At 43.2% G+C, this 144,179-nt stretch overlaps 2 protein-coding genes and 1 pseudogene across 7 annotated transcripts; all 3 read right to left on the reverse strand.

Annotated features, from left to right (window-relative positions):
* Positions 1-14,702: 14,702 nt before the first annotated feature.
* Bnip3l (BCL2 interacting protein 3 like) lies at positions 14,703-36,923 on the reverse strand. Of its 5 annotated transcripts, none has more exons than XR_012907907.1 (7): positions 36,727-36,923; positions 27,750-27,933; positions 23,857-23,929; positions 18,861-18,964; positions 18,598-18,747; positions 18,343-18,400; positions 14,703-17,279 (listed from the first exon to the last, which is right to left on the reverse strand). XR_012907907.1 is itself a non-coding variant. In XM_075949045.1 (7 exons), exons 1-6 carry the CDS (start codon positions 36,821-36,823, stop codon positions 18,394-18,396), a joined length of 615 nt encoding a protein of 204 aa, XP_075805160.1. In that variant the 5' UTR covers positions 36,824-36,923; the 3' UTR covers positions 14,703-17,279; positions 18,357-18,393. The 5 variants fall into 5 exon arrangements, 4 of the variants coding, with proteins under 4 accessions (XP_075805160.1, XP_075805159.1, XP_075805158.1 ...); XM_075949045.1 differs by having other exon boundaries at positions 18,357-18,400; XM_075949044.1 differs by having other exon boundaries at positions 18,347-18,400.
* Positions 36,924-45,555: 8,632 nt separating this feature from the next.
* On the reverse strand, positions 45,556-104,522 carry Ppp2r2a (protein phosphatase 2 regulatory subunit Balpha). Of its 2 annotated transcripts, XM_075950273.1 has the most exons (10): positions 104,184-104,522; positions 102,380-102,454; positions 72,718-72,815; positions 60,868-61,033; positions 55,152-55,264; positions 54,288-54,465; positions 53,513-53,677; positions 52,414-52,583; positions 49,821-49,912; positions 45,556-47,517 (listed from the first exon to the last, which is right to left on the reverse strand). In XM_075950273.1, exons 1-10 carry the CDS (start codon positions 104,188-104,190, stop codon positions 47,238-47,240), a joined length of 1,344 nt encoding a protein of 447 aa, XP_075806388.1. In that variant the 5' UTR covers positions 104,191-104,522; the 3' UTR covers positions 45,556-47,237. The 2 variants fall into 2 exon arrangements, with proteins under 2 accessions (XP_075806388.1, XP_075806389.1); XM_075950274.1 differs by lacking the exon at positions 72,718-72,815 and having other exon boundaries at positions 104,184-104,510.
* A 21,446-nt stretch (positions 104,523-125,968) lies between these two features.
* Positions 125,969-126,598, reverse strand: LOC142835558 (peptidyl-prolyl cis-trans isomerase A pseudogene; annotated as a pseudogene).
* Positions 126,599-144,179: the final 17,581 nt, after the last annotated feature.

The following is a 144,179-nucleotide window of genomic DNA, read 5'->3' on the forward strand; positions in this document are numbered from 1 at the left end:
CCACCGGGCCCAGGAATGGATAGCGCAACCAGCACAAAAAGAGAAACTGGAGAAGCTGCCCAGGGCATCACGGAACAGCTTCTCACTGCACGGAGTAGTTGGCTCGGGGATGGGAGACTCAAGATACAAAGTCTTGACGCCAGCACCTCAGCAGCTACGTCCTGACCCCTCGTCCATCTGCTAGTGCCTGGAAAGACTGCAATGTCAAGAGCTTTCCCATTGGATTTGTTACTAACTTTTGTGCTACCTCCCAACAACTGTGCAGGAAACCTTATAGATAAAAACAACTCATAACAACAAAAATAAACAAATGATAAATTCTAGTAAGGGTAGGATAGATAGAAGGAACCCACATACAATGCTGATGGAAGGTAAGCTATTCTGGCTGTCATGGAAGTCTTTAACAAATTAGAAACATATGACCTAGCTATACCACTCCTGGGTATATACCCAAAAAACTCCAAGATTTTTCCTACAGTGACCATACACTTATTTTGATCTCTGGTGCATCCTAACAGCCAAAGCGAATGGACTCAGCTAATCAGCCTATCAGCCTAGTGATCTCTCTCTCTCTCTCTCTCTCTCTCTCTCTCTCTCTCTCTCTGTATTACATACACAAAAGGGAATATTGTTCTTCCATAAAGAATGAAATTATGGCATCTGCAGGAAAAAAATGAATGGATGGACCTGGAAATCATCATGCTAGACAAGATTAGCCAGATTCAGAAAGACAGGTGTAGCCAGGCGTAGTGAGTGGTACACACCTTTATTCCCAGTACGCAGAAGGCAGAGGCTGGTGGATCATCTCTGTGAATCTGAGGCCAGCCTGGTTTACACAGTGAGCTCCAGGCCAGTCAGGATTGTATAGGCAGGACCTGTGTCAAGATAAAAGAGAAAATAGAGTGTCATGCTTCCTTTCACCTGTGGGATCTGGGAGGGAAGGCACAAAAGTAGAAGGGACATGAGGAGAAAGATGAGAAGGAAGGGGGCAGACAAGAACAAGGGGACGATAACAGCAAGGCCTGCTATGTGCGAGCAGTTATGATATGTCAGAAGGGAACTCACTGTTTTGTACATTTAATGTACACTAATTACAACGAAAGCTGGCAGTGAGACATCCCTGGCATTCAGTCTACTGCTTTAAGTGTGTTTAAGTGTACAATTCTGAGGCATTAAGAACTGTGGGGGAGGAAACAGCTTCTGTTCTACTTTTCACAGTTCTTAGATGGGCAGGGCTTTGTAACAACAGACAAACTAAAGCAAAGCAAACAGAAACTTTAATAAGGTGTATACCTCACAGACACAGGAAGGGGCCCAGTGAAGGATTTAGCCACGAAGAAGTAGCTTAGAAAAATCAGCCTCGTGGAACTGAGATACAGTGCCTGCAACTTCAGCTCTAGGGGATGCAACGCCCTCTCCTGGCCTCCACTGGCACTGTATTCAATGCACACGCACACGCATATATCCGTGCGTACACACACACACACACACACACACACACACACACACACACACAAATAATCTTAAAAAAAGAAAACCCGGCTTGTAAGGAAGTCAGGAAAGCGCAGAGAATGTTCAACAGAATGGGGCTCCTTGGTTTGGGTCATGCAGACGCCCCACTCTGCTCTAGCAACCTGCAAGCAACCCCACCCACCCTGAGCTGCATGCACAGCCATGCGGAACAGCAGAGGTGTCTCCTCTCCTCACATCCATCAAACTCAGCTTCTGCCACATCATACTCTGCTTCTGTCTGGCAGGAAGGCAGGGATGGGCTGCCATACCGGGCTGCGTCAGGGATTTTATTAATTGCCTCTGAGTGACTACATCTCATCGCATACAGCAGCACCTCACACATTAGGCATTTAATTTTTAAAAAGGGGCATGTGAAATTAGTGGTCTGAACTGTGTGAATGAAGGCGTGAGCCCACCCCACCCCGGGCACAAACTCAACAGCTCTACATCCGTCCTCTGGAAGCCGGGCTCCTAGCCAGGCTGGTGAGTCCGGGATGAGCTGATCTGTCTGGACCTGAGGAAACCAGACACTCCCCTACTTGGGTTTGCCACCCTTGCCTCAGCCTGCTATATCATGGGAGGCCGGGCCCTGCCATTCCTGGGTGAGTAACCAAACAGTAACCCTGGGAGGTGTAGCTGAGGAAGTCCTTCCTCAGGGACACGTGAGGCCCACTCATTGCGTGCCAGACTGTCCTGCAGCAAGGCCACCATCAGCTGCCAGTCAGCTGACTCTGCCAGGTGACCCCTGAGGGGCATCGGATGTGTTTGCTTGTGAACGTCTGCTTTTAGGGGGGCCTTGATGTGGGATGTCCAGTATGTGTGCTGCCTTTATTGGTTGATGAGTAAAGCAGTTTGGGCTTAGCAGAGTAAAGCCAGGTGGGAAATCAGAACAGAGATAGAGATAGTAGGCAGAGTCAAAGAGACACCACGTAGCTGCCAAAGGAAACGGTTGATGGGACCTTACCCAGTAAGCCACAGCCTCGTGCCAATACACAGAACAATAGAAATGGGTTATTTAAGATATAAGAACTAGCCAAGAGGCCCAAGCTATTGACCAAGCAGTGCTGTAATTAATATAGTTTCTGTGATTATTGAGGTCTGAGCTGTCGGGAAACAGAAGTGGTCTCCGTCAACAGGGTCTCACTGTGCAGCCCAGACTGACCCAAATTCTGGACTCTCCTTCAGCCTCCTCGGGGCTGTGATGACAGTGGGTGACCTTGCCTATCTAGGATAAGCCTTTCACATCACACAATCCCAACAGAAGAACCACGCTACCAGAACCGGAACGTTTTCTTCAGTTGCCGCTCCATCCTTATTTATTTAACTTGGGGTGGTGACAGACAGCTGTTTCCTTTTTTGTTTGTTTGCTTGTTTTAAGACAGGGTTTCTCCGTGTAGTCCTGACCAGCCTGGAACTCACTCTGTAGACCAGGCTGCCCTAGAACCAGTGATTTGGCTGTTTTGAGTGCTGGGACTAAAGGTGTACACCACCACTACCAGGCCGGATGGCAGCTTTCTTAATTGAGAGCCATCATGGATATGCTGGAGGAATCATGTGAGCCCCCCCCCCAACATTCAAAAAGCTGAGGCAGGAGGATCATAGGTTCTAGACCAGCCTGAGCTACACAGTGAGACTCTGTCCCAAAACAAGAATAAAAACAAAGAGGAGGAGGAAAAGGAGAGGGAAGAAGGGTGGTATACACTCAGAAGGCCGAGGGAAGGGGACCATGGAGTTCCAGGCCTGCCAGGGCAACACGAGACCTTTCTTAAAAAAAAAAAAAAAAAAAGACATAAAGAATGAGAGACTGACATTGCCTCTGATCTGGCAGTGGGGACACTGAGGAAGCGCTATATTACTTGTGCGGTTCTCATAGCCACTGCCTTCCAGGGAAGCCATGATGGGATGTCCGTCTTCTCTGTCCTGACCTCAGTGTCTCCATCCAAGCCACTGGCCAAGTCCTAGAGAAGCAGGAATCCAGAGGGCTCTGGAGTGGATGCCAAAGCCCCTCCTCACCTCAAGAGGGTAAAAAGTATGTTTACACACACACACACACACACACACACACACACACACACACACACACAGAAGGCACGGCTCCCTGTAAAGTGTCAGGCCCCAGGCCGAGTACGGGGCAGTGTGAAGATCCCCAGCATCAGGACACAAGCAGAGAAGGACCGAGGGTGCAGCAGTGACAGGGCCCAGAGATGGGCATCACAGTGACAGCTGCTTCCCGAGAACCCTGAGCAGCCACTCTGTGATACTGTGATTGACGGTGACGCACCCACCACGCCATTCCCAGCACAGCGCTCATCCATGCTTGGAATTCTCTAAATTGTCCGTAATAAGCCCTTTCCACCCCAGGGTATGCTAATGAGCTGGCTCCTGGGAACCAAAGTGTGACCAGAAGGCTGGAAGGTCCAGCCCCACCCACGATTGGGGAGGTGGAGGCAGGCCCTTTAAGTCAACTTCCAGGGGCCGAGAAGCTCATGACTCATGCCCAGGGCCTAAGTCTCCCTAAAGGAGAGGTTCGGCTTCCACAGAGATGAACAGATGGAGTGCTGGCAGGATGGAACCCCAGAGGAGAGGTGGTGCTGTGCCCCTCAACTGCTAAGCCATCATCTTATGGCCGAAATGCTAATTCCCAGACCTTTCTGAAAAACAATTTTCCATTGTGTACATACATATTCGCGGCAGTCAGAAGACAACTCGTGAGAGCTGGTTCTCTCCTTCAACCGTACGGGTCTCAGGACCAAACTCAGGCTGGTTAGCAGGCACCTTCCCTGACCAGCCGTCTCACTAGTGGCCCCTCCATGAGATAGGGTATGAGAAAGAGGTAGAGAGAGGGAGGCAGCGAGAGACACATACAGAGAGGGGGCAGAGTAAGAAAGAGGCAGAGAGAGAGAGGCAGCGAGAGACACATAGAGAGAGGGGGCAGAGTAAGAAAGAGGTAGAGAGAGAGAGGCAGCGAGAGACACATACAGAGAGGGGGCAGAGTAAGAAAGAGGCAGAGAGAGAGAGGCAGCGAGAGAAGCACAGAGAGGGGGAGGCAGAGAAAGGGTGGGCTTCTCTGAGTTCTGTGGGCATTCTGGGAACCTCTGATTTGTAGCCAGTCAGCCAGGAGGTAAAACCAAGCTGTGAAGTTAGGGGCAGACTACTGGGATCCCTGTCAACTGTCCGCAGTACAGAGCTGATTTCCATCACAAGTTGCCCTGCTGGCACTGGAGAATGGGTCACAGTGGGGAAGACTGCCCCACACAGCAGATGACACAGGGCAGAGAGACACAGGCTGTTTCCTCTGCAACTTTAAGCGCGGCTCTTCTGCAAAGGCTCTGCAAACAGGACAAAAACCCCAGCAGCCCACTGCAGTACCCTCGCCACCACCCTCGCCGCCACCACCATCCCAGTGCTGAGGATGGAGTCCATGGCCTCCTCCATGCTAGCCAAGTCCTGCCATTGTGATGCATCGGCAAACCCACAGAGACATTCCTAAGCAGTGTATTTCTTTTGAAGTAGCTCAGGTTCACAATCAACCCTTCCCACCCACACACCTTCTTTCAGAATGACTGGATATCATCAGGATAAAGTCTTGGTTGGTCCTGTGGCTTGCTTAACTTAGTACAGTGGTTCTCAGCCTTGCTGATGCTGTGACCCTCATGTTGTGGTGACCCCCATAAAATTACTTTCATTGCTACTCTGTAACTGTAATTTCGCTACTGTTATGAATTGTAAATATCTGTGTTTTCTGATAGTCTTGGGTGACCCCTGTAAAAGGGTTGTTCAACGCCCCAAAGGGGTTGCGACCCATGGGCTGAGACCACTGACTTAATGGATGCAGGAATCAGAACCTTGTGTAAATCCCTGGCAATAAGAGGCCTCGTGGTGTCTGGCTTTCTGCAGTCATGCTGAGGGAAGCTGATGGCATCTGAGGAGGATTAGGAGGCCCTGTGGATGAGTGCTGGGGCCTTCAGTTGAGGACCGGTATCTACTGTCTTCCCCTGCAGAGTTCCCATCAGACAGAGTAGCATCAAAAGAACCCTGACACCAGCTATGTGACCAAAAGGGGTGGAGTCATCAGATTTGGGGGTGAGGGTTAGCAGATTGAAGATAGTATTTGTTAAAACTGACCCTTCTGTCTAGCCAGCTCTAATGAGCTATCAGGATCCTCTACCTAGGGTCTCAAGCCTTTTCTACCCCATAAAACAACTTGTGATCCTTACAGGGCAGAGGCCAGGACACGAGGAAGGGGTGAAGACCCCCAGGCAGACTTGGAGAGGTAGTGGAAGAGAATGAACCTCACCCACTGTCATTATAGTTCTAAGTTCTGGGTGAGATCCAGACCTACCTAACATCACTTGGGGTACTTCAGGAGTAGGAAGAGGGCACTTGGTACCCCTGCCACCAGGAAACAAGAGTCTCCAGATAAGATTCGTAAATCTGGAACAATGATGGCCCACTCAAGACCGTGTGTAAGTCACGGGGTGACTGGAAGATCTGTAGCTTATGCAGACATGCTTGGGGTGTTAGGGAAGGAGCAGGACCCTGACGATGGAAAGGACTTATTAGGGTGGGGGTCCCTTAGTGTGGTCATGGAGAGGACAAAGTGTGGGACTGGGGTGGGAAGACTCCACCGTCACTTATCTCACCCAACGCTGCCTGATTCCTGGGGACAGGTCAATGACCTCGGAGCCCGCTTGGCACTGCATTGGGTAAAGCTCTAGAGAAAACACAGGACCTCTAGGGAAATGTGTCTGTCACCAGAGTAGGGCCCATGAGAAGCAGGGATCAGGTGGGGCCTGGTCTAGAAGGGCTTTGCTGACACTTGGCTTAGGAGACCGGTGGCTCCGTTCCATCAAGCAGGTGACTTACTGGCTTCCAGGCATAGCTCCATGCTCAGCCCCATATGAGGCATCACTTGGCCAATGTTCTCACCAGGTCACGCTGCTCTTAGGAAAGATCCATGTCAGGAAAGCTCTCTGGGAAGCTACATTTCCCCAGCCCTTTTCCTCCACTCCCTTTGAGGGTGCCTGGTCCCCTGACAGTTTCCTGGTCCTTCCTGTCATTTCCACAGTGCCTAGGGGTAGGGTGGAGATGCGCGCTCCTTACACGACACAGAAATGAAGAACACCCCCACCTATCAACTCTTCAACTGGGGAGCGGTTATTTTAGGCTGCACCTGCCCCTAAGGAACAACAAACAGCCAATGTCCTTATTTACATGTGGAGGGGCTAAGTCAAGGCGCTGACTTACCAAGGCATCCTCGACGCTCCAGTGACTCAGAGCAGTCAACATGCCACCAAAGCCAACAGACAACTTCGTGCCTTCGGGCCCTGCTGTGTGCATGGATACGGGGCCTAGCCAGAGCCAACGTTTCCGGCTGTGGTCCTACCTGAATGCGGCCCAGCATTATGAGGCCAATAACGCTGGAATCCTAGTTAAGTGTGGTAGTTCGGGGCTGTAATTATAGCATTCAAGTTTAGGCAAGAGGATCTGGAGTTCAGGCAAGCCAGGGCTACACATCAAGTTATAGGCCAGCCTTTTCCTAAAACAAACAAACAGAGACAGCAAGGGATATGATGTTGCCTGGGATATTGTTTAGAGTCCCTGCAAAGGATGCGAGACCCAGTGGACAGACAGACAGACAGACTGATGATAGATAGATAGATAGATAGATAGATAGATAGATAGATAGATAGATAGATAGATAGATAGAGATAGATAGATGACAGGCAGGTACTTCCTATAGGCAACAGACTTGCTAATACAAGTTTGTGGATTCTATGGTTTTATTTCCCTGAGAGACACAACACCAAGTGAGTCTGTCCATTTTGTTACAACTGTTAAGTACAACCTCTTTTATGGTGAAGCATCCCTAACAGGACTGTAGAGTCACAAGTGGGTGCTTGCCAAGCCTATAGGAGGCCCTAGCTTCAACCCAGAATAACCTTCTTAAAAAAACACACACACATTAATTCTAAGGTATCACCAGGTTGAAACTTCCAGTCTCGCTGCAGATCCAGCCTGAAAAGGACAGGTACCAGGGCCAGGCTCTACTCAGACTTGGACATCTGTCTACTTGGCTTTCTCATCCCATCGCCCAGGACACCACCCCACCCACCCATCCATCCATCCATTTTCACTGCTCAGCTCCAGCAGCTGCAGGAGCTCACGCGGCAGCTGTGAAGAGCGGTTTGGGAGCAAAGGGCCCAGGAGCATGCAGTGCCCTGCTCCCAGTGCGCCCTGGGAGTCTAGCGCGAGTGTACACACGTTCAGTTTTTGTAAGACTTGTAATGAGGGACCAGTGTTTACTCCCACGGCTCGTTTTCTCTATGCTTCCTTCCCATCCCGATAAATATACCTTTTCATCTTGTCTCCCTCTTTCTCTTCCTTCTTAACCTGTGGGATCAGGGATCGAATCTAGCCTCACACATGCTAAGCAGACACTGTCCTGAGCCAGATCTCCAGCCTACTGTACTCGCCTATAACACATCAGGGTCACTCTGGAGAGGGGTAAGAAAGAAGCAGGACGAGGGACAGGAGGAGGAAGTCAGGGAGGGAGATGAGAGAAAGAACACTGTGGAAACTGCAAACATATCTAACAATCACATTACAAAATTACATTTAGCATCACTATGGGGATCCCGCTGCATAGTTATCAGAAACATCTACATTTCTAGTTTCTTTATTAAACACACATCCTGGCTGGTGGGATGGCTTCGCAGGTACAGGTACTGCTGCTGGGCCTGCTGACCCAAGTTCAGTTCCCAGAAGCCACATGGTAGAAGGAGCAAACTGACTCTCTCAGGTTGTGTATACACACACACACACACACACACACAGAGAGAGAGAGAGAGAGAGAGAGAGAGAGAGAGAGAGAGAGAGAGAGAAAGTCCAGTGAGGATAAACAGAAGTTGAACTCCATACACTGCATTGCTACGGAAAAAGTAAAACAGAGGACCCACTATGACAAACAATCAGGAGAAAGTGAGGCAGAATTGCTGTATGACCCAGGAATACCTTAGCTGAGTGGATACTCAGAGGAACTACACGCATAATCTCCAAGCGGGATCTCAGCACAACCACAGTCTCTGCAACAGCCGAGTGGGCACTGAAGTCACTACCAGATAAAGAGCTCACTACCCTTCATCCACAAAACCTAGGACAAAGAATGTCTCAGATGCAGGGTGTTTGGGGTTTGGAAAGACTTTCAGGGATTTCAGTGATGGAACATCTTCAGTCTAGATCAGAAACCCCACACATGGGCCAGTAAGATAGCTGAGCCGGGGAGGCACTTGCCACCAAGCCTGACAACCTGAGTTCTATCTGAGACCCACATGGTGGAAGGAACCTGACTTCCACATGCACACTGTGGAGCACACACACACACACACACACACACACACACACACACACACACACGCACCATAAAGAAAGGTAAAACAGTGGGCTGGAAGCTGCCTCCATAGGACCCAGGAGAAAGTCACAATGATTTAAAACAAAAGGTGGGACTTGGGGAAAATCCCACAGGCAGTGCCAGCACGGCCGAGAGGCACAGAGAGAAAGGTGGGTGAACCAAAGGGACGGAAGCCAGCCAAGCACAACTCCAGACACGGCTCCCTGGCAGGAAAGGAGCAGAAACCTCATTCAAAAGGAAAGCCAGGCAACCCTGATAGAGGCTGGCAGTCCACCCTCGGGACAGCCCAGCCCTACAAACCCAGGTCCTACTATGAGCTTTGGTGAGACAGTAATTCCTCGAGCCAATAGAGCCCATCCTATGGGCAGGAGCCACCTTGAGAGGGCGCCTACTATTTAAAACCGAGCTATCCTGGGGGCCTGGAACAAGGAACCACCACAGGCCAGGGAGATGGACTCTAACCTGTCACAGCTGGTTAGAGTGTTTGGGGCAAGCAGCCCTGGGAGGCAGCTGTGTGGAGAATGCAGGGCTGGACACTGGCAAGTCAACAGTGCAGGTGGCAGGAGACTCAGCTCGGTCCAGAAGGAGGAAAAGGGGGCCTTGATCTTAGTGCCTGGGAACAAACTCCATCAGCTGAGGAGAACTCTGGGGTCTGAGCCCAAGGGCAGCAGGATCAACCTCTGGAGCCTGACAACTTGGAAACCCCAGGGGAACACTTGGCACCCGCAGCTGACCCCTCCAGCAGGAAGGCTGACACTTAGGAGGTTTGGATATAGGAAGTGAGGCCCTCCACTTGTACACATTACAACATTCTGGCTACTTCCTCCCTCTAAAAACCTTGAAAGAACCCTTCAGTTGTGACATCAGAACCCAGATGGTAGGATCTGGAGAGTTTCGGGACAGAATCTGATAGAGAAAGGAGGCTACCAAAGTGAGGATAGCTCCAGCATCTGATGAGATGCCAGGCCAGTGAAGGCTCAGCACCAACACAAAACTCGGGAAAAGACAAGAGCCTATACAACCTCCTTCCCCTCCCTGCGTATCTAACTGGCAGTCTCCAGTTTCCGAGGGTCCAGAAACCTGCTCCAACAATATTAAAAGCTGTAAGAGGAAAACATCAAATCACTGACAAAAGAAAATATAATCTCTGATTTCTAATCAGCAATGCCATAAATCAGGAGAGCATGCAACAATGGTTCAAAAACAAAAGCTTTGAAAGTCAGCAGCTATCAGCCAAGGCTGAATGTCCAGCAAAGCTACTGCTTATAACGTCATGAGACTGGCACTCTGCCTACTGTGCCCAGAGGGCAATTATCTTTTGCCTGACAGAAAAATAAGGACATGTCAAGGCAAGCACAAACGATGGCAGTTCATGGCCACCAGGCCTGCACTTCAGAGGATACACAGAGGAGCCCTTCGTAAGGAATCCATCATGACTACCGCCGCAAACCAGCAAACCCCTAATACTAACAGGGGAGAAAGACAGACAAACTAAGCAAGCCTAACCAACCAGAAAAACAAACAAGAGAATTCAGGCAACTAGTTAACATTGCTCAACAATAACCTTACGTGTAAATAGCTCAACTTGCCAAGAGACTCAGACGCTGACTGGATTGAAAACCAAGGTCCACCTACTGGATAGGTCATCCAAAGTAAAAATCAACAGAGACCTCAGAGTTAAATTGTACCATAGGTTACATGGACTCAACGGAACCACAAGATGTACTATCCAACAGATTTGGGATACATATTCACAAAACAGTCTACAGAACATTCTAAAACAGTCCACAATATAAGTTTCAACAAACACACAACCACCCCTAACTGTAGCTGCTTAATCCTTAGCAAGGTGTCAAAAGCAAACCAGGGGGGTGGGGGAGCCTCTTCAACCGACGGTGCTGGGAAAGCTAGATAGTCACACAAGCAAAAAGGAAACTAAATCCGTATCTCTCACAGAGCACAGATATTACTCCCAAACGGTGAGCAAGGCCTTACTGTGAGATGTGAAAACTGCTTGAGGAAGCATACGTAAAACACACGCACAGGCAAGAACGTGCCACAAAGGACTCTAACAACATAGGAAGGAATCTCAGGAACTGAAAAGTGGGACTGCACAAAAATAAAGAGCTTCTACCCAGCAAAGGAAACGACTGGAAAGGTGAAGGTGGCCTACAAAATGGGAGAAAACATATGCCAACTATACATAGTAAAAGTGGTTGAGTCTAGAATATATTAAGGACACCCAAAAAATTAACCCCACCACCCAACCAACAAATGAGCAGAGGCAGTCAACACCCCAATACCTTCTTGGTGGCACCTTGGACATGGTTCAGGTGATTTACAGAGGTTTGGATAGGCCGGGGTCCAGTGACTCCCCTCTGACTCCATTCGAAACAGGGACCCAGAGGCTCTTGGGTTTTGGAAGACAAGGAAGCCTGGGCAGCTGCTATGGCCAGTCTAAAGGCCCTCGCTAACATCAGACATTTTTGCTTTAGGGCTTTTTAATCTCTCCCCATTGTACACTTCAAAGACTACGGCTAAGACTTCTACCTGTGGAGTGAGGGGTCCTTTCTTTAGACATTTAGGTTTGACCCTCTACCAGGGAAACTTTGGGAGAAGTAGCAGGTCATGAGAAGTTCTTCCATCTGGGGTCTTAGGATCCAGACTGGCATATTTTAAGAGGCCCTTCATAAGGCAATCTAGGAATTGAGTCGGTTGTTCACGTTTGTCCTAGATGATCTCTTGGACTTTTTCATAATTAGCACTTTAAGGGCAGCCTTGTGGAGACTGTCCAGGAGGCAAATTATAAGTTGGGTTCTAGCTAGAATGCCTTCAGCAGTATTGTCATTCCATTCAGGACCTCCTTGTCCCCAACTGGGAGGACAGCATTGGTTTGGTGGACTTCATCTGCACGCGCCCTAGCCGGGTCCCAGACTCGCTGGCACTTCTCAGGGAGATTACTGTTGAGAATCGTGGAAATGTCACGGAAGGTGAGAGTGTAAGATTGGGAGACAGTCTGGAACTCACTAATCAAAGTCATCTGAGAGAGATCATTTAGTAAGAAAGGGATATGTGCCCTGACCAAGTCATCCACCCCAATAATCTCCCACAGAGAAAGAACTTGGGCTGGATTAGGCCACGTAGGAGGAGGTAGGTAGAGAGGAGGTCCTACGGTGGAGCGGGGAGAAGTGGGAGGACTAAGGGCTGCCAGTGGGCTGGAGTTTGGGAGATTTGACTAGGGTGGCCTATCACTGAATACGAAGAACCGGAGACTGGAGGGGCTAGAGGGGAAAGAGCTGTGGGTTAAAGCCAATAGCGGGGAGGCTCACTAGCTGGATTGGAAGTAGTAGTTTGGATGTCCTAACTAGGAAGTTAGGTGGGGGAACAGAAAGAACAGAGAGAGGGGGGCTTGGAGCAGGGATAAGAGAAAGCTGGAATGGAAGCAATGGGGGAATCTTTCCATTTCTCCAATCGTTCACAGTACTTATAAAGGTCCCAAATAATATTAGGATCTAGTATGCCATTAGGTGGCCATTTGGATTGATTACCTAAGGTGTACTGAGGCTAAATTTGATTGGAAAGGTAAATAAATTTAAGACCCTTCAGGTCGGGTGCTAGGTGGGGGGGAGGGGGAAGCTGAAAGTTTTCTAAAGGCATCCCAAGGGGAAATGGGAAGGTGCACACGACACCGTTCCCCTGGATGAGAGGGAAGAAAAATGTCACTGCAGCCTGTAGTCAAAGGTCTCCCCGGGACTCAGGAAGGACCCAACGAGAACCAAGTTGTTTGTGGTCACCACCACACTCAACAGGGGTCAGGGGCTGAGCCTGGCTAAGCCAGAGGAGAGACTCAGCACCTGGTACCAGGGCTTGCTAGAGGGCAGAGGCCACAATAAAAACCGAGCTAGGGGGCAAAGGGCTGGGGAATGGAGTCCCAAAAGCCACAAGAACCTAGAGGAGCTGAGAGATTATGGCAGTTCTGAAGGGAAGGCAGAAGAGGGCAGGAAGGAGGGCAATAAATAGCTCAAGTAGGCCTAAGGAAACTGTAGGATTGCAGCTCCAAGGATGGGGTGGGGTCAGGTGAAGAGGGTCAGCGGTAGCCTTAAAAACCGGCTGGGGTGCTTCCACCTCCAAGAGTACCAGAGGTGGGCCGTACACTCAACGGTCACTTACCTGAACTCAAAGAATCGTTCACACAGAGCAAAGGCAGAAACTTACCTAATTGCCCCTGGTGGATGAAATGCCGAATGACTGGTGGGGGAGCCAGTCTATCGCAGTGATCTGGAGATGAGGGATAGGGTCCCAGAGCAGCTCAGACCCCGACGGGGAGCACAAACACCAGGAGAGTCTATCCAAGTCATATCGGCAGTGTAAGTGCTACAGCTCTAATGGGAAAGGTACCCCACAAAGTCACATCACACAACAAACCGCATTAAGAGATTTATCGGGAGGGAAAAACCCAGGTTTGGCTGGGTCTACTTGGGCAAGAAGTGACAGAACAAAAGACGGGGTTTATACAGGGCTCTGGGGGCGCGAGGGAGTTCTTTCCAGGGTGGTCCGCAATTGGAGGGATTATGTGGCCTGATCTTGGGGAAAGTTCAGGGATTGGTGAGATATTTTTTCTTTTCTGTAGGACAGGGCCTGATCACTCTTCTACTTTGGGGGCAAGGGGAGATAAGAACTACCGTTAGAGAAGTCAGGGGTGCAGGGCTTGGCCACTGGAGCTCTTCAGAGCAGGATTTACAGGAGTCTGAGCAGTAGCAGGGAAAGCTGCCCTGCTTCCCAGGGTTGGTGTTGGTAGCCAACACGGGCACTGCCATGTGATCCCAAAGCCACCAGGGCTCTGATGTGTACTTTATAGACCGTACTGGAGTCACGTTCTGTTGAGTGAGTCTCTTAAATATGAACGATACTTCAGAACTGCCTAGGACAACTGACACTACTTGCTCTTGAGAGGCTGGTACCTGCAAACTGCTTCTGCTTCCAGGCAGCATCTCAACTGATGTGACAGGAGCTCGACAGTCTGAATACAAAGTGGCCCCGCAGGGCTTATGGGGTGAGTGTGTGGTCCCCAGCTGGCAGCACTGCTCTTTGAGTGGAGCAGCTTGAGCTGAAGGAGCGGATCCCTGGAGACTGCCTTTGGAGCATGGTTCCAGTCCCTTCCTGTCTGCCATGAAGTCAGAACCTCCTCTCCGTCCTGTCACTAGTGATGGTGACTTAATTAGCCTGCCCGGCCCTGCTTCCTTCAGCTGTGAAACCACCCACCCTCTAATTAGCAGCTGCTGCCATGCTCAGGAGGGGCGTCCCCAGCAGGCAGTTTCTCTTGGAAAGCAGTGCAGGTAACTTGGAGGGACGCTGACCAACAAAAGTCTGATTCTTTACCCTGCATTGAACACTGAATTTTGTGCAACTCCACCACATTTCAGATTCAAATTCTAACCACAGTCCCATGCTTATGTGGGGGTGAGGGGGTGCTGTGGTTGAATCCAGGACTTAACAGAACAAGCAAACTCCCTTCCAGTGAGCTAGATCTCTGGTTCCATAGTCCCATGTGTAATGTTGGGCCAGCCCTAATCATATTACAAAACCCAAATGATCACCCACTACCCTTTGGCTTGCTACCACTCGAATGCAAACTTCCCAACAGGAAGGCTTCAACAGCACCACTTCTTACCCAGTCAGAGACTCTGGTCCTAGTGAGTTCTCCATGGGAAGGGCTTCATGCAGAAATAGAAGGGCATTTCAGGCAGCAAGAGTGACGTCAAAGTGATATACCAACAGGCAGTTTTTGTGAGAGCTTTAATGGCACAAAATGTTTATAGCTACAAGTTACACGTGTTCTGTAAACTGTAAGGAATGACGCAAGTGCTGACGAGACAGACGAAGGATGTGTATCACTCTGGCTCAGTTAATGCCAGGAGCTCCACCAACTGGTTCACTGCGGTTCGTCTCATGGCCGAGTCCCCACTTCACTCTCTACTGCTGCACTGTTCTCTGTGCCGCTTTCCTCTTGACTTACAAACATCTGAGCCAGTTTTCATCAAACTTAAAACGAAGCCTGCTTCTCATCCCAAATTGTAAACAGGAATAAAGCTTTTTAAACATTATCTTAAATTTCAACTCGTGGTTGAATTCTGCTTTGCAATAGGACAATCTGTTTTCATTCAACAAGAATCTGTGTAGGAGCATAAACATCCCGTATGTCAGGGCTGCAAATCAACACCTTACAAGCTCCCTGACGGACAGTTGTGCTGTGACATGTTCCATGATCTTACTGATACTTTCAAAAATGGCAAAATTAAATTTAGTTTTAATGTTGAAATAAAATCATACATCCCCGGTTCAATGGCACTGCTGACAGGCTGCTCCTGAATTTATAAAGGAGGTGTCTGCCTGGGAGATCACTTAGTGAACGACTCTGCTGCTCGTTCACACAGCAGCACTCAACTGTGCTACAGTTTAGCCTCAGCAGTCTGGCCAATTTGATTCAGGCTTTTCAAAAACAAACAAACAAATAGGCCATCAGATTTACTTTCTTCCTAACGAAATTCAAATACAAACACTTGAAATAAATAAGCGATAAGGTAAATCAAGCGTCACCAGGCTTAAGAGCAAGATAGGAAAAGGGCAAAAGATGCCCATAATCATTTAGACATTAAATGCCAGAAAGAAAATAACTCACAAAAACTACTTTGGATATATTATCTTTCTTAAAGATAAACAGCTATGTTCTTGAAAAATGATAGAAATGTCTTCCTATCTGTGTTACTTTCCATTTCCATGTAACACCAATTTTATAACCCTTTATGTGAGAGAGGAGTTAGTTTCTGCAGACTAGCAAACCCGGTTGCCATATTTATTCAAGTCAACTTGGTACACCATGTAGGTTGCTAGCTTTGAAATTCACAATGGTTCTGCAACTATAGCACAGTCTATATCATAAACAGTAATTATATATAAAACATAGAATCCTTCAGAGTTATGCTATGTTCTGAAATCCAACAAAATCTACTTGAGATAATCTGCAATCCTGATGCTGTCTAACAGTTTGGTCCTAAAGCTTCACATTGTAGAAACAGACAAAGAAAGTCTGCCATTCAAAGGATTTTCTGAGTATTGCGGAACATCAGGAGTTTGACAGAACTGAAAAGACAACTGCATGAGAAAGTCACCAGGGCCTGGGAGATCCTAGGGACACACTGGGAAGACCGTAGCCCAACAAAAGGAAGTAAGGGACCACAGAGAATGAATGGCATCTTTCCAGAACTTTGTCAACTGTTCCCACACCCCAGATCTGCTGTGTAAAGTTACACAAGTGTCTGAAATAACTCTGAAGTTACTCTTCAGAGTGTAAAGGCTCCAGGGTGTAAGCAAAGCTTCCTAAAACAAGAAGCCTCTATTAACACCATGAATCAGACTCGTTCCAAGTCTCTTCTGAGAAAAAAAAAAAAAGAAAGAAAGAAACTAGAAAGACAAGAAAGTCATGAGAAATTCACATGCAGGTAACACATGAAAATACCAAACGCACAAAAATCTCAAAAGCAATTTTGTGTATGTCTAGATCTGAGGCATTCCTTAGAAATAAAGATTTTCTATCATAGAAAAGATAGCATTGCAACATCCTAATGTTAAAATCTGCCAGCATGTTCTATTCTTCTATATCCTATCTGTCACTCATACAGGCTGCCTCCTACGAACTGAAGGCGGAACAGGAGGCTTAGGAAAAGAGCGGCTCCACAGCTGGTTTAAAGTAATTTTTATTGCCCAGGATATTTTTTTCCTTATGTCTTGCTTATTTTTTTTTTTTGGTTTGGTTTTCTTTTGTTTTTAATAACTATAAATTCAAGCTTAGGGAAGCTTGTTTTTGTTCTGGAAAACAACAACTAAACAAAGCTTTTATAGTACTGTTTGCAAACCTGACCTCATTTAGAAAGAGATGTAGTTGCATGGCTAGAATTCGGCTTCTAGCATGAATGATGTAGGTGTGATTCTGGTGGTACTAAGAGGAAATGATGGTATTGTTGACAAGGTTATAATCTGCTGGTGGCATTGCTGAAAAAAGCCCTTGCAAATTTCTAAACGACAGGAAATTCTGTTAGGAATCTCTAAAGTGTCTTACAGGCCAAAAAGGGAAGGTTAGTAAAATGCCTCAACAGAGTTTGAGTAAAATACTGGATTTGAGAGTTACTGGGATTGGGTATGTAAAAATAGGGTTGTAGGTTGGGGATCATGCTTACAATAGGTCTCAAATTCAAACTACAATACACCACTTCACAGGCCACGCGCATTTCCAGGTGCTTTTCGTTTCCCTCAGTAGGTGCTGGCAGAAGGTGTGCTCAGTCGTTTTCCAATATAGATGCTGAAAGGAAGCAGAGTGTATCATGTTCCATCTATCTCCACAATTATACCAGCCTGGTCCACACGGTGATCTCTAGTTGGTAAACATCTGAGAGCCTCAGCGCACTCTTCCCAGACTCCCTGAGCCACCACTCTTTTCTCCCTTTTATCTGTTAAACAAGCATGCTCCCACTGACTACAGCCCACCGACTACCTCAGTCCAGATGATTTCATAGGATTCTGTCTACTCATTAAGTCAGGATTGGAATCACAAGGGCAGTGATGTCAAGACCAGGTAAAGCTAGGAAAAAGAGGCCCTTTCAAAGCCCAAAGCAGTCTTCTCCAGCCCCCACATGTTTCTATTTGGATAAAAGGTTCTATTGCTAGTTCAGATTGAGAGAGAAGGTCATAGACAGTGTTTTTAAGATGGGATCTAACATGACTTTCCAACACCAAGCAAGAAAATGACCCCTTCCACAGCAAAAGCAGAGTGCCAAGGGTAACAAGAAGCACAATCCTCAATTAGTAGTAGCAATTTTTAAGCCCCTTAAAAACATTCACCTGTAGCAAGAGTTAAACTTAAAGCAACAAAAACAGTTTAAAGATACATGAAAGCAAGAAACACTGCGAGGCCCCCAAACCAAGCTTTCTAAGGTAGATGAAGTGAACAGGTGGCAGATAGTAAGAGTCCTCCCAAGCTCCACAGTGCCTTTCACTCCACTGTCCCGTCTTTACCAGCAGATCCTCTACCAAGGAGACAGGGAAAGATGCCCACACGCCCATGCTCCAGAGCAGGCACTTCCCTCTGCTATGCTGAGCCACTCACAGCAAGATCAGGAATGATCCACTTTCCATGCACCAGACACAGAAAACGACTCACTGGGCATGCTCAGTGTGCACGCAGCAGGTAAGCTAATGCTTATAAACTGAAATCTTTCAGAAGTATATTTTCTTAAATACTCAAATCAAGGGAGAAAAGCCATTAATTGAAAAGACATGCCACAAGTTAATGAATTAAGTAAACATGAGGCTGACTTTAGAATATAAATGCCACAAAGTTAAAAAAAAAAAAAAAAGGACAGTACCTACAGTAGCCTACCAGCATATTCAAGAATCATCCTCCACAATAGTGTGTTTTACCATCTGGGGGGGAAACCATTTTGCATTTATTCCTACATTTGTATTTAATAACAAATTACAATTAGCTAAATTTTAAATAACTCAGAAAAGTAATCCTGGGCAGTAGTGCCCAGGGAAGGACGCAGGGCAGACGGCTCTTTTCTCCTCAACACCTTGCCACCCACCACCATTAAGTAATGCACTGTCAACAGGGTACTTACCCCAGCCCCAAAGCCAACACATGAGAAAGGAAGAGAGACGGGATGAAGACCTTCAGGAACTCTGCAGAGAAAATGCCCCCTTTCTTCATGGCTCCACTCTTCCTCATGCTTAGAGAGACAGCACGTTTAGGGTGTCTGAAATGGAACTCTCTGGGGAAGAAGACAGGCTGGTTTCAGGACACAAGTGCTGCACGTGTCCTGGGGACTACACAGTCCCACAGACAGGCACATAAAACCCACCGCCAGGACAAAGCAGGACTTACTTGGGTGGGATGTTTTCGGGTCTACTGGACCAGTCTGATACCCAGTCTGCACTTTTCTTCAAAGCCTCAACTTCTTTCTCTCCTTCTACAACTTCTTCTTCTGACTAAAAAGAATTCAAACAGTGAGAAGGGAGGAACAAGAGAAAAGCAGGAAAGGATAAACAAGTCTTTTAAATACAAAACAAACTAAAGTCATGCGTCTTTATTTAGGAAGCAGCCTATTTTCGGAATGGGCTCAAAATTGCCCTAAGAGCATCCCAGGACGAGAAGTGAGCAGGATGGAGGCCGCACTGAGGACAGGCTGCACCCTGCAAAAGCCCCCTTCAGAGATGTGAGGAAGCCATGGAGTTGCTGCTGCTGAACCTGAGGATGCACAGTGGGGTTTCACTACGTCCCTCTCAACATTATATTTCCCACACTGTACATAGTTTCAATTGCATTTAATTTTTTAGAACTAGAAAAAAAATAAAGAGAACACACCAAAAAAGACGTGGAAATAAGTAGATAAAAAAGTTGGCAGAGATGTGGTAAATCATGATGCTGCCAAACACCTGCAAGAGCAGCATCTACTCAAGCTGCTCACATGCATTGATCTTGACCTTGGTCAATCCCCAAATAGAAACTGCTGCACTCCATTCTACTGAAGAGAGCAGGGTTTATGTGACTTGCTGAGGGCCTCACAACTCAAGGCAGAGGCCACTGGTTTCCAGCCTAGGCAAGCTGCCCCAAAGGTCCCACTCATAGAACCAGGTTTCTCACTTTCTGAAAGGAGATTGCTTTTAAAGAGGAATTAATGAATGTTTCTCAAGATTCTAAAACTAATTTTTTATTGGGGGAATAATCTATTTTGAAGTGAGTCAGAAGTTAACATCTAATAAATAAATGAAAAATATTCTTTTTATTGCTAGTGAAAACCTGAGATGTCAGGCTAGAAAAAATTGTATTTCCACAAACTTTTTCTTGTTTTTGGTTCTTTAAGACAGTGTCTTATTCTGTAGCCTAGGCTGACCTGTAATTCACTATGTAGCCCAGGCTGGCCTTTGACCTCCCAAGTGCTGGGGTTCTACACTCAAGCCCGGCAAACTCTCTTTTAACAGAAACTAAAGGGGTGAGAAATTCCTAAAAATGACACATTAGCTATATTTATTCAGTCTTAAGACTGTAAGGCTGTGACTCCACAGTGGAGTCACACTACTGAACACTCTGATTCTGACCAACAGGTCAAAGACCTGGCCCACTCACGGATACTTTCCACAGTTCCACCTCCTAGTGACTCAGGTGTCTGGGAAGGGAGCTTAAGCCTGGCTCTACACATAACACCCGTTTACTACCAAATCCAGGTCAAAGCTCAGGGGATGTTTGTGTCCCTTTGTCAGCATGGCCCTTATCTAGTTCAGCTGAAGTTGGCAAATTCCACTGAATAGCACAATGCTGCATTTAGGACTGAGCTCTTTCCAGCAGGCACTGAGATTACTCAGAATCATGCATGAGCTGGCTCTCTGGAGTAACCCTGAAGTCATCTCAGGCAGAAACGAATCAGCAGCCACAGGGCAAGCGCTGTTTCTGAGTCTTCAGCCCGCTACAGTCATTCCTTAGATGTTAACTTTGTATCTGTATTTATTATGAGGGGTGGTGCCTGTGTAGAAGCTGTTTTTCTCCTTCCACCATGGGGTGCCAGGGCTCCAATGTGGGGTTGCAACTGAGGTGGTTAGGCCACCTTGATGGCCCTCTGATTCTTTTGGTTTGGTTTCAGCAATGTGGAGACTTAAGCCTAGGGCCTCTGACATGCTAGAAAGACTCTGCCTCAGTAACTGCACGCCAGTCTTATAACAGTATGTTCTGCTTAGTTCCTCCTTGGGCCTCCTAGGATTCTAAGTGCTTCTGGTTTAGTTCAGACTTTTTTGAACAAGTTCATACTTTATCCTTTTCAGAGAACACAATGTGAGATTTGTGCTCTGAATTTTTCAAGATAATGGAATTTTCTCCAGAGGACTAAAGCAAAGTTACCTTTGGGTTCATACAGTTGTTTTAATCCACAAATATATTTCTCAACTTACTTTAATGTTTACTATAGTTCATTTCCTTTATTAATCTTAAACTTGCCAATCCCAGGGTTTTGGGAGAGAGATGGTTAGCAGCCTCACCAAACACTCCATGTTGGCCTCAGGCTTCTTTATAGCCTTGGCTGGCCTTCAGATCTTACAATTCTCAGCCTCCTGAATTCAGAAACTACAATAAAGATCCGAACACATCATGTTTGGCCCATTTTGAGGTTTTGAATCATCTTCCTATAATTAAAAAAATATGGCAAAAGGGCACCTCATCTAACCATGTACAACTCTGTTCTTCCCTCAACCACCTCAAACAGTCCTGGGAGGTGGGGTGGGTTGCAGCGAGCTGCATGGAATCCCACCTGATGGAGATGTATAATCAACTCCTGAGATGGCTAAGGCCTGATCTACGCTATGATCACGCAATGATCATCAGCTGCCTGCATATGCGTGAACCTATGGGCAGTGCCCACCTGGCAATCTGGGATTGGCAGCCCATGCCTACTTAAGGGCTGGGAGAGGGTTTGCCCAAGGAGAGAGGAAAAAGGAGAGGTCAGAGAGAGGGAAAGAGAGAGAGAGAGGAGAGAGAAAGTGAATAAAGTCCTGGAATAAACTGCAGCAAGAAGAGCTCCGGTGGTCGCGTCATTCCTTGCGGGTCGAGGGTGGCCGTGACAGTGGGTGGGTCTTTATTTTATTACCATTTAATTCTTCATTATCTGGCCCACCTCCAGTTCTCTTTAGGTCTCTAAATAGGAGTATTAAACTGCATGCTTGTATCCATGTACAGATAAACTAGCCTCACAAGACAGAAAGGAGGCTATTTCCAAAGACAGCAACTCCATGCTGGGCCCATCCTAAAAAACAATGCCTTCATGGACTGTAAGTCTGCATGAGACTGAGTCTATTTCTTGCTACACAGTGGAGTCGCATGGGTCCCATCACCTTTAAGGAAGAGGGACACTGCACTGATGAGCCTGCTTAGGAATCCCCACACTGGGGCTCTGCAGACCCGTCAGCTCATTCACATGCCTAGTCTCCTGACTAGGGACTGACTCCCCTCAGAGGTCAGTTTCAGTGAAGGACTGGATCACAGGCTCAGGTTTGCTTTCAGTCATGGCTCTAACACTGACTTGCTTTGTCATCTTAGGTGATAACCACATGAGGACAAAGTGTCTGTCTCCCCATCTCCCCAGCAGAGTAACATTACCCTGTCCCTCCGCTGGACTGAGAAACTTATTAGCATCAGAACATATTAGTAAGTTCTGGTGTCTTTCCTAACTTCTCTGGGTAAAGCTGGATCATGACATCTTATTTATTCCTCACAGACACACATAAAGAAAATGGACAGCCTCAGCCAGTTCTTAACTTTCTAACAAAAAACTTTCTCATTCATGAAACTCATTTTCCTAAACCCTAGTGACTAGCTTTTCAATTACTTCTTCAATCTTAAAAATATAAATGCTCTATATGCAATATAAAGCATCTACTAATATATCTCCTTTATTTTAAAATTTTTACTCCACAGACCCAACTTTGTCTTTATAGGCATCCAACTACTTGCAAAAACCCATGCTTGTCCCCACTGGTCAGTCTGATAGCATGGCTTATCCCCTGCTTAAAATCAACCTCAGACTATCAGAATCTCACAAGCTCGCTCTCTCTCGCAGATTTCTTTCCAGTTTTATAATGGCTGCATTCAGTCCTAAGATCGCAGTTAAATTCAGTGACCTCATGGGCCTGATCACACTCATTTTCTTGAGTCAGGGCTGCACACCTAGCTTTCACTGAGCTAGGAGGAGAAATACCCATCGGGGGTGGGGGAAAACGGAGCTCTGAAGGAAAATGAACTCAGGAAAGACTTGGCTTCAGCTGGTGTCTTTCTTTGGACTCCGCACAGCCTGAAACAGCAACTCATGGAGCAAGGATGCAAGGCGTCATTTATTTGACTTCAGAATAAGTTCATAGAGAGCCAGGCAGTGGTGGCACACGCCTTTAATCCCAGCACTCAGGAAGCAGAGACAGGAGGATCTCTGTGAGTTCCAGGCCAGCCTGGTCTACAAAAGCTAGTTCCAGGACAGGCTCCAAAGCTACAGAGAAACCCTGTCTCGAAAAACAAAAACAAACAGAAAAGAATAAGTTCATAGAGCTTACCAACTGAGTAGTACTCTTGAAGACACTCTTTGGAAAATGTCTAAATAAAATCAATCAGACCAAAGACCCCCTACAACAGAGTATCAATTCCCTCCTCTCTTCTGTCCAGGGGATACCTACTTGCCATGAACTTCATGTGCCTTTTTCACACCAGTTACAGCATCCTGCATATGGCCAAACTCACACACACAAGCCAGAATTTAAACATTTCAGCCATTTATCACCAAGCTTCTTTAGACAACAAAGTGCATCACACAGAGTAAACTAGTATTGCAAGTCTCAGCATGTGAGCAGCTAAAGTGAGCTTAAGTGAGCCAGTGTGGACTGCATGGATTTTCCAGCTTCAGAAAATAGCAAAAGGCAGAGTAGTGAGGTGTGGAGAAGCGGTGCAGTCTTCTGGCAGAAGACTAGAAGCATGGCACCAGACACACAGTTCCAGCACAGCAGCCTATGCTTATGCCGTGAGGGAACACCACAAATAAGGCATCATCAGTAACTTTCTAAGAGTTGGCACAATAGAAAATTCAAGAAACAAGGAATTCCCGTCTTCACTTATTGCCTGTATGCTTGCTGTAGCATCAAGAAGCAGCCTTATACAACTGGTACCAGGCCCAACAGTCAAAGGTCCATGAGCTCACAGACAGAGCTGCACTCTGGGCTACAGACACCGATCTTGTTAGAAAAACACTCCATTGTTAAAATGCAATCAGGCTTGGAGCCCAGCACCCTATTTTAGCCAACAAACTTTAGAGACTCTTGTGTGTTTTCCAAACCAAAACAAAACCCACACCCACCTGAGAGCTATGGTCCCTGCTGGTGTGCATCTCAACATCAAACATGATCTGTCCATCTTCTTGTGGTGAAGGGCTAGGAGAGAAAAAACTTAACATTATTTTTTGTTTTTTATACTTTATTCTTTTGGGCATATATGTTTGTGTGTGCAAGTATTTCCTGGTGCACATGTGAAGGTCAGTGGACAACAACTGGCAGTCTATTCTCCCCTCCCCCCACATAGGCTCCTGGGACTAGAACTCTGGTCATCAGGCTTGGCGCAATCACCTTTACCAACTGAGCCATCTAGCCAGCCTAGTTCAGTAGTTTTAATTCTTGTTTTGTCACATCTTAAGAATTTACTGAAAAACAGAAAATGAAAGTTACAGCAAGATAGCTTTGAAACAGGAGCAAATCTTAAAGTCTATCGAATACCAAAGAAGCAAATCCTATGTTGAAAGTAAGTAGCACAATGTAACGGAGTAATCTTACAGAGAGCTCAGACTCTGTCAGTGGTAATGGTGCCTTCATAGTGACAAGCCACAATATCTAACCTGAAGATGTAGAAGCACCACACGTTCTTGTTGTATGCTGTCCAATGACGGTGACATGATCTTCAAAATCCAGACTGAGTTCTTTTGTAACAAGTTCCCAAACCTTAGCACAACTGACGACATGCTGGAGGCACCATTCTGACCTTAAAATCCAGCACACAGGCCCCAACACCCACCAAAACAGGAGCAAAGACCTAAGCCATCAAAAACCTAAAGCATATTAATTCCAGGAGCCAAGAAAGTCCCTAAATGTACTAATCTTGCTTTCTAGCTCCTATAGTTTCAATTCTTATTAACTGAAATGTGCCAACCAGAATGTGGGTTTTGTGCATAAAAGACAAATGGTGAAGGTCAGGGCTGCATGATTTTTGCTAGCTCCCTGTGCGGCCGCTGTCTTTGTGCTGGTAACACGATGTCATCAAGGGCCAGCCTCATATACCGATGACCAGGCCCGACAGTCAAATTGATAGGTCGATAAGCCCACAGAAGTGCTGTTTTCCCTCTGTGCCGTGCTGTTGATACCAATCTTGTTAGAGAAAAGCTCCCTTCTTCACTGGTAAGCAGTTCACACCTGAAGATTAGGAATGCCATCAAGCCCGGAGCCCAGCTCCTCTCAGGTTCAGCTGGGGAGCCTGTTAAACCACAGTGATGTATTTGTCCTGCACTGACAGGCAAAGGAGGAGCTCTAGGAATAGGTCCACACTGCGCTTTTAGAAACTGCTTGGGACGGCAGGATACAACACAAAGTAAGGCATGCTGGGATATCTTCTAACCACCACGGCAGTGTCTGTCCTAGAACTCAAAGACCCAAGTGCCTCTCTGGAGTGCTGGGATTAAAGGTTTGTACCATCACACCTGACACAGGATAACTTTTAAACAAAACATCTTTAAAACAGGCTAGGCCTGGTGGTGTAGTCTGAAATCCTAGCTATTCTAGACCCTGGGGCAGGGAATTTTCAAGTTCATTGCCCAGGCTATAGAGCAAGTTTAAACCCAGCCTGTGCAACTCAGCAGGACAGTTCCAAAACCAGAGTCACAAGAGGGCTGGAGATGCAGTCAGCAGAGCAGCTCTTGCCCAGCACGCTAGAGGCACTGTGTTCAGTACTCAGCACCAAGACCAGAAAGTAGGGGGGAAGAGAAGACAGAAAGGAAAGGGGAGAGAAGAGAACATGTCCATCAGCTGAGGTTATATCTAACAATCCTAAGAACTCCACTGATAAGAAACACTTCCCATAACTTCAAACACAAGTCAAATCACATGAATCTTGAAGCCCCTTTTCTGTTGTACTGGAGTGCTATGCATGTCTGGTGTATACATGTGTGTGCAGGTGTAAGTGCATGTCCTTGTGGAGTTAAAAGTGACTCTCATTACTTTCCTCTATTGTTCTCCATCTTATTTTGTGAGGTAGTGTCTCTAGCTGGACCTGGAACCCACTGTCTCACTGAGACTAGATGGCCAGGAAGTCCCTCTGCTATTCCTCTTGACATTCAGGAACCAGAACTAAGCTGACCCCGGGAAGATGAAGTCATAGTTCATCACACACATCACTGTCATCATAAGCTAAACAGGATGCCCAACAAGCAAATGACTTCTTAGCACCCTGGGAATAACAGACTCATGTACACACGGTACCAATGATCAGGCTCATGCATGCACATGTACAAAAATAGGCTACAGAGGACAGAAACACCAGAAACTCGGAGAAAGCTCTAGAAATCCTTCAGCAAGTCCCTAGATATAAAACTTTATTCTGGCTGGGCATGGTGGCACACACCTTTAATTGCAGCACTCAGGAAGCAGAGGCAGGCAGATCTCTGTGAGTTCGAGGGCAGCCAGGACTATGTACAGACCAACAAGCAAACAAAACTACTGAAAGACAGCCTAGTGCTGCAACCTCCAGAACTGATGGCAACTGTCCAGAAAGAACCATGTGCTCACTTCTGCTTGTGACAGGAGACATGGCAACAAGGCAGAGATAACACGGAGGTGGCAGGGTGCTCACTGTGCCCAAAAGCCATCGGACCTGTCTTCCAGCTGCCTTAGAGACAGAACTGGGTCATAAGGCATGCGGGAAGGTCAGATGTGGTTTAACTTCTTTCTCTATTTTCTCAGCCGCTAACCATGTGCTATAGACAAAATTACTCCTGTAGATATAGCCTACCCTGCTTCTCCCATTTTTAAATGCCCCTCAATCTTCCCATGCACGCGCATCTTCACCATGGTGAATCATCAGCCAGCTACAAATGAGCCAGACCATTGTGGCATCAAGCATCCTATAAGGCTATCACCCTGCAGGGAACTTCTCACTACTTTTGGAGATGGGTTATCATTATGTATTGTTATGTAGCCCAGGTAGACCTTCAACCTATGGCAATCCTCCTGCTCAGCCTCTTGAGTGACGAGACCATAGGCATGTCTTACCTATATTCAGCCTTACAATTGTTAATGTTATTTAATACCTAGTCTCTCAGGAAGTGACAGGGGAAAAAAAGGCTCAGATGAAAGTTAATGAACCACTTGTTATCCTTTCCTTTCTACATCTTTCTGTATATTTACTCCTCAGCTTTCCAGAGGCAAAGAGCCATGCAGTGAGATGTAAGTAACATTTCCTCAGAGGGAATGCATGGACCTCACTCAGCACACTGCTTATTGAGAGCCACACAGACATGGCTGGAACCTCCATCAACTTGAGTGCCCCATGTGTGCCAGCCTGTTACTGTGAAGGGTGCAAAAAGGCCACATGGCTGCCTAAAGAGGGAGAGAGAATGTTACTGTGACTCATAACACGACCTCAAAAACAAAGGAAAATGGGAAACTCAGATTAACTCTGTAAGTTTACATTAATGATGCTAAATTTCATTTTGATTTTGAAATTGCATTTAGTTTGTGTGTGTGGATGTGCATGTGGAGGCCAGGAGACAATTTGAGGAAGTCAGTTCTCTCCTTGCTCCAAGTGAGACCCAGGATGAAATGCAGGTCTACAGAACTTAGCAGCAAGTGCCTTTATCAGCTTAGCCATCTGTTGGCCTGCTACTCAATTTGAAACTGATCAACATCTGAAAACAATTCAGTCTGAGAATAAAAATGACAATGGGGGAGGGGTGACAGTGAGCACTCAGGTGCCTATCCATTAGCTATTGGTCCTGACTGGCCTGTAACTCGAGATGTAGACCATGCTGGTCTTGAACTCACAAGTCTCTGCCTCCCAAGTGCCTGGCCTAGCTATAGTTTAAACATGCATGGTACAATAAATCTGGAGGCCTATTCTCTTAATGACTACTTAAGCAAATGAGCCTTCTCCTCATGAAAATTACCTTCCTACCCACTCAACTCCTGAGTTACACCATCAGCCTTCACATACCTGTCACAGTGAGAGCTGCCTCTTGAGCTGCTCTGTCCCGACTCATGCTGTGCGTCCAGAAGGATCTTCTCCATGTCTCCATTGTGGATTGAGGAAGAGGAAGGGACGTGCTCCAGCCCCCCATTCTTCCCGTTGCCATTATCATTGCCATTGCTGCTGTTCATAGGTAGCTCCACCCAGGAACCTGTTGGACAGGTCAGATAACAAGTCATAACCACAGTGGGGCTGAAATCCCTCCTGTGCACACAGATGTCCATATGCTGAGTTCAGATAAGAATTCTGACTCGACTCAAACTGAAGCCAAAGTATTCTGAAGAAAATAAACACACAGAAAGTCAGAATCCATGTTGTTCTGCTCCCAAAGGAACTCATGCATTAAACCTGCCCAGAAGGTAGAAATCTAAAATTATAGAAGACGGGCTTTCCTGCCAATTTTTTTTTTCTGGTTAAAGCTTAATTTAACACTTTGGTGAAAACTCAGGCTCTTCTTCAAAAACGATATGCCTCTTCCTTTAATAGATAGGCATCACCTTTAACACCTCAGTTACACATACACGACTTGCCATGGGTGCCACAGGATCTGCACCTAATTAAATCACCAGATGACTTAGCAATGTCGTACAGCCCATCTTAACAGGATGACAGCTGTCTCCTAACTAACACAAACTGAAAAGCTCCTAAAGTAAAACCAAAATTTAATCAAAAAGTTCTCAATTTGTTCCCAAACCCAGAGCATGCACTAATACAGCTGGTCCTTGAAGAAACCAAATAAAATTAAAAATTGGGGTGGAGGGAGACCACCAATGTGTCTCCCCTTCCCCCACTACACTTTTAAGTTTTCTCTTCCACGCTGAACATACCTTATCAGGTTGTTCCTTCCCTTTTCTCTCCCAGGACCTCTACTTCCTAGGGTTTTCATTAAGTCCCGAGTGTGTGGAGGAGGGAGAAGCCACTGCAGATGGGCTACAGAAGTTTGGGATAAATAGTTGAAGGGGGTGGGACCATAGGAAAAGGGGACGGGCCTTTCTAAGACGCACGTTCTTGAAGATTCTTATTGGTCCAATAAGCTCAATAAGCATCAGTAACACTGGCCAATTAATCAACTTCTCAGAAAAGACATCCTCTACATCCCTTCTGCACAGCACTTCGCTTTAGGAAGTGTGACCAACAGCCAGGCAGTGCTCAGACCTGCACTTGGGAGTGGAAGCAGGATGACTGATGATCAAGAGCCAGTCTGAGTCTGACTTGGGCTATGAAAAACATACAAAATCCCTCCCAAACCAAAACCTTACAACCTCCAAAATGTAACCAAGCAGGTGAGCATGGCCAAATCTCTAAATCCTTAGCAGATTCGTCAGAATGGCCAAACAACACCTCAAACCCTAATGCACTCTAAACGAGGCAGTGACGCCAGATCCAGCAGGAGGGTGAGCTCACCTGAGGGACAAGTTCACATGCCTAGCTAGGAATGGGACTCCCGGCACTTTAACCCTTCTCGTCCTCCATCTCACCAGTCAACAGAGCTGGTAACAGAGGGGATCTACTCCCCAGAACTGTCAGAACTACCCAGCAACATCAACAACCAGCAAACAGCAGACACTCATTTATATGTTATGGGGTTAGTATCTGTTGCTAAAGAGTTGCCCTGTCCTCTCCATCAAAGGCAGCCCACCCCCCAGCAGTCCTGAAATCACCAATTAATTCCAAACAACAAAGGCACACAACAGCACCTGGCCTCATTCTACACCTACGTGAAGATGGGCATGGCTGAGAACACAGGAAGAAGAGCAAATAAAACCAGAATCACTAGAGAGATCTAGTTTAATTAAATATTCAGAGTGCTCCTGGAGTGGGTACGAATGTGCCAGAGCACATCTAAATTTAGAGCTCTGTAAAATATTCTAGATGGAGAGACAGAGAGAATAAACAATCTTTCCCTATTCCCACTGCTTCTAGGGTTTTCAAATGTCTATTAAAACCAATGGGATTGGTTCTTGTAGACAGACAGCCCAATGCACAAAATAAACAAAACCAAAGCCCAGGGCTGCTCTGGCAGGAGCACTAAGGACCAGGGGTTCCAGACAGGACAATCAACATGTGCTTAGAGAATCTAATCAAAGAATGGTGCCCACAGAACCTGGGTTTGTGCTCCTCACTTCACTGAAGGACTTCCAAGCCCACACCAACTCTATTTTCTGCATTAAACGTAAACAGTTGCTACCCTAACATTAGGAACTTGAGAAGACACACCTAGAAAGGCTTAAAAGTGACTCCTGCTGTGCCTGCAACAGTCGGGAATACAATGCCCCCATTCCCACCATAAAGTAGAATGTATTGGAGTGGCATATACCAGCGCCACAGTTAACAGCGCAGCTGAAGTTACACCCCATACTAATGCTTACAGCTTATACCCAATCAGGTGCCTTAGCCTCTGTGTCTTAGTTGCCTTATCTGCAAACAGGGATAACAGCTATATCAATTTAAAAAAATTACAGCTGGGTGGTGGTGGTGCACGCCTTTAATCCCAGCGCTCTGGAGGCAGAGGCAGGCGGATCTCTGTAAATTCGAGGCCAGCCTGGTCTACAAGAGCTAGTTCCAGGACAGGCTACAAAGCTACAGAGAAACCCTGTCTCGAAAAAAAAAAATTAAAATAAGAAAATAAAAAAAATAATTAAGATGGCACAAATAACGCACACAGAAAACTACAGAGAATTAATTGCCACATACAGATCAGTCACTATGGTAAGTATTCTTCAAAATCACTGGATTACAAAAGTATGTTCCTTGAACACAGAAATGTCAGCACATAAAACTAAGACCCAGGGCAGGAGGGGTGGCTCAGCAGTTCAAAGCACTGGCTGCTCTTGGAGAGGATCTAAGTTCAATTCCCAGCACCCACATGGAGGCTCACAGCCATCTATAACTCCAGTTCCAGAGGATCCCATACCTTCTTTCTGGAACCTTTGGGCACCAGGCACATGCAAACAAAACACTCACACATAACTCTTTTTTTAATCTTAAAAACAAAATCCTAATAATTATTCTCTCCTTCCTATTTCTAGTGCCTTGTTTTGCTGTTTTTCTGGTGCTGTGGACTTGAACACAGGTGCAGCAGGCCTATTAAAGAGGTACTCTAACTCTGTGTATATAAGCAAAGCTTTGATTTTGATTTTCTGGGAATGTCTCATGTAGCCCAGGGATATTTCAGCATCCCACATTGTGTCTGCTGGGAGTATAGGACTGCACACCACTACACCTGGTTCCCATTCCTATGTCCAGAGGAAATCACTTTGAATAGTTGCACATGGAAATTTCTGCAAGTTTATTGTTTTTCTTATGAAATATTTTTTGGGGGCTGGAGAGATGGCTCAGCAGTCAAGAAAATTGGCTGCTCTTCCAGAGGATCTGGGTTTCCAGCACCCACATGACAGCTTATAACATTCTATAATACCAGTTCCCGGTATTATAGACATACATACATACAGACAGACAGACAGACATACAGGCAGAACACCAACGTACATAAAATAAAAATTAAAAAAAACAAAGAAAATTTATTTATTTATAGTTTTCTGAGACAGGATTTCTCTATGTATCCCGGGTTGTCCTACAACTCACTCTGTAGACAAGGCTGGTCTCAAAAGAAAAAATTGTTTTGTTTTGTTTTTCGAAGACAAGGTTTCTCTGTGCAACTGTCCTGGCTGTCCTGGAATTCACTTTGTAGACCAAGCTGGCCTGAAACTCACAGAGATTCACTTGCCTCTGCCTCCCGAGTGCTGGGATAAAATAATTGTGCCATTACTGCCCAGCTGAAAAAAATTCAAATAAACAACTGGAACTGTACTGTATATATGGTCCTCTGTGTCATGGTTCTCAACCTGTGGGTCATGACCCCATTGGGGCCGTATATCAGACAGCCTGCATACCAGATATTTACACTATGATTCATAACAGTAGCAAAATTACAGTAATGAAGTAGCAAGAAAGGACTTTATGGTTGGGGTTCACCACAACACGAGAAACTGTGTTAAAAGGTCACCACATTAGAAAAGTTGAGAACCACTGACCGACCAAATATCGATTTGCACTTAAAATTCTGATGTGCCTTTCAAATGTTAGTATGTGTGCATTCCTTTGAATATCCTGAATCTCAGTTTAAAATTTTCTTTTACAATTTCACGTGTATGGGTGTTTGGTCTGCATGATGTCTGCACCACATGGATGCCTGGTGCCTGTGAAGGTGTCAGGGCCCCTGTGAACTGGAGTTAACAGTCACGAGCCCCATATGGGTGCTAGGAATCAAACCTGAGCCTCTTAAGAGCAGTCAATGCTCTTAACCATTGAGAACTCACTTCAGCTACTTAGAATCTCACTTTCCATAAAGACAGCACATTTTTAACCATTTTCCAATGACAATGCTTAGTAGTTACCCAGAAGACTATATTCCAAATATTTTATTATGCTGAGGGCTTGAGGAAACATTCTGAAAGGTTATCTGGCTATATGTAACAAAAGCCTTTAAAAGTTATTCTTAACTCAGCAGCAGTCTTTTAGAGACAATTTAAGTATGTGTGCATGTGTATCTGTATGATTGCATGTATGTGAGGAGGTCAAAGGTCACCCTCAGGCAGTTCCTCCTTGTTTTCTGGGACTGGATTTCTCACTGACTTAAAAGTTGATAATTAGATGATGCTGGATAGCCAGCAGGCCTTCTTGCTGGGATCTACCCATCTCTGCCTCCCCAAAGCCAAGATCTCAAATGTGGACCATCATGCCTGGTATAGGCTCTGGGGAACTCAAATCCTCATGCTTGCAAGCATTTCAATGATGGAGCCATCTTCCTGACCCCAGAAATACTCTCTATGGAAGCATGCATAGTCACAGGGAAAGTTAGGTACACATTCCTTATAAGGAATCCTGTAATCTTGGCTGCGGGGTCCAAGGCAGAAGGGTTGCTACAAACTCAAGGTCATCCTTGGCTGCACAAGAAGACCAAGTCTTAAAGCAAAACTAAATAATCTGGTGTTGATAACAGAAATAAAAACTTTGTTTGTTTGTTTGTTTTGGTTTTTCGAGACAGGGTTTCTCTAGAGCTTTGGAGCCTGTCCTGGAACTAGCTCTTGTAGACAAGGCTGGCCTCAAACTCACAGAGATCCTCCTGCCTCTTCCTCCTGAGTGCTGGGATTAAAGGAATACACCACCATGCCCTGCTAGAAATAGAAACTTTCAAAACATTAACTTTATCTTCTGAATATGAGACAAAAAAAGGAAACAGATGTAGGGGCTCGTTTCTTTTATTACTGTCTTTCACTACAAGCCTAGGTTGCCCTGGAACCTCACTCTAGGTTACCTTAGGCACGATCTTGCTTCAGCCTTCCCAGTGCTAGGATTATGTCTTAACAGACAAATGACACACCTTCTCTCCACCTAAATTGCTCATTTACAATCAGGTCCTCTTAATGTGCTAACTCGGCCCAAATCCTCACAAGGTCCCCTCTTACTTGGAAAAGAAACACTGTAAAGATTTCATGTCATCCAAGAAACACACAAAGGAAACCACCTCTAGTCAGTACTCTTCCTGGCATGCAAGCTTTAAAGAAAGAGCCAAAGCTATTATTGTCATAGAACTGTTTACATGTTGGAAGTGCACAAAGCCATGCTGACTTATTTTCTAGTTGAAATCTTCTAGAATGGCAGAAGTGGGCACACAAGTTCCTGACCAGTAACTGATCGGCTTGCAGACCCTAAGCGTCCACCAACAATTAAATCCTTACATATCACAGGAAACAGTTATTTTTTTCCAACTTTTCAAGGCTTCTGATGTCACTGGAACACAGTTAGGGGTCCTCCAAGCCTTTCTTCTGCCTGCTTGTTTCAGGTACTTAATGCTAGGACCCCAGATAACCCTGTAACAGTCCCCAGCATTCTTCTGCGCTGTGGGCACAACACACTACAGACTGGAAAGGCAGTACACCACAGCCCAAACTTCTTACCAGGGGAACAGCAAGGGCACTGTCTGTGAAGAGTTGTCAAAAGGAAAGGCAGTAACTCCAATTACACAAGAATTACAATACTCTGATGTTCCTTATGACATTTCTGTAGTGTGTCTCACTCATCTCCTGAGAAACTTGACAGTTTTCTTAATCAGAAAAGTGACTGGAAACATTCTTTTAACTTTGGGAGAAGTTTGGGTTTTGTCTTCCAATTTGTAATAAAACTGAACAGTCCTGCCACAGCAGTAAACAACAGAATCGGAGAAAAGTTTCACTGTTCCATATGCATCAACAATTTGGGCTGGAAAGATGGCTCAGCTGATAGGAGCATACACTGCTCTTACAGAGGACCAGAAGTTTTTTGGTTTTTTGAGACAGGGTTTCTCTGTGTTAACAGCCCTAGCTGTCCTAGAACTAGCTCTATAGACCAGGCTGGCCTCAAACTCACAGAGATCCTCCTGCCTCTGCCTCCAGAGCGCTAGGATTAAAGGCATGCGACACTACCACCCAGCCTAGAGGACTAGAGTTTGAGTCCCAACCCCTCAGTTTGTATTCTAGCTCCCAAGGATCCAACGCCCTCTTCTGGCCTCTATGGGTATCTGTACTTGATACATAGGTAATTTAAAATAATCTTTAAGAAATTTCAATATTTGCTATTAAAACTCTGCTGTGGGGCCAGGTGGTGGTTAGCGCACACCTTTAATCCCAGCACTCGGGAGGCAGAGACAGACGGATCTCTGAATTCGAGGCCAACCTGGTCTACAAGAGCTAGTTCCAGGACAAGCTCCAAAAGCTAGAGAGAAACCCTGCCTAGAAAAACAAAACAAAACAAAAAAAAAAACCCTCTGCTGTGGGGCTGGAGAGATGACTCAACAGTTAATTAAGAGAAGAGTCTGCTCTTCCAGAGGACCTGGGTTTGATTTCCAGCATGACATAGAGCTTACTACAACCATCTGCAACTCCAATACCAGGGAATCTGATGCCCTCTCCTGGCCCTGGTGGGCACCAGGCAAGAACACGGAGCACATGCATACATGCAGGCACATCCATACAAAAATCCCTCTGCCATGACCCTTAAACTAAAGACAAAAATCTCAAGCCAGAAATAATCTGCATTCATTTCAGCTCCTGTTTTCGACAATTGTGGAACTGCAGCCAGCAAAATACTTGGACTTATCAGGAATTCAGATAGTATTAGATGCCTGAATAAGTTGTTTCACTTAGCGCCTTAAAAAAAAAAAATCACTCGGCGAAATCAATAAAGCTTGTTTTGTTCAACTCAGGGCTATGTGATGAGCTTTAGAAGGCAGACAAAAGAAGAGGCAAGGCCAATAGTTAAACCTGGCATCGCCCAGCAGACCTCTGATGACTCTGAGAAGTGCAGCCCTGCCCTGGTATAATATTTTCTATCTAGCAGACTTCTCAAAGAACATCTGGTATCACATGGAGGCTGGGGCTTCACCTACTTCTGTAAGAACCACTAACAAAAAAGCAGAAGGTGACTGGCCCAGGCAGAAGGTACACACAGAAATGAGCATGCCCAACACAAGAGAAGGATCCTGAAAGCTTCATGGGGACTCAAAACAAGAGCCACCGCTTCTACAAGTAACACAGACCAGGGATCTCTTTAGCCTAACCATTTCTAAAAATGCATGCTAAAGATGGGTTAAAAAAAAAATCTAAATCCTGTATTATGTGATATGAGTAACATTTGATTACACATTGACTTAATCTTTTTTAAAGTCAGCATTTAGAGACGAGGGCAGAACACCTTAAAATATCTTATTTCTTTTTATTTACTTTTTTTTTTTGGTTTTGTTGCTTCCTGAGACAGTCTTACTCTGGGGCCCATGACAGTGCTGGAATGACAGATACGTGCCACTACAATGGGCGAAGATAAATGTTCTTCCCATCCTGGAGGCTGAGCAACAGCTCTTACCAAACTGTTCTGGCTACGTCTGAAGCACCCCTCTTATGAAAGACACTGCCTGACCTTTAAGCATCCAAATGGCTTTTAAACTTCGTCTCGCCATATGCCAACCCCCCACTACCTCTTTCATAAGACACGAAGCACATACAGAAAGGTTGGGCAAGAAGGACAGTAGATCTCACAACAGGGGACACTCTGGGGACAAGATGTCTGTTAGAAGGGCACTACACTTGACTGCAACTCCATCCTGACCGGCAGCCTTCAACTGCCCTGGGTATGTTGTGTTGTTTACTGTATTTCCTGAAGTCCACTGCCGACACCTGATGGTGTGATCTGAGGAGATGTGCTGGGCACTCAATCCATTTACACAAAAACACACTCGAAAAGTCCCTGGTATGGTGGCTGTCATGCCAGAACTTGGGAGGTGGAAGGCAGGAGGATCAGGAGTTCAGATCATCACCAGCCACACAGCGAGTTCGAGGCCAGCCTGGGCTACATGAGACTGTCTCAAAACAGAAAAGTAGTAAAATAAACTAAAAATTCATGGTTAACCACAACAATAAAAAATTAACTTAAGAAACTTTAGAAATTTTCAGGGAAAAAAGGGGGGGGGACGGAACAAGCACCCTACACAAAACTTCAGTGACCCCTGGACTGGCGTGGGGAAGCAGGCGAGCCCCGCACACCTGCGCTGCTGCACGTCCACCCGCCACGCCCGGCCGGCCGCGTCCATCTCCTGGCGTCCCCGCCGCACGTCCCCAGACCCGCTCCACCCGCCAGCTCCAGCCCGCCGCCCTCAGCTGCGCGCGCCGCCCGCCCGCTTCCGACGCCTGCCGCGACCCTAAGCCTCAGCGCCCAGAGCGCAGGCCGCGAGCCAGCGCCGAGCGCCTGCTCCTGAGCGGAGCACGCCGCTGTCAGTCACACGCGCAGCCTCGGCCTCGACCAATGGCGCTGCCGTCTGCTCCCGCCCCCTCCCCTCCCGCACGACGGCGGCGGCGACCGAACGGCTCCTCCTCCCCCATCCCTCCGCCGAGCCCGGCGGCCCCGCGCTCACTGTTGAGGCCGGCGGGCGGCGGCAGGGGCTGCTCCCCTTCCTCGCAGTTGTTGTTGTTGTTGTGCAGGGGTGGCGGCGGCTCAACTAAGTGAGACATGGTCGGGAGACTGGGAGCGCCGCGGCCGCAGCACGACAGTATCCGGCTCTCGGGCAGCAACACAACAAGTCGAGTCCCCCCGCCCCCTTTTCTGCGCCTGCGCAGTCCCTCCCCGCGTGACATCAGGACCCTCCCGGACCACGTGATGACAACACAGGCGGCAGGGGGCGGGGTCTGGGCGGGGAGGGGGCGTGTCCGGTTCGGGCTGGGGCGGGGCATTCGAGGGCCGGTCCGGACCTGCGGGTGCCGGAGTAGCGCTGACACCTGCGCCGGGAACGAATTCCTGACAGTCGCACTAAGTAAGCCAGGAGGGCTGAGCTAAGCAGTTGGCGTCTTGTCGAGCAGAGGGAGGGCGTGCACCCCGGAAGCGCGGGGCGTGAATGGAGCCCCTCCCACGCCTGCAGCGTACACGTAAGAACTCAAGCCTGGCTTTAAAGAAGCAGAAAACCCTAGTTCCTCCCCTTGGTGAAACATCTATCCCTGCCTCCCACAGGACACCACGTGAAGTACCTTGGAGCGAATCACCTTGCTGGAATTTCTGAAATTTTAATTGCAAAGATAACATACGATCCTAGTGACGAAGAATCAATAATAGCTGGGCGTGGTGCACACCTGTCCTTCCAACCCTCCAGCAGGCTGAGGCAGGAGGATAGCGTGTTCCCGGCAGACTAGGCTATACACCAAGCCCTTACCTTCAAAGACAAATTAAAAAGCAAAAGCAAACAAAACAAACAAACAAAAAGATTTACCCAAACCCTGACACTTGCCGGTCTGTGGAGGTGCTTGCCTCTAACCCCAGCACCCGGGAGGCAGAGGCAGGTGGATCTCTGTGAGTTCGAGGAGGCCAGCCTGGTTTACAAGAGCTAATTCCAAGACAGGCACAAAAGCTACAGAGAAACCTTGTCTCGAAAAACAAAAACAAAAACAAAAAACCCTGACACCTATCTCTGGAAATGACCTACATCTTATATGCTCCCGACTCTGTTACTTAATGTTCCTAAATACTCCTACCTATCTTTGCCAAGTTTCCTTGATCCTATTTTTTTTTTTTTTTTTTTTTTTATTTTCGAGACAGGGTTTCTCTGTAGCTTTTGGTTCCTGTCCTGGAACTAGCTCTTGTAGACCAGGCTGGCCTCGAACTCACAGAGATCCGCCTGCCTCTGCCTCCCGAGTGCTGGGATTAAAGGCGTGCGCCACCACCGCCCGGCCCTTGATCCTATTTTTGTATAGGAAAAATTTCTCTCAATAATTACTTGTCTTTTGTTTCAGTCTGCAGGAGTTGAAATTTTTCAAGTACTTGTCTTTTTTTTTTTTTTATGGTCTGGGAATATCCACACACCATTTTTTCCCCCCCAAGACAGGGTTACTCTGCTGTGGAGCCTGTCCTGGAACTAGCTCTTATAGACCAGGCTGGCCTCCAACTCACAGAGATCCGCCTGCCTCTGCCTCCCAAGTGCTGGGATTAAAGGCGTGTGCCACCACCGCCCCTCCACACACCAAGCTATTAAAGCTAAGACTAACCAGGGAGATGGCTCAGCTGATAAAGGTGCTTGCTGTACAAACTTGGTACTGAGTTCTTTCCCCCAGAACTCAGGGTAAACGGAAAGCTAACTCCACAAAGTTGTCCTCTGACCTCCACATATGCCCCATAGCATGTGCCCTCCCCCTATGGTCACACACACACACACAATTTAAGATTTTTTTAAAATTATACAAGTGTGTGTGTTGGAGTGGGGGTACTTTTTAGAGGTCAGAGGTATCAGATCGCGCTACCACTAGACTTCCTGGAAGCTATGAGCCACCCCACTGAGGTGCTGAAAATCAAACTCAGGTCCTAAGAGTGGTACATGCTCTAAACTGCTTCACCATCTCCTGCCCCACTAGTAATAATAACTTTTTGTTTATTTGTTTGTTTTTCAAGACAGGGTTTCTCTGTAATTTTGGAGTCTGTCCTGGAAGTCCCTCTGTAGACCAGGCTGGCCTCGAACTCAGAGAGATCCACCTACATCTGCCTCCCGAGTGCTGAGATTAAAGGTGTGCACCACCACTGTCCCACTAATAATAACTTTTTAAAGATTATGAATTTATTGTAAAACCCTAATTCTCTCTTAGGCTTAGTTTTTCATTAGATGCTCCCTCAATTCTCCTGAAATTAAGTTGTAAACTGTCTTTGATTTTTCTCAACTTCATAGCCAACTGACCCAATGATATCTATCTATTGATCTATTTCATTTGCTGGCCTTTGTGAGACAAGGTCTCACTTTTTTTTTTCTTTTTTTGGTTTTTCGAGACAGGGTTTCTCTGTGGCTTTGGAGCCTGTCCTGGAACTAGCTCTGTAGACCAGGCTGGAAGGTCTCACTTTGTAACCCATTCTGGTTTGGAACTCACTATGAAGTCCAGGCTGATCTCCAGCCTTGACAGCTCTCCCTCGGCCCCCTACTCACCAGTATTACAAGTGTGAGCCACCATGCCTCTGTGTACCCTGGCTGTCCCAGAATTTGCTCTGTAGAGCAGGCTGCCTCAAATTCAAAGATCCACCTGCCTGTCTCCTAAATGCTGGTATTAAAGGTGTGTCACAACTGGAGCTGAGACAAAGCCTCTTGAACGAATGCACACGACTTCCCCTCATATTTCTCAGCATTTGTTAATTTTTTAAAGTGCTCTATCGCTTTAGTTATATCGCCAGCCATATTTCTTTTAGATACTTCTCATTAATGATTTATTTTTAGCCAGGCATGGTGGGGCATGCCTATATTCCCACCAGAAGCTAGCCAGATCTACGGAGCCAGTCCCAGGACAACCAGGACTACACAGAGAAACCATCTCAAAACAACAAAAACGAACAACAACAACAAAAAAGACTTATCTTTTTAAATTATGTTTGCCTGTGTGGGGATGTACACTGGTGCAGGTACTGTGGAAGCCAGAGACATCAATGGGATCCACCTTGAACTGGAGTTAAAAGTGGCTTGTGATCATACCCCGTTATGTGTGCTGGGACCACAACGCATGTCCTCCGCAAGGAGGGCTGCCGCAAGAGCAGTATGCACTCTGCCATTGAGCCATCTTTCCAGCCCCCTTTTAGATGCTTCCTTTAAAAAGTTTAAAGTATTTTTAAATGTTTTGGTTTTTTACTACCCACTTAACTACCAAACCACGATGTTCAGGTGTTAAAAAAATTACTTTATTTTGGTCAGAGGACATATTCACAGATCAATTCTATTCTATTGGAGCTTGTCCTACCATTTTAGTAAGTGTTCTGTGTGAGGACTTGACTTTTTGTAGAAAGAAAGGTGGGAATGGAACGAGAGTGAGCTTTCTCTTTCTTAGATACACAAGACTGAATACGACACTCCAGCTTACTAACCACTCAGTTCTTCACTATTTGAGATAATTCCATTACCAAGTAAAGTAGTGTACAACAATTCAATTTAGATAAGAAAGCAAAGTATCACCAGGTATGGTGGCACACGCCTTTAATTCCAGAACCTAAGAAGCACAGGCAGGTAAATCTCCGTGAGTTCGAGGCCATCCTGGTCAATATAGTGAGTTCCAGGAAAGCTAGAGTTACATAGTGAGACCCTGTCTCAAAACAAATAAAAAAATATTTGCATGAAGACAATCGTAGGTTTGTTCCTCAGCGTTGTGGGGGGAAAAAAAACCTAAAAATAATGCTAATATAAATTTTTTAAAGCTGTGTATAGAAATATGTAAAGAAACTTACACAGTTGGATACTTTTCTGAGTGCTTCTCTCTTTGGTGCCTATGCCTAAATCTACTGAAACCTCTGTTTTAAAAAATGACTATATATGCATATCTGAATATGGGTTTGCGCATGTAAAAGCAGTACCTGTGGGAAGCAGAAGGCATCAGATGCCTTGGGTCTGGAATTACAGGCAGCTTCAAGCCATCCCACCTGGGTGTTGAGAACTGAACATGGGCCCCTACAAAAGCAACCAGCGTGCTCAACTTCTAAACCCTTTCTCTAGCCTCCATGAAAAAAAATTACGAACCACCTCCAACTCGGCAAAGAAAAAAAAAGCCTAAAATAGCAAAACAATTTTTTTAAAAAATTATTCATATATATTTTATTTCCAGATTTATTTACTACAGTAATCAAGACAATATAGTGTTGGGGAAAACATAGACCTATCTATATATTAATGGAATATTTCAGGTGTTCTCACAGGTGAATAGTTAATTGAATTTCAAAACATTGTGAAGAAAAATGATCCTCCACCACTTTTCTCAACTTTCATGTTTTATACAACATGTCAAAAAAAAAAAATCTCAAATGAGTCATAGACCTAAATGTAAAATCTAGTCTTTCAAATCTTGAATTGGGCAAAAATTTTAAAAGACATCAAAAAAAAAAAAGTCCATTTGAAAAAAAAAAACAACAAAAAAACGAATGAACCATGAGATTTAAGAACTCCTTTTCAGGACCTGGCGGGACGGTTCAGGAGTTAAGCAGGTTAGATGATCTTGTAGAGGACTCAGATAAACATCCACACAATGGCTCACAGGGGATTCAATGCTGTCTTCTGGCCTTGGGGATGAGACACCCACACGGTACACAGACATACATGCAGACAAACACTTACGTGCATTTAAAGACAAAAATCTTCCTCTGGCGAGATGCCTGCACTTACTACCTGAGTCTAAGCCCCAGGGCCAACATGGTAAAAGGAGAGAACCCACTCCCACAGCATGTCCTCAGACCTACAGGCGCGCGCACACACACACACAAAATGTAATAAACATCAACTTCTAGGCCTTCTTTCTAGATCGTGTTATATTTATAAAGGAATACAAGCATAAGAACATTTCTCTAGTTTTTCTCATTGTGGGCTAATCTCACTGTTTAAATTATTTATGCATTTGAGACTTACTTAGTATGTATTTCAGGACACCCGCATCTTGTATTCTTTACTCCACAGGCATGCCTCTTTCCTCAAATAAATAAATATAAAATTAGCATAAAGGCCCATTTTTTCTTTTTTCCCTTCTTTATTTTTATTTATTTTGTTTTTTTGAGACAGGGTTTCTCTGTGTAGCTTTGGAGCCTATCCTGGCACTGGCGTGGCCTCAAACTCACGGAGATATGCCTGCCTCTCCCTCCCAAGTGCTGAGATTAAAGGTGTGTACCACCACCACCCGGCTAACGGTTTTTAAAATTTATTTATCTATTTATTTATTATGTATATACTATCCTGTCTGCTTGTATGCCTGCAGACCAGAAGAAGGCACCAGGCTTCATTATAGATGGTTGTGAGCCACCATGTGGTTGCTGGGAATTGAACTCGGGACCTCTGGAAGAGCAGGCAATGGTCTTAACCTCTGAGGCATCTCTCCAGCCCACTAAGGTCCATTTTTTCAAAATACTCCAGTAGGGATGAAAAGAAACAAACCTCATACTGAGAGAATGTACTTTATGAAGCACATCCTATAAAGGTCTATCCAACACACAAGAGTTACATTGTTTTCTTTCTGCCTTCTTATGATTTTTTTGTGAATGAGTGTTTTGCTTATATGTATGTATGTGTACCATGTGCATGCTCTGTCTCAAGAGGACACTGGCTCCTCTAGAACTGGGATCACAGATGGCTACGATCCACCACGTAGGTGGCAGAAGCTGCACCAGGTCCTCTGCAAAAGCAACAAATACTCTACAGCTGAGCCATCATTCCAGCCTTCGCCCAACCTTTTTGATAGTGGCTCATGTAGTCCAGGCTGGTCTGAAACCTACATACCCGAGGATGACTTTGAACTCCTGATTCTTCCTCTTTCCAAGGCTACTGTGATTATAGATGTGCACCACTATACTGAGTTAGTCACTATTTTTTCAGATTGATAAAAATAAAAACACAGGTGTGTGCAGTTAATGGGTATGAAAACATGGGTGATATAATTATGGTCCAAATTTTGGTATCTTGAAAAGTATTTTTAACAACATGTTCCAGATCTTAAATGGCTGTTTCCTGTAAGGTACTAATTCCGTCTCTAGCACCGTACACTAATTTAACATTTAATTTCAACACTGAGACTGGCATACATATTATTCTAGTATTTTCTACCTGCAAAATAAAAACAAAATTCAATTAACAGGAACTGGCCATGGAGCATGCACACAAGTGAGGTTATGTCGACAAGAAGTCTGTTTACAGAAAGTACTTGAAAGTCAGGCATGATGGCAACACCTGTAATTCCAGCATTTGGAAGACAAAGAAACAAGATCATGAGTTCAAAACAAAATTCTCAGCATGGGAATCTGCTCAAGAGGTCAGGTGGAGAAATAAGAAGATAATATGACTATATTGGATGATTCCAGTTCCTATAGAAGGACAAGTCTAAGAACATGTGAGTGAATGGCCTCTCTGCTAAGGGATTTTAACTCTCCAAGGAAATCATATTTACACATATTGCTTCTAACACAGTGCAAGGGACAAATACTAAGTTCTTTCCCCATGAGGCTGGTACATCCCAGCAATCAGATGGCTTTAGGGTCTCCACTCACTACAGGGTAGCAGTGAAGAGGGCATTCATCTGGGCACAAGCACCCTTTAGATTTGCCCTTCATTTCCTCTTGTGATTTGTTTTAATGGGTCTTTCCTAGATCAGAAACCTAACTCTCCTCTCTATAGTTTCAAAACCATACCACAAAGACAGGTCAAAATTTAACTATTGCCCCCTAGTGGGAAATTACCCAAATAACCTGTTGCTGGTCTTATTTCTTAAGTCTTTTTATGCTTGGAGAATTCTTTGTAGAATTCGAAGTTTTGTGGTTTAATATTTGAGAAGTGAGGTGTTAGGGACATTTTATGTTAACTTCAAGTCTGTAAAGTGTCTAATTCAAACACAGGGCTAGTGGGTCACACAGCCTCATACCACCATAAGAAACAGTGAAACCCAAATTACTCAGTATCTTGAATACCGCCAGGCTCTATGGATTCACTAGACACCGCACCTAACTGCTCAGTGCAATGTTTCTATTCACATGCACAGATACAAGATGAAGTAGGGCAGTTGCCAAGAGTTGACTCAGAGTGCTATATAAGAAACTCGGTTACATGGTTTCACCTCTCCATGCTGACAGATCATTAAGGCACCTGAGACAGATTCTCAAATAGTGAGGAAAATTTTAAGATTCATTACTTAGAACACACTTCATTTAAAAGACAAAAGAGAGGGTCTCCATATGTAGCTCTGGAACCTGCTATGTAGACTAAGCTGACCTTGAATCGAGAGATTACCTAGTGTCTTTCTTGTATGGAACTGAAGGTATGCACCACATCAGACCCAATATATATGTAAATGTGTATGAAGGAGTGTACACGCAGGTGTGGAGGTCATAGGACAAGCGAGTCACTTGTCTGTTCCTAGCTGGAATGAATGAAAATCATCATGTTTGATTCTGAATGTCTTTACCCACTGAGAGAGCAGGCAATTTTCTTTATGGGGGCTAGGGTGACAGTGGATATTGTTTTCATTTGAAATCATGTTGCGTAGAAAAGATGGATATTTCTAAATAACCGGATGGTTTAAATTGCTTTTGTCAGTAGTACTTAGCTCTACAGGCACACAATTTTCTAAAAAGAAAGTCATAAAAGTTACAAATGATCGTTTGCATTTCTCTAGGTTTGGTGGGATGGTCTGTGAAAGCCTGATGACCTGCAGTTTGGTCCCAAAATGCACAGTGGAAGGAGAGTCAATTCCGGCAAGCTGTCCTATGACCTCCACACGTATTCTGTGCGAAATGTGCACCCACTTTATACATAAAATTAAAACAAAAAACTCTAGCCATGATTAAGTCTCATGTGTAAGAAAGATTTGGGGATTAAAAACCCTCAAGAGAAATTTAATTTTAAGAAGGGCTATACCAATTAATACCTACAAGTTAGTTGTCTAAGTATATTGTAGGTTAATAAACTACCTCTTCTTACTGCCCAGCCACCACGTGAATTGTCGTAACAGAATGAGCTCTCCCATTCTAGCATCAAAAACACTAAAAGGAGCCGGGCGGTGGTGGTGCACGCCTTTAATCCCAGCACTTGGGAGGCAGAGGCAGGCGGATCTCTGTGAGTTCGAGGCCAGCCTGGTCTACAAGAGCTAGTTCCAGGACAGGCTCCAAAACCACAGAGAAACCCTGTCTCGAAAAACCAACAACAACAACAACAAAACACTGAAAGGATAAAATATGTGTCTTGGTTTTAAAAGAGCAGGAAAATACAAACAAGTTGACAAGACTAGATTTATTCTGTAATTTTTATTAATAAAAGTTGACGATATAAAATGAGTGGCTGGGCTTATAGTTTGCTACACCAAAGAAATTAAAAAGCCACTTAAGATGTTACAATAGTTTATGATAGCAATCCTGATAGAGGCATCTTAAGTTTGGCAAGTAGGTTTCCTTTGACTATATAAAACTAACCCTTATAGTTATAAATGAGAATCACAAAACTACCATTTGAGTAATAATAAAAAAAAAAGTTCCTAAGAACTGCTTGGTGGTTTCAAGGCCAAACTGTAGGGAAACCGCCATCCTGAAAGATCCGGAAAGTTGCCCAACCAAAAATGAGTAAAGCTGATCCTTCTGGGTGGACAACTATCTACTTGAAAGCCAAAGGAATAAGTAACAAGACTAGGAGTGTACCCAAGATCCCAAAATAAATTAGTAAAAGTGCCATTAAGAATCATCAGACATATCATCATTGTTTAAATACAAATTCAAATTTAAATCCAAAAGATACAGTAACTTTATTACATAAAATTTCTCCTGTGTGCTAAAAATGTTAACGTACAAGACATATTTGTGTAAGTGTAGAGGGAACTGTGGTGAAGTTGTTTAATCATTTTTCATTACTGAAGAACAATAGGCAGTGGAAATATATAAGCACGCAGAGTCCTTCAACATTGTTATATTACTGTTCAACCAAAATATACTACCATTCTCATATAAACGCCTGCTCATTCATCTTTTAAAAATAAAGTCCATTCTCTCTCCATAAAGCTTCCTGCAGGACTGACCAAGGGCAGTTCCACACTAACTGGGGCACTCTCCATCTTTGGCTAGGGCCTCAGCACTGGGACAATGTGGGTAGACACCCATCTGGTACTATGCAGCTGACGCAGTCCGTGCAGCACTGTACCTTTAAAAGCTTGTCCCGAGTATACCTTTGGAAAACCAAAAGAAAAGGTGTATCTATGGCAAAGTACAAACAATTCCTTCTGATTCCATAGCAAGCAGTACAAAACAGCTCTTCAGTGCAGCATGGGGCTTCATCTACCAAGTTACTTCCAGATGGAATTCCACTCTGCTGTGCCACAACAGCGAGAAAAGTCAGCTTGTCTACTTGGTATTTCCTAAGGCAAAATGAAATTAAGCGCTGGAAGAAGACTTCAAAGTGAAGCTCTACAACCGTGGTTCTCATTTACAGCAACTTCATGAACAGAAGAATTAAGCAGACACAAAACACAGAACCCTCCAGCATCTCTAGACTGTGAACCCTTAACAATAATGTATGTTCAACATATGGGTGAACAGAACCACACCTCTCTCCGAGGCTCCACGGAAAAGAACACTTGTTAAAAATAGTTCATAAAAATACCAAGGAAACAATAGAAACCCATTTCATTTCACTGCACCCAAGGATATGACACAAAATATTGGTGGTTTAAAGAGGTAGAAGAAAAAGAAAATGAAAACCAGATTCTCCATTCTTTGTCACTTTTATTCAGTAGTAGGTTTTTTTCCTTATTTTCAGTGCCAGACATGGCAAGGAGTGATTACAGCCAACTGTTATTAAAACATTTGTTCGCAACATATACCCCCATTACCACTGACCCCAGACTGACTCATTTTGTGTGCTTTCTTTAGTTCTTCCTTTTTTTGATATGCCACCACCGAGACCAGGTGGAAAGGGCAAGGATAAGAGATGGAGGGGGAAGAGTCCAGGAGGCCAGAGAGGAGGAATGCTACAAGCCACAGTAAGAATGAGCTGTATTTAATTTAAAAAAGAGGGGTGTACCCCACAAATGATACAGTAATGAGGATACACAAATCCCATAGCATGACTGAAGGCGTTCACTGTGTTCGACGTCATCACAATGGAAGGCATAAAAAGTGGAGTACAACAATGCTGACACAGTCCAGTCCAGTCCACCAGGCAAGATGGTGCAAGAAGTCATTAAATTAAAAGTGCCCTTCCCTTCCCTAAATGGCTAGCAGACATGGAGAACAGCCCGGGACGCATCCACACAGCTTTCTCCATGAGGCTATCAAATGTGTTGTCGAATGGCACACTGTCAAACACTGGAAAGGGGTGCCACAATGGACCGCTCTCTTATAGGTATGAATGCTAGATTCAACTATCTCACTAAGCAGGAAGTGGCTCCCTCTGCTAGGAATGCCAGCCTAATTCACTTTGTCTTGAAATATGTACAGATTGTTTGTAGTCGCTACGGCAATGATGTTCTCCTTGGGGTGCCAAGCTGTATGAAGGATTTTCTTGTTGAAATCTAGGCTGTCAACACTTATTTCATCTTTCTTTCGTTTGCCACTTGCACAGACTTTGCGTGGCTTCAAAACTGTGCGAGGCTTATTGTTTTCTCGTGATGCTTCTAGAGTTATATCCCGCTTTGTGTTCCGGTCGAACATTCTGAAGAAATTATTGTAGGATCCAGTCATGACAACGCTGTAAAGGTAGAATACCCAATCAAACTGTTAACAAGAGATTGTTTACTTTAACAAAATCAGTGGGTAGAGTGGACTAGCACTCTGCAGGAAGCAACTTCTTTAAACTTATCTGAATTAAGACAATCAAATTCAGGATGGTGCATGTCACTGACAACCCTAAAACTGTCTTTTTTTTTAAATTCTTTTTTTAAATATGTATTATATATACAAGGGGCTGGAGAGATGGCTTAGTGGTTAAGAGCACTGACTGCTCTTCCAGAGGTCCTGAGTTCAATTCCCAGCAACTACATGGTGGCTCACAGCCATCTATAATGAGACCTGGCGCCCCCTTCTGGCTTGTGGGCACACACAGAAGGAATGCTGTACACATCATAAATAAATAAATATTAAAAAAATAAAAATATTATATATACAATATTCTGTCTGCATGTATGCCTGTAGTCCAGAAGAGAGCACCAGATCTCATTACAGATGGCTGTGAGCCACGATGTGGTTGCTGGGAATTGAACTTAGGACCTTTGGAAGAGCAGGCAATGCTCTTAACCACTGAGCCATCTCTCCAGCACTAAGATGGTGGTGGTCCCTCGGTCCAGGTTTGTAAAGTTTGTATATAATCATTATTTAATGAGCAAATGCAATGCTCACACTGAGAAACAACCTATAAAATAACTGTTATTTTATAACACAAAATGCCCAGATTATGAAAATCAAGAAACTGAAGAACTCTTTTAGAATAAAGAGAACAAGTTATGACGCCGTGTTACTTTAAGACAAGAGCAGGTTTTACTCTGCCACAAAAGGACTGAGACCACTTGGTGAGTCTCTGAGCTCTGGACAGCACTGACCAAAGCTGTTTTTGAAGCCATGATTGTGGCAGATGGGGGTCTCTGTCCTTTAGGAAGTGGTGAGGGAGTTGGGAAGGGTTTAGTAGTTAAGGACACTTTCTGCTTTTATAGATGCCCAGGTATCTGTTCCCAGCAACCCTTGGTTGCTCACGACCATCTATTACTCCAGTTCCAGTAAAGTTCCTGCCCTGTTTTGGCCTCCATGGGCACCAAGCACAAATATGCTACACAGACATGCAGGCAAACATTCTATACAGAAAATTAAGATAAACATCAGAAGAAATAATTTGAAAAATAATTTTTCAATACGTAATTTGATAGGAATTAATCCAAAAGCCTTTCGTGTGAGTGTGTGTGACACATGGAGTCAGAAGACAAGCTGTACAAGCTGGTTCTTCCTTCTATTATGAGCACCAGGAATCCAACTCAGGTCGTTGTTTGGAAGCCTTTCTGCTACATCCATCACCCTGTCTGCCCTCAGAAAGTATTCTTAATGTTGAGAATCACCATACAGCTACCAGACATGGGGAAAACTGGTTGTATAAAATGCCATACCTACACATCACTACATTTTCTTGACATCTGTCCTTACTGGCCTCACATTTAGCAATGACATCACAGGTGCTTACCCTGAAGCAGGCATCTGAGTAGTGTAGCGGGACCAGCCTATTATTGGGCTTCATGTAAAACTTGGGTACTTATAACTTAAAAACCAGATAAAAGACAAGCATCCCAAGTTCCAGGGCTCTCTGTAACATCTAACACCAAGAAATCTGAATCATATCAAGTGTTTTAAATTCAACTAATGCCAAATAAAGCACCTGTAATTGCTTTAGATATGGCCTACAGTAATTTCAAAACTATGCTTTGCTTTAGTTGGAATAGAGTAAGGAGTAAGTGCTTACAAGAACACTTGCAATAACTTCCGTGAAGTGGGCGGAGGGGTAAGAGACACTGAAGTACAACACTGCATGAAGTACCTGCTGCCCAAACAGTTCTCCAAACACTAGAGTAGCAATCAAAAACAAAATCCACCACTTTAATTAACTGCTGGCATATCAGGGTTGTGATTTTTGATTTAAATGTTTCTTGAAACATGGTCTGAGTTACTCAGGCTGGCCTTGGATTCCAGAGTGCAAACATTCCTCCTGCCTCAGCTAGGACTATACAGGCACGCACTGTCCTAGCTAGCAATGTCATTTATCTGGCTCATAAAAATTGGGGAAAGATTTTAAAATGATAATCCCGGTATAGATTTCTTATGATTTGCATTTACTTTGAAAATCAATACTTTGTTTTTGTCATTATAGCTCTATCCATGATTACTAGGTTTATTTTACAAGTACCTGGGTGAAAATGACTTATAAGTTCTGTTTTGTTTTTTTTTAAAAAAAAAGTCATATTTTTACCTAGTGTGACAAGAGGGATGAACACATAACAAAGTTTCTTTCCTTACCTGTCAGACCCATTCCAACAACATTCAAATTTGTCAAATATGCAGTCATTTTCATACAGTGAGCAAAGTTTACTTCTGAGGTATTCATGTACCTGGGGAGAAAACATACTTAGTTTATTTCAATCTCTTTTCAAATCAGAAAAATAACTAAAGCTCCATTTAGAGAGTGTGTATACAGAATCACACACCCTCTATTCTTACTTCTAGTCCTTACATACTCTTAGGCAGGCATATTTTCCATGGCACAACTAAGGAAAACCACCTTTCCAGGCATTGTAATATACCCTGACAATCTAAACTCAAGCATCTGTGATTATTCAAATAAGAACGTACACCCCACCACAGGTTCATATATCTGATGTTTGGTCCAGAATTGGTGCCTATTTGGGAAGAATTAGGTGGTATTGCCTTTATTTGTTTGTTTATTGTGGCTACTGTTCCAACACCATGCTTGACTGCTTGCTGCCCATATTCCCCACCATGAAACTGTAAGCAAGACCCCAATTAAATGCCCTCCTCCATTTTTCCCCCAGAGACAGGGTTTGCTCTGTGTAGCTCTGGCTGTCCTGGGACTCCCTCTGTAAACCAGGTTGCCCTCAAACTCAAGACATTTACCTGCACTGCCTCCCAAGTACTGGGATTAAAGGTGTGTGCAACCACGACCCATTTTAAATGCTCTCTTTTGTAAATTGCCTTGGTCATGGTGCCTCTTCACATGAATCAAACAGTAACTGAGACATCTAAGTCAGAAGGTATTTGAAAATGGCAGATAAGACACTAACAAAAGAATGTCGCAGAGAAATTTAATTTTCACTTCTTGACCCTCATTACATTCCTGCTGACCTGCTTCCTCCCCTTTAACTACTATTTTACTTTAAATTGAATAGACAGCACAGCAAAGGTTTGGCTTGACACACTGATTTCTCTTGGCTGTCTGTCCCCATCTCCTCACTCTCACTTACCAATATCATTTAAAAATTCAATAATGGGCTATGAGATATGCTTGTCATCAAGCCTGAGTTTGAATCCCAGGATATGCACATTAAAGAGAACTGAATCCTCAAAGTCATTCTCTGATGCCCACATGTGCGCCCTGCATGCACACACCACTCACTCAGACACAGACACACACACACACACACGATAAAACATGAGAGTCACTTCCTATTTTTATTCAATAAAAATGTATCTCTTTTTTGAGTTATAGTATTTCACAAAAGGGCAATTTTGGAAACTATGATGGCTAAACTACAAAGTAAATCTGCTAGTTAAAAGGTAATCAGAAAGCATAGCACATCTCCACAAGATGGTACCAACAACAAAGACATTTCCCAGTGTTTGCTGAGATCAGAGGAAAAACGAGTGTTCATCAGCCATTCCCTTTTTGCAGAATGAGAACCTTAAGAAGTGTCACCAGGTTGGTATCAAACTTGGGGACTCTATAACAAACCTCTGCATCATGTTTCAGAGTTCTGGGATTTTATGTGTATATTAGCACACTCGGATCTAAGTTCATTGCAAATGTCCACTTTATTTCAAGTATTGATAGATTTGAGTCATGTCTATGACATTAAGTATTTTAACTCTCAGGAATCGAAACTGATGAAGGGCCAGGACAGGATTAGTAGACAGAAAGCAAACAGAAATAGCCTCCAGTCTCAGAGGCCAGCAAGATGACCATACAAATTCAAATGATCTGTTATTATGTGACTTCATCCTCAATGGTTAATCCAATTCTATAGGCAGAACAGCAAGTCAAGTAACATGTAAGGTAGGAACCAAATCGAGCATTCACAATGGTGCAGGGTCTCTCCCCCAAACAAAGGGAGACTGTGAAACTAGCATCTCAGTGTCAGGCATGGGGAAGACAACCAGTAGCTCTCCTGGATATCGCCAACACTTTGAAAATAAAACACTATTTCACTCACATTTATTTTGAGAGTTGAAAAATCAGACTCTTGAGATGTGTGTTTGTCCCACTTTTGTAAGCATCACACATTTCCTAAAGCTGCTCCAGATCACTGCTTTCTACACCCTGGTCCACAGGCTCTGTTGGCCTATGCTGAACTGTGTGTACCTCAGTCCCGCCTATCTCTGACAGTGGAGACATGGGTCAAGGATAGTAGCTCTCTGACAAGGAGAGAATACTGAACTTACATTCTGCACTGAAGAAACAAATCCAAAAGCCATCGGTCAAGAATTCAGGCCTTTTTAAACTTGAAAATGAGGCAGGAGGTAGATGAGTCATGTTTGGTGGGTCAAATTTAAGCTCTGGCTCACTGTCATTCTACACTACACACTACCTGGAGTACATTCTCTGCTGAGTGTTTGCTAGCTCTGCTCCAGCCCACACTTCTGTATACAAAGCAGCATACCAAGTGGCCAGTATTAAAATTAAGTTCCCCTGCAATCCTAAACGGACAACATACATTTTACACAGGCAGGAAGAATAACACATCCATACACTTAACACAGGCAACAGTAACATCTTCATGGCTCTCTGAGAGAAATGTACCACTCCAAACAACCTGCAAGAAGGACCTCTATACACTGCCCACAGACACACACCCTTCAAAAGAAACAAACTGAATACCTGGTATGTCTCCACAGGCCTGTCTTCCATATTCAAGTCCCAAATTTTGACTGACAAATAGTCTCTAGTCATCATATAGCGACCACTATGGCTGAATTTTACATCAGAAATAGAGGAGATGATTTCAGAAAAAAATGACCTGTTGCTGGGATCTTCAGGTTCTTCAAACACTGAAAACAAAGGGGAAAAGGTTTAATATTTGGGATTGGATAAAATCATTTTCTAAAATAATCATTCAAGAGAGGGGAAAATAAAAATCACAGGCTAATTAAAAAAAAATTCTGCCAGCTTTGGGGACACATTTCCTTTCAAAATTTCTTAAGAAAATGAATGATTACTACAAAGTGCAGAACTCTGATGCTGTAGGGTCTGATTTTGCACAAGAAGACTAATGTGGGACATTTTACCTCAGTGCACAATCTGCCTCACTGTCTCTATTATTGTCACTCTTGAAAACCACCTCCCACCTCACCCATCCAAACTTCCAGTTGCCTTATAAAAGGATTTTATTGACTGGTATATATATCTGATATATATATATATCTGATATATATATAAATAAAATATATTTATTTTTTTAATGTAACCAAAGACAAGAAAATAGTTCTATAACTCCATCCCTTTTTATTTTATGTGTATGGTGTTTTTATATATGTGCCTATATCTAAGTATATCATGTGTGTGGAGTGTCAAAGAAAGCCAGAAAAGGATGTTGGATTCCCTAGAACTGGGGCAAACATTTAGACAGTTGTGAGCTGCCATGCTCTTAACTGCTGAGCCATCTCTCCAGCTTCACCCATTTTAATGCCACTGTTTTCCCAACATTTTATAAAGAGAACCTTTCATGAGGAGAAGGGGGCTTCCTAATTAAGTTCCAAAGGTTGAGGAAAGAGGGATGAAAAAGGAGGGAAAAAAGAAAGAAAGCTCTGCTTTCTCCAATACACAGTTGGAGAACTTAGCCACACCTCCACCTCCAGACACTCCAACCCCATGTGCTTCCTGTAGAATAAGTCTCATGGGTCGGGAAGCTACCCACAGACACACAAGCCTGGCAGAGTCTGAGTAGACCATTTTAAAGAAAGGGCAGACACAGACTTACATTTAGAATGCCTGTCACAGAGTGCAGATGCCCTCATGTCACATAACCGAATAGTTCCTTTACTGCTGCTGTACACGAATGTATTACAGCTGTTGGGATGGAATTCTGCTGCTGTAATCACCTCTGTGAGCTCTTCCATATTGGCAGGCTTGATATCCACAATATCTACACAGCATTTCATTAAGGAATCTCCACTCAGAAAAGAGCAAATAACTAAGACCAAGTATTTCTTCTTAATGACACTCTACTCCTATACAAGCAAACCCAGAAATGTTAAAAAGTGTTTTGTATTTTTTTTTCTTTTTATTGAGAGGTCTCATCAATTATATAGCCTATGTTGGCCTGGAACTCCTGGTCTGCCAGCCTCAGTCTGCTTAATGTTGAGACTGTAAAACAGTACTATCGCACACAAGCAGTAACAAATCTTTAGATCAGTTTCAGGTTTCAATGTTAATATTTTTGTAATTAATGCCTTAAATATCTTACAAGTATAGCAAAACACTCAGATTCAATATTCAGGGCACAAAAGAAATTCCCTAGAATTCTATAAATCTATTTTGGGATCAGCTCATATGATACTTATTTCTATTTTCTCATGAAGGTAACTTTTTCTCAGTTTTAATTACTTAAATTAAGAGGGACTGGGGAGATGCCACAAAGATAGAGAGATATTACAAAGCAAAGAACTCAAATACATTAAGGAGAGAGAAGATAAATCTAACATGACACAGTGATTTCTTTACCAAACACCAAACTAAACAAGTCAAATGGATACTAAAACTCCTGTCTGTAATTTCCAGATGCCAGAGATTAATCCGCAAATCATCCGCTGATAAGTAGGTTTCATAATCACTATTGATAGAAATTGAGTTGATGTGGTAGGTATGGGCATTGGCAAATATTCTCCGTGGACTGGCCTCCACCATTAGATCCATGGGTCTAAACACTGGCACCTGTCAACAAAATATGAAAAACCAGATTCACAAGAAAACAAAGATTCACAAGAAAACAAAACATAGGGGAATAGATTAAGAATGAGGTTTTTTTTTAAAGCCACTGTTGTTGGTTCTGTGTAAGCACCAATCTGAACTCCCCTATATCCAAAACCAAACAAACAGTACTAGGTTATAAGCAGTATTTCAGGTATATACCAGTACATTTATGGTTTGAATTAACAAGGCTAAGAAGGAAATGAAAACCCAGTTTCTTATTCTTAGGATCTTTAGCATAAAACTGTAAGATTCTGTCCATTTCTACTCTCTGAGCTCCAAAGAAAATTACTTTGCAATGACTAAGATTCCAATTCTGAAAGCCAAAACCAGTGATAGATTAGTGTTAGGATGTGTGTCCTAGCTCTGCCTCTAGTAGTGGTAAGACCTCGGCAGAACTGTTTCAATGAGAAAGATGCAATGTCCCATAAGGAACCAGTGGGGCCAGGAACAGAGGCCTTAATGGTATCTGTTTGGAAGCCAGGTTATACAAATACTGACAAAAATCCCATCAAAGGCATTTTCCTTTCTTCAAATTCAGGGTTTCTTTATAGGCCTGGCTGTCTTCAAACACACACCAAACTCACAGAGATCTACCTTCCTCTGCCTTGCTGTGCTAGGATTGAGAGTCGTTTTTATTAAGTACTTACCCGTAGTGTAGTGACTGTAGTAGGATCTCTATACCTTCCATCTTCCTCTTTCAAGTTATAGCCTTCTGGTCTTTTGTCTCTTTCACTGATTTTCCATAATTTTATTGTTTTATCTGGCGAAAGAATTAAGAAAGTCTTCAAAAATCCAGAAATTACTTTAATTCGGATAGAAAAGCTATTTTAAGTATGCTATTTAATAATTCACATAAAGGAATTTTTAACTTTCCTACCTACCCCCTTTCTTTGGTGAGACAAGGTTTCAGTAGGTACCCCTGACCATCCCAGAACTTGCTATACAGATCAAGCTGGCTTCAAACTCAAAATGTTTTTCCTATCTCTGTCTCCCAGCTGCTGGAATTAAAGGCATGGGTCATCGTGGCAGGCTCTTTTGTTTGTAAACAGGGTTTCACTCTGTAAACCAGATTTCTAAGAACTCTTATGAGGTTCGGGTGCTCAGATTAAAAGAGCACCCCCCCCCAACACACGCCAACTACTCTTAACAACACCAAAAGAATCCATGTGCCTTTTCATCTTTATCAAGCTGAAGTCAGGTCCCTCAAAAATAGAACTGTTTCATGTGTAAAATAAAGCTTGTGTGCATACTTGCCCAGTATTCAATGTTAAATCTAGAAAATACACAATGGACTCAGCACTGTCTATTCCTGAGCTCCCTGGATCTCAACCCAATATATCTTATGGAAGACCAGAATCCCTGATGGCATGGATTGATTTCTTTAAATTTGCCTTTTCTCCTCTCAAATCAGTGATTACCAAAATACAAACGGAGGCCTGGAAAACTGTTTAAATGCAAATCCTCACCAGGTAATAGTGCAATAATCCCAGCTCTCGGGAGGCAGAAACAAGCATATCTCTGTGTGTTTGAGGCCAGCCTGGTCTACAAAACTAATTCCAGGACAGCCAGAGCTTCACAGAAAAACCCTGCCTTGGTATATGTGTGCATGCAAATCCTTTACCCCTTCAAGACAAAAATTCCTATAATTCAAGGATGTATACAATAGCCCATTTAAAAAATTTTTTCATCTTGGAATTAAGTTTAGACATATAGAAAGTTTCAAAGATAGGTGTCTTCTCATATACACCTTACCCAGTCTCTCTAATGTCAACGTCTTAAGCAACAATGACATACTTAGATTTAACTAAGTTTCCTACTAACTCCCTTTTTCTGTTCTAGGATTCAAACACCATACAGCATTTAGCCATCAAGCCTCCTCAGTATTTAAATATGCCCCTTAATTTTGATCATTTGTCTTTAGATAGCTGTGAGCAGTGGTCCCTCAATGTTCCTCTTTGGATGTTTGGAAGAACACAATGGTAAGCTCTTATACAAAGGTCTTATAGACTCTGTCAGCATAACTTATGGTTGGTAGCTCATGTTGCCAAGCTTCTTCTCCATGGCACAGTGGCACACCTGCTCACTATATTCTTTGGAAATAAAATCTACCCATGTATTATTTGTAATTATTTATTATGATATGATTATACTTTGTTATAATTCTAAAATCATATTTTTATTCAAAAGCAAGACATCTCTAATGTTCTTACATAAGCAAAATTGAACATCCTAGCTTTAAAATAGCTCAGAAGCCATTTAAAAGCCGGGCGGTGGTGGCGCACGCCTTTAATCCCAGCACTCGGGAGGCAGAGGCAGGCGGATCTCTGTGAGTTCGAGGCCAGCCTGGTCTACAAGAGCTAGTTCCAGGACAGGAACCAAAAGCTACAGAGAAACCCTGTCTCGAAAAATAAAAAATAAAAAAGCAGTGCAAGTCAATTGCTAAAGGGAGATATCAGTGACAGTGTGGCCATTTCTACTGCCTGCTTATAAACTCGATATGAAATGAAATGTAAATAGAAACTGCTAGCTTCAGTAACCTACAATCCTACACTCTAGTGTAGATCTTGTTTGCAATTCTCTTGTATCTGTTATGTGTTTCCAATGCACTATTATTTAGTTCATAAACTAACAGTTAAGAAATAGATGCTCAGATACAAGTCATATATATACATACTTTCTTTTCTTCAGAAGATGTAGACATCTGCTTAGAAATCTCCTTCTGAAGATGAGGATGACAAATCTGCCCCACCCCCTCAGCTGTCTTCCGCCTATTGAAATCCATCAACTGTATAAAAGGTCCAGAAAGGAAACTTGCCAAACTTTCAGATGAGATGAATTCGTTAGTGTTCTTTTTTTTACATTTACAAGGGAAAACAAAGCAATATGAAAAAGCCCTCTAAAGCAAACAAACCACCCTGAAAAAGTTGGATATTCTTTTTAGGCATATTTTTTCTTAACTGTGAAGCTTGTGACTCAGAATGTAACTATTTTTATTGTCTCAGTAAAAAGACACACAAAACTGAAGTCCTATGGTATGGGACAATTGGGCAGGAAGTATAGGTGGGACAACCAAACAGGAAGTAGAGGTGGGTCAATGAGAACAGGAGAATTCTGGGAAGAGGGAAGCTTCCTCTGCAGTCCTGTCCAGACACAGAGGCAAGATATGACTTCACCGCTGAAAAAGGTACTGAGCCATGTGGCTAACACAGATAGGAATAATGGGCTAATGTAAGTTATAAGAGTTAATAAGAAGCCTGAGCTAATGGGCCAATCAGCTTATGATTAATGTAGACCTCTGTGTGATTTCTTCGGGAATCGGGCAGGACAGAAACCTCAGACAACAGTCCTAGGATAACTACATGGTCTCAGTGTAGTGCTCTGGGGAGCAAGCAGACAGGAAATAAATCACCACAGAAAATCCACTTTTACCTAGCATTTCTGCCCCATAGCACGTGCTGCATGAGAAGGACCAAATCCACAGAAGTACACAATGGAGCATGATGTTATAGCTCTTAGCAAATGACCATTCATCTCTCAAGCTTTTTTCTTTCTAAAATGTCTCCTCTTGCTAATTTCCTAAACTGCCAACAAATAACTCAAGGTCTCTATAACTTTCCTGCTACAAGCAGAGGGTCAGAATAAGGAAAACCATGTGGCAAAGTTCCTTTTGTGGAAATGTAGCTTTACCTGCAGTTTAAAACTTCATTCTTGCCAAAGGCTGTGAGAACAACCTATTTACTAGGGGCTCTTGTTCATCATGGTAATCAGGTATCCTGGGTGTAGAAGAATTAGCAGGACTCAGTAGAGGCAAACGAAGTTTGCTTTTAAATTTATGCTTCATTTTATGTGTATGAGCTTTGTCTGCACTGTGTATACACCGGATGCCCATAGAATTCAGAAGAGGGTGTTGGATCCCCTGGGACTGGAGTTAGAGATGGTGAGACACCATGTGGGTGCTAGGAATCAAACAGTGGTGCTCTTTAATCACCGAGCCATCTTTCAGAGTCAAGGATTTTTTTTTTTAAAGAACACTCAAAGAATATAAACAAAATGCAGTTATCCCAAGTAATGTCTTTTTATTGGTATAGAGACCCATGTTGGGTGAGGGTTAATGTTGTATGCCACATTAAACAAGGACCATACAATGTATAGATGCTGAGATCTTCAAAGCATTGGATGTAACTCTTTCTATACCTCCCCTATCCCTTCATACTCAAACACAAATGTTTAAAAATGCTAACCTTTTTAATACTGTCATAGTGAACCCTATTTTTAAATATAAACACTTAACTCCCTGAGGTTATCTTAGTTCTCTTAGAAATCAGCAGTAATGCCTCCCAAAAAACAAACACAGATAAACTGTTCTATCAGGCCTATAGTAGTCTGAACTGAATAATCATGGCCCCCATAGGCTCGTATATTTGAATGCTTAATCACTAGGAAATGGCAGTGTTGAAAGGATTAGAAAGTGTGGCCTTCTTGGGGGAAGTGTTTCGCTGGAGGTAAGCTCTGAAGTTTCAAAATCCCATGCTCAGTCTGTTTCTCTTCCATTCACCCACACACCCTAGCTTGCTGATCAGGGTGTAGCTCTCAAATACTTCTCCAGCACCATACCTGCTGCCACGCTTCCCTCCATGGTAACAGACTAAACCTCTGAAACTATAAACAAATTAAATGCTTTCTTTTTAAGAATTACCTTGGTCTTGGCATCTCTTCACACAATAGAGCAGTGACTAAAAGGCCCTTAAATAATATGTAAAAGTAGTATTTTCAAATGTAGGCATCCAGTATTTAGAGATATTCTCCACTGTCTACAGATACAGAATACAGACCCCTGGCCAAGCCACGGGAGTTCCTATTAGCCTCAACCTCAAATGGTCCCCTAAATTAAGGGTCATCACAGTTGAGCACCTATAACCCTCATCTCAAAGCCAAACAAAGAAAATGCTTATTCGGTGACACTTTTGCTAGAAGAGCAAAAAAGGCAGTCTATGGAAGCTGCGTGTGGACATAGTGAATGATAACTAATGATCTGCTATGAGGTAGGGAGGGAGTCCTGAGCACTCACTACGCCCCATTACACTACCCTCTGCTTGAACTCTTAAAGGCCTGTACTTGATCCCTAACTTTAGAAAAAGTAAAAAATCCAAACTGCCATGAGGTAGGCCTTGTGGCCCAAGCTTGCAACCCCAGCCTGGGAAAGCTAAGCCCAGCCAAGTCTAAAATGCAAAACTGTCTCATTATCTCCCTTGCCTTGTACGTGCAAAGAACCATTCATATGAAAAGACAGGAAAACCAGTGTGTGTGTGTGTGTGTGTGTGTGTGTGTGTGTATGTATGTATTGAATTGGGAGAAAAATAGGTACCCAAGGACACAAATGGAATCATGAGTGGTAGTATTTTATGTGCTGCATTCCCCAAAATTAATATAGTAGACTACAGGGTATAATGTGGATAATCTAAATCATCACTAATGATCTAAATATTTCCCACTGTTATCCTAAGAAGTCATGAGTCTACACTCCACAAATAGAAAGGTATAAGTGCTAAGGTTTGCTTCTATTAATAGTTAGATGAGAAAACATGAGATTTCTGCTAATGTGTGTCAGTCTCAAAAAAAAGTTTTAATCTAAATTTTTATAGGCCATGCTACCCAGATCTCCAACCACCACCCTCATCTCTTTAATCGGAAGGTCCTAGTATAAACCAAGTCACATTTTAAGTGGTGGAGAGGGGGAGAGAGAGAATCACTCAACTTTGTCATACAGGGCTTCAAATTTTTGCCTTCATTTCACCTAACTCTAAACCTCATTAACAACTTTCCTTGCAGTTAATACGAGAAGATACTTCTTCCAGGCATGTGGTTTTGTGAGAAGAAAGTGATATGCTAATGTAAGCCAAGGAAAGAAACTCTCCCAGAGATCATCCTGGCACAGAAACCATCCTTTGCCCAGTTTAGCAAGGAAGAGTAAGGAAATGAACATTTTCTGAACCCTGGTTCGTATGCCAAGGTACCACATTACTATGTATTCATAACAGTACTGCAACAGACCCTGCTGTCTCTACTCTACAGGTAAGGAATAGTCAATTCAGTATTCTGGATCAGCCCATGGCCACAAGGCTGAAAGGAGGCAGAAAACAAAACAACAAAAAAACTAACAGGCTAAATAAAAATTGGTACTCTAGAATCTAAAACTTGCTAGTAAACAATAAAAGAAGTTAACATAGACTTTACGTTCTGTACAGGGAAGGGTTCTGCTAGCATTTCTTCACAAAGATCTCAAGCAGAAGTCTTCTTGGAAGGGCCTGTATCCTCTACAGGACATGGCCACTGAGTGCCTAAAAACAAAAGATGTACACTTACCATTGGTAGACAATAAAAACTGGGCAGCATTTTTCTGGGGTAACCACCTAATTTTGTTGATCTTCTCTTCTATTTCTAAGCTTTTCAAGTAGTCAAATTCTGGCTCATGGCTCTGGAAGGTGCTGTAAACATTGTATTCTCCTCTGCTATGAGACTGGATTTTGTTCTACAACAGAAAGAAAAATATTTGGACTATATTGAGAAATATATTTAACCATAATCAACTCCAACAGACTCTGAAATTGTCGATTAGTTTACTAGGCGGCTCTATCTTATACGTTATTACACCACTTTCTGCATTTAAAATCCTTTAAGAAATAAAAAGGCTTTACAAAGAATAGAAAAGAAACACTTTATAAGTTCATTCAATAGGCAAAGAGTGGACCAAATAAATACAGACTGGTTTGATTAACTTGCCTACTAAATAGCATAGTTACACTATTAAGCAATATGAACACCCACAATAATGGATCCCACGTAAAATGTAAAAATTAGGAAGACAATGCTCAAAACCAGTTGGCTGTTACCTAATGTGATAATTGCTCTTGTCTTTTTCTTGTTGTTGTTTTTGTTTTATTTTTCAAGACAGGGTTTCTCTGTGGTTTTGGAGCCTGTCCTGGAACTAGCTCTTGTAGACCAGGCTGGTCTCGAACTCACAGAGATCCGCCTGCCTCTGCCTCCCGAGTGCTGGGATTAAAGGAGTGTGCCACCACCTCCCGGCTGGTCTTGTCTTTTCTGAAGCCTCCTTTCTGTATTTCAGTGCTGAAAAGCCCTTTAAAAAAGATGCTCTCATAAATCCACAATGTGACCCTTACATAATGCCTAACCTAAGAACACTGTTAGGGACAAATCTGCTACCAATCCTGTCTGTCTGTATCAGTACCTTGGCAATGCCTGCCCGAACCTCTGCTACACAGCCTACTCTCCTGATCTCATCACAGGAACCCTACACCCTGACACTTAGAGTTCACTTAGTGTCAGTCTGCTGGCATATCAACTGAAGAGATTAATATGAACACTACTTGAGAAGGGCTTCAGTTAACACCAGCAGTCCAGCAAAAGTGAAAATTATAACCACACAATTAGAAACACTTTCATGAAAACCTTTGTTTTTTTAATCTTATTCAAAAAAGAACTATTGGAAACGTATAATTTTACAAACAGACAATCATTTTAATGAAAACCAGAACTACTTAGTCAGTTATTCTTGCACACATCAATTATTAGTGAGTGGGCTGACCAATGTTAAGAATGCAGAGCATACCACTAACATACCCAGCTCTGGAAGTATGTTGATGTAAAAGTCAATTTTAGTGTGTGCCCCACTGTCATACTCATATGCCAAATTTCATAAGGTGAATCATTTATTTTGTATACTCAAATATCACGTTAGAAAGAATGCTGTCAAACTTCCACCTAAATTTATCCAACCAGCATCATATGAAATAATAAATGAGACTATAATTACAGTAGTGAATATTGTTTTAGTTTTTATATCATATTTAAAAAAGAAACAGTGGTATATAGTACTACGACTATCTAAAGCTTAAAGGGGATAGTTAGCAGAATCCGGAGTGTTGGAAGTATACACTTCAAGTACAAAATGTACAGAATAAGGAGAAATTACAAACTGCATTAAAAAATGCAAACCTATGAAATCAAAATTATCAGAAACAGAACCAAAATACTATTCTACAGATTGTTCAAGAATCACACAAGGTCCACAGAGAAGACCCTGTCCTAACAAGACTCAGAGTGGAGTAAGGAAGGAGGCGGCCCACTGAACCAGGACAAGAACATATGCCAGGAGGCAGGCTTGGACTCTGACCATAGCAGACTTGCTGTGTAGCACCAGGTCTACTGGCAACTCAGTCCCTATCACGAGTCATAAGACATATTGCAGAGACAAAAATAAGCAAGTATACCATAATTCAAGAACAACTCTGTTTTCTACCTGCCACACGTTAACCACTGGCCTCACACTGAGCATCTACAATACAGATACTAAAATCAAAGGGAAATTCATTCACTCACTTCTTCATTCACTCCAGTTTTGCTAATACAAACCAGGAGAGCCTCAAACCTGTAATTCTCCCACACCAGCCTTCCATGTGGTGGATTACAGGTTCGCACTTCAACTCTTGGATGGGATTAATGTCTTGCTAGTTCATTCATTCATTCATTTTCTAGCTTTTTAAAATGGATTTATTGTTTATTTGCATGAATAACTATACCACTGAAAAATCCAAGCCCATCCACTTCTACATCTTACATACTCGAGCATTTCTAAGACCACATCCCCATTGGAGCAGGAGAACATAGTGCTGAGAATCTCAGGAAGAGGCCTTGGGATATTAGCGGCCTCATTACCACAGCCCTAGCTATCATATGTTATTTTCACTTTATTTCATAGCCATGACGACAGGGAATTTATCTATTCTTTAATAAACTTAACTGAAAATGGCCACATAACCAGTGGCTATATACTGAATACAGCCATACTTAAAGAGAAGAATCTTGTTCTAAAGGCACAGAAAATATTCTCAAAAGATGAGAAAAAAATTTCAGTTTGGAAGAGATGATACAGGAAACATTCACAACAGACAGACAACCAGAAAAGAAAATCCCTCATCAAACCATAATTCAAATAGCAAATAAAGAAAATAAAGAATCTCAGTAGCAAGAACAAAAACATAAAGTCACTTATGGAGGCAGGCCCATCAGAGTAACAGCAGAACAGCAACTGACACTTGCAAAGCCAGGTCTCAGTTCTGAAAGTAACAAATGCCAACCCAGACTACTACATCCAGCAAAACAATCTGTCATAACAGAAGGAAAAATAAATTTTTTTCCCACAATTAAAATAAACTAAGCTGAGCTGGAGAGATCGAGTTATGAGCACTTCTAGAGGTCCTGAGTTCTAGTTCCAGTAACTACATGGTGGCTCGCAACCATCTGTTGAGATCTGGGACCCTCTTCTGGTGTGCAGGCATACACACAGACAGAAGGAAAAAAGGGAAGGAGGAAAGGAAGGAGGGAGAAATAGGGAGAGAGGGAGGAAGGCAAGCTAAAGCAATGTATGACCACAAGGTCAGCTTTACAGAAGATATCTAAAGGGAGAGAAAAAGCAAACCCATCTACAAGGCCATAGGAAGAATAAGCAACACTAGAGTAACAGTTAAAACAAGATGAAAAAAGCACCACACACCAAAATACATGCATTTTCATAACGATTCTGAATATTAATGATCTCAATTCTCCCATCAAAAGCCACAGATTATGACTGAATCAAAAAAAAAAAAATCAGGTGTCATCTATTTGTTGACCCCAAGAAATGACTCACCACAAAAAAAAAAATCACCTTAAGGTGAAACAATGGTAAAAGGTATTCCAAGCAAGTACAAGCAGGTGTTACTAAAGCTGATAAAAACTGGCTTCAAGCTAGGTGGTGGTGGCATATGACTTTAATCCCAGCACTTGGGAGGCAGAGGAAGGCAGATATCTGAGTTCGAGGCCAGCCTGCTCTACAAGAGCTAGTTCCAGGAGAGGCTCCAAAGTTACAGAGAAACCATGTCTCGAAAAACAAACAAAAAAGCCAGGCTTCAAACCACAGCTACTGAGAAAAGATAAAAGGCCACTTCACACTGACTGGGAGACAATCCATCAAGTGGACAGTGTGATTCTAAAATCATATGCCCAAACACAATTGCACACCCAACTTCCTACAACTACTGACGTGAAGTCACAGAATAACCCCAGCACAACAGTCATTACTTCAATGCCCCACTTTCCCCAACTGAAAACAGAAAAACAGCACAGATCAAATGAACTCAATAGACACCTATAGAACATTCAGTCCATACAAACACTGTAGGATATAGTTTCTTAGGAGCTGATCACCTCTCTGTTTCAGACAGGAAGCAAGTCTTAACAAACACAGGAAAACAAAAACAACTCATTGCTTTCTATTTGATCACAATGGAGTAAGGTACAAAGTTAACAGCAAAAGAAACTCATGAGGGGCTGGCGAAATGGCTCAGCAGTTAAGAGCACTGACTGCTCTTCCAGAGGACCAGGGTTCGATTCCCAGCACCCAAATGGCAGCTCACAACTGTCTGAAAATCCAGTTCCAGGGGATCTGACACCTTCACACCAATGCACATGAAGATAAATAAATCATAAAAAAAAATTAAAAAAAAAAAGAAACTCATGAGCATAGACAACCTCATGAAAATTAAGTAGCACACAAAAATCAAGAAGAAAAGCATTTCTGGGGTCAAATAAAAATTGTGGCATAATGTCCTGCAAGCCTTGCGCCAGAGAGATAGCAAACAACCTCCACTAGCCATGAAACCCCACTAGGCCATATCTGGAGTTAGCCTTATATAAGCCTTAATTCATCATTTGTGTTATAGATACCTTTTGTTGCCCTCTGTGAATCTTGTCTGGATACAAAGCCAATGCAAAACTTAGTTTAGAGGGAACCAGGAAAACCGTGTTACCTCATGAACCAGGTATTTGCACTTGGCATTGTATTTTTGTAAGCTTCATTCAGTATGTTTTGAGATATGGAAATCTACTAGTTAAAGTGTAAACACAAGGAAAAATAAAAATTCCAAAGGGCTAGGGAAAGTGCTTCTGTTCACCGAGACTAAGCCCCCTATAGCTGCAGAAGCTAAGTTAATTCTCAAGAGCCTGAATCTTCATTTCATGGACCCGCAGGAACCCACACCCCCATGGCAAAAAAATGAAAACATTAACACATCCAAACTTATGTGATATGACGAAGACGGTCTCAGGAGGTTAAGTTTAGAGATCTAGGCACCTGCATTAACAAGTGGAGAAATGGCTCAATAATGCTGGAAAAAGAACAAGTCAGCAGGTGGAAAGAAATGGTGATGATCAGGGCATAAATCAGCAAAATGAAAACAACCAATCAACTAAAGAGCTAGTTCTTTAAAAGATAGACAGACATACCCCTAGCCAAACTAACCAAAAGAAGACCCAAATTAATAAAGTTAGAAATGAAAAAGGAATCCATTACAGTGATACCAATGAAATTCAGAAACCTTTTAAGTCTTACCTTATAGTAAAACATATAGTCAATAACTTAGAAAAGTCTCAAAGAAATGGAAGAATTATTAGATGACTGACTGTTCTACCAAACAGATGAGATAAACAAGTTTAAACACACCTACGAGGAGCAGTGAGACTGAAGCAGTAATTGAAAATCCCAACGAGGGACTAGGAGAGAACTCCCAAGTTGTCCCTTGATCTCCACAAGTGCATACGGCGTATGTACACACACACCCAGAAACATATATAAATGAACGAAAAATATCTGTCAAGATTGTTGGCACATACCTTTCAGTAGGCAGAGATAGCCAGATTACACAGTGATACCCATTTTGTGTCAAGGTGCTAAAAAAAAAGTCTCCCAACCAAAATATGCCCAGGGCCAGATGGATTCATTGGAGAATTTTGCTTCTCTATCTATTCCATAAAATAGAAAAGGAAGGCACAGGACCTAAATCTTTTTATTATATTAGTATCGCCTTGACACCAAAACTGTAACTCAGACCAACTACCCTGATGATATAAGTCAGTAAATGTTATTAACTGGATTAAAGGACAGAAATCCTAAGGAGATACAGAGGGGCTGGAGAAATGGCTCAGTGGTTAAGAGCATTGCCTGCTCTTCCAAAAGGTCCTGAGTTCAATACCCAGCAACCACATGGTGGCTCACAACCATCTGTAAAGAGGTCTGGCGCCCTCTTCTGGCCTTCAGGCATATACACAGACAGAATATTGTATACATAATAAATAAATATAAAAAAAACAAAAACAAAAAAAAAGAGATACAGAAAGGGCATTTGACAACACCCCTTCATTCTAAAAATCCTGAAGATAACTGGAACAGAAAGAATCTATCTCAACATAATACAGGCTATATAATACACACCTATAACCAACATTAAATGGGGGAAAACCTCAAAGTATTTACAATAAAATCAGGAATAAGACACTCCTATTCAATACAGAGATGGAATTCTTAGCTAGGGCAATATGACAGGAGAACCTGGGGCTCAGTGGTTAAAAGCACTGGCTGCTCTTCTAAAGGATCCACATCCAATGCCCAGCTCTGTAACTCTAGATCCTGAAGATCTAATGCCCTCTTCTAAGCTCCACAGGCATCACATATATATATGATGCATAAACAAACCACTCATAAACAGGGCTGGTGAGATGGCTCAGTGGTTAAGAGCACTGGCTGTTCTTCCAGAAGTCCTGAGTTCAATTCCCAGCAACCACATGGTGGCTCACAACCACCTGTAATGGGATCTGGTGCAGTGCAGGTATACCTGCAGACAGAGCACTCATAAATAAATAAATGAATGAAACTCCAAAGAAAAGTAGAAAAAAGGTGTTAAAACAAAAAAGAAAAAAGACAAGAGGACCAAATAAAAGGAATATAAAAGGACAGAAAAGGTCAAAGTATCTCCATTTGCCGAAGATTCTATATCTAAGAGACTCAAAAATCTCCCCTAGAATTCTCAGATCTGATAAACACTTTGCACAAAGTGGCAGGATACTAAATTAACACATATAAAGCAAGGACAAGCGTACTGAGAAAGAAAGCAACAACCCCCCTCAATTGCTAACACCAAAGATGTCTGAAAAAGTTGCAGGACTACCTTGCAAGCTAATTTAAAAATGTAATTTTAATCAAGAATGAGTTTGAAGGATAGTGCCATGCATAAATGGACAATGTTGCTTCCAGAAAATATAAGTTATGAAATGAAAATCTCAATTCAAAAACTGGGTTATCTCCCTACACGTCATTAGTTGGGGAGTTCCCAGAAGCACCCAAAACAGCACAGGCAATGGTTACTGCTCTTCATTATCCACCATAACTAGATGCCAAAACACCACTGACTAATTGCAGGACACAGAAATGAACAGGAACTGATAGAGAAACTTCCCTGCTTCCTTACAGGAGAGGTACTGCACAGGCTGCTGGGGAATAAAAGATATCAGTGTTTTGGGTTTTTTTGGTTGTTGTTGTTGCTGTTGTTGTTTTTGATTTTTCGAGACAGGGTTTCTCTGTAGTGTTGGTGACTGTCCTAGAACTAGTCTTGTAGACCAGGCCTGCCTCTGCCTCCTGAGTGCTGGGATTAAAGGCATGAGCCATCAGAGCCCGAGGACATCAATGTTCTTAACCAGCACTGGGCCTTGCATGCTATACCACCAACCTTAACAAACAAGATATGCCTACTTACCACAATGTCATGGCTGCAAAGTAACCAACTACTTTGCAGTTGAATTTAAGGTCTGTGCCACAGGAGGTAATTCATGGCTGTTTGGCTAAATGCTCATGCTGTCAAACAGCCTTCTAAATGTTTGTGCTTACACCCATAGATCTGTTACACTCTCAACTTTGGTCAGAGAAGCTTTTTGCAATGGGCAGAATATAGACTAGCTGTTGTGAAATATTATTTTAAGATGTGTTACATTTGTTTATGCTGTGGAACATGTTTAATGATGCAAAGATGTGTTGCATTCTTTTATACTGCATTTGTTTAACTCTGAAGCAGTGTATTTTGCCTGTTTAAAACACCAGATTAGTTCAATAAAGAGCTGAATGGCCAATACCTTGGCAGGAAAGGATAGGTGGGGCTGGCAGGCAGAGAGAAATCTGAAAGAGGAAGGGAGAGGAGGAGGATCGCTGGGTGATGGACTCTTACATGGAGTAAGAAGAAAGGTATACAGAAACAAAGTAAGATAAAAGCCCAGAGGCAAAAGGTTCATGGGATAATTTATGTTAAGAAAAGTTGGCAAGACACAAGCTAAGCTAAGGCCAGGCATTAATAAGTAAGAATAAGACTCTGTGTGTGATTTATTTGGGAGCTGTATAGCGGGTCCCAAGAGAAAAGAGTAAAAGAACAACTTATTACAATTAGTAACTGATTAAAGGGACTGTGAGTTTCAGCCATAAATATATTAACTCCCTACACCTACCCTCGCCTTAATAAACATCCCAGAAAGATGGAAGAAAATGTAAGAGTCAGAAATTGGGGAAGAATGCCATGAAATGTTTTCTGGACATGATCAGACCACTGTACCAAGTAAATACACAGCAGAAGTGGTGGTTACCTGCACAAGATTTAAACATGGCAATCAGCATTCCAGCACAGATGAGAGAGGACACCTCTCTCCACCTCTAGCTGAAGATCTACTGGCAGCTGGTAAATGCTGGAGGAGGGAGGAATCAGTTTTCTTTCTGGATATAGCCAGGTAGGTTGCACAGAATTCAGTGGATGGCCCCACGCACTAACTGGACTTTGGGCTTATAAAATAAGAAGAGAAAGAAGGTGACAGACAGGACATGTCAGAGGGAGCTTGAGGGAAGGGTGCAAAGTAGAAATGTTCAAAAATATGTGCGCAAGAATGAAATTCAAGAAATAAACAAAAAACATTGGTTAAAAAGAAAGAAACCAATAAGGTGTGATGGTGCACACCTTTAATCCCAGCACTTGGGGTGCAGAGGCAGGAGAATTTCTGTGACTTCAAGGCCAGCCTGGTCTACAGCTAGGTCAGCTAGAGTGTCAGTTAAGACGAGACCCTGTCTCAAAAGAAAACAAGGAACCCAGTTATTCCAACTGCTCACACCACCTCACCTGAACATCCATAGAAACAACAAACCCATTACAAATCAAAAGGCAGCTAGCTGTCCAGTCTTCTAAATCTATACTGTTAGCATCAGGAAAGGAAACTTTCAGATTTCTTTGATGTCAAAACCTATTTAAACTTGTAAAAACAGATTAGGAAGATGTTTCATCTGTATCAAGATACACCCAAGAATTTGTTGAACACACCATGGCTGTGATTGCCTCAAGGAAAGTTCTTTGCTTTTGTGCCTCAATTTCTCTACTAAAATAAGCAATATGACCTTTTTACAGAACTTTTGAGGATTTAACTTAAAAATTAGGAAAAGATTATCTTACTTTATATGAATCCCTCAGATCTTGCACACTCATAAACAGAGACCCAAATTTATCCCTTAAGACACAGCTAAAAGTATGCAAAATTAATTAGCAGAAGTATCTCGATTAATACCAACAAGATAAAGTTTCAGATGGAAAATCACCACTGTGACATAACCTATAACTTAAAAACATGTTTCATACTAAGTAATTCTGAAAATGCATATTAACCAACAAATTATTTTCTTATCATGGGGTCATTACCAAAAGTTAGCAATTCTGCTTATTTATTTGTACAACAGTACTTAATTTCAAAAAGCACTTTAGAATCTTGACAGAATTTTTAGAAAATTTCTTTTCTTAAAAGAACATTTGTCAGCTGGGCAGTGGCGGCACACGTCTTTAATCCCAGCACTCAGGAGGCAGAGGCAGGCATATCTCCGTGATTTCAAGAACAGCCAGGTCTACAAGAGCTAACTAGGACAGGCTCCAAAAACTCCAGAGAAACCCTGTCTCAAAAATCCAAAATAATAATAAATAAATAAATAAACAAACAAAAAATTTAAAAAATTAGTCATTTCTTTCTATTGTGGGTGTGCCACATAAAAAACCTAGAGGAACCTGTCTGTGTCTCTTCTCCTCCTGCCATGTGAGTCCTGAGGATCAAGCTTGGCTGAAGGACCTCTACTCACTAAGATGTCTCACCAGGCTGAAACTACTCTCTAACATGGATTTCTGGGTCATTTCCTAAGATACTTAGACTATTTAAACAATTTCCTGTAAGTATGTCGTGTTTTCAACACCCATCACTATCACTGGGGCTTTTAGAAAGATTTTAGAATACTTTGAAAACTAACAAACTCACATAAAAGCAATCATTTGCCCCACTTTGTCCTAAATTCTCACCTTTTTATATCTGATTTGACTTCTATAACAATTTAACACTTACAGAAGGTGGAAATGACTTCACGCAAAATATTTCCCAGTCAGCTTTTAGCTGACACCTTCCACTTTAAAATAGCAGCGACACAGTGACCTCAGTGAGGAACCTAAACCCCAGAAAAGCCTATATACATTACCCTTTGCCATCTAGATCAAATATAGTAATCATAATTGATTTTGAAGTTTCTCTTTAGACTAGCTGCAGTGGCACACATGCATAATCCCAGGACTTAGAAACTTAGAAAAGTCAGAAGACCCAAGGTCAAATTCTCTGCCAAATTCATCTTTGACCTCAGCTGTATGATATACCATCTCATTAATAATAACAATAAGAGTTTCTTAAGGGCAAAGAATGCCTACTATAAAGTCTTAAAGTAATAAAAGTAACATTCATATTTTGGGGGATCTACCACAAAAAGCAAAGGAGGAGGGAATGAAAAGATATGCCAGAAGTACTGGACACTGGATATTCTATTTCTAACTTGACAATTTTATTTGTGAAAAATAAAAGAAGCAAGTTCCATTACACCTCAGTATTTAAAGATAAGTATGGTCAAATCTCTAGCTGTTTGCAACTACAACAATGGGCTGGGGGGTGTGGCTCAGTTGGCACACTGCTTGCCTAGCATAAAGTCCTGGGTTCAATCCCCGCCACAAATAGAACTGGGCATAGTGGCATAGACCTATAATCCCAGCACCCCAGAAGTGCAGGCAAGGTCATCAGAAGTTCTTAGTCATCCTTGGGTAAATTTAAGGCCAGTCAGAGCTATCTGACACTCGGCCTCAAAACAAAACCAGAAACAGAAAATTGATAAGCCTCTCTTCCCACCAAAATCACTCTCTGTCAGGCAAAGGCTCTTGAGTCTCATTTTTCTTACTTTCTTCCAACCAAGAAAAAAAAAAGATTAAATTTAAAAATAAATAAAAGGAGACATTTAGTGTTTGTGCATCTTCTATTCAGACACTATTAATCATTTCTTTTAAAATTAAATTACCTACCTCACGGGGGTGGTTGTGAGGATTAATTCATTAGTGTTTCTAAAGCACTTTGAGATCCTCAGGTCAAAGGCGCTATAGAAGTGCAAAGTAGTAGTATTATTACTAGATTCTTTGCTTATTTAAGGAATTTCACAATCCTTTAAAACCTTACCCTGAGTTTTGATTTAGACATTTATTTGTAAAATCCTGTAATTTATCAACATTAAATTCTTTGAGTATGTTATAGACAGACAGGGACAGGAGTTTCAAAGCCAATTTTCTTAAATGTTACACCTTGACCTAAAATGGCTGGAACAAGCTTGGAAATACCCAGTATGACAAACTATGAGAAACCCTGTCAGGAAGATTTATAAGTGTGCATAAGTTGTGAGAAAAACAAAACTGAAATGTACTTAACTACAGAGTCTGTTTTAAATTTTCATTCATAAAAGAGAAAAGGAAACAGTATCCAACTTTTAAAAGCTAGCACTGTGATGATACATTGATTACATTCACATATGTGGAAGTGCAATGCAGACATTTAAGACCCAGTAAGTTTTTCTATGAACTGAGTAAAATAATTTGGCTCAATTTCTTCCAGTCAACCTCACTCTCAATCACACAAAACAGCTAATCCTTGAGAGAAGGTCAATTTATCACTGAGGGTAAAGCCTTCAAATCTAGTTCGATCTTGGAATAATGAACCACTTCCTACCTTTCTGTTCTCTAACCAAAAGCTTTTTACAATTAAAGTGGGTTTTCAAATAAAAGCAACAAAAGCCATACACACACACACAAAAAAGCTAAGAGACACTATGAGCTATGTGCACACAGAATATTTACTCAGGGTTTTAAAGTGTCACTACCCTGAAGGATTTATTTCTACAATATAAACTCCAGTCTCAAGATACAACTGAAAGGGGGACAGTGAACTTTCACCACTTACCTCCTGCTCTTGTTGAAAGATGACAACTCTCCCACCTTTATCTCCTGTCGCTAGCAATTCTCCAGAATGATTAAACTCTACTGTAGAAATTATATCTGCTGTATAATTGAAACAAAACAAAAAGACATCAGTTTTTGTCCCCCAACTCGCTGAGGGTGTTCCTAACAACACTCTAGATCTATGCATCAGCCTGGTATCACCAAAAATGAGATCCGAGGTTCTTTTGCAACCACTTTCACTTGAGGGGGGGGAATCCCCAAAATAAACCAACACAAAACCATTCCACCAATCAAGAACACATTAATAAATGCCAGACGCGTAGCCATTTCTCTTAATTTGTGAATACAAAGAAATCAACCACATATTTGTGGGACTGTGTTTTGTTGGTCGGGTTTATTATCACCATGTGTTTGGTGACTTGTAGAGGAATGAACATGCCAAACTGTGCGTGTGGAAGTCAGAGGATAACTTTGTGGAACAGGTTCTCCCCTTCCATCTTCACACAGGTTCCAGGGACTGGATTTAGGTTTCCAGGCTTGCACTACAAGCGCTCTACCCACGGAGCCATCCAGTTGGAGAGGGTTTTTTTTGGTGGTGGTGGGTTTTTTTTCTTTTTCTTCTTCTTTTTTTTTTTTGGTTAACACCATTTGAACAATGATTATTTTGTGACAAAAGGTTGTTTGTTGGTTTTTTCAAGACTAGACAAGCAGCTCAAGCTGGCCTCAAACTTGCTATCCTACTCCCTGAGCCTCTTGAATGCTTGAGTTACAGATATGTGCCATCACACATGGCTTATTTAAATGTTTTTGATGAGCATGAGAAGTTTTTTTTTTGGTTTGAGACCGGTTTTCTCAGTATAGCCTTGACTGTTCTGGAACTTGCTCTGTAGACCAGACTGGCCTTGAACTCATAGAGATCGACCTGGCTCTGCCTCCCAAAAGAGTGCTGGAATTAAAGGTGAGCGTCACCATCTTTTTCTTTTTATTTATTATATATACAGTGTTCTGCCTGCAGGCCAGAAGAGGGCACCAGATCTCATTACAGAGGGTTGTAAACCACGATGTGGTTGCTGGGAATTGAACTCAGGATCTCTAGAAGAGCAGTCAATGCTCTTAACCACTGAGCCATCTCTCCAGCACCCCATTTTTGCTGTTATGTTGGAGGGGTTACTATGGATCAAACTTTCAAGACTCAAGTATGCTAGGCAAGTGCCTATCTCTGCTGCTAGACTTGTTTACACAAATCCAAAGCCTCCAAAATTGAGGCAGAAAGAGGTCAATGTGGCCTACATGTCTCAAAAACAAAAAATCAACAAAAATCTAAGATACATATGGGGGAGGGAACATTTTCAATGCAAAATTAATTTCAGATGGAATTCTAAAAGACATAAATGCAAATAGTATTCTCCAATATCAGTAATACACTCTTGGATACAAAGAAAATAAACATGTTTATTAAAATACACAACATTATGACAAAGAATTAGATCATGAAAGCTACCAACATGAGGAATACCTTTAAGATTTTTAAACTATTCCATGTTTTATAAAAACAAAAACAACAGCATTGTCAGAATCATTACATTAAATGTGATATATGGTCCAGCACAGAACATTGAGTTATGTTCTCATAAATAAGAAATGGCAAAGACCATAATACTCTTTTTAAAGGGAAGGAATCTAAGGACAATAAAAATGTCACTTTACAACAAAGACTGTCTTGTTTTACTAACCTTAGAACATTCTAATATGGTTAAAGGTGAGTCCCCAAAACATTCATTAACTTAACACACAGAAAATTTTAGACAGTGATTTTCAAATTATGCAACCAAAGTCTTTAAAAGACATCATTGGGTGGGAGGAGGTGAAAGGAATTGAAGGGGGGAAGAAGTGGGAACCGAGATTTGATATTTTTTAAAAAAAAAAAAAGGAAGGAAGGAAGGAAGGAAAGAAAAAAGGCATCATCAGTTTGTACACCAACTCAAACTGAGGAGTTTATAATTCTATGAACAACCAACTCCTTTCTAAACTCATCATCCAGGTTTGCCCTTTGCAAATGGAACAGTCACATTTTTGAGGGTGGTTTGCAGATGGTGAGACTGACAGCAGCAGTAGTTGCTGTATTAGTGGCCCGTTTTGACCTTGCTTGTTCTTGCTTTGTCATCTACTTCTCTGAAGGTCTTATGTGGTATAAAAACAAAACACAATGATCAGATAGCCAAGAATTCAAAATTTTAACGCTTGGTTTAAAACCCAAGGGGAAACATCCCCTTGTAGCATATGTAAACTATAATGATTAGTGACAACTGCTGCACAGTAGTGGACCAAATTATCAGCCTTATCATTTTTTTAGTATTTCAGTTCTGAGTTGTGAGGCAATACAGGTTTTACAATTTTAAATGAGGATGATTTTCCAAAGAAGTAATTTGAAAGAAACCAACCAGTACAGACATGTAAGATTTCTGAAATGGAAGAAAGCTGAACATATTTTAAATACCCAATACCTAAAAGATGAAAAAGGCACTTCTATAGTCACAGGTTGGAAAGTATGGCCTACCAATGTCTTTATAAGCATATATAAAAACTGGAGTTCAGCAGCAAATTAAAACCAAAAGCTATTTACCAGTTAGCCATTTTCAGAGAATGTCTGACAACTCTAGTTCTTATGTAAAAATAACTGGATACGTATTAACTCAATAAAATAAACAGCTTGTTGATACAAAATGATATTATTAAACACATTAATAGACAGAGATGTGGAACTACCACGTGCCAAGTGAGCATGAAATATGTCAATTTCCTATTTATAGCACCACTGTATTTTTATTTTCCATGTACAGATGAACAATGGGAAACTAGAGATAATTAAGTGAGGGAGTGGTGCTATATACAAGCATCAAGTGTCAAAACCAGGATTCAAACTTAACAGCCATATGGTTACAGTAGCAGCATAGGATTCTGTAAATCATGGAATGAAAGTAAAAGAATACTGGGTATTTATTCATTTGTTTCCTCCCCTCACACTAAAGTGCCTATATTCAAAGCACCAAACAAATCAACTTTGTACCTTTGTAATGACTAAGTAATAACTAAGCACCCAATGTAGCACCTGCTACAGAGTCAAGGTACTGAGGGCACCGAGTACTTAAACAACCTAAATTCTACCTCTGCAAGAAAGTAGAACACAAGAATGTATCCACAAGGAAGAAAACAAAGAGAGGCAGGCAGGTGCGCACGCACACACAAACACACCAACCAAGGAGTTAGATAGACAGTTCAGTGGGTCAAGTGCCAGTATAAATGAGTTCAAGGTTCAGTGAGAAGTCCCATCTCAAAAAAGATAGAGTGACAAGACTAACAGCATTGACCTCTGGCTTACACATGCATATGCCACATATATGCACACACACCACATACATGAGTACACACAAATAAATATAGCATACACAAAATAGGAGCCACGCATGGTAGAACAAGTCTATGATTCCAGCCCTCAGAAGGTAAAGGCAGGAGGACTGTCCTGTTTGAGGTCAGTTTGGTCTACCACAGGGAGCTCTAGGCTAGCAAGTTAAATGGCTACCCTGCTAAAAATACATAAATAAAGCCAAAGGAGAAATATAAAAGGCAAAATGAATCCTATCACATGAAGACTAACAGGGGCAGAGCACATTCATAACACACAGGAGCCTGTGACCCCCAAAAGCAACAAGTAAAAAGTACAAATGGCCAGGCAATAGTGGCACACACCTTTAATCTCAGCACTCAGGAGGCGGAAGCAGGTGGATCTCTTCCGAGTTCGAGTACAGCCTGGTCTACAGAGTTCCAGAACAGACAGGGCTGCATAAGAGAAACCCTGTCTTGAAAACCTAAATATTAAAAAGTACAAATAAAAGGAAGAAAACTCAACTTGGATAAATTGCTGAAGTGTCTAACCATCTGGGTTGTAGGGTCCCACAAACTGCACTTCAAAGTAGAAAAGAAGGCCAAGCTCATGTTGAGCTATGTTCCCAGCTATTTTTGCTTCTTTAATTGTACTTTTAAATCTCATAAACTTCAGGGAAGATAATTTTTAATCCTACTTCTGAGAACTATTATTATTTTAGTATCTCAGCAAAGGACACTGTGTGATTGTGTACGCTCAATACCAAAAGGCAAATACATACCCTAACCCTGCCTATAATACCAGTTGTTCTAAAAAGTTACAAAGCAGGTTTGATGCTTTTTGGACAAAATAAAGACAATCAGGAAACTGGAAACAAATGACCAGAGCTTAGACAAGGAGTTAGGTAATAGATACGAAAGCCATTACTATACCATTTCCATGGAAACACCAGAATACTGCTACATACTACTCAAATGACCAAAATGAGAAAGAAATCAAAAAGTTCTCTGCTGACAAAGCAATCAGCACTTACAGATACTGCACAGATGCACAACACTGCAAACCCACAGGGGGTACAGCATTTTTGGCACAGTGATTGTGAACCTTCAGTGATAACCTGACCAAATTTGGAAACATTTAGGAAACATTACCTCCCAATATCTGTGTTTTCAGATTAGTTTAACTGAAGAGGTAAAAACCCACAGGTGACAACCATCTCAGGGGCTGTAGTCCCAAGCTAAATAAAACCAAGGGAGAGGAAATGTGGACTTTGATTCCTGCCTGTGGACACAGGATTAACTGTCACCATTGCCTTCCCCAGCAGGAGACTATACACCATAAGCCAAAGCAAGCAAGTCAGTAACCAATAGGAATGACAAGACACTGAGGATATGGTCACTCTTCTGCTCTACCAATAGGCAATGTTTCAGTGTTTAGGACTGAATCTTTCTTTCACAGAGCATGTGCTTTGATAAACAAAGAGGTAATTTAATCCATCTAGGAGAAACAAGAATACAATGACTGGAGAAAAACATCATTTCATTAGGAAACTTCTAATACAGAAAATTAAAGTCTTAAAAGACCACACATCTACAAAACTGCCCAATTTTTCCTGGGACCACAGCCTTCAGCTAGAGAGGCTGGAGTTTAACTACACTGATCTAGGGTCTCACATGACCTTGGTTAGCCTCTTCCAAGAGTGTGACAATAATGACCCATACCCCAAGGTCCTCTTTTCCCACGGTCATACTTGGGCACCATGTAGCCAGAGCATGAACCCCTGGAAGACAAACTATATTCAAACTACCACAGGCTTTCCCCTACGCTGCTACAGAGCAGCCTGCTGTTGTTGCTCAACTGTAAGTAATAATATAAAGACTTCTAATAGCAGTGATTCACTCTTCAAACATTTAACAATAACTAACCACATAAAGCCTCTTCGGAAACTGCTTCTAGTTTTGAATGTACAGAAGGTCACAGATGCTATGTGGAGAGATCCTAGAGACACCTTACCAAGCTCCCACCACTGCACTGCTAGGGTGGATTTGTCACCGATAAGGAAGCAGCTTTGCGCATTTCAAATGAACTTGATAGTGCTATTATTCAGAATTTCCCTCTTGTGCCTTTTCAGTTCAATACATCCTTTGGGTTACCCTATTACAGTGTCATGTCTCCCTAGCTTCCTCGACCTACGAGTTTCTCAAACTACCTTGTCTTTGATGAACTTGACAATTCCTTGGCAGTATACAACAGGTACCCCTCAATCTAAAATTGAAATGTATTTTTTTTTCATGGTAAGGCTACAATTGTGGGCTTCTGGCATGAAGATCAGAGATGTTAGTATACCATTCATGCCACAGTGTTACTATGGTACATCCTCTTTGTGGTCGGAAAATGTCCCTAACAAGTATTTGAAAATATAGTCCCCAATTGATAGCATTGTTTAGTAAGGGAGTATATTTTGTTGGACAAAGTATGCCACTGTGGGTGGGATTTGACAGCTTACAGTCTCATATCACTTCATTCTCTCTACTGGAGGTAGTATTGGAAGCTGAGGACATGCATTTGATACCATCCATGCCTCCCACACCATTACAACTCTCCCTTTTGAAATGAGATCAAAAATAAACTTTTCTTCTTCTAAGTTACATTGTATGGTGTTTGTCACAACAACAGAAAAGGAACCAACCAATCCTATTAGCATGAATTACTGATGATAGTTCATGTGAACTATCAAGTGAACATGATAGACACCTGTAATTCCAGCACTGGGAGATAGAGAGTGGAAGGTTCTGGGGACTCACTGGCCAGCCAGTCTAGCCAAATTGGGAAATTCTACATCAAAAACTAAGGTGGGGAGCAACAGATGAGGATACTTGACCTCAATCACTGGCCTTCCTAAGCATAAGCATGCACATACAAACACAAGCATGTATACATGGCATACACACACAGTTTTGTAAGAGACTGTTCTTTCCTGCTGCCCAGACTTGAAATAACCACACAGAAGCTGTATTAATTAAATCACTGCTTGGCCTATTAGCTCTAACTTCTTATTGACTAGCTCTTACATCTTAATTTCACCCATTTCTATTAATCTGTGTATCACCACATGGCTGTGGCTTACCGGTGTCTGTCCCCGAGGGGCTACATGGCTTCTCCCTGACTCCACCTTCTTTCTCCCAGCATTCAGTTTAGTTTTCCCTGCCTACCTCTGTTCTGCCCTGCTATAGGCTCAAAGCAGTTTCTTAAGCAACACATATATAGAATTTCCCACACCAACAGAAAATTTTTTATTCAACCATCAGTACAAAATTAACTTCATTTTATTATAGCTGCATTTTTTAAAGAACTGAATCCATAAAAGTTCAGCAAAGAGGAATAGAAAAAGAATAAAAGGGTAGACTACAATAAAAACTATAAAGCTAAGCACCTCAGAACATCTGACCATTGCTAACACTTCTGTACTGGAACAACAGCTCAGTAGTCAGCTAGGCTCTAAAGCTTAGGCAGTTAAGTGTCAGATCATTCACATGTTAGACATAAGCCTATACCTTGCTCATCATCTTGTTAATCTTCCAGTACTTGTTCTTTCCAGATGTTGGAAAGATGGAGTGAAAACATCGGGTGAACAAATGATCTGTTTCTCAGTTCATTTTTACTAGGTCCACTTAAAACACAAATCTGGTTCTTGATCTGCTGTTACATACTCATATTCACCAGCCTTTCATTGGCCCCACATAACTATTTAGACATGATTAACCCAAATTTTTTCAGAACAACTCCTTTCTCCCTAATGTAAGCAAACACTCAGAATGGGGTGAAGTTAAGTTAGCATTTGTGATGCTTTTTGTCCTGTTTGCTTCCTAACACCAGAAGGGGAGGATAATATAATTATAAAACAGTAGCTTCTTACCTAAAGGGAAGGCTAATCAGGTTCTTTCCCTAAAGAACTTTAGGAGGCTCTATTTTGACTGTTGTCCTCTAGAGGGAGCTCAAAGTCCTCAATAATTTTTCCAAGGTAGGCAATGTCTCCTATGCCTTGGAGAGCAAATTAAATACTGTCCTTTGGAAAACTCTTCCCTTCAAAAATAAAAAGGGACCTACTCAGAGCCCCCCCCCCCCCCCCCGAGAAACAGGCCACAGCATTTCGTTCTTCCTCTTTCTTTTCCCTGCTTGGCACTGACTAAAACATTCCTCTTATACTTGAGAGGCTGAGGGAAGACTGTGGTAGTAATCAAATAGGAGATAACTGCCTCCCCCACAGATGACCCCCTGTTGTATCCAGGGAAGCATAAGCCACTGTGTTCCATTGTCTTCATGTCAAGGCATGGACAGGATGAGATGGTTGGCATACTTTTCCAAGACAAAGTTGCTCCTGTCTTCCTAGGAAACCACTTAAGGGCTGAGATATCCTCATCTGTAATATCTTCTCAGGTTCACTCATAGGGAGCATACGCCTTTGGGACATAGGAAATACCGCCAAAGTAAGACTAATTCCTACTTTGCCATTATCTGGATGACCTAGAGGCCCTGGTAGCTTAACCTCTTAGAGACTCTTTAACCTTAACACTCACAAGATAAGGCAGGCAGGCAGGCAGACAAGAGTTTTCCAGTCCAGCTTGCTCTACCTAGAGAATTCCAGCCCAGTCAAGGTTACACAGTGAGACCTTTTATAAAATATAAAATATATAAAGCAAAATATAACTGTTCCTAGGGTGTTAAGATCTACTTTAGCTCACTAAAATAAAGTCTGAGAGAGCCTAAAGCCCAAGCAAGTAACAGTATTAAAACTGCCTTTAAAAACAAAAACAAGCCAGGCGATGGTGGCACACGACTTTAATCCCAGCACTCGGGAGGCAGAGGCTGGGAGTTCGAGGCCAGCCTGGTCTACAAGAGCTAGTTCCAGGACAGGAACCAAAAAGCTACAGAGAAACTCTGTCTCGAAAAATCCAAAACCAACAACAACAACAAAAAAAAAAACACAACTATCTTGTCTGCTGCCTCTTGGTATACACGCACAAGCCTGAAACTATACCAAGACGGTCATGGTTGGGATTCAAACTATCTTTTGGCTAAAATATCACCCCAAATTCTCTGTGATTTCCAACTAGATTATACAGAACAAAGTGTCCAGAGCTTTCCTCAACTCAACTTAGTGAAAAGGACTGTTTTATTTTAAGTGCAACAAAAACCACTGGCTGTCTATGCTCAGAGAAAACCTACATTGTAATGTTCCCATGAGAATTAGGGTCCAGACTGTCTCTTCCAGAGATGTAAACTGGAACCAGTCTCCCTTTATAACTTGTTCCTGCATAATCTGGTATCATGTTTAGATAAACAGAATGCAACTACATATCCTCCTGCAACAGAGAAACATAAACAATACGTTAGTCTCTGGGTATGATTTTTAACAGGCATGCTTCAGTGTGAAATTGTTGTGTTAAGTACAAGGAGAGCTATAAGCTGACCATTCTTAACCTAAAATTAGATACTATCTTCACTAGATGCCTTTTAACTGGTACATAATTAGTTCCACACATTAAATTAGTCCAGTTGTCTAACGCAAAACCGTAAGTGATGGTTCGTTCATACCTTAATCTCAGCACCAAAAATGAGTGCTCCAAGTTGGTATCCAGCCTGGTCTACAAAACAAATCCCAGGTCAGCAAGGGCTACTAAGTGAGACCCAGTCCCAAATCACCAGTAATATCGATGATGGTTGTGCAAACAGTTCTGGTATCTATGCAAACAAACCACACTCCACATTTATGGCTATCTTAGCCACCAGTCAAGAACTTTTCCACTTTCACCTTTGAGATAGGGTCTCAGTGTGCAGTCCTGGCTGGTCTGGAACTCACTAAACAGACCAGACTGGTATTGAGCACAAGGAATCTGCTTGCTTCTGCCAGTATTAAAGCCATGTGCCACCACATCTGGCAGGTTTTACATTTTTAAATGCTTTAAAACTCAAATAACATTTCATGACACTAAAACACAGCTATACAAGTTTAAAATTTGAAATTAAAAACAGGAAGCTCTTTTAAGGCTGGAGAGATGGCTCTGAGGACCCATAACCATGTATAATTCGTCGATTTCAAAGGATGCAACACTCAATTTAGACTTCCACTACATTCAAGCACACACATAAAATCGTTTTTTTCTTTTTTTTGGGGGGGGGGGTTCGAGACAGGATTTCTCTGTTGCTTTGGAGTCTCTCCTGGAACCAGGTTGGCCTCGAACTCACAAAGATACAACTGCCTCTGCCTCCTGAGTGCTGGGATTAAAGGCATGCGCCACCAGCACCCAGCCTAAAATATTTTTTCAATGGGTAATGGTGGTACATGCCTTTAATCCTAGCGGATCAGAGGAAGAGGCAAGCAGATCTCCAAGTTTGCAGCCAAACTGATATACAGAGTGAGTTCCAGAACAATGAAAGCTACACAGAAAACTGGGGGGGGGGGGGGGGGCATTATTTTCAAAGTCTTTTTTTATTCAGAATTGATTTTTACTGATATCTATATAGAAGCTTTACAAACTACAGATCATCATATCCATGCCATATGAATCAGAACACAATACACTACCCAGTTGTCTTGATGGTTATTTGTAATTCAAATTTTATTTCTCGTAGGTTACAGACAAGATATTTAGATGAAAGCACTAAAGAGATTTTTAGACATGTTATAAAAATTTTACAGGGTTTATTCTAATGCCCAAAGACAGCTCATTGAATTTTAACTAAAAACAACCCAATCAGCTGTGAGCCCGGGATTACTCAAGCTGCAACAAAAAAAGATTGGGAATAAGGAGGAAGGTGAGCAAATAGGAAAATTGGAGACCAAAGCAGAGATGCTTCAGAAATCCTGGTAAGCAACCCTGGAGTTGGAACCAGGGCAGTGCAGTGCAGTGCAGTACTGGTGCTGCTGTAAGCCACATGCAATGTACTAGCATTTGGTTCTCACCACAAACACGTAAACTTGTTTACATTAACACACAGGCTCAACAGATGAGAAAACTAAAGCCAAGAGAGCAGAACAAATCTTCAATCGAACATAAAAATAAATGTCAAGAAAAATGTCCAGGTCTTCCTGCAGGTTCGGTGGACCTCATCACTAATAGGCAGGTATGTTAATCTCCACTTAACAGCATCTAAAGGGAAAACTTGAAAGGGAATAAAAATCCATTGGATAACTAATCCAAAAGATTACACCACTCATTTCCTCAACCCCTTAACTAAAAGGAACACCACACATACTTTTATAGGAAGAACAATTTAAGAATAACAAAATGGTAATCTACAATCCCAACACTTAGAGAGGTGGAGGCAGGGGATCAGATCAACATCAACTTTAAAGGAGTGTAAGGGATGTTCTAGGCTAGCCTGAGACATTCAAGAGCCAAATGTTAAGGGGAAAATAGCAAATCACATGTATTCTGTGAATTCTTTCTGCTTATATCTTTTCTAAAATCCCCCTTCTTCCCAATTTTGATAGACAAAACATCAGGTAGTCATTTCCTGGCCTGTTCTGCAGCCATATTTAAAATTCAATTCCTCATCTCCGTTACACTTCTTTCAAGGGATGATAAACTGTAAATGTGTTCTTACTAAACAAGTGATGAGAAGGGTCAGAGCTGGCTGGCAGTAAAGGCAGCACTGCCAGAAACAGAAGGATGGACCAAAGTCAGTACGAAGACAGTAAAAACATAGCCAGCAGGAGAAAAACAAAAAAACAAAACAACTGTAATCCATTGTACATCTTTGATTGGACATTCAAGTAGAATGTCATGTAAGCAGTTAGACTGATTTGGCAGCAAGAGTTTTCAGAAGACATTTAAAGTCATGTAACATTTCAAGGTGATGTCCTTGTGAGTAAGCACAAAGAAAATCAGGGTTGTGGGCTGAAAGCCTTGAGGATCTCCTATCCTTGGCAGCTAAGCAGAAACCATGTAAAAAACAAGAGGAAGGGCTGCTGATGAAGTGGGATGTTTTTCCAGGAGCCAGGCAGCGTTTGAAAATGCAGTAGTGATGGATTGCATGTAAAAGAACGTAAAAAGATATGAGGAGTGAGGGGTGTAAATAACTGTAGGCTTAGTGGTATCTTCAAAATAAAAACTGTTGTTTCCTGAAGCTTTATTTTTTTTTTTTAACTTTTGGTTATCAGGTGAGAGGATGCTCCAGAGGTAAAACTATGCATGTGTCAGCACAGATACCCACTCCCATGGCTACTATCAGACATCAGTTTTCTGAGATACCAGTTTTTTGCCACATCGATTCCAGAAAAGTTCACAATAGTGGTAGCTGGTTTCCCTCAAAGAAACGAAAGAGAGCAGCCCAAACCTTTTGGTAGTCTCATCTCCAAGTGTGTATCGTCAATTCTGCCATGCCTGTAAGAGCCAGTTGCTAGGTCTGTCATATTCAAGGGGAGGAGCTTACACAAGGACAAGAACACCAGAGAACAGTATTCACTGGAGCCATTTTGGGGGCTGCCCAGTACAGTCCCTTTGTCAGTACAGAAAAATTGATAAAAACTGCCTGGCCAGGTTATAATGCTGAGCCAAAGAGAGAAGCCTAGAACAGTTTCAGCTGAGCTTCAAGGTTAAGATTCTCTCCTAGCTGTCTCTGCAGCCCTCACCCCCACCCCCAGGCAGTGTGTGCGCGCGCACACACATGTATGTGCAAGTGTGCAGGAGGGGCAGACTTGCGTATGTATTGCTGCTGTTTGTAGTACTGAAGAGCTAACACAGGACCTGTGCAGCAGACATGCTACCCTTTAGTTATAACCTCAGATCTCAAGCTATTTAGTTTTTACTCCCTGCTTCAAAATATAAAATACCCCATTAACCTAACTACCTGCCACTAGTCATTTCTACTCAAGCCACTCAACACAGGTTCCTTCTCTTACTCTCCAGGAGGCTCTCAATCCTGTAAACAAACACTAAGGCAGTCAGCAATGTCATCTCTAGCAACTGCTGGTTTGTACCTGCTTGTTTCCTGCCAAGTGCTTCTCACAGCTTAGTTAGGGCACTCTTCCAGGGTTTCCAAGGATACTGAGCTCCCCCCATTATGCTTGCTGGACATTTCAGAGTGCTTGTCTGTTTGTTTTAACACATGAGTTTAGATCACCATTCACCATGGCAAGTCAACACAGCTATTTGCTCAAATAAGGTACTTTGCACATTCTTTCAAAGCCTCTTTTGATAAAAAGTGATAGAAATGTGTATTGGCTTCCTACCTGGATCATCTAATCCTACTGTCAACAAAACACCAATAATTCCCAGGAAAGTTACTTCTATGGTACAACTGCTACTGAATTCTAAAAAAACCTTCAGCGTCAAACTCAATTTAAAACATTAGTTTAGACCAGATGTGGCAGCACACAGGTATAACCTTAGTACCCAACAGTCTAAGGCAGAATTACAAAACATAGGTAGCCTAGGTAGCTACATAGTTACTTCTATCTAGCCTACAAAACCACCAGAAAAAAAAAACCTACAAAACAATTTAAACTTGGGTTTGTTTTTTATTTTAGGGTGTTTTGTATATTTTTTTTCTGAGACAGAGTTTTACATTGTAGCCCTGGCTGGACGGTACTACCTCCCCATATAACCTTGAACTTTGCAGCATAGTTCCAGGTTATATGAGATAGTTCCAGGACAGGCTCCAAAGCTACAGAGAAACCTTGTCTTGGAAAAAAAATAAAAATAAAAAATTTTAAAAAATTTTGAGCCAGGCCTACACTGTGAAACTTTGTCTCGGGAAAAATAATGATGATGGTGATGATAATAGTGTGTATGAGTATGTTGCCTACATGTACGTACGTCTGTGCTCCTCATGTATGCAGTTCCTTCCCTCAGAAGCCAGAAAAGGGCATCAAATCCCTGGGACTGGAGTTTCAGATTGTTGCATGCTACACTGCTGATAACTGAGTAGGGATCCAATGCTCCTAACCACTGAGCCATCACTGTAGCCCTCATAAACTGAACTGTAAAATTGCAAACTACAAAACTCAGTAAGCTCAGTCACACTCACAATATACCTTCAGTCACAGAGACAAAAGTGCTCAGCAAGGTGCATAAATCACCTATTGCTGTACACAAGTCCTAGCAATGATATGGTCAGTGATGAGCACACCTAGTGCTTGCTATACAGTGGACAAATACTTACCAGAGACAAATCTTTACCAACAGTATTTTAGTTCACAAAACATTTAGGGTTTAATAAATGAAAAGCTTCCCTATAGTATACATAATTCCTCTACCTCAGGCTTCAATATCCTAAAGATAATTTAGATACACATTCCACCTTCTGAGAAGAGAGCTTAAGAAGTGAAGGTGAGGCAAGGTATGGTGGTGCACACCTTTGATCCTAGCGTTCTAGAGGCAGAGGCAGGTGGATCCCTGTGAGTTCAAGGCCAGCCTGGTCTAAGTAGTGAGTTCTAGAAAAGCCAGAGCCACTGAGATCCTGCTTCAAATAAAAGGAAGGTCCTGCGGTGGTGTGGGGGTGTTCCACTGAAAGTCAGAGTCAGTCAAGCGATAGGTACAAATGTACCACCTACTGGGTAACAAGTTTTAGATTCTTTGTCTTCTGAAGGTGAATATTTAGAAAACAGAATTAAGAAGGATGTTAATACAGAGACACTAAGCTCGAACAGAGCTATCTAACAACCTAACTCCACAAGCAGCTACCCTGTACTGCACAGTACAGTGCCAAAGAGATCAGTTCATCACTCGAGCCCTGGGTTCTTAAAGGAATTTTCAAATATCCTAACACAACACTTAAGCAGCAACAGTGCTGCTCCATGAAGTTACAGAATACAAAATTAATACACACACAAAAAAAGGCATGTTCCTACAGAGTAACAATGAACAACCAGAAAAGGACGTTAGAACAACTCCATTCACAACAGCACAAAAAGAAAATAAGAACTTAGGAAAGAGCTTGTGCAAGGAAATAGACAATTTCAACACCGACAGCTATAAAGTGCATTAAGGGAAGACAGTCAGACATGGGAGCAAATGTCTTTAATCCCAGCACTCAGCAGAAGCAGGGGGATATCTACAGACTGTTCCACACAGTAAGTTCCAGGAAAGTCAAAGTTACACAGTAAAAAAAAAACTATCTCAAAAACAAAACCAAACAAACCTCATATATATCTTTACCTCACATTAAAAAAAAAACAAAATAAATGCAGGCTACTTCACTAGCTTCACATTACAAAATATCCAGATTCTGTTTACATTCTAACAAAGACAGCACAGGGCTGATAGGCATTTCTAGAAGAGAAAGCTATAAACACAGACTAGGAAGGGAAAGGTAGGACCATGTGAATCTAGATCTAACTAAATCAGCATAAACTTCTATTTTAAATTTTGTATTAAAGAGCTCCAAAGCCACAGAGAAACTCTGTCTCGAAAAACCAAAAAAAAAAAAAAAAAATTTGTATTAAAGAGCACTTCAACTACTTGAAAAAGCAGGAAGAGGAGCAGAGAACAAGGAATCCCCATGTAGTTGTGCCGGTTGAGTTTTGTCAGCTTGACACAAATCTCTAGATCTACAAAGTCCACTCAGCAACCACACACAACAAAAATCTCTGTGGTGGGGTCCCATTCACAGCCAAGGACATGACTGGCTAGCTTCCAGTTTAGTGTGGTACACAGCCAGGCTTGGCTTCTTGAAGACACTGCTTTTGATTGCATACTGCTGCAATGCATTTGAGGAGCTGGGGATCTTGGTGCTATTCTGCTGCTGGTTTCTTCCCTTCTGAGGGGTATGCCTTAGTTCTTCTGTGTAATTTATTGAGATGGTGGTCCATGTTGAACCGTCTCAACTTGTAAGGTGAATCAATCGTCTGTTTTCTCCTTTCGCTCACACTTCTTTCTGGAGCCCCTCTGACATGGCTGTTATATCTGATCCCCCTCCCACTTCCCCTTTTCCTGTTCTACATTTTGGAAGAATTCTTAAAACTTAGAACTATTAATTCATTTGATGTTTGCTTCCTGCTTCTGCAAATAGAGTGGATTAATAATATAAATAATACAATTAATGTATTTATTATTCATACTTATGTTTAATATATGATTACTTATATTAATTCACACTATTCAAACAAAAATATTTTTATTATGTGAAACAATCAGGAATTTGACTTTCAACTTAAATATGTTCATGAGAGTCCTTTAGTAGTAGTCCCATGAAGAATTTGTGGGTGAATAATCCAATGTCTGAGTGTGAATGAAGTATGACAGTCTATAAATGAAAGACTTTAAAATGTTAAAAGTTCCTATCTTTGCAATGGCACAGGAGACCACTTCCTAAATATAACTCCAGTAGCAGATACTAAGAGCAACAGTTAATAAATGGGACCTCCTGAAACGGAAAAGCTTCAGTAAAGCAAAGGACATGGTCAACAAAACAAAACGGCAGCCTATATAGAATGGAAAAAGAGCTTCACCAATCCCACGTCTGACAGAGGACTGATCTCCAAAATATACAAAGAACTCAAGAAACTAGACATCAAAAGAATAATCCAATTAAAAAAAATGGGGTACAGACATTCTTAAACAGAGAATTCTTAAAAGAGAAATCTCAAAGTGGCCGAAAGACTCTTAAGGAAATGCTCCAACATTCTTAGCCATCAGAGAAATGCCAATCAAAACAACTCTGAGATTCCATCTTACACATGTAAAAATGGCCAAGATCAAAAACACCAATGATAACTTATGCTGGAGAGGATGTGGAGTAAGAGGAACACTACCCCATTGCTGGTGGGAGTGCAAACTTGTACAGCCACTTTGGAAATCAATATGGCAATTTCTCAGAAAATTAGGAATCAATCTACCTCAAGACCCAGCAATGCCATTGTTGGGCATATACCCAAAGGATGCTCAATCATACCACAAGGACATTTGCTCAACGATGCTCAGAGCAGCATTATTCATAACAGCCAGAGAACCTGGAAACAACTTAGATGACTCTCAACCAAAGAATGGATAAGGAAAATGTGGTACATTTACACAAGGGAGTACTACTCAGTGGTAAAAAATAATGACATCTTGAAATTCACAAGCAAAGGGATGGAACTAGAAAAAAAACATATTGAGTGAGGTAACCCAGATCCAGAAAGACAACTACAATATGTACTCACTCATAAATAGCTTTTAGACATAAAGCAAAGGATACCAGTCTATATAGTCCACAAAACCAGAGAACATAAGACAACAAAGAAAACCCTAAGAAACACATACATGAATCCGCATAGGAAGGAGAAAAAGACAAGATCTCCTAAGGAAATTAGAAGTATGGGGGACAGGGAGAGAGAATGAAAGGAGAGAGTGGAGGAAGGAAGGGAAGTGGGGGAAAATGTATAGCTGAATTAAAAAGTACAAAGTATAAAAAAGACTGAGAAAAGTTCCTATTTTACTTTATTCAATAACATACCATCACTGATAGTGAAAAAGAGTTGTTATGGCACATACTTCACAAATATGAAAACAAAGAAGCAAACACTTTAGAAATATGAGGACAATCAAGATAAGGAGAAGTCAAAACCAGAAAATTTCATTTCAAACTATGTACAACAACAACAAAAACAACCAAAACTAAATCAAAAATTAAAAACTCTGAGAGAGAAACTCTGATCAAAGAAAGAGTTCCTAATTAACAAAGCAACAGAAAATCATCAAGATGTAAATAAACCAGGTATTGTGGCTTAGCACCTGTAATTAATTCCAGGACTTAAGATGCGGAGGAAGGAAGACTGCCAAAAGAGCCAGGACAACCTGAGTAAGTTCCAGGCTACACTGGGCTACAAGGAAATTCCATCTTTTCTTTTGTTTTGGTTTTCAAGACAGGGTTTGTGTAATAGCCCTAGCTGTCCTGGAACTCGCTCTATAGACCAGACTGGTGTCGAACTCACAAGTATCCTCCTGCCTTTGCCTCACAAGTGCTGGGATTAAAGGCGTATGTACCACCCAGCAAATAAAAATTCTTACTCTAAATGTCTAAATTACATATACTAGCTAGACATACAACTATAGCTACTTTATCATTTCAGACATAACTAGAAAAAGCATAGTACAAAGCATACATTTTATTAAATAAGTGTCCATAGCAGAAAAACCCAGACCCATACATTAACGGTGTTAAAAACAGTGAGATTACATTTCTGGTTTTCCTCAACTATAAAATGAAGGTATCAAGTTATCCTCAGAGGTTGGCTGAGTGGATTATAGAAGCTCATACATAAAAGTGCTATTGAGAGACAGGCTAAAGTTAGCAGTTTCCTCGACACAGCAGGCATTTTATGCTTATTAAATTTTATTTAGTGTACATATATGTGACACTTGTGTGCCACAGACTGAGTGGAGGCCAAAGGACAACCTTCCAGAGTCTGTTCTCTCTCCCTACCAGGTCCCAGGATTGAACTATGGTCTTCATGCATGGCGATAAAGCCTTTACTAACCAACCCACTTCAGTAGTCCTATTTTATTCTTACAGGAGAGCACGACCCACAGACATTATCTAAGCAGGGCTCACATAGACTGAAGCAACAATCACAGACCCTAAATGGGTCTGAGTTAGGTCCTCTATATATGTTATGGTTGCATAACTTAGTGGGGATCCTAACAGTGGGAATGGAGTGTGTGGGTGGGTGTGGGTGTGTGTCTAATTCTTTTGCCTGCTCTTGGAACCCCTTTTCTCCTACTGGGTTGCCCTACCCAGCCTTGATATGCAGGTATGTGCCTAGTATTATTTTAACTTGTTGTGCTGATTGGGGGTGAGGGATGAGGACTAAGAGGAATGAAGGAAGGGGATATTCAATTGGGGTATAATATATGAGGGAAGAATAAATTAATAAATCAGAAAATTATTTTTCTTTTTAGGTAAAGTGACATACGCCTTTATTTCCAGTACTCTCCAAGATAAGGAAAGAGGATCCTGAGTCCACGAACCTGTGCTCAAAATAATATAAGAAGGAAGAAAGGAGATTGTTTTCCTTCTGTTTCATGTTTTGGGGTCAGGGTTTCATTATGAAAGTTGATCTCAGGGCTGGAGAGATGGCTCAGAGGTTAAGAGCATTGCCTGCTCTTCCAAAGGTCCTGAGTTCAATTCCCAGCAACCACATGGTGGCTCACAACCATCTGTAATGGGGTCTGGTGCCTTCTTTCTGGCCTAAAAGCACACACACAGACAGAATATTGTATACATAATAAATAAATAGATATTTTAAAATAAAAAAAAGAAAGTTGACCTCAAACCTGAAGAGATTTTCCTGCCTCTGCCTCTACTTCAAGACACTGCCTCAAAAAAATAAATCAAAAAGAAAAAAAGTGTTTTATTTTAAAAGATTTATTTTCTTTACATTTGAGTGTTTTGTACATGTGTACATGTGTGCTACTGCACAAGGAGGTCAAAGGATCTCCTGAAATTTGAGTTACAGATGGTCGTGAGCCACCTTGTGGGTACTGAGAACTGAACCCTAGTTCAAGAACAATTGCTCTTAACTCCAGAGCCATCTATCTCTCTAGCCTCACTTAGGAGGAAAAAAATTATTAGTATTAACGAATTACTATGTGGCGTGAATTTAATGTAGATTTATGCTCAGCTACCCAAGAAGTATATACATTTCTGCATTTTTAACAATGCTTTAGAAACTGACCAAAGCCAGGCCGAGGCACACACCTTTAATCCCAGCACTCGGGAGGCAGAGGCAGGTGGATCTCTGTGAGTTCGAGGACAACCTGGTCTACAAGAGCTAGTTCCAGAACAAGCTCCAAAGCTACAGAGAAACCCTATCAGAGAAACCCTATCTCAAAAAATGAAAAATGCTGGAATGATGGTTCAACCATTAACAGAACGTAACTCTTCCTGCAGAGGTTGCAAGCACCCACAAGGCAACTCACAACTGTCCGGACTCCAATTTCAGGGCATCTGACAACCTCTTCTGACCTCCACAGGCACCAACACATATGCTTGCTGTGCAGGCAAAACATTTATAAATATTTAGGCTAAGTTTAATGATACAGAAATGAAGACAATAGCCGGGCGGTGGTGGCGCACGCCTTTAATCCCAGCACTTGGGAGGCAGAGGCAGGCAGATCTCTGTGAGTTAGAGGCCAGCCTGGTCTACAGAACTAGTTCCAAGACAGGCTCCAAAGCCACAGAGAAACCCTGTCTCGAAAAACCAAAAAAAAAAAAAAAAGAGAGAAAGAAATAAAGACAATATCATGATGATTTGGACATGTTAGTCCATACCTATAATCCCAGAATTTAGAGGTACAAAAACAGGAGGATCATGAATTGAAGGCCAACCTGATCTAAGTTTAGTACTGGAGAGTGAAGCTGGGGTCTTAATGCTTGCTAGGCACTTGTACTGAGTTTAAGCTTAGCACCATGACAGTTTTAAATGTGTAACGTCCAAATTCCATGAGAGACCCTCAGAGTAAAGTAGAGTGATTCTGAATACCTTTAAGCAGGAAGGTCTCTTGCTTTGCAGGCCAACCTGATCAGAATAAAGCATTGTGAGACCTGTATCTAAGTAACTAAATAAATGATAAAAATAAGGTGGAGGGTGACTGAGCCAAAAAAAAGAAACAAACAAACATACACAACAACAACAAAAAAACAACATCAAGCTATGAAGCTCAGGTCTCTATGAATACAGGCACAGGTTCCTGTGTACACTCATACACTATACACACTCCACCTTAAGAGACTAAGCAAAAGCTGGGCAAATTTTATGAGCAGCAGTTTCCTTTATAGTATCTGCAACGAAAAAAAGCTTCACATTTTAAAGTTTTTTTTTTTCATGGTAATAAGCTCTACATAGTAACAAAAATGTTATGGAAACTCTACAGGGCTGAGGACGTAGCTCAGTTGGCAGAGTGCCTGCTTAGCAAACATGAAGCCCTGGGTTCAATACCCAGCATGTCATAAACAAGGTATGGTGGAACACACCCGTAATACCAATATTTGGTAGTTTGAAGCAAGAGGATCAAGAGTTCATGACCAGTCTCAAAAAGAAAAAAAGGAGGGAGGGAGACTAATTTTAGGGGTGATATATACTGCTGCAAAACTCTCCAATGCCTGCCCTAACAAGATTCTCTTAACAAGACATGACAAATCAGCATTGAGGCTAAAGAGGAGGAGAATATTTAATAGTTTTGAAGCAGTCAAACTTGACAGCCCGTAGTTTCTTAAAGCTCTGCCACCTGTACAGAGAGTAATGGTTTGAACCTTCAGTTCCAAAGTTCTTGCTTACAGTTGCTCCAACAGTTTCTATAACATCTCATGCACTGGTCATCTATACAGTACCACTGCATTCAGGCACTGATTTCCCAAAATGTCGACACAGTTATTACACAGCACAAAATCTACATTCATTAGTGCTACTGATTTCATCTAAAAGACCTTTGAAAACCCAGAACTGTTGAGTCCACTAATAGCATACAAGTCTAGAATTACTGACCTGCACCATTAATCAGCTCTTTACTTATTTACAAAACCAGATCTTACTATGTAGCCCTGACCGGTATAAAACTCACTATGTAGACCAGGCAAGATTCAAACTCAAGAGATCCAAATGTCTGCCTCCTGAGTTTTGGAAATAAAGTATGTACTAACACACCTGGCCTCATCTGTCAGTTCTTGAAATGAAATGAAGAGAGTAGCTAGCTCAGTAAAGAGCCTTACAAAAGTTCTTCCTTAAAAAACAAAACAAGCCAGGCTGTGGTGGTACACACCTTTAATCCCAGCACTCAGGAGACAGAGGCAGGTGAATCTCTGTGAGTCTGAGGCCAACCTGTTCTACAAGAGCTAGTTCCAGGACAGGTTTTCCAAAGCTACTGAGAAACCCTGTCTCAAAAAACACACAATACAAATTTACAGACATTAAAACCTTTATAAAGCATTCTAACCCATCTATAGTTCATATCTCAGCTTCAAAATGGCATTTTCTGAAAATTCAGTAAAATCTCCAAACTGAAATAATATCAAAACAAAAATTAGGGCTAGTGGGTCAGCAGTAGAATGCTTGCCTAGTACATGCAAGGTCCTCGATTCTAGGTTCTATTACTGGCACCATCTCCTAAACTAAACCATATTGTAAACATAAAGCAAAAAGACCAGTTGTGGTCATGGTGGCCTATAAATCCCAATATTTGATGGACTTCAAAGTCTACCTCTTCCTTGACAAAAAAAAAATCAATCAAATAAATGCGAAACACTTTCTGAATTAAAACAAGATCAACTTATCTTTTTTGAAATAGGATCTTACTCTGTACCCCACACTGGCATCAAACTCATGGTCCTCTTGCCTCAGCCTCTAGGATGCTATGATTACAGGTAGAGCCAGAGCTCAGGTTGGAGATCAGTATTTGAAATAAAATTACATTAGGAAAATGAAGGCAAGATAAGCATCTTAGTAGTTCTACTTGCACAAGATTACAGCTAATACATTAACCTTCTCAACAAGGTCTGCTTACTTCACAGGGGTTTGAGAAGATTAATGATCCAGGAGTAGTGGCTCTTTGGGAGGCTGAGGCAGGAGGCAGGCTGTTCTGAGTTCTAGGCCAGCCTGGGAAGCACAGTAAGACAGTATCCCTACATACAAGAAAAATAAGACAGACTAGTGAGATGGCTTAGCGGTTAAGACTTCTGACTGATAATATGTGTTCAATCCCCAGGGACCCACAAAGGACACTGACTCAAAGTTCTCTGATCTCCACCATGTGGGTCATCACACAATATATACATAAATGTAATTTCTTAAAATTTATTTATTTTTACTTTATGTTTATTGGTGTTTTGACATGAATGTCAGTTCCCTGGAACTGGAGTTACAGAGAGAGTTGTGGGCTGCTATGTGGGTGTAGAGAATTGAATCCGGGTCCTCTGGAAGAACAGTCAATGTGCTCTTAACTGCTGAGCCATTTCTCCAGCCCACATAAATGTAATTTTAAAAATAAAAAATAAAATGAAACAAAGTATACCACATGAAAGAGTATGTATTATATAAATGCTCAATAATGCTAGCAGCTGTTATTACTTAACAGCCAGGCCAACTCTTCTATACACTTGGCATAGAAAACTCTAATCTATGTCCAGGTTTTTAATTTCTTTCCTTCTATTAAGGAAGCAACTTGGGACTCCTTAATGATTCAATTATAATCTCTGTCTTCACCTCAGGTAAGACACAGGAAACATCAAAACTGAGGATATTAGCCAAATATCTTCAACATTTTAATTTCCCATTAAAGAGCTAACTTTCAACAGTTATCTTCTTGTAACTAAACCTGAAAATGAACCAGATAAGCACACACTGGAAAATAAGGAAATCTGTCTACTCATTCAAGCAATTTTTCATCTCTTACCATTCTAATTACTCCACTATTTTCAAGGACTTGACTGATTTTAAATTGATTATAAAATTACTATTAGAGTATTAAATAATGTTTAATTTCCAATTTATTTTCAAAGCTTGAGACAAATGCCAGTTAACTCACTTAATAGTGACTACTTCTTATAGGTTTTTATCACTAAATGTATAAAAGAAAACAACATATCATCTTAAAACACAACAAAGAAGTTGTCTGATACCAGACACCACCGAGACTATTTACTGGGCAAATCTACACTGCGTGACAGTGACAGCACTTCCCATGAATGTGACTACATCCAGTCAGTAGCAAAGTTAGTGCCGAAAGGTATCTCATGTCAAAGGAAAAATGCCAAGTAAGACCATTTTTTTATTGGTCAGCTGGTTTTAGAATATGGCCCATTTGTCAATCAATGCTTTGAAACCTGCAAAACAGGCTTCTACCATTTTTTATCTAACTTACCTTCAAGCCTAAACCTAAACACATACACTACTCTAAGGAACAGAGACTATATTAAATTTGGTTTATATTCTACGATTAACCATATAGAATAGATTTTTAAAATACGTTTTGGTATACTCTAAAGATTTTGGTTATTTCTCAAAAGATTTTTTATGTGCTTATTTGCAATATATTTAGACTACCATTTAAGAAATATTTTCCAAGAACTAGTCCAAAAGTCTAAACCCTACCAAAACAGGAAGCAAAAAACTGAAAAGATGCAATGCTTTTGATTCAGGCTTCATAAAATTAGATGTTAGTAACAAAATCCTATCCTAAAATAATTTCCTATGAAACAAAACTTAAGACTGTCAAATATGCAAATCAGAAAAATACACTTAGGAAAGTGAAAACTTATATTTAAAAAATAAGTATGGTGTAGTAGTGCACTCCTGAGGTCCTACCACTTGTGAGGCTGAAACCAGTGGATCACAAGTTCCAAGGGAGTCTCTGATGCACAGGGAGTTTGGGATTTTGAGTTTAGGAATGCTACAAGGCATTTGAGGCCAGCCTGAGCTACATGAGATCTTGTCTCAAAGAATGAATGGAAGGAGGGGAATCCCTGTTGCCTCATTTTTTTCTATTTTGTAGAATTCATACTTTAAAATCAATAGATGGGAAAAGATATAGTGGTGGGAGTATAAAAATGGACAGCTTGTGGCCCTCTGTTGATGCCATGGGTGGTACAAGCTCATCATACTACTCCATACACTTTCTAGAGTTCAGAAGCTCTGTAATCACATTTTAAGATGCAAAAAGATGCAGACAGATAAATAAAAAATGGGCAGTCAATAATTAGGGAAAATAAAGCAAGTGATAGCATAGAGCCCCCCCACACACACACTGGTTCAACAGTAAACATGAACAAGCTGCTAACAATGGAAGCAGATGTCCCAACGAACCAGATGTGCTATAACATCATGGCACTATCATGGCACTAAGGGCAAAGAGATGAGGCTGATGATAATGTAAACAGCTTAGTCTTCATCTGCTGGAGAGAACTGAGTTGGAAGCATGCAAAATTAATATAGATCTATCATTTTACTATACATACCTATTATTTTACTCCTCCCCAAATGCAAATAAGAACAAGGAACATAGAAGTACTAGCAAGAAGAGTTAACACTTGACTTCAGGATCACATACCAGGGAGAGGCCGGTATTACCACATTTCATCCTAAAGCCATTAGCAGAGCTGGTTTCAAAAATAAACAAAGAAACCTGTATGTACATGCCACCTTCCCCAAAACACTATGTTTTAAAATCAAAACAAAAATGTCCAAGTTAACAAAAAATGACAAACATCTATCTATCCATCTTGACCTACCCATCCAGGTCAAGATGCTTGAGGCACCCTGACCTCTTAAGAACTCCCTCCCACCTGCTTAGAGGGCTGCTTTTATGCCAATTAGTACCTTCCTTTTGCGATCTTACCAGCTTCATATTTTTCTCTACAGTTCAGTCTTCTGTTTGTTTAGACTTTGCTAGTGCACTCAAAGAATGTGTATAGTGAGAGGAGCAAATAAAAACAAAGTACAATGTTACATACATTGAAGATGTCATAAACTCATTACACTAAAGACTTTTTTAAAAGCCCAAGCATGGTGGCACTGGCCTATAATCCCAGCATTCAGGAGGTGGAAGCAAGAAGATTAGAAGTTTAAGACCATACACAGCTGTATAGAGTTTGAGGTTCCACACATAATATTCACCATGCCTTCACTTTGGCCAACAAAGCTTTAGTAGCTATTTTAAAGACTATACATACTCTATGAGCTATAGAGATGGCTCAGGAGATACGAACACTAGCTACTCTTCCAGAAAACCCCAGTCCAATTACCAGCACCCATATAGCAACTCACAATTGTCTACAACTACAAGTCTAGATTGTCTGGCCTTCACTGACTAAAAGCACACACATAGTACAAAGACGTATGTGCAGGCAAAACAGTCACACACATAATCAAATAGTAAGACAATCCCCCAGTTTCCTCACACTCTAAATATGCCTTACTTGTACAAGCACTGAAGTAACAATAAATCTTTACAAGGCTCTCAAGAAGGGCACGTTCATGGACACCTGTAATACCAGCACTACCAACACTGAGGCAGGAAGATCTTGAGTTCCAGGCCTGTATAGACTACACCACAGAAGAATTTAAAGTCACAAGAGACCCCAGTCTCAAAACAAACAAACAGGCCAGTAGGTGGAGGTGGATCTCTGTAAGTTCAAGGCCAGCAAGTTCCAGGTCAGCCAGACCTGCATGTGAGATCACATCTCAAAAACAAAACAAGTCTGCCTATTCTTATAGGCCAAGATAGTGTTCTGTTTTATAGGTATAAGCTCATTTACATATCAAAATAGCACTAAGGCAGGGTTTACAGTAAGTCTTTTATAATGGAGGAAGAAGCACAGGCGAACTGATGTGCCCAACACCACAGTGGTGTTACAGGTCAAGGAAAATCAAAGACTTAAATAAAGTGCAGTAGTGTTATAGTGACCTTAAAGACTACCAGAAATCCACAGCATGAGAAAACCAGAACAGAGTTTAGTGCCTCAACTGCCTCTCAAACAAGGAGCTATTCCAAAGGTAAATAAAACACATACGCATGCAAAAGTAGACAGAACAGTATTGTAGCATGGGTGTCCTGCCTTGAAGACCTAAGTGGGTCAAAGATAGCAAGAGCCTGTGGATGAGTGTCAAGCTCTGTTCTGTACTAAAATTCCTGGGCCTCGAGAAGTCAGTCCAGTTAGAACTTATTAATTAAGGTCCCTATCGAGTCAGCATCTTAAGACTTATCAGTAGTAATAATATGGGGTTACCTCTTTTCAGACATTGTTGGAAACTAACAAGAGCAGAAAGAAAATAGCAGAAATCACTTCATCCAGTCCTTGTCTTTTTAATGTCTAAGTACAGGAACTCAGAAGAGCCCTGATCCAGAGCAACAGACTCCTGACTTCTCTGTATTACAAAGCTGTAAACCAGAAACATAAAGGCTGCCAAGTAAATAAAATGTTCACCCCCAACTATCCTACATTCTACACCTTTTCCTCTCAAAAACCTAGCAAAAGTAGCCGGGCAGTGGTGGTGCATACCTTTAACCCCAGCACTTGAAAGCAGAGACAGGCAGGTCTATGAGTTTGAGGCCAGCCTGGGCTACAGAGCAAGTTCCAGGACAGGCACCAAAGCTGCACAAAGAAACCCTGTTTCGAAAAAACAAACAGGGCTGGAGAGGTGGCTCAGAGGTTAAGAGAACTGACTGTTCCAGAGGTCCTCAGTTCAATTCCCAGCAACCACATGATGGCTCACACCCATCTATAATGAGATCTGGTGCCCACAACACTATATACATAATAAATAAATTTTAAAAAAAGAAAAACAAAAATAACTAGCAAAAGTAACACTGACTTTTACTCGATAGTCAATCCCTACTGTGTGCCAGGCATTGTTCTAAGCAGAGCAGTTTAAATAGGACATTTGCAGAGAAGCAAAGATCAGTCTAGATCTAGGCTTACAGTGTAACAGTAGAGGTTCAAGGCACTAAATATAGTATTTACTTAACAAAATGCTATAAAAGAGATTTTAAAAAATGATTTCCACAAGAGGTAATTAAAAGGTTATAGGTGTGACTGAGGATGAGTAGGATTCTGATAAGAGAACAATTGTAGGAGGATGTCAGACACATCAGTATGGGATCAGCAAACTGGGGATGTACCTGAGTGGTACAGCAATTGCCTAACATGCACAAGGCTCTGGTTCAATCCCCAGAACAGCAAAAACAATCACAAGTACAGTGCATAGGGTTTGCTTATACAGTATCAGTTCGGTGGTGTCCTTAGCTTAAGAGAAACCATACTGAAGAAATGTCACATTTTACCAGCCGAAATTTAGTTTCTAATCCAATGGATTCAATGATCTACTAAAGATTTCTGAGAAAAGGATTGTGTTTCAAATTAACTTAGAAGTAAAACACATGAAAAAAAATGAGACTTATTTAAGAGTATGACTGTGGGCACGGTAGCCACACCTTTAACAGATAGCCTCATCTCTATGGAGATAGTTCAAGGACAACCAGGACTATGGAGAAACCTCATCTCAAAAAAACAAAACTATAATCCACCCAGAGCGGATCAAAACTGGACAAAGGTGAAGGCAGGTATAGAAGATGAAAGCATTACAGGTAAATCAGCATGCCCTGGCAGATGCCTGGCTGCAAGGGGACAGTCACTCATTATAAGCCACTGACAGCTAAGACATTAGAAGGTATTGTTAGCAGAAAGAGGCTACCTAAAGGTGGAGCTAGAGGCAGTCATTTAAAGATTATAATCTAGATCTATGGGCCCTGTATAATAATCATATTCTATGTTAGAAAAGCAAAACTTCCTTTTGATAAACATAGTAGACAAAGATATACAAACTACAGTTTCCAAGAATCTGCAAATCAAAGCAGAATAACTTGAAACAATGCTATTTATGTACTTGTTAAGACATGGTACTAAAACAAGTCCTGTTCTTCCCGAAGCACACACTCCAAGTCTTGACATTTTAAGATATTAAGAATGTGTTGGCCAGGCGATGGTGGCTATTAAGTACTAACAAATAAGAATTAGAACTGATCAGTCATATATTGTGTGTACGATCACAAACTATCACTTGTTTCAGTTAGGTGACTGATGTTCAGCTTAGAAAATCAATTTGTGCCGGGCAGTGGTGGCGCATGCCTTTACTCCCAGCACTTGGGAGGCAGAGACAGGCGGATCTCTGTGAGTTCGAGGCCAGCCTGGTCTACAAGAGCTAGTTCCAGGATAGGCTCCAAAGCCACAGAGAAACCCTGTCTCAAAAAACCAAAAATAAAATAAAATAAAATAATAAAAAAAAAGAAAATCAATTTGTGCTGATTAAGTGAGGTCTTCTGCCCCATGATTAACAAGCAAACTGAGTTTCTTAAGGGTAGACAGCACACACCCCAGCTCTCAGTATTCAAGAGACCTTTGATAAGGGGAATAAACAATGCAACCAAGGACTGTTTTCCAAGTACGAAGCACTTTCATAATGTGGTGAGTATTACACAACACAGAATTGAAGATCCAATATCTGAGTGCCTACTCCTCAACAGGTAATGGAGTTACAAAATCAGTAATACTCGACTCCTCCCTTGAACATGGGATTTATTTCTTTAAATGAGTTCAAAAGAAAAACAAGCACACACTGATTGTTGTGACCATCACTGAGTCACTCTATCAAATTCTTTAATTTTTCCAAGTTTCTGGTTTCTCACGTGATAAAGGGATGAGGAACCACCAAAAAAACAAAGGAGGGAGACTCCGTAAAATATGATAAGTACGCCAGTGACTTTCTATAGGACTCACAGCAGTGAACACACACCAATGACAAATGTCACAACACAAACATCTGGTTAGTCAACAGTCTTCGCCCTACCACCCCCTAAAAAAAAAAATCCTCACAAAAGCACTCAGTGGATAGCAGGAAGGAACCACCTCACCAGAGAAAGATACAATCTAGAGAAACGGTCATACATTTTCATAGACAACCTTCTAAAACCAGAAGTCCAGCTTTAACTTTTCTGACTTCTGTTTAGAAAAAGTCCACAACTGAGCAGAGATCTTTGAGTTCAAGGCCACTCAGGGATACTGTCACACTGTCTGTCTCTCTCTCTCTCACATACACACTCCAATCCTACAACCTTCATAAATATTTCTGAAGAAATAATGTAACCATTCTTTTGCAGATTATCTGTCTCTACCACAAAAGATCATCTCAAAACGAGAGCAAGACCTTCACACTCCAAAACTGAGTTCTGAAATAAATTAGTAAGCTTCTATCTCAAAAAGTCCCCTAGAAAAGTGATTTTCTATTCTATCTTATCGATCTTAACCACACATACAATCCCTGCAAGATAATAAAGTGAATAATTTGAGCCAGCATTTTCTCAGCAAACATGTAACCAACACTACAATCCCAAAGTATAAGTTCAAAAGAACCTCAGTCTCCCCACAGAAAAAAGGATGCTGTCGGAGTATTTCTGAGCTAAGTGTTGTTGGCATCTATTTTTACTTAATTATCCAGAGACAAAACACAAACATGAAAGTCCAGTTATCTGCACGTACAATTTATGTAGCAGGGAAACCTTAATTACACGAACCTCAGAGCACTTACTGCACACCATTTACTTCATTAACTCAATGAAAAAAATAAACAAAACGACATAAAAAGATATAAAGACTTTTCCAAAAAGGTGATTTTTTAAAAGTGTTGTCCCACCTCTTAGACAACAACAGAAAACATTCTTCCAGTGTAACAAGCTCAGTTTAGTTCGCGTTCCTTCAGTACCCAGAATGCCCAAGTCAGTACTCAGCTGTCATTGTTAAACTTTCTTACCTTCTGCTACATCATCATCTACGGCTCCTTTCACCTGAGAAAAACACCACTGAATGTCATTCCCTCCTCCAGCTCCTGAAGAAGAAAACACAGCAATTAAAGCGGAGTTCTGTTCTGTTTACTCTCATAAGCACAGAGATGCCATCTGAAACTTGCATGACACTCCCCACATACACAGCCACCAAGAACCCACGGACTTGGAACCAAATTAGGCTCCAGTAGTCGGTAGAGCATTAAAAACAACACAGCAGGTATGAAATATTCAAAGACGGTCTATCAAACATTATCATCGTACGGATATTCAAAACCTCACTTTCTCTGCCCCTTTAAGACAGTCAGAGCCTTTTAAGTAAGACCCACCAGAAAAAATTAAACACCAAAAGTTAGACCTCCTTCTAAATGTACAAAAGGCCTACAGAAGAGTTATAAGGCTAAGCTACCATGAAAAATAGAACGAAGAGAAAACTTCGGGAACATTACTGCCTGAGAGGAAGAATGATTCATGTGAACCCTACCACTGCAGCATACACACAGCAAACACAACACCCATTTCTTTACATTCATTAGTAGCAAATCACTGGCTGCACACACAGGAAAAGGGGTGGCAATGAAGGCTTAGGAAGAGCTGGTCAGAGGATGCTACTTCAGCCTCCCTTCACCTAGCAGGCAACCCAAAGGGCCTGGAAAGACCAACTTTGGCCATTTGTCATCTCCTACAAAACAGTTCCAATTTTCATTTCATTGTTCAGCAAGGTCAAAGGGCAACTTGTTTGTATGGCAAACTGTAAATCAGCCCAACATAACTTCTTTAAAACTCCTAATATCTAAATAAGTATTGAAAAGACGGGGAAGATTGGTTTAATCTCAGAGACTGCCCATAACTGAAGAGGAAATAAAATGGGGGGGGGGGGGAATACTTCTGGATTTCTAGAAAAAAAAAACTGAATCTCAATCTAGAATTACTCTACTAGGTGAAGGACTTCAAGACAAAAACGCACAAAGATAACTGCCTCTCAAAGGCCATTTACCCTCACTTTTCCTTTACCTAGTCCTTGCAAAATTATTCCCAACCGGGTAGTCTCCATGCTTTTTCCCCCCTGCAAGCTTTTATGAAATCCCTCTCTCTTTGGCTATTTATATCACTGAACTCCACAACTATTTTAACTCCGAGCAACCCTTCTGGGAAAAGGACGTCTGCACAAACGATCCCGTGCAAAATGCAAAGTTTAAATTACCTGTTTGCCCCCACCCCACCCCAATCCTTACAACTTCTATTAAAGGCCTAGCACCCGGGAGTGGCAGCGAGGAAGTCATGGAAGGGAGCACAATCGCCACGAAATTCAAGCTTACACCCTCAAAACCTCACCTACCCAGAATGGGGGGGGGGGTGAGGAGAGGGAGGGGGCCCGTATGCCTCCATTGTATTTTAACTTGCAAAGCGCTCTTACCAGCGCCGAACGTGTTTCTACGGGAAGGCACGCAGCAGACGGGGACGAAGGGAACGGTGTGCGCGGAGGAGCGGAGGGAGCAGGGTGCAGAGGGGATCCATCTGCACGCCGGCACCCGCCCCACCCACGCAGGCCCCCACCCCCACCACACCCGTACCCGGCTTCGTGCGGTGCCAGGCCCCGGGCCCAGCCCCCAGGCCCCACCGTCCCAGCCCAGTGCCAGGCCCGCCCGCCCTCCCCGCACTCGGCCAGCGCCCCAGGCCAAGGCCCCAGCCGCCACGGTCGCTAGGGGGTGACGGAGAGCGCGCAGAGGAAGCGGCACCCTGTCAGCCGGCCGAGGGCCGTTTCTTCTTTACCTGCCATGTCGCGCTGCAAATGATGACCCTGCCGGGCTCCTCGGGGTCTCCGCGACCGGGGCTCAGCCCCCTCACCTGGGGATGGGGGGATCGAGGGCGCGGATGGAGGCGGATGGCACCTGAGGGGGGAGGGGACGGGGACCGGGGCGGAAGGGAAGCGGCCCGGGTGGAGAGGCCGGCAGGATGGTGGCTTTCACTCGGGGGCGTCCCCTCTCGTGCTCCTTCTCCCGCGGTGTTGGCGGCAGCAGTAGCGGCGGCGGCGGCGGCGGCTACGGCAGCGACGGCGGCCGCGGCGGCAGGGGCAGGCGACTCCACTTTCAAAATGGCGCCCGCTGGCAGGCCGGTGACGTCACTCCAGGGGGCGGAGCGCCTTTGGGACGGGCCGCGTTGTGTTGGCCACGCCTCCTTCCTGCCGCGCTCCCGCCCCGCCCTGCCCGCTGAGACCCTGCGGAGAGCCCTGCGCTGAGCCTGGGCGGTGGTTAGTTGCTCTGGCGGTGGGCTGTGCCAACTTGGCCCACGGTGCCCACGTGGGCCACGGCCTGGCCTGTCTGCTCCTCACTCTGTCCCAAGCCCTTGCACCAGGGCCGGGACTCTGGGATGGTCTCATCTCTCCGCTTATTCTCACCCACGGGGTGAGCTCTCTCTGGAGAATACCCCTTTTGATGGCTCCAGTGACACTGTCGGTGAGCCCCAGGGACTCACCCACAAAATAAAGGGACAGTGATGCATATTCGCTGCCTGGCCAAGGTGAGAGTTCACAGAGCCCAGAAGGACACAACTGGGCTGGTTCCATCTGGGTGAATTAGGTTACCTTCCTGTGGATGAGAGTTCTTGGCTGCTGCAAGCAGTTAAGAATGGCTCCAGACAGGAAGCTGAATGTGTTGTGAATGGCGCAAAAAAGGCAGCCCGGGTTGGTTTAGATAAAAGTGGTAAAATCAATGATTAAGAAGCTAGAAGCTATGTTCTGCTGACTGTGGTCATACATGCCTACAATCTCAGCTGCGCTTGGGAGGCGAATGTCGGAGGCTCCAAATGTCAAGGAGGGCTGACCTGTGTAATGAGTTTGAGGCTAGCCTAGGCTATCAATGAGACCCTGCCTCACATACAATCATCAAACAACAGCAACAACAAAATTAAACTAAATCTATTTAAGTGTAGCCTCTTCCAATCAGACTTCTCTGACAGTTTCTCCCATTTCCTACTCACCATTAACTAGGTTGGATGCCCTCGTTTGATACTGTCAGGGTGGTGGTGGTGCGCTCCTTTCACAGCGCTCAGGAGGCAGAAGCAAAGGGATCTCTGTGAGTTCGAGGCCAGCCTGGTCTACGGAGCGAGATCCAGGACAGTCAAAAATACACAGAGACACCCTGTCTCATCCGGAGGTGGGGGGGGGGGGAGGCGGGGATGGGGGGAAGGAAGGACAGAGTGAGGAGAGAGACTGTCAGGTCCAAAGGAAACTCCAATTCCACAAACTCCAAAAGGCAGCCCAAATATCCAGAAATGAGCTTAACCTGGACTATGGGAGGATTTCTGGCAATTCAATAAAAAAAAAAAATCAAACAAACAGACAGCATTCCTAAGGAACTTATAAAGTCAGTTCCCCTCTACCAAAAAAGGTCATTTACCTAACCTCTGGCAGAAAAGACATATGGCTACCTGTGGTGCCTATCAGCATAGCAGGGCGCATGCTGGTATTACGGGTACATCTTACCCAATTTCAGAGTCCATGCTACCAACCTAGCCCTTCTCACCTCTCCCCTACCCTCAATCCCTCCAGCGCCCAGGGTCTCCTTGCCCAGCTATTCTCTTCATAACCCTGCTAGTCTTACCAGGCTCTCTCTAATCTCTATCCCCTGTTGTTCTCCCCTCTCTGACCTTGTTCAGTCTACTTCTTTCTCCTTCCGCTCAGGGTTCTTCCAGATGCTTCTGGCTGTACTCTCTCTCTCATCTACAATAAAACCCTCCCCTTAACCATACTGTGAAGTGGTCATGTTGTCAATTTATACAAATAGTCTCATAAAGTATACGGCGCTTTTCTGTTTTTGTAAACCACATTAAAATGATCTCAGTCTGTGTCTGTTATTGCACTGAATACTTTGAGGCTAGGAAGTATGTTCTTCGCCTCCCTATCACCAGCCACATAATTTGTGGGATTAATGGATGAATAAATAAAGTCTTTATGACTTGGGAAGAAAAACCACTTAAATGTCAGCTCCTTGAGGTTTACTATATTGTGAAAGTTTTCACCCACTCACCTATTTTTAATTTTTTTTAGATATTATTTTATGTGTCTGAGTGTTTTGTTTTTTGTTTTTGTTTTTTTTTGCTTTTTCAAGACAGGGTTTCTCTGTGGTTTTGGAGCCTGTCCTGGAACTAGCTCTGTAGACCAGGCTGGTCTCGAACTCACAGAGATCCACCTGCCTCTGTCTCCCAAGTGCTGGGATTAAAGGCGTGCGCCACCACCGCCAGGCGTGTCTGAGTGTTTTGATGGAGGTGGGTCATTTGTCTATCTGTTCGTTTCATTGGTTAATTAATAAAGAAACTGCTTGGCCTTTGATTGGACAAAAAATTAGGTAGGCAGAGTAAGCCGAGTCAGGCAGTCGCCATGATTCTTCCACCCAACACAGATGCAGGTTAAGATCTTCCCTGGTAAGCCACCTCGTGGGCTACACAGATTATTAGAAATGGGTTAGATCAATATGTAAGAGCTAGCCAATAAGAGGTTAAAACTAATGGGCCAAGCAGTGTTTAAAAGAATACAGTTTCCGTGTAATTATTTCTGGTAAAGCTAGCCATGCGGGCAGCCAGGTGCCAGGAACGTAGCCCGCTGCTCCAAGTACTACAGTGTTTTTCCCTCATGTATGCATGTGCACCTTGTACATGCCTGGTGCCCTCAAAAGTCAGAAGAGAGGGCCAGACTCCCTGGAACTGGAGTTACAGACAGTTGTGAACTGCCATGGGGATGCTGGGAACTGAGTCCTGTTCCTCTGCAAAAGCAGGAATTGCTCTTATCTGCTGAGACAACTCTAACTCCTAACTCTGGAAGGAAGAGCTATAATATAAATGGTCTTGGTGATCTCACCTACATTTATTTGTTTTGGGGGGGTTGTTGTTGGTGGTGGTTTGTTTTGTTGGTTTTTTGAGACAGGGTTTCTCTGTATAGCTTTGGAGCCTGCCCTGGAACTCGCTCTGTAGATCAGGCTGGCCTTGTACTCACCTGACTCTGCCTCCGGAGTACTGAGAGTAAAGGTTTGTGCCATCGTGCAGACCTTTTAAGAGACTCCGGTCTCTTAATCGTGGCTAATTTCTCAGCTGTAGCTGACAAGCCACTGTAGGGCCAGGGTCTACCCCTGCTCCTGGGGTTACTTGAGGACAGTTTCTGGTCAGCCAGCTAAAACATTCTGTTTGTTTTTGTGCTCCCTCTGCCCCACCTGGTGATTAGCTGTAGGGCATAGTTTACTCCATCTTGGGTGTGGCAATTTCCCACCTGCCTGGGGGTAATTCCTTGTGCAGCAGCTAGGTATATAAGGATTTCCCCAAGGTTGAATAAACAGCCTTTGGCTGCTTTCCTTTAGAATGGCCCAGGTCTCTTGTGTGTTCTTTTAATCTCCTGGCACTTGTCCAACTCACGTATTGTACTGTGGCGCTTGAACTGTACCAAGAGGGTAACATAGAATTGGGTGTTTCAAGCCCTGAGTACCCCAACAAAACAAAGGTTTCACTTTAACGATTCTTGCGAAGCACAGCGGATTCTTCAGCCCCAGAAGAATTTGGTTCCCAAAGAAACCAGAACCACAGATTCTTCACAAAATGGCAGTAGAGACTTCGCTTCCCTCTGAAATGTCACAAGCCAGCCTTCCATTGTCTACACTGCTCTCAACTCTTGTATCTTCCAGGCTCCTACACAACAGCTCCCTGAGCTCTCAACACACAATGGCTTTTTCCAAAACTCCAAAGTCTTTCTACAATTCTCCCCACACGGTCAGGTCTGTCCCAGGAATACCCCCACTATGATGCCACCAGTTTGTTTTAGTTGGGGTTTTAATTGCTGTAACAAAAAAACATGATAACTAAAAAGCAAGTTGGAGAGACAAAGGTTTATTTGGCTTACACTTCCCACATCACAGTTCATGACCAAGGGAAGTCAGGACAGGAACTCAAGCAGGGCAAGATAAATAAAAGAGGCAGGAACTAATAAACTGGCCACGGAGGGGTGCTGCTTACTGACTTGTTCCACATGACTGGCTCAGCCTGCTTTCTTATAGAACCCAGAACTGTTCACCAGTTCAGGGGTGGCACTGCCCACAATGGGCTGGACCCTCCCTCATCAATCACTAATTAAGAAAATGCCCTACAAGCTTGCCTACAACCTAATTCTTTTTTAATATTTATTTATTATGTATACAATATTCTATCTGTGTGTATGCCTGCAGCCCAGAAGAGAGCACCAGTCCCCATTACAGATGGTTGTGAGCCACCATGTGGTTGCTGGGAATTGAACTCAGGACCTTTGGAAGAGCAGGCAGTGCTCTTAACCTCTGAGCCATCTCTCCAGCTCCTACAACCTAATTCTTATGAAGGTCTTTTCTCAATTGAGGGTCCCTCCTCGGTGATGACTCTAGCTTGTGTCAAGTTCACATAAAACTATCCAGCATATATGACCAGAGGAGAATCACTTAAGAGTTATTACTTTACCTGATGAAACAGATTTGGATTGGGATTATTGCAAACCATTCCTAAAAAAAAAAAAAAAAGAAAGCCAAGGTGGTACTGGCTGCTCTTCCTAAAGACCTGGGTTCAATTCCTAGTACCCACATGGCAACTCACAACTGTCTGTAACTCCCATTCCAGCGATTGGACACCATCACACTGACATACATGAAGGCAAAACACCAATACACATAAATAAAATATCAAAAGAGAGAGAGAGTGTGTATCCTTTGGAGGCTTCTGTCCTCCAGGTGGTTACAAAAAGAGTGTTCAAGTAAGGCTAACAGCTGACATCCCAGACAGCTACTAGGACAATCTTGAGCTCCGGACCAGCCTAAGCAACGTGTGAAAGCCTCTATCTCAAAAATAAAAAAAAAAAAAAACAATAGAAAATGAAGACATTAATCTGTTTTAAAGCCAAACACAGCAGGGCATACTTGTAATCCTAATACTTGGTAGGTGGAAGCGGGAGGACCAGGAGTTCAGAATCATCTTTGACTACACAGTGAGTTAGAAGCCAGCATGGACTCCATGAGAGCCTGTCTATTAGAAAAATAAATTTAAAGAGAGGGTGAGGGGGAAAAGGAAAAAAAAGAAGAGGAAAGAGGGAGGGAGGGAGGGAGGGAGAGAGCAAAGGATGAGAAGAAAGACAAGGGGAAGGGTGGGGAGTGAAGAAATTACCAGAACCAGGGAGACAGCTTGGTGAATAAAGTGTTTGTCAAGCAGGCATGACAACCTGAGCCTACATCCCCAGCATCTACCTTTACAAAAGCCAGGCCTGGCAGCAGCTTGCATGTATCTATAACTGAGCACTGGAGGGGAGAAACAAACAGAAGCTTACTGGCCAGCCTGTCTAGCTGTATTGATGAGTCTAGGTTCAGTGAGGAAAGCCGGTCCCAAAAAAGAGAGGACAATTGAGAAAGATACCCAATGTCTACCGGGGGTCATTGTCCCTCCATTCCTCCCTTCCTCCTTTTTTCCCCCTCTCTCCTCCACAGGCTCACAAATTAACAAAGCTCAGAATACTGGCCAAGCCAAACCGAATGCTTTGAAGGCCTGAAACAGTTGCTAGGTCTTTACAGGAAACAGTATCAACTTTTCACATCTTTGTTACAAACTTGGCCTGGCAGCTGCTCTCCTAAAGCTAGGAGGAGTCTGCACTGTAACAGTAATCCATACAGAGGTATTCAAACCATAAGATTTGCTTTTTCAAAATCACTGGTATTCTACCCAGAAAAGTGTTTCACAAAAACAACAGTGAATCTACCAGGTTATAGTCAAATGCTTGTTTAAAAAAACAAATAAGGAAGTTGCTGAGACTCAGAAACAGGATACAGAACTCGTATACAATATGACTTCCCCAGTATGCACAAGCAACTCAAAATCTGTAGATTCCTTACAGGAAGGAAATCCACGACCATGCTCACAACAACATCTCTAGGCGCAGACACGATGGGTGGTCATTTCCTCCTTAGACAGTCTGGTTTCTCGAAATAGCGCATATTTAATATGTATCAATGAGAAAGAAGAATCTTAATTTTAAAGTTCGTTCTAGGAAAGTCAGATGGCTCCTGCAGTTTATGTCCTTGCCACCTAGGCTGAGGACCCCACTTCTATCCCTCAGACACACATGGTGGAAAGAAGGCAGGTCCTGTGAGTTAACTGTTGACCTCCATACATGTATCATGCCATGAGCAAGAACACATACACACGCACACACAGATTTTAATAAGCATTTAAAACATAAAAGTTCATTCTACCCAGACATGGTGGCGTGTCTCTGAAATCTCAGCATTTGGGAGGTGGAGACAGGAAGATAAGCAGGGATGTATGTGCAAGAGTGTATTTGGGTTTTTGTATGTGTGTGTCTATGGCATGTAGGTGGTATGTGCACCCACACTCCGTTGCTCAAGTGTGTACGCACTTGAGTGTGATGGTCTGAGAACTCTTTTCAGGAGTTGGTTTTCTCCTACCATTGTGATCAAACTCAGGGCATCAGGCTTGGAATCAAGCTCCTTTGCCTGCTAAGCTATGTTGCTGCTCTTCCTTTATTGTTTGTATTATTACTATTTCATGTGTATGAGGGTTTCGCCTGTGTGTATGTATGTGCACCGCATGCATGCCTGGCATATGCCAAGGTCAGAAGAAAGTTTTAGATTCCCCAGAACTGTAGTTAATGGGTGGTTGTGAGCCTCCACATGGGTGCTGGAAATCAAACCTGGGTCCTCTGCAAGAGCAACAAGTGTTCTTAACCGCTAGATCCCTAAGATGTTTTTTGAAAAGAGGATTTTAGAAGCTGGAGAGACAGCTCTGTGGCTTAGAATGTACACAGCCTTATAAAGGACTTGAATTCTGTTGCCGGCACTTACATCAGGTAACTTACAACCAGGGGAGCCAAAGACCACTTCTGGCTTCCGAGGGCACCACACTCACATGGTACACACACACACACACACACACACTTTAAAATAAAAAATAAATTTGTTTTTTGTTTTTCAAGTCCGGCTTTCTCTGTAGCTTTGGAACGTGTCCTGGAACTAGCTCTTGTAGACTAGGCTGGCCCCGAACTCACAGAGATCCACCTGCCTCTACCTCCTGAGTGCTGGGATTAAAGCTATGCGCCCACCACCGCCTGGCTGAGGCAGCCTATTCTTGTAGTCATAATATTTCTATTGACCTGCCAATATGGTGTCCGCTTTCAGCATAATGAGTTCAAAAGTCCTATTTTAGACTACTTACTAAAATAGACCGAAAGCTGGGCGGTGGTGGCGCACGCCTTTAATCCCAGCACTTGGGAGGCAGAGGCAGGCGGATCTTTGTGAGTTCGAGACCAGCCTGGTCTACAAGAACTAGTTCCAGGACAGGCTCCAAAACCACAGAGAAACCCTGTCTCGAAAAACCAAAATAAATAAATAAATAAAATAAAATAGACCGATACATTGGTTGGGAGCATTTTTCTTATTGGGATGACAAACTAGTCGTGCTGGGATGGATGTGGATAGGAGAGATTGACTAGCATGGAAACAAAGCTGTGCTCCCTAACAAAGGTTATCTCTGAGCTGTGGTCAAGAGCGATTAAAACATGCTGAAGGCCACTGCCTATTATTTCCCTCTAACTGCTAGACAGCCCTTGCTGCCACGTCTTCCCCAGAAGGCAGTCTACAGTTCAGCTCCAGTGGCTAACGCCTCACAGGACTGACTTTAACTATTGTTTGTGTTTGACCTCTTTTCAGACATTCACTGCATTAGGACTATTTTCACTCCTATCTAGCTCGGGGTATTCTGTAGCTTCTATACATCCAAATAGCTCTTCCTAAGTCCCACGGCGGAAGAGTCTGCTTTATTCTTCACAGTCCTATTAGGTTGATTGAGAAGCACTGATAAAGCAAAAACATTTCTGTGAGTCCTAAGATATTATCTCTTCACATTCATAGCCATGGGGCACTTGGCCTAAATACTGGATCCTTTGATATGATTTTCTCAGACTTTCTTTACAGTGGTTCTTGTGTCTTGTGGTCTCAAGAATTCAGGAATATGACTGAGGATGTGGCTCCGCTGGTAGAGTGCTTGCCTAGCATATACAAAGCCCTGGGTTCTAACCCCAGCACCTTATAAACTATGTGCAATGGTGCCTACCAGAATCCCAGGCAGGACCTGGAGGTGGAGGCAGGAGAATCAGGAGTTCAAAGTCATCCTTGGCTTCCTAGCAAGTTTGAGACCAACCAGGGCTATATGAGACTCATTCTAAAAAAAAAAAAAAAAAAAAAAAAAAAAAGGCAAAATAAAAAAAGGGGCTGAAGAACTGATCTAGTGGTTAAGGGCACTTACTGCTTTTGCAGAGGACCCAAGTTTGGTTCCCAGCACCCACATCAGGCAGCTCGCCACCACCTGTAACTTCAGTTCTAAGGATGGAAGAACCTTGGACCTCTGAGTATGCCTTAACTCATGTGGTACACAGGCACTCATACACACATGCAGGCACACACGAATACACACAAATAAAAAAACAAAACCTTTGAAATATTAAAAATAACAAGCAAACAAGAGCCCTTGAACATTGAGGACTACGTTCTGGTTACCTTATCCTTGAGACTTCAAGTCGCTTTTTTACACTCAAAAGTTTAGAGTAACAAGCTGTTTGCTTTTCATTAGTCCAAACAGAAAGGAGCCTCTAGTATTGGCTCACGTTTTTGTGGGAAACAGGAGGGGACTGGGGAGACTTTGAACTCTGTATTACAAAAACACAATTGCCCTTCATATTATTTAGTGGAATCTGCGTGTGGATCTTAATACTAGCTTACTACATGTGTGCTATTTATGGTTTGTTTGTTCTGAGTTAACCCCTTCCCAGCCAGTGTGGCCTGGAGTATTACAAGGTTGATAGTTAGGTGCAAAGGAAACTCCTTTTCCACAAATTCCAAACAGCAGAAGGGACAAATGGCTGTTCATCAGTGTACCAAAAGCTGGCCTCCAGGCTCCCTCAAGGTCACACCTCCTTCCCTCCCCTAAAACTCCCTCCAGCTCACCCCCCTCCCCCCAATTCTCCTTACAACACTGCTACTTTGGATATGTTTGATCTCTCTCTCTCTCTCTCTCTCTCTCTCTCTCTCTCTCTCTCTCTCTTTTTCTCCTCCCCCCCTCATGTCTCTCTGCTCTGCCCCTGCTTCTCTCAAGGTCGGGTCCAGTCTGCTGGCCATGGTCAATCTACCACTTTCTCTGCTTCAGACTCTTCCAGACTCCTCTGGCTGTTCTTTCTCTCCCATCTACAATAAAAACCTTCCCCTCATGCCGGGTGGTGGGGGCACACGTACTTGCCTTGAATCCCAGTACTCCGGAGGCAGAGGCAGGTGGATCTTGTGGTTTACAGAGTAAAGTCTAGAACAGGCTCCAAAAAGCTACAGAGAAACCCCTTAACCAGCCGGGCGATGGTGGCGCATGCCTTTAATCCCAGCACTCGGGAGGCAGAGGCAGGCGGATCTCTGTGAGTTCGAGACCAGCCTGGTCTACAGAGCTAGTTCCAGGACAGGCTCCAAAGCCACAGAGAAACCCTGTCTCGAAAAACCAAAAAAAAAGAAAAAGAAAAAAAAAAAGAAACTCCTTAACCATACCGTGGAGTGGTCATGTCGTCAGTTTATGCAGATCCCAGCACCTGAGCTTAGATATCCGCAGAATAAGAATAGAGCTCAGGAGATGAGAACCACGGAAACACAAGACACCACAGAGTCTCAGAAAGTGGCTAACCACCACTTGACCAGAGAGGCAAGAATGGTTGACTCCCTTTGTCCCCACCCCACCCTCACTCCCTACAAAGCCTGCTGGCTAGAGAAGAGATGAAAGGTGGGGTTTGGGGGTTTTTGTAGGATACATATTGGCTGCCTTCTGAGATCACTGGCTCTCAGAGATCACACAGCTTTAAAGATTCGGTTCATGTCTCTCAGCTCCTTGACCTTTGTGGTGACAGGCACCAGGAAGTCCTGAACTCTGGATGCACCTTCACAAAGTATCTCTCAGCAATAGAACCTCTGAAGGCAAACCCTGGTCTACTACTGAGCACTGAGCGCTAAGCACTGGTTCAGAGAGCACAAGATATGTGGGGGTGGAGGGATGGGGGTGGAGGGCACACGGGGGAGGGGCAGTCTTTCTCTACTTCTGAGATTTCAAAGAAGCCAAAGCCTGCTCTTTTTTTTTTTTGGTTTTTTTAAGACAGGGTTTCTCTGTATATCTTTGGCTGTCCTAGAACTCACTCTGTAGCCCAGGCTGGCCTCAAACTCACGGAGATCCACCTGCCTCTGCCTCCCAGTGCTGGGATTAAAGGCATGCGCCACCGCACCTGGCCTCGCTGATTTCCATTATCACAGTTTGCGATTCAAGGATCATCAGCTTATTTCAGACAACAAAGCCAGCTAGCATATTCTGCATTTGGATATAAATTTGTCAGGATGCTTGTAATCCTGGTTTACAAAGGGAGTTCCAGGTTCCAGAACAGGCTCCAAAGCTACAGAGAAACCCTGTCTTGAAAAACAAAACAAAAAAAAATCTTCCCAAAGTAAAGGAGCAAACTAGGGTTTGAAGAGGTAAGTAAGGCATTTCTTGCTTAGTGGGGATAGATAGTTGGAGGGTACCCAGCTAGTTAGAAGCTTGAGAGCAAGGGCCTGTTTGGGACTCCCCATCCACTCAGCTAAGCGCTCCCTTTATTGTCCACCATTGCGCTTCTGTCGCCTTTGTCTTTGTCGTTGCATTCCCTAATGAGCCAGAGCACTTAAAGGAGACGCATGCTTAAAACACATTTTAAAATAATAATGAAGGCCAGCACAATGGCTCAGTGGTTTGAGGTGCTTACTACCAAGGTCAGCAACTTGAGTTCAATTCTCCCAGAAGCCAGGGGTTCTGAGCCCCCATATATGTGCACCTGCATTTGTGTGCACATACATATATATATATACATGCACCAAATAAATAAACATTTTATTTATTAAAAAAATTACTGAGCAACTTAGCAGGACCCTGCCTCAAGACAGGAAACTAGGCTGGTGATGTAGAGTGCTTGCCCAGCCTTCCTGAAGCCCTGTGTCTCACTTTCAGCACCTGATAAACTGCGCGTGGTGACACTCGCCTGGATTCCAGTACTCCAGAGGTGGAGGCAGGAGGATAAGGAGTTCAAAGTCGTCCTCCGCTTTGACTACACTGGGTTCCTGGAAACCCCACCTGAAAACAAACAATAAATAGATACAAGAGTAAATAAATTAAGGAGCCGTGGCTAGAGAGAGCTCTGTGGTACCACCCTTGGCTAGTAAAGCACAGGGCTCTAAATTCAGTCCCCAGCACTACCAAGAAGAAAACAATCCATTAACAATTGTCAGGATAAAAAAAAAATCTTTGAGACTAAAACAAGAAAACTCATTTTTGAGCCACAACTATGTAATGGTATGGCTTGACAGTATGCCTCGTCTTTGGAGCAGAATCCCCAGTCACAGAGGGGAAAAGTGATAGATGGATGTACAAGCATTCCAAAATGACTTTATGGAAAGTCGAAACTTTAATGAATCAAGTTCGGCTTACGTTTAAGAGCCCAGCAAAAAATAAAAACCTCTGCTGTGGTCGCTTATGCTGGTAGCGTTGCAAGAAGAAAAATGGAATTTAATAGCTTCTAATTCGGAAGCCAAGAAAGCCGTAACAAAAGTGAAACTTCAGATTGCTTTTGGTAAGGAGAATGAGCCGAGGCAAAACCCGCAGACGCTATTTGCGGCGCCGCCTCCACCTTCTAACCTCCTCCACCGTGTCAAAGTTCGAAGCCCCTACTAAGTAACGTGTGACTTCTTTGGAAGGTCACATGAGGACACTAAGAAGTCTCTGGCTGAGCTCTTTCCAAACCTAAAGTTTCCCTCAGGCACAGGTGCCCACCCCCACGGTGCATCTTTTTTTGTCACTGCAGGCTTTGTGGCCTCAAGCGAGTTGCCGAGGGGAAGCTGTGCTTTGCCCCTGGGAGACTCATAAAAATCAGGATACCACAGTTGAGAGAGGAGTGTGTCCAAGGTCCTGACTCACAAAACACTAAAAGGATATAAGCAAGAACCTTAAAGTAACAACCAACCAACCAAGACCAAGCTGGTGAGCCTGTGGGATGTCAGGTAACTGGATTAACCAATTGGCCTGTAAGGAAACCCAAAACAAGGCAGAAGCACCAGAGAGGACAGTGGGGCACTAATAACACACACCCCCACCCCCACATACATATATATATATATATATATATATATATATATATATATATATATACATATACTCATTTATTTATTTAGTGTTTCTTTTGATGCAGGGTCTCTCTGTGTAATGCTGGTTGTCTTCTTTAGGGTTCTCCACGTAGACCAGGTTAACCTTGAATTTCCAGAGATCCACCTGCCTCTGCCTCCTGAGTGCTGAAATTAAAGGTGTCTACCATCAGGCCCTGTATATGCATTTAGTAGTGCTTGGGTAACTCTAACTGTATCCTGTTCTCTAGCTGTCTCTGTCTACATATGTCAATGTCTGTAATCTAAGTTGGTCTTCAATTTACAGTCCTCCTGCCTCCGCTTCCCAGTTCCCCAACATTGTATTGTGTTGAAATGGAGTTTGGGCTAGGAGTATAGCTTAGTTGGTGATATTTGCATGAGGCCTTGGGTTCGATTCCCAGGACCATGTAAACTCAGGGCATGAAGGCACAGGATTCTAATCCTTGTACTTGGGAGTTGGGGTAGCCAGAAGTTTAAGGCCATTCTAGGCTACTTAGTGAGTCCAAGGTCAGCCTGGACTTCATGAGACCCTGTTTCAAACAAAAAAGAAAAAAGTGCCAAGAGCTTATAGTAAGAATTCAACGTGGAGAGACTGAGACGGGATTTCTCCTATCTCACAGCCTGGAAAGCAACATTCTGTTCTTGGACATTGCTTGTTCAACCTGCTTTCTAAAAGAACCCAGGCCTACCAACCCAGGGTTGGTAGCCTTCCCCACAATGAACTAGGCCCAACTACATCAATCACTAATTAAGAAAATGCTACAGGCTTGCCTACAGTCCAATCTTATGGAGGCATTTTCTCAATTGGGGTTCCCTCCTCTCTAATTATCCTAATCTGGGTCAATTTGATATAAAATTAGCCAGCAATAGAGGCATCAGTTCCCACCCCCCTACCCCCGGAGCTAGAGTTATAGGCAGTTGTGAACTGAGACGTGGGTGCTAAGAACAAAACTCAAGTCCTCTGCAAGAGTATATATGCTTTTAATTGCTGACCCATCTCTCTAGCCTGACTTCATTGTTATTGTATGATGGAGAGGGTTATTTAACTGTACAATGTCCCCCATGGGCTCCTGTGTTTAAACACTTGCTCCTTTGTTGATGGGGTTGTCTCTGAAAACTTTTGGAGATATGGATTTGGTTTGGTTAATCTTAGTTGGCAATTTAATCGAATTTAGAATCACCATGGAAACAAGTCTGGGGATGTTTATGAAGACGTATTAAGATCGAAGTAGGGAGACCAGCTCTAAATGTAGGTTTTACCCTTCTGTGAGCTGGAGTCCCCAGTTATGGATAGAAGGGAAAAGGTGAGCTGAGCACCAGCATTTGTCTCTCTCACCTTCTTGACTTGGGAGGCAGTGTGACCAGAGACATCAAGTCCCTGCACTCATGACTTCTTTGTTATGATGAACTATAGTGAGGAAAAAAAATAAAACTTTTCTTCTTTTTAAAAATAGTATTTATTTTATGTGTGTGCGTGTGTACCTGAGTGTATGTTCGCCACATACATGCAGGAATCTGTGGAGGCCAGACGAAGCATCAGGTTTCCTAGAACTAATGTTACAGGTAGCTGTAGGCCACAGTGGGGATGTTGGGTACCAAATCCAGATCCTTTGCAAACGCACTCAGTGCTCTTAACCATCGAGCCATGTCTCCAGTTCCAGACCTCTCCTTTCTTAAACTGCTTTTCCCAAGTAATTTGTCCCAGAAACGAAACAAGTAACAAATACAGAGACTTGGCTGTTAGGTAACGGGTCATAGAGGTGGGGTTAGAGGTTATTAACCCAGCCTGGTTTCTGCCAGGGTTCTCTGTTTCCTGGTCATCCAAGATATGAGTAATCTCACGCTACAATCTCATATGAACTCTTAGAATTTTTCCTCACTAACTCTACCCTTTCAAACCTTGAGCCAAAATAAACCGTCCTCCCTGAAGTTATTTTCGGTCAGTGCTTGGTCTCAGCAATGAGAAGATAATAACCACAGAGGGGGTCCCAGTCATTTGGGGAGCGCCAAATGCTAAGGATAGTTTGAAATGCTAAAGATGGCTTTCTCCCACACTCTAGAAATTCTGATAGAGTCGACCAGGGTGTGGTTTGGGCCTGACGAGTTTTGAAAACCTTCATGTGATTCTAGTATATGAGCCAAGACAAGGAAATACTGCAAGAGGAGAAGTTAAAAATAATAATGAGAATAATTGGATCCCGAAGTTCATCAAACCAAGACGTGGCCCTGGAACTTGGCATTTGAAACTGTCACCATGGAGACAAGCCTCAAAGAATTTTGGAAAGAAGCTTCTGTTCCAGAACTTTCTTTTTTTAATTTTCTCATGTCTACAAGCAGGGGAAATCTTAAATTGAGGTCAGTGAAATATATTACATACAGTGTGTGTGTGTGTGTGTGTGTGTGTGTGTGTATGTAAATGCGGTCTGTAGTCTGTTCCACCAGGTAGCTGGTATGCATCTGACTTTTGAAGGACTCCGTGTCCATAACCCAAAATCTTAGGACTCACTGACTGATTGGTAAGGAAGGTACAACGTGAGATGATTTATCTGACATACAGTACTGACCTTGTAAGGTCCTTTGAAATCAGTTCTCACAGCTACAAGTACTCTTGTCCTTTGAACAGGAAGTATACCTTGTAGGTTCATGTTTTGAGTGCTTGCTCTCCAGTTCAGGGTGCTTTCTGAGTTTTGTTGTTTTGTTTCTGAGATAACGTTTTACTGTTGTAGCCCTGGCTGGCCTGGAACTCATGGAGATTTTTCTACAGGGATTAGAGGCATGTGACACCTCACCCATCTGTGGTGCTATTTTGGAGTTTTTGGAACCTTTAGGAGTTTAGGCCTTGCTGGAGGAAGTAGCCACTTCTAGTTTAACAGGAACATCTGTTGCTGCTGTGAGCATCACCATATCACCTCTATCCTACCGTGATGGACTGAAATCCCTTTGAAACTGCGAGCCAAAGCAGGCCTTTCCTGCCATAGAGTGTTCGGGCCAGGAGGTTGTGTCACAGATGTGGAAAACAGAATCCTAACAAGTGCCATCTGCCATGGGCTGTCTCGGTTTTACGAGATGTGGAGCCAGTCTGCCCCTCAATGTGTCACATCTGTCAGCATCACCGGTTTCTATTCCGAGGCCAAATGAGTCAGTGTTTTCAGAGAAAATGGTGATGACCACGGCACTAAGAGCACTTGCTAATTGTGCCAGACACCCAAGTGAACTCTGGACAGCGACAGCTAAGTGTGGTTTAATAATGGGAAGCTTTCTGAGAAGGGCCGTGTTAGGTACTTCTGTGTTCATATCAATATCAGTGAGTGCACTTATGCAAGCCTCGATGCTACCGATCAACCAACTGATTGGGTGCAATCAAGAGATTCAGCCTCCAGGTACAGTGATGCAGGCCTGTAATCTCAGCTACTTGGGGTGTTGATATATGGAGGATCTTTTTCTTTCTTTCTTTCTTCCTTTCTTCTCTTTCTCTCCTTTCTTTCTTTCTTTCTTTCTTTCTTTCTTTCTTTCTTTCTTTCTTTCTTTCTTTCTGGTTTTTTGAGACAGTGTTTCTCTGCAGCTTTGGAGCCTGCCCTGGAACTAGCTCCTGTAGACCAGGTTAGCCTCAAACTAACAGAGATCCACCTGCCTCTGCCTCCCAAGTGCTGGGATTAAAGGCGTGAGCCACCACCGCCTGGCTGATGTGGAGGATCTTATGTTCAAAGGCTGCCTAGGCTATAAAGTAGGTTCCAAGTTGATTTTAGCATATTAGTGAGGCCTGATCTTAAAGTGAAAAATATGATGATATAGCTCAGTGGTAGAGATTAGCACATGTGAAGACTGAGTTTCCATCCCCAGCAACACACACACACACACACACACACACACACACACACACACACGTGATGTAGTAAACATGAAAGGTGGATAAGGCCACTGGGGGGTAGGTCATGTCATGCTGCTTTATTGTCATTTCAATTTTCTCTGTGTGTGTAATTTTGTTTGTTTTGTTTTTGTTTTTCGAGACCAGGTTTCTCTGTAACTTTGGAGCCTGTCCTGGAACTAGCTCTTGTAGACCAAACTGACCCCAAACTCACAGAGATCTGCCTGCCTCTGCCTCCCAAGTACTGGGATTAAAGGTGTATGCCACCACCATCTGGCTGTCATTTAAATTTTCAAAAAATAATTTATTCTAAAAATACTTATTTTACTTTATGGGCATGACTGTTTCGCCTGCATATATGTATGTGCACCATGTATGTGCCTGTTTGAAACTGTGGTTACAGCTGGTTGTGAGCACCATGTAGATGTTGGGAATTGAACTCAGGTCCTCTTCCAGAGAAACAAGTGCTCTTAACCTCAGAGTCATCTCTCCAGCCCCATTTTTATTTATTTATTCTTTTAACAAATAGGAGTACAGTCTTATACAGAGATAAAAATATAACAAATGTGTAGACCAGTTACGTAGTCCTTTATAAACATTATCAACTATTATATACTATGCATAACTGCATGCACTATGCTTCATAAAGCTCAATTTTATTTGTGTGGTGTGTGTGTATGTGTGAATATAGGCACATACATATCACAACACATGTGTGGAGGTTCCAGGGATTAAGATATGTACAGCAAGTACTTATTTTTTTTTTTTTTTTACCTCTGAGCCATGTTGCTGGTCCTGAGTTATACAGCTAGGCACAAGGAAATAGTCTTGCACCGACATTGCTACAAATAAGAGAGGAATGTATTGTGTTCATTTGTTTGGGACAGCGTTTCACTCTATAGTGCAGGTTGACATAGAACCCACTATGTAGCCCAGTCTGGTCTCATTCTGAGATCCTCCTGCCTCAGCCTCCTGAGTGCTGGGATTTTAAGAGTCACAACTCCTGGCTGAGTAAGGAGTTGTGCCTGGAAGTTGCCAAGGCCCCACTCTTGTTAGGTGATAGAAACTTGTCAGCTGTTTTAGCTATCACGTGGTCTATGTCTGAATTAACTCTTTCATGCTTCTCAATATTCTTTTTTTTTTTTTTGTGGTTTTTCGAGACAGGGTTTCTCTGTGGTTTTGGAGTCTGTCCTGGAACTAGCTCTTGTAGACCAGGCTGGTCTCGAACTCACAGAGATCCGCCTGCCTCTGCCTCCCGAGTGCTGGGATTAAAGGCGTGCGCCACCACCGCCCGGCTCGCCTCTCAATATTCTTAAGGTAGATAGATACACTGTTGCCCTCTATACACGTCTGAATTCATTCATGCCTCTCAATATCCCTGAGGTAGATAGATACACTGTTACCCTCTATGCATGTCTGAATTCATTCATGCCTCTCAATATCCCTAAGGTAGATAGATACACTGTTACCCTCTATGCATGTCTGAATTCATTCATGCCTCTCAGTATTCCTAGGGTAGATAGATACACTGTTACCCTCTATGCATGTCTGAATTCATTCTTGCCTCTCAATATCCCTAAGGTAGATAGATACACTGTTACCCTCTATGCATGTCTGAATTCATTCATGGCTCTCAGTATCCCTAGGGTAGATAGATACACTGTTGCCCTCTATGTCACAAGCAAGTTCTCTCTGCTAATGAGTAGCAAAGTTAGACTCAAACCCAGACATTGCAATTCCAGGGTTCATCTTCAACTGAGCACTCTGAAAAGAGGAGGTACGCTGGCCAAGGACTAGTGAGTGTCCCGAAGGCAATGTCTTCGAGTATCATTTTTTCATCCTCATTCTAGTCATCAGGGTGGGAAATTCAGGACAACAAAAATAACTGAATGTGTTAGAACAATAGAGGGAACGGGGATCGGGCGCAATGCCACATGCTTTTGCTCTTTCCCTCGCAGACGGTTTCAGCGCACTAAAAATTGCTGCTGAGAACACACATTCTCTCTTGAAACACCCCTGGAAGAAACTTTTAAATATAATATTTTATTTTTCTTTATCTTCTGAGAATGTCATACATGTATGCAATGTATTTTGGTTAAATCCACTCCCACTCCCCACCAAAAAAATCTCCTCCTGGACCCCCTCACTCCCACATCATAAGAAATGTTTTTTTTAATTATATTTATTTATTTACCTATGTAATGTGTGTGTGTGTGTGTGTGTGTGTGTGTGCGTGTGTGTGTGTGTGTGGCTGCACACATGTCCCTGTGATTCTGTGGACATCAAAGGACAACAACTTATTCTTGTTCCATTATGGGTGTCCTGGGGATTGAACTCTTGGCGGGTCATGAGGCTTGGCAACAAGCACCTTTACCCATGGAGTCATCTTCTTGTCTCCCTAGACATGGTTTTGAAGAAAAGCAGTACTGAGACAGGAGTTTTCTCCTCAAAGGAAGTAAGAGCAGGGCCCATGGTGGATCAGGAACCAGTCACGAACACTTGGCATGCTACCACTCTTTGACTGGATGAGTAGAGACCAAACATCACCTCTCTTGGTGGTCATTACTCACCCAGCGTCCCAGCTCGCTGGTTACATTCACCAAGAGCAAAGAACAGCTCACTTACTATCGAATAATTCATCTCAGTATTGCTGCCTCAAACCCTGAAGATAACAGGCAGGCTTTTCTGGCTTACCTAGAAGATCTGTCCCCACCTTTGTGACTCCACTGAGTCTCTCTGTAGAAGTCGGAAAGAAGCTTGGGGCAGTGTGTTTATCTCGGCCTCATCAGTACATCAGTAGACGCCACTCTAAGCATGTGGCTTCCTCCTTTGGTTAGTCTTTGTTTCCAGGATTTTGAAACAGGATCTCCATCACTGGATAGATTGGAACTCTCTATGTGGACCAGTCAGGGTCTCACCCTTGCAGTACTCTTCCTGCCACTGCCTTGGGAGTATTGGGTTTGTGAGAGAGCTTGTGTTACCATGTCTACCTTGTTGTGAAGCTTTGCCTCTCTAAGGACTTTGTCCTTTGGGGTAAATATCAGAAATATATTCTGTGACCAAATTCACAAGAACTTCTACTGCTATCATGTTACTCAGGTTCCTAAAAACAGATAGTTGGGTCCACTGTAGCTTTGCGTTTCAGCACTTGGTGGTTTAAATCCAGAACCTTCTTCAGCTGAAGGCTACCATTTGCTTTGCCAGTGACTTAGTAGAGTCCTCTCTCCAGGACCCTATTGGGGTGGTGTGAAAGGATGCACTCTTCCCAGTTACCCAGCACAATCTCCTTTCAGTTACATCATCATCATCATCATCATCATCATCATCATTATTTTTCTTTTTTGAGACAGGGTTTCTCTGTGTATCAACCCTAGATCTCCTGTTATTGATTTTGTATGGCTGCATCGGCACCAGAAGCCACATGGTAACATGGATAAAGCATAGTGATGTGGGAGAGTCTTCTGTTTTGTGTTCCGCCGCTCCCACTACAGCATAGGGGATGGAAAGACAGACACACAGCACCTCGCTGTCTCAGAGGGCTTAGGCGTGTGTCTGAAAGCAACAGACACAAGCCGAAGCAGTCCGTTTATTTAACTTGCTGTGCTGTGAAACACCACAGTCTTATCAGTGTTCAGTGACAATGTCCAAGCTACAAAATTTTTCGTCAAAAATTGAGGGGACAAATGCAAATAAGCAGTCTGGATACAGCTCAGTTGGTAGACTGCTTGTTTAGCACACACGAGGCCTTGAGTTCGATCCCCAGCACAGCCCACACTGTGGTGGCTCAGGTCTATCATCCCAGTACCCCAGTACTGGGAGGTGGAGGCAAAGGAATCAGAAATTCAAGGGCATCCTTAGAGTTGCAGCAAGTGTAAGGCCAGATTGGGCTACACGAGATCCTGTCAGAGAGAGAGAGAGATAGAAAGACCAGCAAGATGACTTCAAGGGTTGAGGCGCTTGCTGCCAGGCCCCAGGACCTGAATCCAATCCTTGGAAACCCCATCATGGAAACAGAGAACTGATTGTTTAAAGCAGTCACTACTGTCTAACTTTCATACACGCACACACAGGAAAGGTAAGAACCAGAAGAGGAGAGAAAGAGAGAAAAAAGGCTAACTGAATATACTGGCAGAAAGCCCCGACAGCTGTGCCACCGTCACCAAACCTCCACTTGGACGGGATTGGACTTGGCCCTCTGGTATCCGTGTGTTTGGTGACACATCTGCACACCGGCTTTGTATATGTGTACTTGTTTTTGACCCTCCTTCTTGTCTCCTTTGCAAGAAATGGTAGAAAATCTACAGGTTCTCCACTGAGCACTTCCCAGTTTATTTTGGGGGGTTGGGGGTGGGGGAGAAGCGCTTCTTACTGGAGGCTCTGATTAGTGATTGAGTGGGTAAGGGGTCAGACTGATAACCATGCAGAATAGATCTGCTTCTCTCCTCTCCTCTACACTTTTGGATTACACAATAGGTGAAGTTCCAAACAGTGTCCTAGGAGAGATAGAAAAGAATATAATGAGGGAGGGAACTGCTTGTCATCTAACTAGCTTGTTCCAAGATCAGAGAGAACTGACGGTGTGCACTTGTACACACCTGTGACAGCATGAACACACACACATACACACACACACATATATATGCAGGAAATTAAAATTAAAAATGAGGAGACTGGAGAGATGGCTCAGAGGGTAAGAGCACTGGCTTTTGCAGAGGACCTGGGTTCAATTCCCGGTACACACATCTTTAGCTCACAGCCATCTGTAGCCCCGGTTCCCAAGGGTCCGACACTGTGATCACAAGACAGGCTCATGGTGAACATACATATGTGCAAACAAACACTCATACACACAAAAGAAATAATTCTTTTATAAACTTGAAAAGTTGGCATACGAGTGAAACAGGTGGCAAAGATAAAGATCACAAACTCAGCCCTGAGTCTGATTAAATCTGGCCCCAGACATGGACACAGAGGCACACCAGTGTCTGGAGGAGACTTATGACTTGCTGTGATTCTAAGGGGATCACCCCTGGGTGGAGATTTAAGATGCCGATGAGGCATTATCTATATGAAATTGTATGTAGAACTAAACATAATAAAGCGTGCCCAGAAAAGCCAGCACTATATAAGTAAGTCCAAAGGCGTGAACTACGCAAACGGCCACCAGAGACCCTGTCCCAGGACATGAAAGCCCAGTATGTGTTATAGCAGGAGTACTGGAGCGCTTTAACCTGCTTTCTGCTCCGGCCCACTTCCTGCCTTGGAAATGTGTCTTTTCTAAGCAGCAGTCCCCTTCTGCCAGATTCTCCAGCCTTTGTTTCTCAACACAGGAGAATTGTCTGGGCAACATGCAGTGAGATTCTTTTTTTCTTACTTAGTTTTTATTCATAATCATAAACTTAACTCCGCAATCCAGCTAGACTTGAAGGGAACCCAAATATGGAACCCAAAGAACTTCAGTGAGAGCAGAGATTACAGGGTACTGTGAGCAGATGGGGCTGGGGTGCTCTCCTGAGCTACAGAAGGAATGATCTGGTGGGTAAGAAGCTTGCAAGTCAAAAGAATTAGAGTTGTCCACAGTCAGAAATGGTGATCTTCTTGCTGGTCTTGCCATTCCTGGACCCAAAACGCTCCATGGTTTCCACAATGTTCATGCCTTCTTTCACCTTCCCAAAGACCACATGTTTGCCATCCAGCCACTCAGTCTTGGTGGTGCAGATAAAAAACTGGGAACCGTTTGTGTTTGGTCCAGCATTTGCCATGGACAAGATGCCAGGACCCGTATGCTTCAGGATGAAGTTCTCATCCTCAAATTTTTCTCCGTAGATGGATCTGCCGCTAGTGCCATTATGGCGTGTGAAGTCACCACCCTGGCACATGAATCCTGGAATAATCCTGTGAAAGGAAGAACCCTTATATCCAAATCCTTTCTCTCCAGTGCTCAGAGCACGAAAGTTTTCTGCTGTCTTTGGAACTTTGTCTGCAAACAGCTCGAAGGAGAAGCGGCCCAAGGGCTCGCCATCGGCCGCGATGTCGAAGAACACGGTGGGCCTGACCATGGCTGCAGCAAGTGGTGAGAGGGGACAGCGGCGTCTGCAAAGTGGGCTACAGTGAGATTTTTATGATTAAAAAAAAATGCAAGTGTAGTTGCTTACACCTCTAATCCTCACACTTGGGAGATGGAAACAGAGAGATCAAGAGTTCAAGACTAGCTTTGGATCTACAACAAATTTGAGGCTAGCTTAGACCCAGGACACCTTGTCTCAAACAAACAAACAAAAAAGAAGAAGAAGAAGAAGAAGAAGAAGAAGAAGAAGAAGAAGAAGAAGAAGAAGAAGAAGAAGAAGGAAAGAAAGAGCCAGGTGGTGATGGTAAAGGCCTTTAATCATTAATCCCAGCACTCGGGAGGCAGGGCAGGCAAATCTCTGTGAATTCGAGGCCAGCCTGGTCCTCAGAGCTAGTTCCAGAATAGCTGGGGCTGTTTTGTGAAATCCTGTCTCAAAAAACCAAAACAACAACTTCCCTCCCCCCCAAAAAAACCCAAAAAGATAGTTCCAGGACAGGCTCCAAAGCTACAAAGAAACCCTGTCTCAAAAAAAACCAAAAAAAGAGAAAGAAAGAAAGAAAGAAAGAAAGAAAGAAAGAAAGAAAGAAAGAAATTTAAACCACCAGGTCCCCACTAACACTACTAAGTACACAACTGGGCTTGTTGTTTCTCATATTTTAATTCTTTAAAATTACATTTATTTGTGTGTGTGAGTGCATGCATACATGCATGTGCATGTGTGTGTGTGTGCAATACAAACATGTGTATGTTGTGTCACACACGTGGAAGTCAGAAAACATCTTTCAGGAACTGGTTCTCTCTTTCCACCCTATGGTGGAAACATTGGTTATCAGACTAGCAAGCACTTTTACAAGAGGAGCCGTTTCCATAACCCTATTGTAACCCTATTGTTTCTTACTGTTTTGTTTCTTTTTTTTTTTTTAAGACAGGATATGGAGCTCCGTCTGGAATCTGATACATTTAGTGATACTCTCGTGTCACTGAACCTGGAGCTCACTGATTGGTTAGATTGGTTGGCCAATGAACCATGGGCATCCTGTTTCTTAGCTGCCCAGCACCAGCCTGGGACTCACAGAGATCTGCCTACCTTCTGCCTCCTGAATGCCAGGACTAAAAGAGCATGCTATTATATTTGGATCATATGAAGTTTTCACATGGGTACTGGGATCCAAACTAAGGTGTTCATGTTTGCAGAGTAAGCATTTCACCCACTGAGCTTTCTCCCTGGCCCCCCCTATTTTGCCTGTGGGGACTAAGTACATCATTGGTCAAAAGAGAGCCACGTTTGCTAGTTCAGTGACTGGTCCAAGTAATTCAATAGACATTATAAAGCTATATTCTGGAGATACACATATAAAGGAAGCATTGGATCTAACTTCAAGAAGCATCTAGTTCTAGGTGTGATGGCACAACTCTTTAATCCCAGCATTCAGGAGGCTGAGGAGGGAGAATCTCTGTGAGTTCAAGGCCAGCCTGACCTACATAGTGAGTTCCAAGACAACTAGGATTACGGAGTAAAAGCCTGTCTCACAAGAAGAGGAAGATGAAACAGCAGCCAGCATGTGTAGTAAAGACACATGGCTCACAGCTGTAACCGCACTCTAGAGGCTAAGGTGGGAGAACTTCCCTAACATCAGAGGCTAGCTTGGACCACACGATGAGCTTCAGGCAAGTATGGGCTACAGAGTGAGACATTGTCTCAAAATTCAAACTAAAATAATCATAACAACCCTTTTTTTTTTTAAGAAAAAGAAAGGCTTCTATGCTAGTAGACCATAGAAACATAATTACAATCCGTTCGGGGCCTGGGCAGGTTAGAGAGATAGCAGTGGAGCCCTGCTCTGGGCTGATCATGTGCTTTGAACCACCTTCTTTTTGTTTGATTTTGCTTTGTTTTTCATGACAGGGCTTCTCTTGGCTGTCCTGGAACTCACTCTGTAGACCAGGCTGGCCTCCAATTCACAGAGATCTGCCTGCCTCTGTCTCATGAGTGCTGGGATTAAAGGCATGCACCACCACCACCCGGCATGAATCTTATTCTTTATTTTACTAAGTTTTATTATCTTGTTAGTATTGCATCTAGTGATTCTGAGAGCTACCAAAAAAGACTGAAACAATTTTAGCATTTGATGCCAATGAAAGGCATACAACAAACAGCATGAAAATTAGGAAATGGGGGCTGGGGAGAGAGAACTTGCTCTTCCCACACAGTACCCACATGGCAGCCAAAATCACCTATGACTCCAGTTCCAAGGGATCCAATGTCCTTTTCTGACCTTCACAGGCACCGGGTATGCATGTGCAATACAAACATACATGCAGGTAAACCATACATGTAGAATAAAAATAATAAATCTGAAAAGTAAATAAAACAAGCTGGGCAAAGTTGGCACACAACTTTAATTCCAACACTTGGGAGGCAGAGGCAGGAGGATCTCTATGAGTTCAAAGCCAGCCTGGTCTACAGAGTGAGTTCCAGGTCTGCCAGGGCTGTAACACAGAGAAACCCGATCTCAAGAAACAAAAACAAAACATTAATTAATTAATTAATTAATTAATTAAGGTGTTCCTGTTGTTTTCTAGCTGGCACTGGCATTTCCTGGTTCTTGTCATCTTTATTAAAAAAAAACAAAAACAAAAACAAAAAACAAAAAACCCCCAAAGGGGCAGGAGCAGTGTCTCAGCAGTCATGAGTGTGTTGTGTGCTACTTTGCAGAGGACCAGGGTTCAGCTTCCAGAACCCATGGCAGGGGGTTTACAATTGAGATCTGACACCCTCTTTTGGTCTCTGAGACCCCCCCCATTCCCAGATACACTTGAAGAAAAAAAACAAGAAGTGCACACACATGGAGCAAAGAAACCAGGCTAACAGGCTAACTCCAGCTCCATGGTATATACTCTGAACGTGATGAGTGACTAGAACGTGCACTTGAGGGCAACTTGAACCATGCAGCACCCCCTAAGCCTTACGCCCTGGCCAAGGCACACTGGACAGCAGAGTTCAGACGAGACTCTTCCACAAGGAGTCTAGCTCCTGCAGCAAGATTGCCGAGGAAGGACAAGTAGCTGCTGCAGAGGCTTGCTCCATTCAAGCAGGAACCATGTGTCACTTCCTCCCTGGCTCCTATATAATTTCTCTCCAGAGGAAGAGGGGGTGGAAGGGATGGGAGCCTTGAAAGAATTTAGAATGGGTCTGGGTGGGGGGGAGGGGAAGGGCAGGCCAATGTGAAAAGCCAGTCTGAGTGGAAGAGGAGGATTTACCCAGCTGCGGCTACACCCAGTTTAAAATCCCCAGCATATTTTTATTTCTTGGCTCCTTCTCAGCCTCCCTTTTAACTGCACCCTCATCCTTTTTTAATTCAGCGCCGAGAGCTTGGCTCATTCGCTCCTCCCCCACTGCCTTCTCCTCCGAAATCTCACCCCTCTCTTGGTTGCATGGGTTTTTGGTGTTTTTTTTTTTTTCCTGCAAAGCTGAGAAAACATAAAGAGCAGGCTGAATACTTTCCTCTCTCTACCCACCAAAGACAGAGTCCTTGCCTCATCTCATACCAGGGCACATTCATGTGTGCGCACACATACATAGACACCCCCCCCCACACACACACACTGCATAATTCCCAGGGGGTGGCTATTTTAGAGCACTGATTTATCCAGCAGCTTTCTCCCTTGTAGTCTCGGGAGAGCAACGGAGAGCAAGGGGAAAGTGGGGTCTACGGTTCATCTGCCGGTCTTAGAAGGGGGAAAGGCCATTGCGTTCAGTGCTTCCTTGTTGTAGATGAGAAGACAGAGGGTCTGCAGAGATTAGGGTCCTGCTACTTAGGAGCAGCACCCAGGCTAGAGATGTCAGTGGGCTTGGCTGGCTGTCAAGGATCTGCCACGATTGGCTCTCTGGGCCCCCCACGTTCATCTCGGTACTGTCGGGGGTTTCTGTGACATTCAAAGGTCTTCCTTGAAAGCCACTTCAGGTGAGAGCTGTGTTCCAGCTTTTCCGGGAGCTGGTGTGTGACTCAAGTGCATTCCGAGTGTTACACTTAGACACCCCTTTGACCTTGTGCCTTTGACGCTGCCTAGGCATGGGCAGTTTCCTTATTTGCCCTGTTCCTTATCTGGAAGCAGCCGAGCTTTCCCCACAAGTCGTGACAACTCTAATTGGCAAGGTGTGTGTCAACAATTCTAACCTCACAGGCCAGGCAGCGTGAGCTGCATTGTTCACCTCTCACAGTGGTTCCAGAAAAGAGAGCAACTCCCTTCCCATGGCTCACTCGATACCACACACACCCAGCCCAGGGGAGCAGAAGAACTTGAGCAAGGACAATTTCCTTTTGTGCTGATTCATCTCCGGCCGTGAGATGGGAGGCAAGCTTGTATTTTCTTTTCCAGCTTTCGGGAGACTTTTAAATTCAGGTCTCTCCGAGGAGAGGCCAAGCGTGGGCAGCTGCCTGGCACTTAGTAGGGCCACATGAAATAATAGTAAAGGCATTGAGGATGCCCCAGCTAGTAGTGAACGTGTGGGTGGAAGTCATGGGGCTGCCTGGGAGTGGAATAGAGCTGGCCGGGAGGGTGGCATCCAAGGATGTACTTTTTGGGCCAGCTGTGACACAGCAATCCAGCCCTGATCTCACATCTGCTCTCCTGGCCAGCCCTGAGTCTAGGGAAACCTGATTCAGATGAGGAAAGAGAAAATACATCAGTTAGTAGTCTTGTATTTTGGGGGTCATGGAGCCAGACTTCTGTTACAAAGATGGAAATTTAGAAATTTAGAAAGATTAAAAAACAAAACTATAGCTGGGCGGTGGTGGCACACGCTTTTAATCCCAGCACTCAGGAAGCAGAGACAGGAGGATTTTTGTGAGTTCAAGGCCAGCCTGGTCTACACTGTGTTTGAGAACAGCCAGGCTACAAATCCTGCCTCAAAAAAAAAAAAAAGCCAAACTGTATATTAAACAAGATTTCAACCAATTTAGTTTTGTTGTTGTTGTTTGGTTTTTCGAGACAGGGTTTCTCTGTAGCTTTGGAGCCCATCCTGGAACTAGCTCTTGTAGACCAGGCTGGCCTCGAACTCACAGAGATCTGCCTGCCTCTGCCTCCCAAGTGCTGGGATTAAAGGCATGCACCACCACCACCCAGCTGTTATTTTAATCTTTTGTGACATTTTATTTATTTGTGTATGTGTGTGCACGTGCATCTGTGAGAGTGCTGTGGAGGTCAGAAGACAGCTTGCAAGATTCGGTGCTCTCCTTCCACCATGGGGGTCCCAGGCATTAGACTCAGGCTGTCAGATTTGACAACAGATGTCTTGACTCACTGAGCCACCTTTCTGAACGTCTTGTCTTATTTTTATTTTTTATTTACTTAGATGTTGGTATATAACCCAGGTTTCCTTTGAACTCGCTATCACTATGTAGCCCAGGCTGGCCTCATTTCCCATCTTCTGTCTCATCTACTCGGTGCTGAGATTGCAAGTGTGGATGACCACCCTTGGGTTTGAGACAGCCAATTCTTCTCTGAGCCTCTTGTCTCGCCACCGCAAGACCGGAATGGAGGGCTACTAAAGGGTAAATGAGCCGGGAGGCTTTGATTTACAGGGACGCCAAGATCTGGATGTGACAGTGGGTACTCTGAAACCCTCAGTGGCAGCCAGTTTGCCAGCCGAGGGGCTGGGAAGATGGCTCATGCTTTGCCACCATGCCTCACCACCTGAGTTCAATCCCAAGAAACCACGGAGTGGGAGGAAAGAACAGGTTTTCTCCGGTTGAACTTTGACCCAAAGGTACCACTGGGAGGTCCTGTTTTTTTCAGCAAGGTGCAGTCCTTTGTTTTTCTGCTTTATTGTTGCACTCTGAGACAAGCTGATTCCATGAGATCTTTGGAACTTTTCATTTCAGCCTTTATAGGCAAAGTTCTATATACTGTATCCCTTCGTGGGGATCATAGAGGCTCATCACACACACACACACACACACACACACACACGCACGCACGCACGCACGCACGCACGCATATACACATTAACTGGAAAATTTGGAAAATAGTTGCTTTATTTTTTTCTTTTTAGTTCCCTTTTAAGACGGTGTTTTACATAGCTCAGGCTGGCCTTAGACTCACTATTTAGTAGAAGCTGGACTTGAACTTTTGACCCTCCTGCCTCAACATCCTGAGTGCTGGGGTTCCAAGCCTGTGTAGTGCTCCCAGCTGGCATAGCTGCATGTTTTTGAGGTTTCTGTCTCCCCTGTCAGTGCTGGTATTCTGGTATTTCTCCTTCAGTCAGGCTTTTGTGACTCATGTCATTTTACTTCACACTGTTCCTGTGAAGTCATGAAGCTAAAATAAATACAGAAGCTGGGGATGGTGGTGCTCGCTGAGAACCACAGCAGTCAGGAGGCAGAAGCAGGAGGATCGGGAGTTCAAGGTCGTTTTTAGCTGTGTAGTGAGTTTGAGGCCAGCCTGGGCTACGCGAGGTCATATTAAGAACAAACCCCAAACAGAGGCTAGAGAGGTTGTTCAGGAGGTAAAAGCATTTGACACTAACCCTGACTGCATGCATGCAATGCTTCTTTCCTTCAGCTTACTGCTGCAGCTACAGTAAGATCTTAGTAGGATCCTTGAGTGGGCTGGCCAAGACTTTCTGGGCTTTTGTGGTATTGTTCTGTGGCCACAGTGTCCAGGTCCCTGACGTCCTCTCGAGTCTGAGGTTGGTACATGACCATGGAGGAGACTGTCTGCATAGCTGAAGATCCACGTTCCACAGGCTCAGGGCAGTGGCATCATCTCCGTGAGTAAGGACACAGTCATGTCCTTGGCTTTCCCCCAAATGTCCTTCCACTCCCTCCAGAAGGAACCAAGAATAAATGAGGCTTTTTCCAGAGAATTCTCTCATTTGTCAGTCTGAATGTTGATTCTCTGAGGGGACTAGGCCAGAGGTCCTGGAGAGAAAGAGCACGAGAGCCCTTACACACACACTTGCATGGAGGCAGAGGAACAGTCCAGAGCTTGATCAAGCCTGGCTCACGTTCTGGCTGGAACCCTTTCTTGCTGACACCCTGGGGGAGGACGTGCCGGACACATCGTAGACACTCACTAGCCAGTTGTGAAGAAAGCAGCGTGTTTTCCCGTGTGGCCTTGGACAGCCCAGTTGACCTCGCCAGGCTTTCTATTTCCTTTGCTGCAAGATGCCAGAGCGGGCCAGCATGGGCTCTGGTTTTCCTCTCAGCTTGAGTATTTTTCGGGTTGAGAAGGAACTTTCTAAATTTAACTGTTGCCGCTTCCATGTCAGCATGTTCTGGATAGGGATAAGTTCCAAGAGAACAGCCTTAAGAATTTTTTCTTTCCCAGAGAAATAGGACTTTGTTTTCTCAGGGTAGCATTTAAGAGCCAAGGGCTGGGGAGGGAAACGACAGAGTCATAGAGATTGCTCACCACCTAGAATTAGTCTACGGATGACTGCCTGTCACAGCGTCAGGTAACCGTGACATTAGGAATATCTTGGGGAGGAAGACAGAAATATGCACTGGAAAAAAAACAAAACAAAACAAAATAAAACCTGGGGCTGGCAAGGTGGATCCTCCGGTAAAGGCACTTTTGGCAGAGCCTGAGGACCAGAGGTCAATCCCCAAGACATCTGTGGTAAAGCGAGGACTGAAGGTGCCAAGCTGTCCCCTGACTTCTACATGCACGCTGTGGCAGGCACGTGCCCATACAGAATTTTGATCCCTTTGTGCCTAAAAGGCAAAACTTAAATCCCAAAGTGGCTCTGTGACAGGGAGTTTTTCTTCTCGGATAAGTGAGACTGTCCTGTGGAGTACCTGGGTCCCTTAATAATTTCTTGCTTACCGCTGCCTTCCAGGAGACAACCTGTTGTGGTCAAGTTTGATGAGAGGGGGGGTATTCCTGGGAGGGGTGGGTTTGGTGGAAAAATCAAAGCATCAGAGTAGCACTGTTGCTTTCATCCCCAGAAAGGGTCTGTGCTTCTTATCAACTCTAAGAAAGATCCAAGGAGCCAGGAGTAAAATTTAGACAGCCAGGAGTACTGATTTGAGCGGATTTTCTTTTCTGCTTGACAGAGGTGGGACAGATGTTAAGATAGTTGGTACTTAAAAGTACACAGATGTTGTACTGGGAACAAAGTCTGGTGAAGGGGAGATAATTATATATTTATTATATGTTTCTGTATATATATGTAATATGGTTTTTTAGTGGTTTATTTTTATTTTGTGTGCACTGGTGTTTTGCCTGCATGCATGTCTGTATGATGGTGCCCAATCCCCTGCAACTGGAGTTACAAAATTGAACCCCCATCCTTTGGAGGTTCTGTCAGTGTTCTTAACCACTGAGCTATCTCTCCAGCTCCCTGAATATATATTTTTGTGGTGGTAGTGTATGATTTTAATTCCAGTTCTTGGGAGGGAGAAGCAGGTAGAAACTTTGTGAGTTCAAGGCTAGGCTGGTCTGCATAGAGACTTCCAGGCCAGCTTGTTTATGTGTTTGACTTCAAATCTTACTTTGGGATTAGCTATTTCTGTAAGCTTATATGATATTTTTAAAGGCTATTTTTGTCCTTAGTATTTATATAATAGTAATGTTACTGATTAAAAATTATAGCTGAGCATGGTGAGCTAGCCTATAATTCCCAGGACTTGAGAGGCAGAGGCAGGAAAGTTGCCTATGAGTTCAAGGGTAGTCTTGTTTACCTGGAGAATTCCAGGCCACCACTCTGCCTGGCTGGCACTCACTCTCTAGACAAAGTTGGGTTTCACTATGTAGCTCTGGCTAGGCTTGGAACTCAGATATGTAGACCAAGCTGGCCTCAAGCTCACAGAGATCCACCTGCCTCTCTGCCTCCTGAGTGCTGAGATCAAAGGTGTGCACCACTATTTCCCGCTAGTTTTATTTTCTTCTTCTTCTTCTTCTTCTTCTTCTTCTTCTTCTTCTTCTTCTTCTTCTTCTTCTTCTTCTTCTTCTTCTTCTTCTTCTTCTTTCTCTTCCTCCTCCTCCTCCTCCTCCTCTTCTTCTTCTTCTTCTTCTTCTTCTTCTTCTTTTTCTTTGAGATAGGGTCTCATGTAGTCCAGGCTGGCTTCAAATTTGGTACTTGGCTGAGGATGTTCTTAAACTCTTCATCCTCTCTTTCCGCCATAGTGCTAGGCTGACGGGTAGGTACCACCGCGTCAGGTCTCTTGGGTGCGGGTGATGGAGCCCAGGGCTTTACACCCAGTTAGAAAGCACTGTACCAGCTGAGTTTCATCCCTGACTTCTATTTCTTCACTTTTTATTTATTTACCTATTTTGGTTTTCGGAGACAGGGTTTCTCTGTAGCTTTGAAGCCTGTCCTGGAACTCACTCTATAGACCAAGCTGGCCTCAAACTCACAGAGATCTGCCTGCCCTGCCTCCCAAGTGCTGGGATTAAGGCGTGTGCCACCACCACCCAGCCACACACTAAGTTAAAAAGGAAGCAACAATAATAGGAACAAACCTGAACACTCAGCTTTGGGGGTGGGCAAAGGTCTTGTAAGAGACTGAACTAATCACATTGATTTGATGAGCAGTTAACTAATAATAGATCATTAGGAGGTAGAAGCAATAAAGAAAGTAGAGGTGGGGCTCCCTGCGATTTGGGATCAGAGTGGAGCATTCAAAAGGTGTGGAAAGAGAGCTGGGGGTGGAAATACCTGCATAGAAGAAACCTCAGCCAGGACCTGCAAGTGAACCTACAAGAGAGGAGTTTCTCTATCCATGTTTTTTGTTTTTTTTTCGAGATGGGGTTTCTCTGTGTAACAGCCCTAGCTGTCCTGGAACTAGCTCTTGTAGACCAGGCTGATGTCGAACTCACAGAGATCTTCCTGCCTCTGCCTCCCTAGTGCTTGGATTAAAGGTATGCACTACCACTGCCCGGCTCTCTCCTATCGATTTTTGTTTTTTTAAGAGCCCTCCCTAGAGTTGGTTCTGACTTACAGCAGGATTTAGAAGGGCTACTACCAAGTGATAGTCCACAGAGACTTCACGGCAGGTGCATCCAGGAAATGCAGCTATTCAGAATTGTGACATCTGCTGGCAGTGACGTCAGCACCTTCCTGAGTGTGGGGATACATACTTGTAATCCCAGCACTTGGGAGTAGAGGTAGGATGCCAGGGGTTAAAGGTCATCTTTGACTATCTAGGGAAGTCAAGGTCAGCCCAGGGTACTTGACAACTTGATTTAAGAAAAAAGTATGGTCCTTAAGGTGGAACACCAGGTGTTAACTCTGAGATGGTTCGAGTGGGGCAAAAGGCCTTTCTAGACAGGCCAACTAAGGCAAGAGGGGCTGCATTATCATATACTGGGCAGAGGGAATTTATGAGAACTCAAACACTTTTCTTTGAAGATAGTCTAATCTCACGCATCTCATGCTGACCTCAAGCTTCTATGAAGTTGAGAATGACTTTAAACTTCTGATCAGGATCCTCCTTCCATCTGCAAGTTCCCCATTGTGACCACAGGCTCTCTCTCTCTCTCTCTCTCTCTCTCTCTCTCTCTCTCTCTCTCTCTAATGTATACAGATGCTTTGTCTGTATGCCCACAGACCAGAAGAGGCCATCAGATTGTGAGCTGCCATGTGGGTACTGAGAATTGAACCCAGGACCTCTGGAAGAGCAGCCAGTGCTCCTAACCTCTGAGTCATCTCTCCAGCCCCGACCAGAGGCTCTTGAGTACTTCATTTGGCTGCCATTGCCTTGTGCTGATGGACAGGTTATTTGCCTTGAAGTCCTTCTTATGGGGCCTTGCACATAATAACAATAAAACCAACAGCCTTTGGCATTTGTATAGCAGTTTGTAGTTTCTTATGGGCCTTCATAGCCCTTAACTGTTTGACTTTCCCAGGGCAACCCTGTGATAAAATTCTGATTATTATATCATTTTGAGGCATGACATCTCTGCTCAAGGCTCTTGTCCCTAAGAGACTCCCATACAGAAGGCCAGCACCCTGACTCTGCCCGAAAGCTCCACACTTCTTTGTTGAATTAGAGAGATGCTGTTAGCCTTGGCCAGTTCTATCAATGTTTATGGGCAGAAGGAGGGAGGAGCCAGCCTAGTCGGTTGATACATCTTGTAGCTTTTATTTTTTGCTCATTAAGTATTAATCAGTTCATTCTTAAAACAGACAACCACTAAGGGCTGGCTCTGTTCCAGGACTAGGCTCTAGGAACGCACGGGAAAGGGAAGAATGCCACCCCTCAGTTAGTTACAAAGTGGGAAATATAAAGGCTACATTTTCTTTTTTTCTGTTTAAATTGATTTATTCATTTCATGTATGAGGGTGGACTGGCATGTGTATACACACACTATATGTATGTGTGCTGCCCTCGGAAGTCAGAAGAGGGCACTGGATCCCCTGGATCTAGAGTGATGGACGGTTGTGAACCACCCTGTGTGTGCTGGGCATTGAACCTGGGTCCTCTACAAGAGCAACAAGTGCTCTTTCCCACTGACCCATCTCTTTGACCCCAAAGACTACACTTTCAAGAGTCATTGTAACAGTTTGCAGGAAAGAATTTGTTATGGAGAGCAAACGGGCTGTGACATATGTCTGGGATGTCACCTAAGCCTTCCTTTCTATTACATGTGTTATTCATTTGCTTATTGTGTGTGTGTGTGCGTGTGCGTGCGTGCGTGCGTGCGTGCGTGTGTGTGTGTGTGTGTGTGCACGTAAGTCAGGACCATGTGGGTCCCCAGTTGTCAGACTTGGAAGCAAACACCTTTACCTGCTGAGCCTCCCGTCTGGCCACATCAGTAAAGTTTTCTGAACGCATACACATTCTGAACAGTCTTGAAATGTAGCGGGAGGTAGCTAGGGATTCTCCTTTTCTCTTCCTTATGTAGGCCATGCTGGAGAACTTGGCGCATAGCCAAGGATGACCTTGAAGTCCTCTCCTCCTGTGTCTACCTTGGGTGCTGGAATTACAGGTATGGACCACTACACCTGTAATTATGGAGAGCCGGGGATGGAATCCGGGGCTTTGTGCATACCAGGCAAGCACTTCGTCAATTGAACTACATTCCTAGATTCCAGTCAGGGTTTCTTGAGGGAGGGCTGATAGTCTCACGAAGTCTTGAAGCTTGTGGGACAGTGGGACTGAGAATGGGATAGACAGTGAAGGGTCATATTTGCTCAACTATATTTTAGGAGAATGGGTGACAGTGTCCACTAGCTCAGGGCCCCTAAATCTGAATCGCTAGTCTGCCCTTAATGAGTGTGTGACTTTGAGCAAGTAACTTACATTCTTTTTTTTTTTTTTTTTTGTGGTTTGTGGAGCTGGAGAGGTAGCTTAGCATGGCCTGACATGCATGAGAGCTTGGTCCATTCCCAGCACCGTAGAATTGTGTGTGATGATGCTTGATTGTAATCCCAGCACTCCCGAGGTGGAGGCAGGAGGGCCAGGTCATCCTTGCTACATAGTGAGTTCAAATCCTACCAGAGCCAGAGCAAGTCAGTCCAATGACTCTCTGTTTGTGATTTCAATTTCTCTGGTACATTCATCCCACGCCCGGATGGGTTGCCTGGCCTTACTTTACAAAGCCTGGCCCACGTGTCTTCTCCAAACCTTAAGCCAGTCTTGGCATGATGCCATCAGACGAGGAAGGCTGCTGCCCATGTCACAGGTGCAGAAGCAAATTCAGCCAAAACCCCAAACAGAGCTGTGCTTGTGACCAGTTGTCTGTGATCCCAGTATTCAGGAGGCTGACAAGCATGCTGGGTAGTATGAGGTCTGTCTGGTTAGATGTGAGTACCAGACCAACCAGAGCTACCCAAAGCAAGACCTTGTCTCCAAAAGCCAACCAAAGAGTGACTGTTGTAGCTCATTCCTTCAATCCCAGCACTCCAGAGGCAAAGGCAGGTGGATCTCTGTAAGTGTGACGCTAGGTTCATCTGCACAGTGACCAACATAATGTGTCCCAGGTTTGCTAGCGCTACTCAGTGAGGCCCGTCTCAAAAACAAAACAAAACAAAAGAAAAACCCTAGAAGCAACAACAAAAAGACAACGAAACAAAACACCCCACAATAAATGGACTCAGGAAGGTAAAGAGGGGCACTGCCGGCTGTTTGTACTCACAACAGTTGAGTCATTTCCACGCAGAGCTTCCCACTCTAATATCGGAGGTGGGTACACCAGACAGCATGTTGGCAGATCCTATCAGGGGAGGTTCCTCTCATCAGGAGGAGGAAAGCAAACGTGCTCCCCATCTGTCATCGCTGCATTTCCAGCTCTCTAAACACATCTGCTGCTAAAGGCGGCAGCCGAGGAAACAGTGTGGGAACGAAGGGGGAGAGCCCGGAGCCAACGCTGACCACAAGTATGTGGGCTCGAAAAGCCTGTCTTGGTGGAAATGCTCTGGCGTGCACCCCTTCAGCTGGTCCGAAGGTGCTTCCAGACTATGATTAAAGACAGTTCCAAAGCATCATGTCTGCAGACCTCCACGGGGGTCAAAACCACTGACAGGGTCCTTTCAGGTGCACGTAGTGACTGCCTATCTCTGGGGCCCTCGTTTATGTTCAGTGCTAGCCACAGTGCCGAAAATGTGTGTCTCACCAAGTCTTCATTGCAAATCTGGGTGTTCAAGAATTCTTCTTTTGAGACAAGATCTTTGTTTGTTTGGTTTGGTTTGGTTTGGTTTTTTTGTTTGATTTTTCAAGACAGGGTTTCTCTGTGTAACAGTCCTAGTTGTCCTGGAACTAGCTCTGTAGACCAGGATGCTCTCGAACTCACAGAGATCCACCTGCCTCTTCAACACAAGGTCTTATCATGTAGCCCTGGCTGGCCTGGAACTCACTAAGATCTCTCTAGCTCTGCCTCTGCATTCTGAGTCCAGGGATTAAAGATTTGTGCCACCATGCCTGGCATAGGCTTCTTTTCCCCTTTTTAATTACTGCTGTTTATTTCAAGATAGTTTCTCTGTGTAACAACCTTGGCTGTCTTGGAACTCACTTTGTAGACCAGGCTGGCCTCAAACTCACAGAAATCCGCCTGCTTCTGCCTCCAAGTGCTGGGATTAAAAGTGTGTGCCACTACTGCCCGGCTTTGGTTTAGGTTTCTTAAAATTATTATTATCTCAATTTACAGGTGAGGAAACTAAGTCTTGGAGAGAAAGATTGATTTCTTTAAGGTCTGTGCATGGCTATCTCTATTCTACTTATTCAGAGCTATTTTTTTGAGACATTTTTATTTATGTGGACCAGTTTGGCCTCAAACACACAGAGATCCACCTGCTTCTGCCTCCTGGGTGCTGGGACTAACAGTGTGCACCGTGACTCTCAGCCAGTAATTTGTTTAACCCTTCGGTAGGTAAAGGTGGTTTTTTGTTTGTTTGTTTGTTCATTTGTTTTTAGACAGGGAGTCTCTAATTCAGGCTGGCTTCCAACTTCCTATGCAACCAAGGATGTACTTGAATCCTGCTGACTCTACCTCCTGAGTGCTAGACTTAAAGACTCCTGCCTCCAAGCCTGATGACCCGAGTCACCAGGGACTCACACGGCAGAAGAACTGACTCCTACAGGTTGCTGTCTGGCCTTCATATTCATGTGTAGCACACAGGCACCTGTGCTCCTTGAAGAAACACAAGTTTGTAGCTCTGGAAAGCCTTGCTCTTCCCCCATTCCCTCTGCCTTGTTAAAGGTCATAAGATTACAGTCCTAAACTAATCGACAAGATTTGCTCCCGATTTTGGCCACTTCCTCCTGAGGTTGACTACCAAGGTCCAGTTATCAAAAGCCCCCTTTGGTTTACCTAATTTACAGGTCTAATTAAAATTAGGCACCTCATCCTAACATGGGGTTTCCCCTTTTACCTTTATAAATTGCCATTTGCCTATGAGTCAAGTCTGTCTCCCCTCTATCCTTTGTCCCACCCGGGAAACAAATACCCATTCCTCCTTTCCATTGGCCCTGCCCTTTCCCCTTCTCCCTGGTCCCTTGTCTTTTTTACCATTACATCCTAGCCCATTCTCACACAGACCTCCCCTATTACTAAGAATCGACTAGCCAGTAAATATTTAAAGGGTCTGAGCTAAGCTTCTCCATCATTTACCTGCATTTTGTTGGGATGACAAGAAGTCGCAGAGTGCACTTGTGAAGTAAGATTAGGGGCTTGAAATGCGTCTCTGGAGATTAAGTGCGTCTTTCCTTAGGTGCCCTTCATTGTGGGGAAATGGTAGAGGGGAGACTTCCTGAACGGTTTTCCTCCTGACTGCATGACTAAGTGTTCAGAGAACTATATAATTGTCAATATACTTAAAAAAACAACAACAACAACAAAATGACCCCTGCAAGGTCATCCGCTGCTGTTTTCCTGTTAAAGCGGTCACTTTAACGTCTCTTCCCTGCTTAATAAAGGATCTCTTGGGAAAACAGGTGCTTGGGTGCGGTTTGTGCCTAATCTGGAGTCCGGGAGGAAGCCCCACTGTGTGTGTGGGTCTCCTTCGTTCTCACACACATAATAAAAAAATACACATTTTTAAAACCCTGCACCTTCTTTCAGCCCCTCCACCCCGCCTTCTCTGCTAACCTCAGAGCCACTTGGAACATGACTTTTGGGTCCTTTACGTGCCGTTCACAGATGACGATCTGTTTGAAAGGAAGCTAGTTGCCTGGGAGAGAGACTCTATGGACTTTTGTGAATTGGAATGTGGGGCTCAGCGAATGAAATAATGGTGGTTGGAGCAGGCAGCAGAGATCACACACGGGTGGCAAAGTACAGTCCCCTCCCCTGCTCTCCTGTCTGTGGAGCAGGCAGCAGAGGGCACGGTGGGCGGGTGCTGTCCCTTACCCTGGTTCACTCACGAGTCCTTTCTTGGAAAGGAACGGGCACAGTTCTAGTGTTTCTCTCCAGCTGGCTCTTCCCGTGACCTTCAGAAGGTCCTCTCTCTGCTCCTTTGTTTCTCTCGGAGCAGTGAGAAACGGGGCTCCGGACACCACCTACGTCGTTCCTCAAAGGGAGATATTATAAGACAAGCCCCAGACAAGCCCCACCGCAGGGGCAATGACCCAGCCCTTAAGAGCCCTTACAGAGGAGCGGACCTTAGTAGGATTGCCAGCACCAACGTCTATCTAGTCCTTGACAGCTGCCTGCAGCAGCGAAGGGGACCTGAACATGGTGCAGGGACACATGAGTAAAGCCTAGCAAACCCATAGCAGCCCTGAAGCAGTGCAGGAAGGCTGGGGACGGCTAAGGCACCCTCTAGATAGGGTCAGACAGGCAAGAAAATGGCAGCTGACCCTGCTGAAGGGAGTGCAACTTAGCAGAGAAGGGTTCCTCAGAGGAAACAGAGGCAGGCTGTGGCCAGAACGGAATGCACTATGCAAACCAGGCTGGCCTTGATCATCAGCCACTATTTCCAATTCTGGGATTAAAGGCATGCCCTACCACTGCAGGGTTTATCTGTGTATTTTTATTTGTTTGTTTGCTTGTTTGTTTACTTACTTACTTATTTATCTATTTATATATTATTTTGGTTTTTTGAGACTGGGTTTCTCTGTGAATCCTGGCTGTCCTGGAACTCGCTCCGTGGACCAGGCTGGCCTTGAACTCGTAGAGAGGCACCTGCCTCTGCCTCCCAAGCGCTGGGATTAAAGGTGTGTGCCGTCACCAGGCGTATTTTTTTTTTATATTTATCTTTGCCTTTTCTTTCTCTGCTTCCCCCTTCTGAAACAGTGTCTCATGAAGCTTGAGCCAACCTCTAACTTGTTAAGCAGCTGAGGATGGCCTTACACTCCTATTTCTCCTTCTACATACTCCTGAGTCCTGAGACAACAGACATGTGTCATCATATCTGGCTTTCCAGGTGCATATATAGCTTTTAATAACATATTCTTACTAATTCTTTAAGAATTTCATACAATATTTTGTTGTTATTCATTACTGACTCCCACAATCTACCCCACCTCCTCCCATGTTTTCTTTTCTTTCTTTCCTTCTCCCCCCCACCTTTTAAATTTTCTCTTACAACCTGTCAATTATCAACCTACCAGGACCACATTCTTAAACTGACTCGGGACAAGGCCAGCCTAGTCTACAGAGTGAGTTCCAGGACAGCCAGGCCTACAGAGAAAACAAAAACAACAACAACAAAACAAAACAAAAAACCCAAACTCTGAGTTACAGAGTTTAAAAACACAGGCATGGTGGCAGAGCCTTTAATTCTAGCAATCATGAGGCAAAGGTAGGTGGATCTCTGTGAATTGCAGGCCAGCCTGATGTACAAATCGAGTTCCTGGACAGCGGCTATACAGAGAAACCCTGTCTCAAAAAACAAACAAGCAAGAAGAAGAAGAGAAAGAAGACGGAGAATTAAAGAAAGAAAACTGGTTCTTCCTTGCCTTTCTCTCTCTGTCTCTGTCTCTGTGTGTGTGTGTGTGTGTATTAATGTGTTTATATATGTGGAAGTCTGAGGGAGTCACTTCTCTCTTTACTGTGTGGGTCCTGGGACTTGAACTTGGGTAATGAGTCTTGGCCCCAAGATTTTACTGAGTTATCTTGCCAGTCCCTACATATATATTTTTTAAATTAAGGGATGCAATGTATCATAACATCTAACCAAATAGAAATTTAGTCCTTTG

The sequence above is a fragment of the Microtus pennsylvanicus genome, chromosome 15 (assembly GCF_037038515.1).
Source record: "Microtus pennsylvanicus isolate mMicPen1 chromosome 15, mMicPen1.hap1, whole genome shotgun sequence".
NCBI classification, from domain to species: Eukaryota; Metazoa; Chordata; class Mammalia; order Rodentia; family Cricetidae; genus Microtus; species Microtus pennsylvanicus.

What these genes read in the sequence shown, in the direction of transcription:
- Bnip3l (XM_075949043.1), bottom strand. Translation starts at nt 36,823, where the DNA reads ATGTCTCACTTAGTTGAGCCGCCGCCACCCCTGCACAACAACAACAAC. An exon ending in GGCAGCTCTCACTGTGACAG is followed by an intron (nt 23,930 to 27,749) that starts GTATGTGAAGGC and finishes TTTCTCTCCTAG; the next exon opens with CCCTTCACCACAAGAAGATG. An exon ending in GCAGGGACCATAGCTCTCAG is followed by an intron (nt 18,965 to 23,856) that starts GTGGGTGTGGGT and finishes AATTCTTTTTAG; the next exon opens with TCAGAAGAAGAAGTTGTAGA.
- Ppp2r2a (XM_075950273.1), bottom strand. An exon ending in GTTTTTATTGTCTACCAATG is followed by an intron (nt 55,265 to 60,867) that starts GTAAGTGTACAT and finishes TTCTTTCGCCAG; the next exon opens with ATAAAACAATAAAATTATGG. An exon ending in CTGTGACAGGCATTCTAAAT is followed by an intron (nt 52,584 to 53,512) that starts GTAAGTCTGTGT and finishes CTTTGTTTTCAG; the next exon opens with TGTTTGAAGAACCTGAAGAT.